The following is a 144,179-nucleotide window of genomic DNA, read 5'->3' on the forward strand; positions in this document are numbered from 1 at the left end:
GAAATATAATTAGCCACATGCTTTCCGGGTTTGGGAAATAATTTATTTAATACAAATTTGTCACGTGGGGGTTTTAAACGAGCCTCACACGCAGGAGAGAGAACACTTTGGTCAGTAACCGTAGTCTGCTTTGACTTCCAGCTACATTAAAACTACAGACACCTCTTCTCCCTTCTGCAGCTCTCAGATCCACAAAGCCGTTTTCTTTCTGCTTGTAAACTCTTGAGGTGATAAAGAGGTTATCAAACTGTGAGACGCGATCGGTGCAATTCCACAGCGAAGACGCCCGCCACTGTACCGGCCCTCTCGCAGCAGGGCCCGATAGCGCGATGATTGTCATTTAAGATGATTTCTGAGCTTCCCCAGTTTCGGCTCCAGACACACATGTGCCCCTCTGGCTTATGCAATGCTATTGATTCGTGCAATTTATTTCCTGTAAGTGATTTCCGTGTTGCCCTGTTCTGTAGGATTAAGGGATTTAGCTTGCTAAAATAGTACAAACCATAAATCCAAGGTATGGAGTAACTGATCCTGTTCCGACCACAGTTTATTCCATTGCCCCCTGATCTGATTAAATTAGGGTCACAATTCAAGAACATCATTATAATAAGTTCATCATTCAGAATACAGTTAAACAGTGAAAGGAAGTCACAGACAGATCTCCAATTCATTGCCACAGTGTGCCACAATCCGTAGACAAACACTTGGTGGTAGTGGTTTAAAGTAAAGCCTGTGCACACTGTTTGAACGCTATTGAAATGCCCGGCCTGCACTCCTGACCGCTTGTGTTTACCTCGGTGTGCTGATGCTTTCAGTTATTTGTGTGTGTGAATGTGACAATGGCGGTACTGAACACAGGTGTGTGTGACATCCCTTTCTTGCTTGTTACAAAAACAAACAGACCAATAAAAATTACTGATCATCATAATCTGGAGAAACAGAGGCTGTGAAACGCCACAGAGTTTAAGAAACAGAGCAAAAACGAAAGCAGTAGATGGAAAAGGAGACAGGCAGGGGAAACATAAATCCCAAAGGCAACCAGCTGCAGCCATCCTGATTCTGCAGGTCTCGAGACGCTGCGCATTATTGCTAATGCAGGCTGCTTAGGAAGGCTGATATGAGAAGGAGGGAGTTAGTGGAGGAAGGGAGTGTTACAACCTTTTGTTTTTCTATAACAATAGCAGGTGCAGAATTAAACATCCGGACAACTGGAGCTGTGGAATCCCAGGACACCCCTTTGTGTTCCAAGGAAGTTCAAGTGTGTGTGTGTGTGTGTGTGTGTGTGTGTGTGTGTGTGTGCGTGTGCATATACATAGGTTACAAAGTCCTCTACAAATTGTAGAGTTGTGCAGAGGGGAAATCTTCCCAGTTGTGGAACCATTATGGCCTGTGAGCTCCATACACATCTGACTTGTGTGTTGGCAGGATTGCCTGTCAATTCTGCTTTGAAAAGGCAAATTGTTAGAAGCAACAATAAAGAAAGAGGGCAGCGCAATGGAAACAAATAGCCCTTTGGGAACAATTTGTCTTGTTCAAGTCAATTCTGTACAGTCCAGACCAGGCTGCCTGTGACTGAGCATGTGCAGAATCAAAGATTGGATAAAGATTTCTTTATCCCGGCATTGTGCATTTGGAAGCACTTCTTCACAGCTGAAGCCATATATAAAATGAACAGCACAATTTTTGTCAACAAATAAGCCAGCACGGCCTTATATCATGAATCCTATATGATGATTATTAGTTGCAGTAGTTGTAATAATTGCTTGCTGTTAATGCCAAAAGAGATCAATCTTGCCTCCTTTAAGAATTCAATCAATCTAAATCTCCTCTCGCCTGTCTTGTGTCATCTCCCAGAGCACTCGTAGGGAAATCTATTCCCTGAAACAACCATCTTGGTTGAAACGGTCAGCTTCACAAACGGTGAAAGGAAGTCACTCTTAAAGATGTTAAGACGTTAAACGGTGAGTCTTGCAAGTGGCATTGCTTTTCTTTTACCTGCATAAACTTTAAGGAATATGCATCCCTTTAATTTAGTTCATGATACACGCTCAGACATGCCAGATGGAATCAAGAAGAGAAGCACTCTCGAATGATTTATAATAATGTGTCCTTTAATGGTGGACAGATCCTTTTTTTGGTGATGCTGGTTTCCTAACAAGTGACAATAGACACTGATTGGTTGGATTCATTAATTACTTGTGCTGCAGAAGGGATTTGGAGAGCCCACCTTCCTCCTCCTGTTTATTTCTGTAAATTATTCAGTCATGGTTATGGAGAAGTCATCGGAAAATAGCAAACCCACTGTCGGTTTCTATATTCCCAGGGCAAAACAAATGAGGGCCCCTCCACGCTGGTGAGAACAGTGCAAAGGCGGCTGTGACTCCACTGGCTGGACCGCAGACCTGCATTGCGGCCACGGTCCTCCGGGAACAAAGGAGCTTTTACCTCCGAGTGGCCTGACTGCACAGTGACACGGGATCAAGGTTTGATTCGATTACAGTACTTGTAGGAAATCCCTCCATCAATCATGTGGTACCAGCAGCCACCCTGCTGACCGGATTAAAGAAACAATCCCCCACTTGAGGAGGGAGCAAAGTTACTAATAATTTACAATCGCTGAAATCAGATAGGAACACAGGGCAACAACTACTGGAGCCAAATTTGGGAGTGTAGTACAGGGTGAAGTTCAGAAAAAATTAAATGGGGGGACATAAATAAATAGCAGTCCAGCTGCAAATGAAAGGTAATATAAATGAATGAAGGTAATATCAATATTTTTTTAAGAACAGGAGGGTGGTATAAATAAAGTAAACTAGAACTGTAATCGCCTTGTTTCACAGATTCAGCATCGACCCTCCTGATCAAATCATGATTACACTGGGTGAGCGCACCTGTAAGATCTATAAATAATAACACTATATAAACCTGGCCTTCTCAAAACATTTTGGAGCAAGTAAACTGGTATACACACAAATCTATTGGTAAATCCTTGTTACGGCCAACTTATTTATGGTTTTCAAGTGTGAAAACCTGGATTTGCACATCACAAATCATGAAAATAGAGAAGGGTGATACAGCATTTTCTTTCATATAACCATGTAGGCCACATTTCTCCCCCTGTAGTCCAGAAACCTCTCAGCTAACACCAAGAACTCTGCAAGCTTCAGAAAAACAACAAACCTAAAAGAAACTGTATATTATGATTATTATTATTTGCATTTCATGATTTTGTCTATTCATAAATATTAAACCCAACACAATCCCTTTCATGGATAGAACAGCAATAGAAACCCTGCAGTTATGGTTGTAGCCTTTATTGTTTAAAGCAGATCTTGCGTGTTTAAAGTAAACCCCAATCTGTAGCATCTGTTCTCTCTCTCTCTCTCATTGGGTTGCTGAACGTATGTTCAATTAATATCAGGAGCACTGTTAATTGGATTAATAACATGCATGCTATTTAAAAAAATGAGTGTGGATTTTGTGGGATTAATGCTCCGCGCACACAGATGACTCTTTACAAAACGCACGGGTTCGGCTCCAGCTTTCAAAGCAGACTAAAATAACTAAACCTGTTAAAAAGATTAAAAAGATTATCTGAAGCTAGACTCTTCAGGTTTCATCACTTATATGTGTGTAGGGGGTGGGGGGGGTGGAGGCTAACAACAAACATAAAACATAAACTACCAACCTTGTATCTGTGTGTGTGTGTGTGTGTGTGTGTGTGTGTGTGTGTGTGTGTGTATTTTCCTGTGGAAATCTTCGTTCTCTCGTGAGTAATTATCCCAGCTCAGGGTGGAGAATCCTGACCTGGTTACACATTACTTTGAACAAAATCCTGATTACTTCCTTTTCTTTACTCTGCTCTGTAGAGGTTTCTTAACCATCAGGATGCTTAGAAGTTTCCAGTGGTGAGTACATTAACTGATTTGACGTTCCCACGGTGCTTTCAGGTTCATCATATTTGTAATGGCACTGGCTAACCTTTGCCAGTGGTGCAGATTATTTCACGACTGTATTTATGCATTTTAATTGTCCTCATTATCATTGTTATTACACTGCATTGTTCTCGAGGTTGTGGAAAAGAGTTATAGTGCAGAATCGGTACACGACAGTGAAGCCATTGCCATTCTACGGAGCAATGAGATGACATTATCTTTCCTCACTTTCAGGAAAACAGGCACCACTGTGTTATTCATTCAGCCGTAGAGCTTAAGAAATTCATTCAGTCTATTTTCTGAGCAGAGTGACAGCGCTCTGCTTAGTGTTATTGACATACAAAAGACAGCCTATGTAAGGATCTAACTACAGTTCAAAAATAAGGTGGTGGACAAAGGCAGTCAGAGATATAAAAGAAGTGCCTCATATTAAATGGCCGAAACTGTTGCAAACCACTTCAATGCCAATATTCGCCAAATGGAGTCTTGTATTATGTGTTTAATTTATTTCTGAAATACTAACTTTGCTGTTCTTTGAGCTGTTCATAAAACAATTCATATGATGCTGCATTTGGGGTTATTAGTCTATTTTTCTAATAATTGAACCCACTATCTGAGCTAAAAGTCATGTTTAAGAGGAGCTACTGTTTCACCTACTGAACTAGATGTTTGTTTACCTGTATGGTAAAACTTATTTTCAGTATTTGAAGCTACCAACTGAAACAAATGTAACATTAAACATCCTGAGACCAATTTCAGTGGCCTAAATGAAATGTCTGGATGCTTAATTCGGTTCAAGACTTCATTGTGCTCATTTAATGAGAAAATCACAGCACAAAGTTGAAGTTCCCGGTACAAAGCAGACTGATGATTGCAAATTAATCGTTTCATTTTAGAGACCGCACACAACTGTCACCCAATATCTCCCCCTTAATCTCACAGCTACATTTTACATTTCATTCTTTAAATAAATGTTTTTATATATATATATATATATATATATATATATATATATATATATATATATATATATATAAGATAGATGGCGATGCCTATTTTGAATTGCTTTTATTTTAAATGACAGTGAAGCACGTTGAACGTGGAAGCCCAGCACAAGGTTAATAAATGTACACGGGCAATTATACAGATCCAAAGTGGGAGCAGTAAAGTGTCAGAGAAGTGATGGGGACTTTGCTGTGTCAAACTACGTGCTATTAGATGGCACACACAGCATACACTGGAGCAGTAATTAAATGTAGCCCCGCATTTATTCATGTTTGACACAGATGTCCCACTTTTATTCACTAACCTTCAAACGCCTGGCATAGAGAGATTATTATTGTTATTAGTAATACGAGTCGGTGATACTGCTGCTGAAGCTACTATATATATTAGGCATCTGGACACTTAATTTGGGCCACTATAATTTGTCTCAAGATGTTTAATGTTACATTTGTGCTGTTTGTTAGCTTTAAATACTGAAAATAAGTTGTACCATACAGGTAAACAAAAAGACTCAAAATCTAGTTCAGTAGGGTGAAACAGTAGCTCAGATAGTGGTTTATTAGAAAAACAGACTCATAACCCCAAACAAGTACTGCAGCATCATATGAATTATTTTATGAACAGCTCGTGACTCAAAGAACAGCAAAGTGACTAACTTTGTCACTAATTCTGGTGAAAAATATATAAATACAAGACTATATTTGCGTTGCAGTGGCTTACAGCAATAAAGTACATGGGTACTGGCATGTGGAAATATGATTAACAATAACACAGTGTCAATTATGCCATCTCTTCCATGAAAAGGAACTCTTCTTTTTTGAATACATTTCTCATTTTCCAGTTCTGCATTACAGATTATTACATCATTGTGTTCTTCTAAACGCAACCCCCCAGTGAGGACACAAACCAGAGCCTGTGACTGGTCTCAGATAAGAACAGGCCCCCCAAGGATTCCCGCTCAGAACAAGTGTCTACATTCAAATGGATCATACATCTTCATCATGTTTCTTTATCATACGTTTATTTCTGTCTCTTTTTTATGTCTGCTCTTTTACATTACTGGCACTTAATATTAATATTGATTAAAACCAACTTTATAATAAGCAGAGGTGCTGTCCTGGCGGTTGTAGTCATCAATCAATGTTGTCCTTCTGATGGATTAATTTGGTGTTTGTGGCAGGGATATGAGTATGAAAACTTTATGAAGGCAGCGAAACACATCTGGATGCAGAGGCTGTGCGTCGGAGGCACTGCTCGAAAAGATGCATCTTGAGTTCATTCATTTGTATTATTGTGATGTTAAAACACGCATAACTGTGCTGTGACCCCCACCATAGTATATTCAATTATAACAAGCAATCTTCCCGTTTAAAAGATCCCAATCCCAACTCAGCACTAGAGCTCAAAGAAACGTACAAGCATGCCGGGTCATAATACTTGGGATTTATTTATTGAACTTAATTGCATGACTTTTATTGTTCCCCCCCCCCACCGCCGTTTTATTCTGAAACCATGCTGGCCACAGTCAAATAAATGATGGCAACGTTTCCTAGTCCCTCTGCTATTGATGTGCGAACACGTGATTGAACTCGCCACATGTGCAGTCAACACGCTTTCCGTTACGACGCTTATTTTAAATACTACCCGCCTGCCGCCGAGGTCCCACTCGCACACAGACACAGCGCAAACCTCAAACCACACCATGTCCAGCCCATTGGCCACAGCTAACCCCCCGGCACTACCCGTCCGCGACCCCGTCTTCCTATGCCGCTTGAAGATAATCAATAACATCAATAACTCGCACCCTGAAAAAAGAAGAAACCCTTCCGATTGGGCGCGCCAATTGTCAATCATAAACGAAGTCCCTACCCACTACTGCTGGCTCCACCCCCACAAACCCTCACAGGGAGCTCTTATTGGCTGGCAGGAACTTTAGACCTACCCCCTGCTGCTGACTCCACCCCACTAGCCCGCCCCGTGAATGCTCATTGGCTACCGCCCGTGTCCGTTGCAACCCTTCTCATCCAATCCGCAGCGAGGGGGCCGAGCCCCGTGGTTAATACACTCTCGCACTGGCGCTGGAGGACCGTACCGACCCCGAGCGCACCGCAGAAGAGCGGCGAGACGAGAGCGACTAACCGGGAGAGATTTTGGGTTTTTCTTCCTTCCCTCCGCGCCGACGCTAACGAACAAATCACGATTTGTCGGGAGGGCCGGCTCAACACCAGCAATCGCATCGTGGGGGGGGGGAACCGAGGGATCTGATCTGCAAGTTTTTGTTTTTTGGGGGTTAAAAAGAGAGGCATCGCGTCTGGCGCTGCTCGTATAGTCCGGCGCAAAGATGATGGTGGGGGAGATCGAAGTGAAGGAGAGACCGAGGCCGAGTCCCGACTATCTGATGCAGCTGCTCAACGAGAAGAAGCTGATGGCGAGTTTGCCCAATCTCTGCGGCATCTTCACCCACCTCGAGAGACTCCTCGACGAAGGTAAAACTGCCCGGGGACCCGGGGAGGGGGGAGGCGGCGCTCACTCCGGCGGCGCTGCGGCAGTGCGGGCTGGCGGGCAGGGCTCACCCCGCTCCCAACTTCGCAAAGTCTCCGAGAGCCGGGCGTCCGCGCCGAGAGCCCCGGAGAGCCGCAGGCAGCACTCGCTCTCTCTCGCTCTCTCCTGCGCAAAGTTGTAGCCGTCTGTACTCCGTGTAGGGTAGTTTGTGGATCCCGAATACAGTCCCCCCGTCCCCCTCGGTTGTGTTCAGGCTGAGCGGGATCCAGGTGAAAAGTTTTCCGGGCTGCGTGTCCAGCCCCGGCCGTGACCCCCTCTCTCTCCCCCGTTACGGCGCCGCTCTCCGCCATGCTGCTGAGTTTGGGCTTACTTTGTTTTTCCGGGAGGGAAATGTCGCTGCTGTTGGTGGATACAGGACCGATTTGGGGAACATCTAGCCGTCAATAGCCGCCTCTCAAACGACGGGCCGAGCTTGTGTGGACGCGGTTGTGCCCGATGCGTCTGCGTCGTGGGCTGGCGAGGGCAGCGATGCAGGAATAAACACGGAAATGCCTCTCGGATGATTCCGCGGATGAATCCGTGCACTGGCCAGGGTTTTCCAGACAGGTTTGGGAAGCGGCGTGTGGGGGGGCTGGGCAGACCTTTAAATCAACTTTTCATTAGTTGTGTCGCGGTAGGGAGGCTCTGTGCAAAGTTTGCAGTGCCCCACCACAAGCCTGTTGCGCACCAGAAATTCATAACTTTCATGCAATGGCCGGGATGGCTGGTTTTGTTGGCAACGGATAGAAAGTAACGGGCTGGTGGAAAAGTGTGCGGAGGAAGCCTTGCGTTCACGCCGATCGCCGTATTTGTGTCTTTAATTCGAGGTAAAGTGGATGTTTTATGTAATCTTGATGACACGGCGACGCTAGAGAGCGCCACTTTCCCCACGTTTTCGGTGTGTTTTTGTTTTTTCACACGCACTGCAATTATGTGCGAAGTTTAGATACCCAAGGTGCTGTGTTGCTGGGGATTTGATGAAATGCCCACATTGTTTCAGTTAGAAACGCAACCCGCGCTCTCCTGCCAGCCGTGTATCAGTGGGGGGAGACATTGTATCCGCGTTGGACAGGCTTCGTGTGTCTTTGCAGACGTCGTGCACACTGAATGTAAAGTCCTGTCTTTGTTGTAATTGCACCGAGTAATGAAATGCGCGGTTGTTTACGCAGCGCGTCTGCGCATGCCATTCCTGCGCAGCCGGCGCTCCTCACCGTGTCAACGGGTTCGGCAACATTTCTGCCATATTTCTCCAAGTCAGCTGAAGCCGGTTTAAGTTGCACAAACTAATTCCCCTCTCAGATTATTTTATTCGTTGTATTGCGTTCATACTCTTACAAATAGTGTCCGGCCTAATTCGGATTGTTCCCGAGGGCTCTTTAAAACCCTTCCGTGCTTGTGTATTCTGTTTCATGCCCCCCCCACCTTTACTGTGAACACTGATTATATTCACGAGGTTTGCAAAGAGACAGACAGCCCCCCTGCCTGCATCAGAGTTGCCTCCTCTCTCTCTCTCTCTCCCTTTGTCCCTGGACTTAAGTGGCTGCTGGTTTGGGCCCCCACCCCTTTGCTCTTACTGGGACTCTGACAAGAATGGCTGAACCTGGCAATGCACTGAGCTTGTTTTTAAATAGTTTTTCGTGCAGTTTCTAGACACAAGTTTCACCATTCAATGAAAATAAGATAATTAGCTTTTTCTTCCAACTTTAGGAAAGTTTTCATGTTTCTAAACTTGGCTAAACCAGACAAACACTACGCCCTTTCAGCCTCCGCAGCCTTGTAAACAGAACCCCCTCTTCCTTTGAGAGAAGCGCAGGATGTGAGGTCATTGGGGAGGTAACCTCTATCACAAGCTGCGAGTGTTTTTAACCCCCCCCCCCACACACAAGTTTCAATTCCAAGAAGAAAAAAGGAAAAAGCAGGAAAGATTGCTTCTAAAAGTGCGTAGTGTGATCTTCCCAACTGACGTCTTCATTTATACGCCACGGTTCTGTGATGTGGCTGTTTAGAGGCTGGCAGTCGCATGTCGCCTGCGTTTCTGGGTGAGCTGTCGGCGTGTGAGAGCTCATAAGCAGTGTCTGGGTGCTTTCTTGACTGCCTGTATCATTTCACAAACTCATCTGTTCTAAAGCTGTGCAGGTCCACCGATTTGCATGGTTTATTGCAGCCGAAGCACAATCCCCCCCGCTGCTCTTTGCATTCTTGTGTAGCACAGCTCTCCTGGCAGTCCTGCACTGTTTTGCACACTCCTCAGACTGAGCTACAGGAATGCTAACTTCCTCCCCTAGTTTATTGGCATGCTAGGCTTCTTCCACTAAACAAGTTAGGGCTGTCCTGCCACTTCCCACTGTGGAGGAAATAAAATGCACTCCCTCCCAGTGGCCTGTGAAGGATTGAAGTTGTGTGTGTGTGTGTGTATATATATATTTAATATGTATGAGGTATTCTAGTGAAAGGAAAAAAAACACTGAATTGAGCAAATGACCACTGACTTATTTTACATTAACTTCTGCTTCGAATCCTTATCCGGAATGGTTTTGCCTGCTATTGTGTGGTGTGTAGTGCTAACGTGTCAGTATTTGTGATCTGCATCAGATCCTGTTGTGAAACCACACTCAACCCCCCCCACCCCCCCACACACACACACACACACACACACACAGCCACCCCTGCCCCCCCCTTCCTCTTTTCTCTTTTGCAGTGTCTCTTATCTAGCAAATCAAGAAATGGACTCAGGCCTGGTACAGTCAGTCGAGTGCTGCTGCTATTCTGGTCGCTGGGCAAAGTGTCATTGGGAACAACGGCATCTGTCCCCTGTTGATCAAGGTGACACCGAGAGGAATTGGTGAGAGCGGCATCGGCAGCTGAGTGGCATCCAGAACATACCGTCTGGAAAAAAACCCCGAAAAAAACAAAACAAAACAGCAGGCCTCTTTGGTAACCATTTCCCTTCGGCCACGCTTTCTAGTTGTCACCTGCCCAGAGCTGTCCTGGCAGGCATCTCCACATTCCTCCCCTGTTTAACTCCTTACGTGTCTGTTTGGTCACTTCCAAAGGGACGGATAACTGACACCGTCACCCGCCCTCGGCACTCTGAACTTCAACAACTGCTCCCGTCTCTTGAGTTCTCTTGGCAGGAAGCACGGGGGCATGCGGATTAAACACATCTATACACCGACGGGGAGAAGGGATTAGAGCTGCCCAAGGTCACTCTGTTGGTGTGACACGGCTTTTCAGAAAATTCCCTTGCGTTGCAGTTGTGCGCCTTTTAGAGGTGACGCCAACTGTTTTGTTTGTGCCTAGGGATCGTTTTTCCTTTTATAAAAGGGAAGACGGCAGCAACAGCAGAATGGTGTTTTTTGTCCCCCCCCCCCCCAGTTTGTTTGTGTTAACAGTGTGCTGTCTCCACATTGTCACACTAAACACTTGTCCCATTTATTAGCCTTTACCCAGATCCCAAAGCTCCTTTTCTGAGAACGAATTTCAGGCAAGTCAAATACCAGAACCGGCACTGCTTTACATTGCATTTAATGCACTCTTGTTCCGGGACTTAAGTTGGCTGTTGGAATTATTTGTGCTTTGCTATTTTGAGGTTTATTTTGAGAAACCTAAAACCGTTCTGTTCATGAGTGGTTATGACTAGGACTGGGGAACTGGACATATTTTTCTTATCGCCTAAAGTGTGTATAGTTCTCTTTAAATTCCCCCCCTTTTTTCTCTGTAGTAAACCTTTGCTTTTAACTCAGGTTAGCATCTACCTGTAATCTGCAAACATTTTCAATGCGCACAAAATGCCCCAGACTGGTTTACAGAAGTAGCTTGAACTCGGAGCGGACGTGGATTGGTATCGGACTACAGGAAAAGCAAACAAGTTGGTGGCTCTTTTTGTGACCCCAAAGCCCCGGGAATTGTGTGCAGTGGAACAGGATATAGTATTGTACCATCCCTTGTGGGCTGGGCCTTGAATGACAGTCATCCGTTTAGATCAGAAGAGAATTCCCCACCCAAGGCTCCTCCGTGTGGCCCCTGTGCTCTTTCACTGCAGCACGGTTGTTGAGTTGTTCAAACGGTGCTGTGGAATATCCCTACAATAGCCCTGTGACTTGCTCTTGGATTTCAGCACGGTCCTCGTGTGGGCGTGCGCTATAAATGGAATGATCATGTAGCACACGCACAGTCATGGTGAGCTTTTATACTGGCTATTGTTTATTTTTGACAAGTTTGTAAGGAGGATAAGTAATTTAATATGTGAATTGACCATCCCCGTTTGTCCTCTTTGGTTGTTTGTTGTTTAAACCCACTGTTAGGATTCTCTTACTGCTCTTCGTTGGCACTGCTGCCTCCTGCAGAGGTCACCCTTTTCGAGTGTCCCACCAGGCCAGACTTGCACAACCTTTGACACGCAATCAATTTGTTATCTACAGAGATAAGTAGAGTATCTTAAAAGGCATTCCTGTCTCTCTGAAATATTCAAGATGGTTAAAAACCTACCCCCACCTCCCTGCAACTTCTCAAATTTTAAACTACAACTTTTACGCTGGAAGGAGGAACGGGCCCACAGAGCAGTGTTTTGTTGTTGTTTTTGTCTGACTCACTGCGTGTTCTCTGCTGGGAGAGTCGGTGTCATGGATTTTAGTCGGGCCTTGCTGATTTACTTATTTTATTTATTTTTTGCCTTCAAAGGTTATATTGATTCATGTGTTCAAAATCCTGAAGGGAACAGACAAATATGACCCTAACATCGACAAACAACAAAGAGCTGGCATCGCAACTTGAAATTGCGATTAGGCTTTTGCAGGGGTCTGGTGAAATCTGAGTGGTGTAGCTGAAGCTTTGTCCCTTGGTTCCTTCAAGGCAGGAATGCATGAAATGTTTGGATTGATGAGCCACTCAGGAACCAGAATGTGCTACAAGGCTTTCCTTCATTTTGTTAACGCTCTCCTAAGAAGGGGCAGGTCTTGACAGAATTTCAGACGAGTTTCTCGGCCATGTGCACGATCGTTATCTGATTCCTGCATGCAGTGTGTTTCTGCACACGTTGGCATCTGGTCTCCCTCCTGTTTGGGCCTGAATGACTGATAAAGCCCTCAGCCACCGAGCCCCTTTTATCTCGGCCCCTTTCCAGTACAGACAGTGCTGGGGCTTTTATCTTAACCCTTCCTGGGGTCTTATTCCCTCTGCACCCGCTGCACTTTTTTCTACGTTGGTTTAAAGTAATGACAACAACACTGTTAATCAAGAGAGGCTCGTCTGTCACAATTGTTAATGTTCTGGAGGTTGATGGTGATGTTCATGCCAAGGAAGGCAGTAGAAATGCTCGGTAACGCACCTTAAGTGTCACATTGAAGTGCTACGTTAATGCGATTGTGAGAAGGTGCGTTGACTCGAGAGGGAAGTGAGGTGAGGGCTAATGTAACAGTTTCAGGGCATTTCACATTTAGGTGACTGTCACAGAGGTCTTGTAAATGAGGAGTTCATTTTTCATTAAGCAGCAGTGACATTGTAATTTTATAGAATGTATAGCTCTGTCATAAACTGATGGTTTCTAAAGTGACATACCCACACAGTGACACTTCTTACAGTAAGTTTAGGCAGTAAAAAGTGTTTGCTTGCATGTAAAGTAAAAGTAACGCTGTTTTATAAGAGGAAGTAACGCCCAGCAGCAGACGGGAAAGAATTGTTTAACATTTGCCTTTTTTTGGGGACTTGAGGAAATCTAACAATGTTTTAAATGTCTGCCTTTTAAGTTGTGGGATCAGAGAACAAACGCACACCCGGTCTTCTCATTCAACTCAGGGCTGTCTTTGTTTCCCGTGTCTTATTTTAATACATTTGTAACTTCCTTACTGAGAGCTTCTGGGATAGCATGTCTGTCTTTGTTTTTTTTTCTCTCTCTCTCTCCTCTGCTCCCCCTCCCAGCATCCCATTCTTCAGGAATGCGTGAGGCCTCTCCCTGCACATTCTTCGGCTGCCTGGAATAGCTCTCGGGCCTCTCAGACCCTGCAGTCCTACTTGTTTTTATGGATCTTGAAGTTGTGCTGCTGTTATGTCAATTACCAAACTAACGCAAGTCATTTTTCTTGTATCTTCACAATCCTTTTTTTTTTTAATATATTGTCTCGGCATGCAAACCCACAAGGGGACATGCTGTGCCGTGCCGTGCCGTGTCTAACTTGCTTTAACCACACTCGGCCTTATGGAGTACTTCAGGGTGATTTGCAGTCCTAATCTGAATGACCAGAGTTTCTTGACCGGTTCTTTACACCTCTTACACAACTGAGCAACTTTGAAGTGTCGCCTCTCCACTTTTAGCACCTAACTTGTGTTCTTAATAATATTAAAAACCTATAAAGATGAATTCAGTTCTATATTATATTTTAAAGTTATGAATAAGTTTGTGCTCCAGAGTGGACTGCTGTGTTGTGAAAAGTTCCTCAACTCCTGAGCCTTTAGACTACAGGTTTCAGATCCAGCACCGATGTTCCTCTCCTTTCAGCCCATAGATAATGAGAAGATGGGGATATGAAGCTATTTTATGGACATTTTAAGTGGTTCGTCGTCGTCTTGAGAACTGAGTGGCAGTGTTAGTATTGCAATGTAAACCCATCCCTTGCCAAAACACAGTTGGATGTTATGTTATGTGTTGGGCATATGGAAAAATTACGCCAGCTTGACCGCTTGGGATTGTCAAATGGTTTGAAGGTGTGGGGGTGGGGAGGTTCTATTTACAGAAGTTTAGGTATTGACATTCACTTCTGCAACATTAACAACTGACCGTTACCTCGCTAGACCTCCAGTGAAACCTCTTCTGGGGGGGGAATGTTTTGCTTACAGCATATTCTGATGCTAATTCGCTCGTGTCCTCTGGAGCGATTCCCCACTCGTAAAAGCTTCAATCGATCAATTTCCCTGCAGTTTGCAATCCCAGCCACTCCTGATGATATTCCGTGTTCTACATCAGCCATGAATAATTTACCTGACTGGAAACATCTTGCGTCGTTCCCGTGATGATACGGCGTGCTTCGGGAGGGACAGCTGTGCATTAACCTCCCCTTGGGGAAGAAATAAACCCCATCCGTCGCTTTTAACACTGTGTCATCAAACGGGAAGAAAATAAAATCCCCTCTCCCTGGAGATCCCAATGTTTTAACGTCTGTCTTCCCAGAGCGACCGTCAATTCTATTTGCTCTTTATTTTTAAGGTCTTGCAGTTTCTGTAGCCTCTTGGGAGCGTAGTAGGCTGACATAAATAAGTGACTGTAACTGACATGATGGACTGCGTATAAAGCGTGTTAAACACTGGCTGTGTGTGCAGGAGTAGTAATGCAAGTGTTTGACTTTGAGATTCTACATATCTTTTCTTTTGTGGTAACTTTTCTGATGCTGGCCTTAAAATCGCAGAGAAGGGGTCAAGTTAATTGCTGCAAACCCAAAGGGATGTCTAATGATCAGGGTACAGCTGCTGCCAGAGTGGCAGATTCAGAGCTGTGCGTCTCTGTTACGGAGGCGGCGAGCTCTCGATGAAAGCCCGGCCTGCTGAACCGCGAGTAAATTTTAACAAGCCACATTAGGCACGGGGCATTTACTGTAAGGGACCATTCATGCCCTATGGTGGGAATTAGGGAAAAAAACTAAACTAATCTGGAACAGTCACTATGTGTAACTTTATATTGTGTAATAATATTTTCGATGTACTTCTAATTTAGCGTGATCTCTGTGAAATATGCTTATGTTCTCTGAAGCGGTTTTCTTGTGGTCATACAATTTGCCCATTTATGCTTTAGCATTTTCAAAATTTGCTGAATGTAGTTTTGACCCTGTCGGCAGGAGAGGTTTGGGGTGTGTCGCAGAGAGAGAACTACTCTAGTTTTGCCGTCTAGACTCATTGATCTATTTTTTTATTTTTTCCCCTCCCTTGATTTCAGTGTGCCTGTGCTTCACTCCTGTAATTTGGGCCAGAAATCATGAGTTACTGTTAAACATGGCTGACGGAATCCAGGGGGGTTTTCATTAACCGGCTTTCTTGTTTTATTTTAATCTATTGAATGGGAGAATTGTTTTGATTGCGTTTGCCGTCTGTAGTGAGGGTAGGAGCAAATGCAGGCCGAGGCCCTTGGATTATCATGCTGGGTTTTAGATGAAGAATTAGAGGCCTCTCAGATAAGGAAACAATTAAGATAAATTAATCTGAAAACTGAGTGAATCATTGGAGATACCTTTGGGTTGACAATAAATGTTGTCGTCAGGAGAGAAGTCTGTGTGGCTGCTGTGTTGGAGTGAGGTCATCACTGACTGGCTGGGGTTGGGGGGCAGTGTCCAGTCAGGCCTTTGTGGGTTTTTGTTTTACCCGCTGATTAGAAACTGTATTGTGGTGCCCATACTTGGCGGCATCGCTATCCTTACTCTTGTAAATGGCACGTGCTTAAGTCATAAATGAAGATTAATACGCATTTAATTTCCATGATAAGATAAACAAACGCCTCCTATCTAACTTTTTTTTCTGTCAAAATTTGTTTGATTTCTGCAGGTATAAAATATTTGCACCTGTGAAGGTTTTTCTTTTGTTTCAGTTTTGTTAGCATTCTTTTATTTTTGCTTTGTGGTTTGGTGGACCATGATGTATTTTTAGTGTTCTCTTTCTGGCTGTGCTATTGGTTTCTATGGGCCTACGTGTTTATATTCTGGGACCACCAAAACAACAAATCTTCAGGTTGGGAATTTGGTAAATGGCTCAACCTTTCACATACTCAAACAAAGCTTTATCAGCTTTGTTTTTGATGGAGAGCACTTGTTTGAATTGGACCAACTTGTCTTTCAGTAACGGAATGTTCCAGTTGGGAAATGTTGCCTTGTTTTTCTGTCCCGCTGCTCTGTTTTGCTTACAAATTTAGTAACCACACCCATTTTATTTAATTTTATTTTGTCGGTCAGCTTTTCTGCAGATTTTGAATTCTGAAAAGCCAATTGTCAGTGCCTTTGAAACTGTGTACAATGTGTAAACCTACAGACCGATGCAGAAAAATCCTATTCATGAACAATGTACTCCATTTGCTACAGTTGCAGCTGTTTTCGTCTTAAGCAAAGAGGAGATTCTTTTCAACACCTTTTAGCTCCCAGAAGCTACTGGTTACATTTAATATCTTTCAGCACTTCCAATAAAAAAAAAAAAAGTGAAAAAAAGTATTTGAATTTGTTTTGATGAAGCTAACTGTCAATCTTGCACAAAGCTTTCAGATACTTTGCAGGTGGTCTTTGTGCCTTGTTCCTGACATCAGTTGCTCCTCTGCAAATCCATAGTCACTGGATCTAAGAGTCTGTGCTCACCTGCATGACAATGGGGGCTCTTTCTTATTTCCTATCTTTATAAAAACAAATAGGATAAAACCCAAAACAGGTTTGTGCGACTTGCTTGGGAGTTGGTTTGTTTTTTCCCCTCCACTGGGAACCATTGTATCCCACAGCCCCAGAGTGTCTGCGAGCTGCACTTTAAAACTGATGTGTATCTGAGTGTTCGTCTCGTTCGATGAAGCGCCTCTCTGATTGGCTGACACTCTCACGCCAGAGCAGGAACAGGCTGCCTGTGTATAGTCTCCCTCCAGTATCATTCGTTCCTTTGAACCCTTTGCTTTTGTTCATAGTCCAGGGCCTGAGAAGGGAGGCCTGACCCTCGTCTCGCAGTAATTCAGCCCAAGGGGGAGTAGGCCCTCGTTCTTGATCGCTTCTGCGAACCAGCGCTGTTAAAGGGTTTTAACCGGAGTTTGTCTCTTTGCATTAGACCTCCGTGACTGTAGCTCTGCCCAGCATGGCATCACCCTGACTTGGAGATTGCTTCTGGCAGGGACTACTGTGCTACAAGTGATTAATAATTTTCTATTTATCTTTTTTTTTTTTTTTTATGCAAGCTTTTCAGAAATTAAGCTTCAGCATTCATTTTTAAAGCTTAGCTGACTTTCAGCTTAAGTTGATTTGGGCCATTTCCAAGAAGTGCCACAGGAAAACGGGTCAGATTGCTCACTCTTCCAAGGCCTGATGGTCATGCTGTACCTCGAGCCTCACAGCAGTTGACCGAAGAGGAGCCCTGGGCCCATGTTCTTGGGCTTGAAGGATTAATATTGCATAGAAGCTTGTCAACAGTCTCTTTGCTTGGTGTTTATGATGACACCCTTTAAGTTTGTCCGAGACTGGGTATCGCCCACAAAATGGACAGCCATGCTGTTCTCCAGTGCAGTGCGATGCACTGACCTAACATGTTGGAAAGTAATGCATATGATTTGAACAGTCCGCAATGGCACCAAAACCTAGAATCCTCCAATTTGACAACCAGTTTCTTGTTTATATTACTGTGTATTTTTGTTTTAAATCTTCTATTCTTAAATGTCTTTTTGGCTTTTCCAATTCGGAAGCATTCATTATTAATCGGCTTGGTAAACCCAGCACCGCTCGGCAAATTGTGCACCGGCCTGTGGGGAATCCTGGTCACAGGCTTTGGCAAAGTCCCGCTTGGAACCGGCCCAGTCAGGACAGCAGGTGCTCCGAGCTCTGGCTTTTACCAGCTCGAGCCCCACCCTCACCTTGTGTTACCTGCTGAAAAATGAGTGAGTTTTAAGTGTGTGTGGGGGGGAAAAAAGTCCCCTTTTTCTTGTCAGACACTGCCTCTGTTTGGAGAGCAGTGTGAGTATGGCCATCTGGTTTCAGACCGCAGCAATGCAACATCATTGAACAGGCCTCGATAAGATCTTTCACTCTTGACTGTTACATTCAGGAGTATTTCCACACTGACATTGCTTAATTGGCTTTAGCAGCACTAAATTAATGTCTGCCCACAGGACACGTGGTTATTTAGGGCAAGTGATACTGTATTGGAATGCAATGGAATTAAATGAAACCCAATTCTTTTCAGTTTCAATTTGTCTCTAGCTTATTGCAGGGTAAGTTCAGGTTATTATTACATGTTGACTGTAGGAAACCAGGCCTACAAATCTGTGTGCAACACATTTGAGTGGCCAGTTCCTTCCTTCCTTCCTCTTATGACAACAGGGACCTTCCTGTCATTGTGCATTCTGAGTTCAAGAATAGTTATGTGTTTCCTGTATACGTTCTCAGGATTAGAAAAATAGATTAAAGTGATGAACACTGGAACTGTTTACTATAAGTATGAAGGATTGTGCACATTTTCCCTGTGCAGAAAACAGTTTGAGTTTTAAAACGCCGGTTTTGAATCCCTTGTGTAATGCTTTCTCTAAAGGGTTAAATGTTGGGTGATTTTGAAATTTTGGACTGAAGCAGCTCTGTCGTACTTGGGCATAGTTTTAACCGACATTTCGACATTCACTCAAACCCAAACCCACGCTTTGAGATTTTGGTGCTGTACAGGAATGTAGTGAAAATGACTTCACATGCACACATTACTGAAAGAAGCCCCAGTGTGTAGAAATGTACTTTTAAAGAGAAACTAATTAGTCATCCTCCTTTTAAAACACTGAGTAAAAGTCTCCAAGGCTCTTGATGGGTCTGAGCCTTCGCTCTAGAATTAGGGATGCATTGAGAAATGAAATGAATCCGTTTTCAATATGTCACAGATTAAAATCCATATTTCTGAATCACTCTAGGAACTTTATTTCCTCTCCTGCACACACATCCCCACTTCATTTTTGCCTCGCCAATTGCCTCTTGTGACCACATGATCGAAAAAGGAACTTACAAGTCTAGGCTAAGAAGGGGAGGGACATCTTTAAATATAGGCTTGTGTGGGACGAACAAATGGCAGATTTTTTTAGGTTTGCATGCTACGGTCACTGGCTGGTATTCAGTGCACACAAGAACCCCAATGAACAATTACTGGTCTCCCAGAGCCCCACAGTCTTTAAATGCCATTGTACCCCTTAACCTTTTCCCTTGAAGAAAGGAAAGCGAAAACCATTAAAGAACCCATAGTCCCTTTAGATGATGGAGGGTATTTGTTGGAAATGTTCCTTTTGATTCTGGGAAATTTGAGTCCACTTGAGGCTTGTTCATATAAAAAAATAAATGCATTACAGAAGACTTTTCTTCTCTCCTGGGGGCGGGGGGCTCACAGTGTCTGCTCTTTCCTGCTCAAAGAGTTTGTGAAGCATACGTGCAAGTGGAACAATATTTACTGGTCTCTTCAGGAGCCCACTTTATCTAATTAACCTGTAGTACTATTTAATGCTGTGAAACCAATGCTGGATTAAAAATGTATTTCTTCACTACATTGAGCATTGAATTGAGGTGCGGAGACACGCTGTGTTGAAATGAGTTGCTTTTACATAGTATGTGTATGTGACGCATGTCGAGCACAAAACGGAGCACGCTCAACCACTGCAGTGTCTGGAAACTGCATCATGCTGTGGCCTTGAGGAGACGCTAGTGAAAAGGTGGATTTTAACCACAGCAGGAAAAAGTTTCATACATTCCAAGTTTTGCTCATTATATAGAGCTCTTATTAAACCAACATGAACTGTGTGCCAGTAACTGTTATTGTGTCACTGCCGTTTGCCTTGGCATCTTCCCATTATGCATTTCTGGTTGTTCCATTAAAACAATAACAGAACTTTACTGTGATTTAAACTGCCATTCACATAGCCTGTAGTTCAGGTTCTGAAAGTTACAAAGGCCTGTGTTGCTGCAGGAGTTTAGCCACCCCTTCGAAAAACCTGCTGAGACTCAAGAAAGGCAATGCTTCAGTGCAACAGAAAATGTGCTAATCCCACCAAGTACAGCTCATAATGCAATCAGCAGTCCTGGGTCTGTTAAAGAATCCCCACATGGCAATTTAAAGAAAATCGGCAGCGGAACGCCTGTAAAAAGTCCCATTAAACCCTCGACTGAAGAATTCTTCACCACACGTTTCCTATTTATATACTCTTGCCACTTGAACTGAAATGTCTCTAAAGCACATTGTTTTGTCAATTCGGCAAACCCCCCCCCCTCCCTTGCCATACTACTTTTTTGGGGCTTTTTTTATTGTTTGTCTTCCTCAAATCTGACTCTTGGAATTAATTCGCTGAAGGAGTAATTCTGCTTTATTACTCAGTCACAATGAAAAGGTAGGAGCCCGAGGCACCATTCCTGAACTAATCTCACTTTTCTTCTAAATTGGCTCCTTTTCAAATGGCTTCTCTGACACCACCTCCACTCCCCCTCTTCCCCTCTCAACTTGCAGATTCACACCTCTCTGACTACCTTGGCTGGGGTATTTCACCCAGGGGTGGCACATTTTCTGAATCCGGAAGAGTGAGGGAAGAGAAAAGGACGGGGGATATATATTTTTTTAAATTTCAGTTGTGCAAGCTGATTGGGGTCAGGAGTTGAAGTTCTGCCAATGTGTGTATTCATAACACAAACACAACTGTGTCTGTGAAGAGACTGTGCAGTGAAGACCAGAAGTTATACAATTGAATAAATGGATAAGTCTGCCTTGAAATAAATATAAGCCTGTGGTTTTAGTTTCAGCTCCTACTCTATCAGGGATGGTAGCTTCCTTACTGTGGGGGGGAAAAGCAACTGCAGTACAAACTCGCCTACCTTCACTAACCCTGTGTTAATCAGCATGCCGTTGTAAAAGCCAACATGGTGTGAACTTGTCAGTACTTGAGGTGCTCTCCTTGTGACGAGGGTTCCCGGCAACCACATCACTGGGAGTGGGGGGTCAGAGTGGGAGCCTTTAGTTTATAATTAAGGATAAAAAAAAGTCCATAAAAGGAATCTGACTCTCCTCACACAGGTAGAGTTGAGGCACGGTCCCCACAGCCATCCACGGTAGCGTGGTTATCATGTTTTATAAACGAGCATTGATCTGGGTTAGAGACTGAAACGTACTGTTTTTTTCTCTCGCTTCAATGTGCATCCTCTTTGTTACAATCCCCTGCCTCCCCCTTCTATTTTTGCTGCTGTTAACAGGATGCTAAACAATAACGGGAACAACCTGCTCAATTTTTTTTTTTTTTTTCGGGACCACAGAAGACGTCCTCGGGGGGCTGTTTCCGAGATGCATGAAAGATCAGGGATAGGCTTTTATTTGCGCTCCCTTTTTTCCTGCTTTCTTTTAAATAGACAGAAGCTACTGACACCAGCTAAGTGGGTATGACAAACCTTAACAGAGCTGTCATGTTTGCAAGCCTGTACTGTTGCCAAAAGTCACATTAAGCCACATTGCAGTTGGCAGTTTACACCATAAACATCCGTAACTTCAAGAGCGCGTGGATATTAATAAGAAACCATTTGGCAGATGCTTTGGCTCCTATTGTCGCACCATGCTATTTAATGAAGAATGCAGTCAAAATGCTGTGTTACTGTATTCATTTCCCCTGGAAGTTTATTAAGCAACCATCAAGAACAATAATCTCATTGGTGTTCATGCCAGGCTGAGACTCATGGGAGCCAGTGTAGTCAGCGGAGTAAATCAAATTTTGCAGATGGAGGAAAAATAATTTATTTCGGGTCGTTTGTTGTAATTTTTGTTTTTACTTGCCACTCCGCTAACTCTTATTTCACAGTGGAAAGGCGCTTCGGCTCGGTGCTCTCGGAACACCTGCTCGATACTTCAGACAATCTCGTTCTGTACACACACTGCACTTAGGGTATCCTTAAAACCTTTCTGTGATCCCGACTCGGCTGGCCTTTTGATTGTCATGAATCCACAGAGGATTGCATGATGTGCTTTATAAAAAGACCGCGGGGGTGCACTCATGAAACCAAAGAGAACAATCCTTTCACAAAGAGCAACTGTCAGAAATGTGTAATTATATACATTACATCAAGACCTTAATTAAACCAAACGGACACAATGGAATTGTATCGGTGTTTAATTTAGTTTTAAATCTAATCCTACACAAATATTCCCCATTTATATTTTCTTGGGGTTAGAGACAAAAAATGAATTTAGTACTATTGTTCATAATCATAACAAAGGCCAAACTAATATAAATCAGTCTCTGTGAATCTAGCCATGGAAAAAGGATGAAAACCTTATGTAGCACATGGTGTTCTAGGAACAGTTGAAAGTTTAGTCCACAAGATGAGTGTTGCGATAAGAGTAAGACACTTCCTTCGGCCTGCTACACAAATGTGCTGGAGTGTGGCGTCAGTGTTGAGACTGGAGGTGATTAGGACTGTAGCTGAGTGCTGTCTGCACTGAGCTGTGTATGGGAACAGGAAGTGTGACACCCAGGCCATCCTGTAGGAAATCTCTGCAGGTGCTGCATATGAAGGAACAGAATAAAAGTATATTCGTTCTCCTTCAATATCTGCATCTGTCAGTCAAATACCCTGTAAAATAGTTCTCAATCGCGCTATGAATAAGGTTGTCTTTTGCGGCCGGTTTCTGTTATTGGTAGTTGTGTAAATGCCTGCGTGTCCTGCATTATCGCACAGAACATCATTATTTTGTCCGCAGTTTAGCTCCACTAATGCTAATCTCCTCTCTCCTGCCACCCTTCCCCTCCTCACCTTTCCACTGCATAAACTCTGGGTCAGTTCAGTCGCTGCTCTATTTATTTACATGTGCCTGTGATTTCCACCACTCCTCTCACTCCGCCAAGAGAGCGGTCTGCGCATCTTTGCGTCTGTGCTGAAGGAACAGGATGGGATAAGGGAAGATTTCCTCTCCCCATGAATCCCTGGCGCACAATCTTGCCACCTCGAGTGAATTGCATGCGTCGACAGCCGTGCGTGTGTCATGACTGTGCGTGTTCGTCCCGGGGGTAAAGGAAGGAAGGAAGGAAGGGGTGCCGGTAGAGGAGGGTGCTTGAGTGCATGTGGTGCACAGTTGGGAGAACTAAAATGCCAGATTGCACCCATGGATGTTCTGGCACTTAATACCACACGCACCTCCTGGCTGCAGTGTCCAACAAATTTTTTTTTTTTTTTCCCCGCACCATTTTTTTCATTGACATTTCCAGAGGTTTTTCTCTGATTTAGAATCTAAATGTGTCAAATAAAGGGCATCTGTAGTTTTGTAAGAGGTGTCCTCCTCTGTGGTTTGTGTGAGCTGCTCTGGCACAAAATGACAATTCTCAAGCGAGTAGATCTTTTGAGTTACGGGACTCACCCTTCCTCTGGCATTTCGGTTTTTGATTGACCATCATGGGGACACTAGTCTTCTCGGGCTCTCAATCAGACTGGTACCTTGTATTAAAGTATCCCAAAGCAACTAATGTTATTACCATAAAAAGTTAATGTTTTTTGAGGACAGATTTACTAGGTTGAAAAATGTGAGCTCAGTGTTTGAGCTTGCATTCATTAGCTGAATTTACTCAAATGTTGCTCTGTCATGCAGCTCGAGCTCTCATTTATAATTTATTAGGCTTTAAATAAATTGTCACTAGTTTGATCAATCCGAGCTTTGTGTAGTTGGAATCCTCTTTTCTTCATTTGTGTCGGGAAGAAGTTTGCTACTTCTGACACTATAACAAAATGGAATATACTGTGTGAAAATGATAATCGGTTCCCCCCTCTTTTTAATTGAAGGGAATTTTATCAAATTTAAAATGCATTTGAGACTTATGTCAGGGCTGGGAGTTTTTGATAAGCAAATAAGGAAAAAAGTTTGAAGTACGATTTGTTTTCAAAGGCTGATCACCTGAAATGTAATTTTTAAAACCGCTGTAAATGACGCTCTTGGCTCTGTATCCACTTGCACGTGTAACTACAGCGCCTGATCTCGCATCCCTTCAAAGGGGGGAGGGGGGGCCGGACTTGTACAGTTGCTAAATGATGTCCGGCCCACACTTTCACACTGATTGGCTCTAATCTTGTCTGCTTGCGTCAGTGTTTGCCAGAAAGATGAAATTGTGTACCAGATTAATCCAGCAGCAACTCTGGCTGGTGGAGGGGGCTGAGCTCTGAACTGATTCAAGTTGCTATTCCTGTTTGCTTTGGATCTCTTTAATCGCTTTAAAGTCTGCTGTCTCAGGTGAGGCGTATTAGTGCCTAATTCCTGTAATGAATCGGAGTTTAAAATGGCTTAAGCAGCAGTCTGATAGCACAGATTACTGCCAGTTTGTCACTGCACAGTAGTTCAGATGTCTGCCTAGGTGATTCTAGCAGACTTTGCCTGCTCTTGACAAGTGCATTGTATTGTTCTCCTCACTTTTGTTTGAAGCTCTGGTTTTCAGCTAACAAAAGGAAAGAACAGTTGAACAGACCATTGTGTGCAGTTTCTCTCGGAGGTTGGTCCCTTGTTGAATTTCAGGGTTTTCAGTTTTATTGTCCTTGCTGAAATGGTATGGTCATTTTAAAATGCACAGCCACTGTAGAAACCACATTTAAAGCGACTATCTAAATTGCTTTCTAATTTACAGGAAGTGTCGTAATTTAAGATGACTTGGGCTCTTGTTTTGTTTCCCCCCCGGTCTTGTGTGAGTGTGTGAGCCACGGGGCTTGTTCAGTCCTGTACTGTCTTGCCCATCTCTACATGACTGCACCCCTAGGTTTCGCAGGATCCTGCAATGCTTTCTCACTCGCTCGCTCCCCACTGTACCTCCCAAAGAGTACCACAGTGAGACATCTGTAGTAGTCAGCCAGCCTGAAGAACTGCAGTCTGCTCAGAAACAGAAGCATCATGCACTGCGCGCACACTGTAAGAAAGGGAAGAGCACGAGACCACCAATAGCAAGTGGACCTTTAGTGCAATTTGTACAGTAGCTGTGTAGGAGGTTATCTTTTTGATGTTGCTAAGAGGTTAAGGCTGCAGCTGTGAGGAAGCTGTGCAGCAGAGTGACCTATCTCGGTATCTTTGTCCTACCTTTCCAACCGCACATTAAACCTGGCAACCGCAGCGGAGAGGTTTTATTTTTCCCCTTATTTTTTAAAAAGCTGTATGTTATATTTTCCCCATTTTAAAATGTGAAAATGTACTTCTGACTTCTAATAGACTGGGAAATTACAGGGAAATTACGAAACGCATACATACACTGACAGTCTTGTTATTTATTTACATGGTGCAGGCCTTATGTTTTAATAAGTGTTTTACAACTAGATCCTTAATGAGCTATTTAATTACTGAACATAGTGCTTTCCTGTGTTTAGGAGGAGTTGGAAGGAATGTTTTTGTGCAGCCCAGAGCATTTTGTTCAAGAAAAGTGCGTTTCCACTGCAGGCTGGCTCCTTATTAATGCATGTACAGAAAATTTAGTTTGTTTTGTTGTTTCTTGGGTTACTAGTTTAAATTGTCCTGTAGCAACCATATTGTCTGAATTCTCTGGCTGTAAAACAAGTGGTATGGCACCAAAGAGTCTTCTGGACTTGGTTCCAACTGAGTTTTTAGTTTTTTTGTTAGTTTATACAGAAAACAAAGCTGCTGCGCAGGCCTGGTATGTAAGTGCACCTTGACTCGAAGCCACTTTGTGTTTTGAGCGCATCCCCAGATTAGTCCAGATGGAGGCAAGTTTGAATGACCCCTGATTTAAGACTGCACTTTGACCCTCCTACCCGAGAACCTGGTGTCAATCTCATTGCTAGGAAAAGCGAACTGTATGAATTACCGGGGTCCATTTTGATCATTTTGTTTGCTTGGATCCAAGAAGAAAAATGTTTTTGAAAAAAGATCACATGTTCACAAAAAACACAGACCTGAGCAGTATTAAAAAGTTCAGAGAAATCTGTAAAAAGCTGCCTTCTGAAGTCAAATTCAAAAGCCTTTCAGTGCTCAACCTTGTTTATTAGGACTGTGTTGACAATTTACTTTGAGTATTCTTCTAGATTTTATACTTGTTTAAATATGCTTCCACAGTTTTTATAGAAAAACTGACAGATAATTATGAAAACCATTTCCACTGTAGCCCAGAGTAAAGTCTTTTAAAGGTCCCTTCTTTTTGCATGGGGGGGGGTTTAAGTCGGGGCCCATGCCCAGGACATTAGAGGGGTGGGGTTGCCACTGGCGGAGGAGGGCACTTGTGGACAAGGTGCTGGCATACCCTGACCATTCTCCCCACAATACGGGCATCCAGTATTATACAAAGGGCAATGGAGGTCAGATGAGCTTTGGGAGTCTGTAAGAATAAATGGAAAGTGAGGCTGATGGGCAGTTTAGTTTCCTTGATTTGTTGTGTACAGTGAAGCTGCATACCAACTGAAAACCTTGCAGTGTTGCTAGACATACAGGGTAATTTTTGTTTTTAGATTTTTGCTGCAGGTTAAAAAATACATAAAACAATGACTGGTGATTTTAGCAGATATATAACCATAAACATTTGCTGGTGTAAATCGAGTGAGGCTGTAGGTTTGGGAAAGATTAAATATTATGTGAGAAAAAACAATTTGAAAGCTGCTCATTTACCCTTATTCGTTCAGGTCATAACTCCTGATGTGAACATTCAAGTGTCAGAATCGGAGAGGAAGGGTCTTCAGGGTCAAACCTAGAGCGCGTGCATGGCTGGGTGTCTGAAGGGTAGGCGTTCTCCTGCAACAGCAGCTTCAGCAAATTGCTGAGTATCTTTTGCCTCATCCTCTTGCTGTCATGATCCTTGTATAAATGGTAGCAGTCAGGTGAACATGGCCACTCCCACACCATTGCTATGACACCGGTCCTGTGCTGGCAGTGGGGGTTCAGGAGAAAGCTGCCCAGGAATGCAATTAAAATGAGCTGAATACACCAGTGAGGGCGAGACTGCGCAATTGAATCCGAGGCATTCTCAGGCAATTAAAGTACAGTAACTGCTATCCATAAAGTACTGTGTTCTCAGCCAGATATCCTGTGATCAGATTTTATACGACACTCTTTTGACATTGACCACCCTCCCTGCCTCTCCCCTCTCTTTGTTAATGTGTAGTTGTGTGGAGACGTACAAGTTATGGCCTGGTGTGTGACTGACATTTTCCTGGTTACGGTTTCCCGAACAACACTTTCCTGTGCCAGACAGAGGCACACACTTGCTTAACAGAGTGGCTGTGACAAGTTTTTCCTGTTTTTTAAATCTCTGCGTCCCACTGTTGTGCACAAATGTAGCAAAGGCACAGATGTGGCTAATTTATTTTCAGGAGCGTCCCTCCATTAGCAATTTTTGCTTCAGTTATAAAGCATTAAGGCATATTGCTGCAGTACAGTGAAGTGTCAAAGCAGTTCTGCATCGGTATCATTCAGTTCAACATGCACATTTTTAATTGTGCAGAAACTCATCACTGACAGGATCCAACTTTCTGAAATCCAAGTTGTTGGTGAGCCGGGTTTTAGAGAATCGGATTCTAGCCGAGATTCTTCCACCTCGTTGTTTCCCTTATGTATTATTTCTTGCCTTTTTAGCTTTGTTTTTTTATTTTTTGCTTGGCTGATCTTAACGCATTATAAGCAATTTTGTCCTTTTGAAGCTCCCATTTTGCTGAGGAGGACAAAGACAAATGATTTGAAAGCGAGGAAGGCAGGGGGTAATTTTTTGGGAAACCAAGCATTAACGAAAAAAAAAAAAAGATTCACTGTAAAAACTTGGAAGCTGAAATTAGAGGTTGTCATGTGTTCTGCATCTCGCTGGATTGTAGCCGAGTGGCCTTTTTATGCTAATGTGGCATTTTAGCAAGGGGAGAGAGAGGTGGGAGGGGACCTGAGACTTTTCATCAGGAAAGCTTTTAGAGGAATGACAATTATTAGTAAATGAAGACTGCAGCTCTGACTAGTCAGCTGTAGAAGGTGGTGTTCAGAATGCATTCAAGAGAGACAGGCTTTCAACCCAATGCAGAGTACACCCCCTCTTAAGGAAATGTGACTACCAGTAAAAAAAGATTGAAAGATTATAAAGAAACTATGTTCGACAAGGTTTTTTTGTTTTTGTGTCGGATTTCAGGCCTTTTTTGTCTGAGCAAATCTGGGGGATGGATACTTGTGACTTCTCGGGATCCTTGTGTGCAGCGAGTTAATTGTATACACCCAAAAGTATCCCCTCACTGTGAAAATGATAAAAGTCAGGATTTGTGGTAGAACCAGTATAATTACGACCACCATTGACCTCTTTCAAAGTGAATATGCTAATTTACGGTGAATCTTCTCCTGCTCCGTCCTGTGCTCAAGCACTGCAGTGTGAGAATCGTCGGTGTCGAGTGTTGAAGCGCTTGTCTGAACCACGCTCGGCTTAGACGCCACGGGTGAAGAGTTCACCCTCTTCCCCGTGATAAACTGCATCTGAGGCAGTCAGTCAGCAGCTCTTATTAAAGCAGGATGGAATAAAATCACAGAAAATGCATTCTCGCTTCCTGTGATAAACTGACCAAGTGCCTGCCCCCCCCCCCCCCCCGGTCGCAGCGCCACGAGGCTCGATTGGCAAACACACTGCAGAATACATCAGATTAAAATCAAAACCAGTCCGACCTGATGTGAAATGTAATATTCCTCCATCCCTTTGTGCCTCTCCTTGAAGAAATGTATGATTTACTGGATCTCACTGTCAAGGTTATCTAATGCGGCACAATAAATCTGATGGCCCTTTAGTTCAAGGCTTTGCTACAGTGCCTGTGCGAGTTCAGCGCCGGCGTCCTTGTCAAGTGGCCTGCTGGGCCTGTTGCGCTAGAAACGGCCGCTACCACCTCCTCCTCACGGTGGCTAAATGCTACCGTGCAGCATGACCTCCTTTTAACTGCTGCTTGCAACTTCCCATTAATTCCTGCCCATCACGAGCACACAGTCATTAGTTACTGTCCTGCTTTACCCTGCCCTTCTTCAGAAGCAGTGGGGTGTCATGGCCTCCCTCCCCGTGCTGCTCCCTGGGCGTTTGCACCAGTGCTTCTCTACAGCTGCTGTAAAGTGGAGCCTCCCTTCTGGAGTGGCATTAATCACCAGGGTACCTCAAACGGAGGGGCAGTCTCTGAATGGGGTGTGTGACACGTCGGCTTGGCATCGACACGCTTATGGTTCATCCAGATTCCAGACATTCTCCTGTACATTTTAATCTATTTAAACATTTTAATTTAGTGGACATGATTATACTATTGAAGGCGAATTATAAAAGTTTGCAGATCAGTCGTGCTGCGTAATTCTCGGCAAGGTAATAAGTTGCATGATAAAAAGTGTAGTTTATGAATTGTCCCACATCGTACATTTTAGGCCGAATTTGAATCCTAAAAGTGGGCCATGGACCCTGCTCTCTTGCTGAAGTTCATGTGTCTAAGTATTGATCTCACCTGCCCTTTACCCCCCTGCACTTGCGGTGTCGGTGATCTCTCGAACACCCGAATGATTTTTTTTTTTCTAGAGTCGTGAGGCTGCAGTGCTTTTTCGATCTGTACAGATGGATTAATAGAAATCTTAACTGTCTTTGTAGGTCTGTAGTTGTTACTGTTGTGATCACTGTTGCTTTTGGGTTTATTTTGTATTTCTTTTCTTGGTTTTCTTTGAACTGAATAAAATTCTACTGTGTGTAGCCAGTGGGAGTGTGGGTAGCTCCGACCGTGACCAATGTCTGTGCTTCCTGCTTTAATCGCTGCATCGCTACAGACCGGTCCACTCTCCTCTGCACACGACCCTGGCTGCTGGCGAATGAATGGGAGTCTTGTCCCGGCGCTGGGATGAGCTCATGCCTCAGATATTTGCAGAGACAGAGTGTCTGTGTAGCCTGTTTTGCTCGAAACGTCTCATTCTGTTCCCCACGCATGTCGGCAGCCTGTACAATTGCAGCCGTTTGTTTTATCTGACAGTGTGATCAGAGTCACAGGCATATTTCAGCGTGAATGATCTTTTTTCATTCTGAAACGTACGATTTAAGTAGACAAGTGTCTTGGGACTCGGAGTCCAGTTGATCTTAACACTTTACTTCCTGAACATACTCCTCTGTCCTGAATGCATTCTTCCTGCTGGGTGATTTAGTGATTTACATTTAGATGCCACATTAAAAAATGCAGTCTTACCACTATATTGGGCGATTTAGCCAGTTCTGTGGGTTAAATCACATCATAGTGACAGTTTTTTTTTTTTTTTGTCTGTTTAGCCTGGTTGTACTTTACAATGATAGTGTCTGTGTAGCTGCTGTGCACTGCCTGCAGGTGTCATGACCCATTTCAAGGTCATTTTTCAGCCCCATTTCAGAAGAGCATGTGGCAGTTTCTGTCTTGAAGCTCTTGGGCAACATGTTGGTCAGTGGCTTAAAGAATGCCTCTGTCTCTGGTTAAAAAACAATGAGCAATCAGGATAATGTGTAATGCTGGAAAGTCATCTCCACGTTTAGATTCCAGTCCCTGTAAAATTATTGCAAAACTTCATCTGTTAACTGTTTTTTTTGTTTTGGTTCTTTTGTTCTTTCCAGAAATCAACAGAGTACGGAAAGACATGTACAACGACACAGTCAACGGCCTTGTAGAAAAGCACCCTTTGGAATTACCAGAGCCAATGGGACCTATTGTACATCTACAAGAAAAACTCTTTGTGCCTGTAAAAGAATATCCAGATGTAAGTATTTGAATATACTTTCACCCCCCCCCATGCATTTGTTCCAGGTTAATTTGCATTTATTTGCTGTGTGAACACTCATTGCCTACAGTTATCAGGCTTAAGGAGGCGACTGCAGGCCAAGAATTCAGCACGTTAGCGTTTATATATAAACAAACCAAAAAAAAGAAACCAAAAACTGTACTAAGGAATGGTTAAGTCTTTCACTTTAATCCCACCACAAACGTCCTTGTTAGACTTCACCGGAGCATTGAACAGGATGACACAAGTACACAGTGTTCTGACTCTCTCATCACATGCAGATTTGACCTTTCGTCACCCGCACATGTTTGGGGAGTTTTCAGTGTACTTGTAGAGGCTGACCGGTTTTTACAGTTTTTTACAGATACCGATAATTGGGAAGCTAAATTTCCCGATTTACCGATTTTTATATCTGCCAATGTTTACTTTTTTCTTTGGTTAGTATGCAAAACGCATTGACAAAGATTTCAGGGATCAATGCTATGCAGAAAAATTGTCAAATATGCACTGAAGGCAGGCCTTTTGCATTTTACATAAAAAAACAAAAACAAACTCAACATTAATTTTCATCTTAAACAACTACAAATCAAATATTGTAAAAATAAATTAAGTCTGAATAAGGGAGAATAGAGGGAAAAATATATATACATGTTCTATACATTAGAAGAAATAAATGATAGTGTTAAGTGCTGGTTTGGGTTATATTTGCATTTTACACTTGTCGGGTTGTATCGGGTTCACAAGTCCTGCTCAGTGCTCAACACTGCCGCTCACACGGGGGCAGGTTATTATAGTGCAGCAGCACAGCACTGCTGCACTTGCTTTAAAGAAATGTATTTAAAAATGCCCTCGAAACTGTAACTTTTATTTAATTTAATTTTACTTTTTATTTATGTTAAACGTATTGCAATACGAATCACAGCCAAAACACGATGTAGGATTTGAAACAACAGTTTTATAAATATAATGTATAGTTTTGGTTTTATCCAACATTGTCTGTGATGTGTTTTTCACTGATTTTCTTTAGATTGTTCTCTGTGATCTGAGCTTGCTTGTCATTAGGAGACTGATGCTGATATCCAGTCAACATCTTCAGTGAACATTCTGTTTTTCTTAATTTACAATAGTAATTAAAATATTTAAAAGAGATTTAACGTTTCATAAAAAATGTGCGTCTCTGCCATAGTATACGGAAATCTTAATTTATGACAAAAAATCAAAACCATGAATACTCAAATGCAGTACATCTTACAAAAACACTTTAATCAGTTATGAGTGTTTTAGTAAAACACCTGTTTAATGGTTTATGAGCCCTGTGTTTCTCAGGGGAGGGGGGGTGTCACCGTGGTGTTGCTGCGCAGGAGAATCACTGTGGAGTTGGAAGCTTCCAGTGGGAACTAAAGCACCATAACTGTTAAAAAATTGTAAATTATAATAACGACTGTAAAACCAAATAAACTGGTATTTATTTAGTGTCTGAAGTCTGAGGAAGGTTTTTGTGGTAATTTGAAAATAAAAAATAGCCAATAGTTTGAGAGAATATCTGCATTATCGGTGGAATATTTGCCGATTTTATAGATATTTCTGTAAAAGGCCAATGTCGGCCGAATTAATATCAGTGCTCCGATTATTAAATCTGCCGGGCCCTACTTTGTGTTCTGCAAATCAGGGCGAAAGTGGATGGGACCCCAACTCCTATAGACAACCCTTCCACTGCTCACGGCCTGGCCTCGTACCGTTATCTGGATGATGGTTTGGCTTTGAGGAAACTTCGAAGATGTCCCTTTCGTAACTCGGGGGCGGGGTCCGGGGGTCTGCTGTGATATTTCCCTGGCACCAACTAATCCTGCGTGGTCACTGTGGACGGATATCCATGTTGCACTCCCAGCATAGACATTTCTCTTTCTAATCTGGCCATTGGAAGAAGGGCAGCTAGATATTGGACTAGCGACGCATGAAAATGCATTTTCCCCTTGACAGGCCCGATAAAGGACTTGATGCTGGCTTGCAATACCCTCCCCCCTGTTAAACCGCACGGGCCACTGGTACCATAAATAAGATTCTCAACTCTGGCAAATCGGCCTCACAAATACCACACTGCCGTTTTAGCCCCTGATCAAGATTAATACACGCACAGCCTGTCGCCTTCCTTTCCTCTACCCCCCCCCACCCCCTCCTGTTATTGTGGTTAATCCGGCATCTTTCATACTACCCTTGGGGGTGGGCGCTGTTTCTTTTGGACCCATATCTTAGCCCACAAATGTGCCACATCTGTTCTCATTATAGATGAGCCAGTGCTTTCAAACTTCACATCCTGCAGGAACTCTATCCCACGGTGCTTTCGGTCTGCAGTGTGGATCCTCAACGCACATGTGTGGAGCAGCAGATACTGTGGAGATGAGTCCTTGCGTGACCTCCGCAGCTACGGTTTAGGCCCTTTCAGCACAACCGTGGAATCTGTTTGTGAAGGTGTACGTTTGCATTTAAAAAAAACAAAAAAACAATTGGGATTGGTCCCAGGTGGATCTAGTGAGTCACAGTGATGCATATGTTTACGTTGCAGAGCCCTGAAGAAAAATCTGAAACAGTTGGGGGATGAAACGCATTTCACAAACTAAACGTTGATTTTAATTTTGAGGGAACCGTGTGTGAGACTGAAAACAAGGGAGCGATTTCAAATGCACGATCTTTCAAATGTGTAGTAGAATCCTTCCTGAATAGATCTGTACTCCTTTGGGATGGAAAAGAAAACAAATCGGTGAACTACATTCTGTGCTCCCTCAGTCGACCAAAACAAGTGCTTTGGCATCCGCAAAGACACGGGCAACTGTTCAACTTTAAGAAATCATCCATAATTTAGAGCTGACGATATAAGATGGGTGAATTGGTAAAACGGATGTTCCTTTGCTCTGCCGGATCACTGGGCATATTGCAGCAGTTTTAGAAGACTAGATTCAAGATGCCACATCAAGAAACATCCTTGTATGATTCCCTTTTCATCTCGAACCAGATCGCAAAGCTCATCTCTTAATTGCTGATAATTAAATTTGTATAAGGCCTCAGTACTTTAAAAACTGCCCTTATTAATTTCACAGCCCACTTAATGGCTTCTTCAAATGCCAGGGCATTTTGCGTTTGCAAAAAAATAAAATAAAAATGACATGCTACAGAGATACCGAAAAGCTCAATATCTGCAGTGTTTAGGTCTCTCCTCTCTGTTTTAACAAGCTCATTATAAGATACCCATCCTTAATTCATGCAACAGCAGCACACCCTTGCCTTTGTTAAGTAGCACATTTAAAATACAACCAGGAGACTTGTTTTCTGCCTTTAATAAATCTAATAATCAAATACCCACTTTGACACATGGCGTTAAATTGACTTCACTCAGCAAGGTATCTTTTGGGGCACTGGCTGCACCATGAATACACAGCGGTTGTATTTCCTCCCGAGCGCAGGCCTCCGCTCTTCTATTTATAAAGTGTGAGAAGCCGTCTGGTCGTTGACAAAGCAATCGGCTGATCTCTACATTTTTATTTTTATTTACCATCCCTGGTTGTGCATTCTTCATTCGAGGGGAGTATTCTTTATGGAAGTGCTTGGATTTATTTATTTTTCCATCGATCATGGCGCCTCTTGTTTCTTGTGTGTAACATTGGCAGAAACCTCTAGACGGTTGAGAAGTTTCTCTGGTTTCACTGGGAAAATGTGGTCGTGTGCTATTGGTAGTCTAACTTCTGCGGTTTAAGAGTGTCGTTTAGTTTCCTCTCTGTGATGCTTTTCTGGTATACGTGTTGCTACAGAGCTATAATCGCCAGTCTTTAGTTTGAATGCTATATAAAGGGAGCATTTTCAAATGAATTCCAAAGGGATCTATTCTATAGCTATGTATAGCTCCAACTGATGCTATCCAGTAATCCAGGAATCCATGCTGTCACCGTGTCAATACTGTTCACATTTCTACTGTTCATGATGTCTAAAATGTTTCTATTCGACTGGTTTATTTTCTCTTTCGGTATTCAGCTGCAGCATTATTTGGACATTGTCGAGCGTAAAACCCAAGTGAAGATGTGAAATTTTAAAAGCATCCAAAAGGAGCACTACTGTAGCTGTTACTGCTAGATTAGACCGAGTTTTTTTTTCCGAAGATGGAACAGATCAGCCGACGACATTGTTTTAAAAAAAAAAAAAAGAAAAAAAAAAAAAGGCGCCCTGTTCCTTTTTGTAAATTGGGAAGTCGCAGATGTTTCCTTATCGAACGGGGATTGTTGTACATGATGGGGTTATTTGTTTTGTGTTCCCTGCTGCTTCTCAGATTTATGAGACATCCTCCCAGGCCCCAGACATTCGACGCTGCCTCGCCGGGCGTTTGCCAGGGCCTGTGTTGAGAACGCACATATTGAGTGTTCAGCATCACTCCCCCTGCCAGGGATTGCTTCACTCCAGCAGCTCTATTGAAGCCTCTACCCCTATGAATGTTAGTTCTGAGACCAAGTAATTAGATCTTTGTCGTCATTGGATTAAAGATTGGCATGGCATGCAGCTTTGAGATGTAACTCATTTTCTGAGATGCTTGTTGGTTGGTTAAATTTCCCCTCCTGTGCTAGTGCCGTTCTACTTGTGGGAGACCCAGGAAGATGTTCAACATGCATGCATTTTAATATTGCCGTGACCGAGGGTGAATTATGGAATGGCTCCTCTGATACTTCAAACCTCCTGTCCAACTCTGCAGGAGTTGGAGTTTACAGCCATCTGTTTCATACTACTACATCGGTGTGGACTGATGCTCTGTTGTGGCTTCTGTCTTCTTGAGTAGTTTTACCCTTTGAGTGGGGGGGCTTTCTGAAAAGATGTCCAATGCTGAAGAATCCAAGGCTCGAGTCACTTCTCTACTGAGGCAATGAAATCGGACATGGTGTAGGAAACCGGTGGAAAGGCCCTGCGAAGGAACGAAAAGGAGGAAAATAAAACCTCCATGGAAGAGTGTTTTGAAGTGAAACCACAGCTTTCAAAAGCTGGATCTCATTATTTAAAGTTTCCAAAGCAAACTGGGGTGGGGGGGTATGAAACAAGCAGGAGAGCTGCACAATCTGATTAACGAATATTTGTAATCTCCAATGCCCTCGCTTCACTCGCTTGTTAGAGCCCTGTTCCCCTTCCCTCGATCAGATGGGCAAAACAAACAAGCCTGCGATTAAAGACAAACAGCTGCTCAAAGCACCAGAGCGCTGGTTAAACAAGGCCTTCAGCCCTAATCGAGCTCCTTCAGCGTAATCGGCGTGCCGAGTTCCTGCACAAAGGTCCTTAGTAGCGTTGTTGTATTAAGTCTTAAGGGAGATTAATGCAGATGTTTTGAGCAGCCTTCACATCTAACTGCTTACAGGGGAGGAACTTTATGGGCTTATTATACATGCTGATATACGGCTTCTCAATTATTCTCACTCACACGTCCGCTTGGGGTGGAATATTGTTTTTTTCCTTTTTACGTCTTGTGCCCTGCCTGGAACAATGCTGACCCGCAGAAGTCGCTTTATCCAGAAGGAAGCGGCCTGTAGTGAAAATGTATTTTGGTGGATTTGAGGAGGACCAGTGAAATCGGGGCAGGAGTTAACACGGATGTTAATGTTCCCCATTGTCCACTCTCCTCATATCTGACCTAGTCTTGTCATGCATCAGACGTCTACGAGAACAGGCACGTGTCCTGTCAGCCAGTGAGTGTATCGTACTCGATATCAAAACAGACATTGTGGTCCCCCAAAAAGCACCTTAAATTTACCTCCACTTGGTAGTGGAAGCCATTGACGGGACTGTTAATGCAGGGATCTCACACAGTGCTTTGGGAGTAGGTTTACTACAGTCATTAGACTTCTTTATTTTTAAAATCTTGTCATTAAGCTCACCCACCTTGTCAGCTGTTCTGAGCCTGTCAGGGTAGGTGCATCTGCCTGTTCCCTCTCTTCATTTGCAGGTTATTACAACAATTTCTGAAGCGTAAATGGCTTCAATTGAGCTTCGCAAATGAGTTCCAGGTTTTTAGAAAGCTACTCGATTTAATCAAAATTTAGTTGCCGCACATCAAAGATTTGGGCATGCATTCAGGGGGGTCGACGTACAGGAATGCAGATTTCCTCGCCCTGTGTTGGCATACCCTTTTTCATTCAAATCAATTAATTAATTTTCCCTTTTTTAGCATATTACAATAGGCATTCTGATTTCACCAGCCTTGCAAATGTACCCCACACTAACAGGGATTAATAGAATTATAAGTGACAGCTTGTTTTAAATAATTGATTTGTGCTTTCTTCTTAGCTTCCCACCAAAGAACGTTTACCGTTCATTTAAGGATTTAACAAAAGTCTTATTGAAGACATTAGAACCTATTTTTGTCAGTCGACGTACATTAAGACAAAAAGCCTGTCAGTTTTCATCTGTGCAAGAAGAGCTGAGCAAAAGGGACCTAATATGTATAGTAAAATTATTTGTGATCAGAGCAAATTGGAGATCTGGGAATCACAGCTTTCAGAGATTGTATTTTTTTTGTTTTTACCCACAGTAACTTAGTTTCTCTACTGACCTTGAAGAACCTTTAAACTGGTTGACAATGGATGAAAGGTTGGGGGGGTGGAAATCATACTTTTTGTACATGCTTGGTAGACTCATGTAATTCCAATTTTCTTTCTACAGGCACAGGAAATTGAAATTAAAAAAACGTGGAGTAACTTTTAATTGGGCTCTTTGGTGTAGGGAAATGCAGTCTGCCTGCCTGCCTCCCTCCCTACATTTCAACAAAGTAACACTCTCAGGAGCTTTTTGTAGATAATTGCTTGCCAGCAGTACTGCATTTTCCCCCCTTTATTTCTTGTTTGAATACCAATTCCAAGGAATATCTTTTATAAGTCTTGCGGTTTTATAAATGGTATCTATTAAAATATCAAAGTTTCCTTCTATATAGCACTCTTCATGCACGCATCTTAAAGCACTTTACCACAAAGTCTTAAATTACAATCCACCCTTCTCAAAAATAAGGACAATTTTTCTTTTTGACAAAAGAATTGTCAACCACCATTCCTAATTCAATCTTCTCATACAGAGAACTTGTGCTGATGGGTCAGCATTTAATAATCTAAAAGGTATCTTCTATACATTCTTAATGAACTGGGCAAGTTAAAGACTTTTCTCTTCAGTTGGCTTCTTTGAAATCCTCAGAAGCAGAATCTTTTCGGGGAGGATGTAACATAAACCGAGACGAAATCAAGAATCAAGTCAAGAGATGAGGAATTTCTCCTGTGCCACGATCCCCTCACCCCTGTCGTAATTAGACAAGATTGAAAAACACTGAGGGTGGGCTGGAGAGTTTCTCTGCAATTGATGGCTTTCTGGCCTGCTTTGGGCTTTGCTCATTAGGATCAACTCGGCCTGCACATCTGTTGCTGTATGTTATGGACGGCGGTGTGCTCACCACCGCGTTCCCATAACTCGGATAATGAATGTTCAAGGACACGATAACTTGCCTTCTTTTATTAGACGTGTTTTGGACTACTGTTTAATGGCGTGACGTACACACTGGCCTTCGCTGAGCCAACACACAGCCGCATGGATTTGAGTTGGAATTCTGCTGACAAGTGTCTATGTTTGGAGATTATAGCTCCCTTAAAAATAGCAACATCCTCTTTTCCACGTACGTTTCGCAGAACCAGAGACCTCATAACTTTTCCAGTTGCCATAGCAATTTCTAAGTAAGATAGATGCTTGTTTCTGTCTGTCTTTTGAAATAATGCAGTCACAGGATTTCGGTTCGCCAGAAGTTTATTATGCAGTGATCAAAGCGCCTGTGTGGAAGTTGGTGTAATCTGTCAGGACACTGAGGTTTACAGTGGCTGTAGGAAAATTATCTTCGACTGTGAAGCGGTAAAACTGAGATGCCCTCGGAGTTGTTAATTGGTAGTCTGATGCACTTCATTGTGTATCTTTTTTTGCTTTTAAATAAGTAAAGGAAACCAAACCATGCCTCCTTCACACTGTCAGTCAGTCATTGAAAGTGAATGACAAACTCTTAAGTCGTTAACGCTAGTTCTCGAATGTTTGTAGCTCTGTGGCAGAGATTTGTTTATTTATGAGGAGATTTATACATTCTGAAATTCAAGGGCCAGTCTCATTGCGTTTATTGTCAGGAAATCCCTTGCGGCAAAATCGCCACACGGCTCTCAGAATACCAATATTCAGAGTAAGTACTGAGGCCTATAGGGATAATAATGCACTTCTGCGAAACCTGGAGAATATTACCTTATCCATGCATACGATGGCCTTGCTGTGTGCTGAAGTTGTCGGGTGTTTTAAACCTTTATAATGTGACAACTTCCTTGAGCAGTGTTCTCAAAGAGCAAGCCAATGTGCTGGTTAAATATCAGTTTAATCCCCTTTCTCGGTCACCTTCAGATCTGAATATCTATACCTTACTTAGAATGTAATTGGACTACATTTCTGCTTGGATGCTTTGGTCTTACCCACTGGCCGGGTTAATAATCATGTTCATAATCGGGAGGAAAATAAAACCTTGATTCGAGCGTTATCAAACTCACTCATTTTCTCTCGGGGTTCCGGGTATTGAGGAGAATTTAAATAAGTCTGTGTTCTCCTTTTCAGTGGATCAAGCACAGTTCTGAGTCTTACAGGATTGGATACTGTGACAACTTCCTCCTGAAAATGGGGAAAACGTGGTCTGTCTCTACTTTGATGCTTTTGGTGTAGTTAAGGTTCGCAATTGTCTGGGATGCTTTTGCTGAATCCCTCATCCAACATTTTATAACCCTTTTGACAATTGCCAAGGCTTCCCACTCCCCGATTGGCTATTTGTAAGTGCCCCCTGATAATTGCCTTCATGCGTAAGATGTGTTAGCATCCCGTGTATAAACCGTTGCTTTGAAGCAGTCCTCTTTTGTTCCGGATGGCCTAGAAAAAAATCTGAATTCCAAAAGCCCCCAAAAAAACCTGATCTGTGCAGTGCAAAACACAAAACATAATTAAAATTACACAGGAGAAATGAGCTATGAAGGCACCGCATTAGAGGGGTCTGTTTACCATGTTTGTTTCATTAAGTGTGCTAGTGCTCAAATTCTCCAGTGCCCCAAACTGGCAGCAGCGATTAAGCTCGGTGGCTGAAGAGGAGCCGTTGGCCTCGCTGAGGCAGTTTCATTCCCAGGCTCTGAGCTGCAGCTCTGGGGGTGTGCAGGGGAACCAATTTTGGGACGACCAATTTATTTATCTCGCCTCCCCAACACTACAGTTCTTGAACTCTAGTATTCAGTAAGCTGTATGCATGTCAGGTGTTTTTTTTTTTTTTTTCACTTCCACAAATACAATCGATTTTCTTGGTTTTACCATCTGTACCAATTCAGCTTTAAATTCCCAGAAACTAGACATTTTCTGTTTTATACATCCAGGGGACTTTGTGATTTGTGAATGTCCAGTAATGGCCGAGTTTCCCCATTGTTATTTTACAGTCTTCTGTACTTGGGTATGGTATGCCTTTAATGTGAATGACATTGGGTGGGGAATAACAGGTGTAAGCTGCTCCAGTACTAAAACTGGAACTCCCATGTCGACCGACATTTAGCTTTTTTTTTTTTTTTTTTCTGGCAGGTGACAAGGACAAAGTATATTCTTCCCCTGTGCCAAAGGTGTGTGTGTGTAAAACCTGCTAATTTTGCTTGCACTGATATGTCATAACTAAAACTCCTTTCTCTCTCTTTCAATTGCGACATTTAGTGCCTCCCTCCCTCCCCTTTCTCTGAAAGACTTAATTTAATGTAATAGCCCTATGGCGTTCGCTACAAGATGTCGAGTGATATAACTAGCCTAGGAGATTGCTGTACAAACTGATGGGCTCAAGCAGTAGCAGAAAGGACTGGCCAATCTGCATGCACATGTACCTTTATTTGGGCACTGAGGAACAAAACATATAGATCTAAAAAAAGGGAGGTTGAGACATTAATTGAATGATATGGAGGGAGTTATTAAAACTTCTACGGAGATGAATTAATAATAAAATGTTAAGTCATTTGGGAGATGAGAGTGTGCCAGACCGAAAGAGGGGTGTGCTGATTTTATTTGGATTTCTGTAAAGGGCAAGGTGGGGGGAAGTGTACCTTGGCCGCCAGCTCAGTCAACTTTAGCGGAGACAGGCTTCTCTTTCCGTCAGGCTTGGGGGAGGAGTGTGCACTGGTCGAATGATCTTGTTCTCGTGGGCTGATGAAGGTCGGCCCTGGGACACCCTGGGTTTGTCTGTGCGTCCTTTCGTAACACGCAGGTGACGTGGTTGACTTTGAGAGAGACGCGGCCCTCATTGCACATTCGAATGCCCCTCCTCTTGGGCTGGGGATTCCAGTCTGTGTCTTTGAGGCCTACCTCTGAGGCTTTGAGGTTTAGAGTTTTTGTTTTTGTCTTTCGTGTGTGTGTGTGCATGCGCGTGTGTGTGTCTTGTACTTTTAGTTGTGGCTTTCGGCAGCACTTTTAAAAACTGAAGCGAGCATCAGATAGAACAGTGGAGCTGGGAGTTAAGATCTGCCAATGTTCCATACTCTGCCTTTTATTTTTCCTTCTATTCAGTTGTCTCCCCACTTTCCATGAAGCTGATATTTTTGGGATTGTAAGATGGGATCTTGTGAAATTTCTCAAAACATTTTTGTTAGGATGTTTTGTATGGTTTTGTTTTGTGTGAAATTATGCTTTCAACTGGAATGTGTTGCTCAATTCCTCATATGACTTCACTGCGGAAGAATTGTTAAGGAAGGAAGTGCCTGGTTTTAAAAATATTTGCCAGCCCTTATGACCAATAATATCTGGCTTTATCTGGAATCAACCGGAAAAACATATTTTGTAAGCGAAATGTGTAATATATTTTGTTTCTGACAATGTGATTCACGATTCTTGAATAACAAAGTCATTTTTCTTTCCATCAATTTCTTCCATTTGAAGTTATTAGTTTGTCTTCTTTCTAACCCATTGACCAACATACCAGGGAAGACTCCCAGCAGTTGCAAGCTAAAGAAGTGAAAATTAAACTTTCATTTCTTCATTTGACCTCTGACTGTGCAAAATTACTCCAATAAAGTACCCTGAAATATCCAGGAGTTTCTATTGGCACAAGACTGTTTAACCTCAAATGGTTGAATCTGGTTTGAATCCGTGGGAGACTTATTTCCATTATAGTTAGATTTGAGAGAGTCTTTAGTGTCCTGTCAGTCTCATGCTGACCCCCGCTTTGGCACCTACAGAAACAATATGCCTAATCCATTTGATAGTTTTATGTATGCATATATTTATATACATTTGAACTATATTAACACGTGCAGACTGGAGTTCTGACCGGCAGCTCTTTCAGTTTGCCTTGGGACCCAGAGACTTTGACTAAAACTTAATGCTCAACTTTTCAGCTGTGGCCTGCCTGCCTGTCTGCGTGCTCCCACTCTGCCTGTTTACAGCAGATAAGAGCGTAAACAAAGGCCCTTTTAATGTAAGTGTAATCCAGTCCTTTGAGGCCGTTCGGGGGGGAAAAATATATGCTGATTCGCTCAGTTTGAGGAAACGCGGATAAAAAATGGTCTGGAAAGGTCTCTCTAATCTCCTAATGCTTTAAATTAGAAATGGGAATAATGTTCTGGGAAGGGTCTCCGCTTGCAAAAATAAAATAGAATGCTTATTTTGAATCTTGCTTCTGAAGGTACATTTTATTTTTTGCACAGGATTATTAAATGTGTACAGGTTTATTTCAAATTAACTAAATAAATAACTTCAGGTTTTTTTTTGTTTTTTTTTTAACTAGCCTAAATTTTTATATATTTTAACACTTGTGTTGCTTTTATATTTTAATTCCACATTTCATTTGATGTATATACACAATGGAAATTAATCGCTACTGGTCAGTGAGATTTCTGTTAATGCCAAAATGCTTAATTCCAGCTGGGATTAGATTAGAATAACACAGATGAGTGTTTTATGTGTATTAAAAAAAATCTATTAAAAAGTAAAAATCTTGCTAGGTTAGGGTCACACAAGCACTTCTGTACACAATGTCCCCGGCTAAAACCTAACACGCACGTTATGCTTGAACATTAAGGGAAATCAAGTGTCATTTGATGGTTTGCTTGAATGCCTCCCTGACATTAATGATTAGACTGTAATTGCACTGGTTTGCCATCGGGCACCTTCTTTCTGGTTTCGACAGGCTGTTTACTGGTTGCTTCAAACAAATGTCAGGATAGGGTGAAGTGGAGGGGTGTGGATGTCATGGAGATTCGGCCGGGATGTGTTCTTGGTGTGGTGCTTTAAATACTGCGTGCTCTCATACATATCCTTTTGCACAAACATCATTTCATGCCACCTGTCGGGTTTCTGCGCTGACAGGCAGAGCTTCTGAGACCAGCAGCTCGGGATAGTGTTGTGACCAGTCAGTCAAGAGCCGGGGATCGTGGGATGGCTTTAGCGACTATACCCCCAAAAGGACGCACGCATTCACACAATTGTCATGTTTAGTCACCCCCACACCCCTCATTGTTAAACAGGATGAATTATTGGAAGTGTTCACAACATCGTGGGGTAAAGATTTGTTGAATATCCTGTCATACAGGGTAAAGCTTGTGAATGAAGAAGGAAGGAGAGGTCTTGGAAGAGTAATTTGTCAGTGTCAGTAATCCATCCATGGCAACAATCCCTTTACAATCTCCAGTGCATTTGGCCTGATATTGTTTTACATCCTTGGAGCTCAGCATTTGATGTTGCCATTGGAAAGAGCTTATCCGTTACCCTATCCTAATGATTAAAAACTAAACAACTGCTAAAGCAGCCGACTGAGAGGCTTGTTTGGGAGGCCTGGATCAATTCTAGTCTTGGACTTGCACTTTAATTTGGGTCAGCTTTAAATCTCAAGTCTCACGCTGAGCAAGGTTTGTGAAGTCGCAAACTGGGCAGGTCAGGTGTTGGTAGAGGGTGAATAAATAACATTCCGTACATTTTCAGGAGGAACTACATACAGTAACGTGCAGTATGAATGGTTATTACTGCCGTTTTACCTCATTTTTAGTTGTACTCTTTTGTTGTACACTGCTTCTTGGATAATTATAGTTTTGATGGAAGTTCTGCATGTCAGTCTACACGTGGTGGTTGAGTGGGGTACTTTGTGAAGCACCCTTGCACCGTATGTAACTAAATGGAGTTAATTTGTGTACAGGTATAATATTACCTAAAGTAATGGGACTTGCATGGAGACTGACCATGCTGGGCAGCCCAGGTGTTGGGAGTGTTGACCTGGTGGAGCTCTGATCCGTCCCTCAGTCCTGTCATCATCCTCAAATGGCCTGTTCGGACAAACTCCCCTCCAGCGAGGTGCATTTCAAAGCTTGGCTCTGAGCAGGTATCAACTGTGCTCTCTGTCAGCCCCGATATATGCAAGCCTCCTTGTCACTTCACATTCCATCATCTGTCCTTTGAATGTGATTGGGGGGGAAAATAAATTGCTATATAATAAATATAAAGCTTCATGGCTGCCTTTCTCCCCCTTAGGAGCTTGCACTAATTTCACTCTCGCTACAGTATATAAAGTGAGCAATTTACACATTTTCCTGAAAGCCCCTTTGCTGTGTCATGTACAATCAGACTCAACATATTTATTGCTGTGGAGAATTATCTCGTCTTATCAGGTGTGAGATGAAGGGGGCAAGGAGGTTAGGGCCACTACAATATACTAGAGTGCAAATGCAATTTTGATTGAATGCATTAATTTTTAAAGACCTCGCACTCTATTATGAATTCCTGGCTAGATGTCCTCTCAGGCTGAGGTTAAGCAAAGGAATGAATAGAATTACCGGCTCGAGGACTATATTATGATTACAAATTCTCTCGCATTCGTCAGTTCAAAGTATCATGGGCCAGTGTCTTCTGTGCAGGAAACCACTTTTTTTTTTTCCCCACAACTTGGACAGGAAGTGGACAGGAACACAACAGCACACAACCATGGCTCATGGCATTATAACCTTTGATTAATTTCCATCAATTTAGTAGCAATGTTTTTTTTTTTTCTTCAGCGTTAGGATTAATTGCTATTTTACTATTCAGTCAAGTTGAATCATTTTCATAAGCAATGTGTTCTATATTTTGGATCTGACCACTCCTGCTGCCGTTCTGTTGATCGGTCCAAGTATCATTTCGGTACAACAACCAATGTGTAGGTATTTTGAGCTTGGGTTTTCCACAAAGGATGAAGTTGTGGTGTTACTATTGCCCTGATGATAGATTGCTATTATTTCTATCCATGAGATCAGTGTACCTTAACATTTAAGTGACTATGTTGTAACACGAGTGTTCTTCTATTGGGATGCTAAGCGCTGTATTGAGTAGAATGGCCTGAGGGCATCCCAGGGCCCGATTCAATCTAGAAATGGCTGTACTTCCTTTTATGTCTGCACTGTGAGTGTCTCCATCAAGAAGCGGTTCTGAAAAGGTTACACTTAGCTGCTGGTTCCTGCTCGGTTTCTACAGACTCCATGAGATGCAAAAAGACAGCTTAGTGCATCCTGGCGTTATAAGGGATAAGTTCCTTGACGGATGTCTGGCTCCGAGGCGGCTGCCGCTACAGCAGGTATCCCTCTGGCTCCTTCACTTCTCATTGCCATCTCCGCGCTGCAGGTTAACCGTACACTGACCTTTCATCACCAGGCTGACCCTTCCCAGATGCACTCCAGCAACCTCAGAGTTGAGACTGCATTTCTGTATTCGTAATAAAATCGAAACTAAATTAACAGGACCGTGACCCCAAGTATAGAGCCAAGCCACACTAGAGTGGCTTAAAAACAAGAACGTCAATGTCCTCGCGTGGCCCAGTCAAAGCCCGAACTTGAATCTGATTTGAGAACCTGTGGTGAGACTTGCTCTCCACCAGGGATCCCCATCCAACTTGGCAGAGCTTTTTGGCCAAGAAGAATGGGTAAATACTGCACAATCCAGATGTGCAAACCTGGTAGAGACTTACCCCAAAAGACTCACTGCTGTAATTACTGCCAAAGGTGGTTTTTCAAAGCATTCACTGTTCAATGTAAACCGACCACACTCCCTTTTCTACCTTCCACCACATTGTTGACTAGCAGCTTTTACTACATCCTGTAGTTTGTAACTTTTTTTTACAGACTAAAATAAATTACACTGGCACTCTTTAATAATCCACTGAAGAGTTAATGTCCTCCTGTAGTGACTCCTGCTGGATGCCCCAGGGTAAAGTTCATGGACCTATACAATTAGTCTCATAGTCGAAGCCTGGATTTGATCTTTGGATCATAAACCCCCCCCACTCTTTGGGATTTGTTCTCTGTATTCATATCACAGCTCTGCTTATTTTACACTTTTTTGTTTTTTTCACTTGCAAAATGTGATGGATTATTTAAACACATTCCTTGATCCCTTAGCAGTAGCCAGTGTCGAGAGGACTGGATTCCAGCATACTGGTACAAATCTGAAAACTCAAAGGCCTTGATAGGGAAATAAGTCAAAGTCCTCACCTAAACCTCCTTTCAATTCTCCGTTTCTTCACCCCTCCAACTAGAATGTGATTATTTTGCAGCACGCACCATCACCTTAAAAAGCATTAAATATGATCAGGCTTTGGTATTCACAAGTTCTGTCATCTGTGCACAATAATGACCTCATGCTCTTTTCAAAAGCTAAATATTTCCCCCCTCTAAACTCCTTTTATGAATATGAACTTTTTTTTCCATAAATCTTGGAGAAATGAATCAAATCCTCTGTTGTACTGCTTTTCACCACCACGATGTAAGCTCCTCAACCTATGAAAATCTGTATGAGAGAGGCTTTCTGGTACAAAACCCTGAAGAGCACTCAAAAGCTCAAGATGCCACAACAAGCAAAAAACAGCCAAATCAGCATTTTGTTTGGGTGACTTTCAGAAAAAAAACTGCTCCAAGCTAATAAAAACCATACACACTTAAAGAGTTAAATATATTCTTGTCACTTAAGGTAACAGGTGTCACTGTGTGGCTTTCTCTGTTGCTAAAAAAAAAAAAAAAAATATGATGATGAAGGAGCTTCTTAAGGGCCTGGATTTCGTGGTAATAAATGTGTCCCATCTGATCGCTGACGCACTGGAGTCGCAGACCGGCACAGTGCCATGCTCTAGGGCCTTTTATTGTTTTGTAAACGAGGCCTCCTGTGCTCAGGAGACTGTCAGGCCCGCTAATAAACGAACCCTTTCCCCTCTACTCCTTTCATTGCAGTATAACTTTGTTGGGAGGATTCTGGGCCCACGAGGACTGACTGCCAAACAGCTGGAAGCAGAAACTGGATGCAAAATCATGGTCCGGGGAAAGAGCTCAATGAGGGACAGGAAGAAGGTAAGCCCACTTCTTGACGGAGGCCATCTTTGTCACTCTCCTACACCACCCACAGTCCTAGTTGTCCCAAGCCTGCTACAATACTTACCAAACCTTCAGAGAAGTGACTGTTTTTAATATTTCACTCGCCAGCCTGCCCGCCCCAACATCATTAAGACTAGAACATGAATATTAATTATTTAGGGACCATATTCAGAAAGCATTTTCCATCTGGCTGAGTTCACTGCAAAAGTTTATAGTGCAAGCGTGCAATGAAGCTCCAAACATGATTGAAAACCATTCTATAAAATGTAACTGGTGTGGTAATCTGTGAGGTACACTGGGACTTCCTACATCCTCAGTCTTCACACCTGTCGTATAGGTACTTACAGGAACCACAATGATGAAAATCTGCTTGTTGCGATAGTTTCAGAAAAAAAAATAAACCACTACTTCTGAATTTATGAGGCCTAGAACACTCGTGAATAATGCTCACTGGTTATTAGTTGTCTGTGTGTGACTTGAGCTGCATGGGTAACTGTCGTGCAGGAGCAGACAGACACAGATGCACACACGGCCCAGTGAAGCGCCTGGCTCCCTTTCCGAGCGTTTGAGTGCAAGCTGAGAGGAAAGTGACCTCTAAAGTGATGACAACACAGCTGCCAAGTTGGAGAGCTATTTTGAGCAAGGGATGCAGTGTTGGGCAGAGGTGGGCAGATTTCTCAAAGGGCACAGCCGTAACGATGAAGCTCAGAGTACATTGAGCACTGTCAACAGGGGCTGTCACTGCTATGCTGTTGGTTCTTCCCAGTAATATGAATATCTTTTATAGGTTTGGCTGATGCCGCTATCCAAGATTTCTCACAAGGTTTCAAATTCCAGGACTTCTGCTCCTAGCTTACACTCTACTTGTTTACCACCCGATCGATTTGTGCTTTGTCCCAGTCCTGATAAAAGCTGGTAGGTCTTGTATCGGCTGTTATCATCCCGAGTTAAATTGCCCACTGCGCAGTGGCTGGGGATCCACTCGAAGCAGGCACTCGTGTGGATGCATTCGTTTCTTAGAAGAAAGGGCCAGAGGCGAGTTTGTTCCCAAGTGTTCATGTTGTGGTTTGAGGTAAAATAAATGCAGGAGCTAGAAAGCAAATAGTTATTTAAACATAACGTGTGGGGAAAACTCGCTGGTTTGTGTTTATTGATGGCCTCGGATTAAATGCAGCTCTTCTGTCGGGACAGTGGTGTGTAGTTTTCACTTCTGTGTAGTCCCTATAGGTTGAAATATATTTTTAAGACATTTTTAAAACCATTTGATGTCAAAATGAAAGTACTGTTTGGTATTAAAACATTCACTTCTGTAGTTTTCAGAGACGTTTTAATTTGTTTCCCCCCCCGGTGTAGTTAATTTATCAGGATGCAGTGCTGCATTAGGCTATATAGCATTTGCATAAGTAACACAGGAGAGTGTACTTTATCTTATCCATTGGGGAGCTCCTGCCTGGAGGGCAAACATTTTACAAGAGGCAGGGATGGCGAGTGAATGCAGAGGGATTCCCATTAGAGCTCTGATAGCTGGAGCTGCAACACTACAGCTGCTGTTTTTTTTCCTGCTTTTGTTCGGTATTGCATGAGTTGTCCAGGAAACCACTGGATCTGTAATCTTGCATCGGGCTTTCGATTTAAACTTGGGCTGCTGCTTTTTCTTTTGACGACTGTGGGATTTCTGCCTGGCTTCACGGTGACTATATGTAGGGAGTGTAGCATATTGTAAGTGGGGTCTGTCCGACAGCATCCCACATTTAAGAACCTTGCAGGTGGCCGGCAGTTTCAGTGCTTTTAATGCATACGTGGTAATGGTACATTGTGGCCTTGCTGGGTCTTTAATTTCCTTTATTTGAACTTTCTCAGACCTGGACACCTCCTTACTGCTCTCACCCAACTGCAGCTTGTCTAGTTGTAAGTGCTTGTGGAGGTGGGGTGTGGACCAAAGACCTCCCAAAAATACACCTTGTTTTGTAATGCTCTAAAGCCTTTTCTCATAAACTACAATAGAATTAAATAAATTGGAGATGTGCCTTTTTTCCTCCTCTAGACTTCCTACCTCTATTCTGCTCTCGCCAGATTTGGAGGAGGAGACGCAGTGAGTTTGTGGGTACAGGCCGAATTAGTCCTTTCTTCCCGCTTTGATTTGTGCTCTGTGTGCTTCAGAGATTTCATTGCCCTCCAGAGAGTCCCTTTTTGTTGGTTGCTTTTCTTCCTCCTTTTCTTTTTGTCAAACTCCTCCATTGCAAGGCAAGCCAAGCATAATTCAGTGTGTTTTATTCAGCATCCATTAACTCGGCCGTTTTTCTACTCTCAATAATTTAGTCCTCCCCCCCCCCCCCCCCCATTTTCCCCAGGGTCTGTCTGTTGGTGGCTAACAGTCAGAGAGAGATGGGGAGGGATTGGCTCTGGATCAGGTTTGATCTGTATTCCAGCTGTGAGGGAGAGAGCTGGGGTGGGTACGGAGGGGGAAATGGAGAAGGAGGAGGGAGGGGCTTCTTAAAGCTTCACAGGAAGCAGCAGGCAGAGCAAGCAGCTCTTAAAGTAGCATTTCCCCTTTGATTTTTCAAATACATTTTCTATATTTTTCTTATTTATTCTTTGCACTTGATCCATTTTATAAAGCTCATTAATATCAGAAGCAGCAAATCTTTTACCAACACACACAGCATTTAAAAAGAGATGACGCCCTAAACTGGACTGTGTTAAAGGCAGGGCTCTGATCTGCAAAGAGGGACACTGGTGCCCTGGAAAGGCTTCAGAGAAGAGCAACTGGAGTAATTTTAGATCTCGGAAGAATATTGTGCACAAGCTGGCTTTAAAGGGACTTTTTTTTTTTTTTTTTTCTTGAACAGAGGAATTACCAGGGGATTGTACTCTGAGTGCTTGGGATGCTGAATGGGTATGATCAGAGTCAATTAAACAATACCCACACACTTTTTTTTTATTGTTAGCTCCACACATTTAGATCAACGATAAGACAGTCCTTCATCCCAAAGTACCACTTTCTACCCCAACAGTTAAGCAAGGACCAGTGGTCAACTCTAGAACTAAGGATATAACCTCTACCCATCCATGTTCCCAGTTTTGTAGGTACTTATTCCCAGAATGTCTTCCAGAAATCGCAGAAAGGCACCATTAAAACAAAATGGCTTGCCAGTCTTTTGTTATGTTTATTCTATAGCTACTATACTTCTAGCTATACTTGGTGTCTCAAGCTTATTACTTTAAGTCTGATTGTACCAGCACAAAGTATTCCACAGATCTCCTAGTCACCATTGTGATGGGTGCAGGTTGTAAAACTAAATGGGCCAACATGCCTGTCCCAGTCTCCTTAGTCCACTGACCTAAATAAAGGACCCAAACAAGACCTGCTGGCCCACCCAGTCTCCGATCTTTGCTTCTTTGCTCTACAAAAAGTCTTGAACACTGCAGCATGCTTGATCTAGGCTATCCTAACTGCCCCGAACACTAGCTATTCTGGCCTTCCTAAAATAATCCAAAAGAGCGGCAATATCATGTGTATCTATTTCAAGACTGGTTGTACAGATTTAAGCTTGTGCGTTACCCATCACAGTGTTTAATTATAATGTACTGAAAAACAAAACGCAAAAAAAGTCTAGGAGGATTGATTTATCATAGTTGTATGAAACATATATACATGTATACATTTTTATCTGCGGCTGTTCAAACGGCTGTTTACAGCCGATTGGGTCCCTCTAGGATCTGAAATTGATGTTGGGTTCAGCTGGTAGACCCAGCAGGGTTTCAGCCCCCCTGCCCTGAGGTTCCATCACATGGAAGCAAAAACTGAGCGAGTCTGTCTGAGCACTGGGTGAATTCCTGGAAGCAGTATACAGAAATAAACTAACCCCCCACGTTTACACTGTAGAAATCCCAGCCTTCATTTACAAAAAAAAGAAATCAAGCTGGGGGAGGTGGAAACTGAGTTTCTTACCAGCTGACCCTAGATACCTTCCCTCTTCCTAACCTAGTATGCATTTTAAGCAGCACACTCCACGTCTGCTCTAATTTCTCACGTTTGACAGATTCATTTGCTCATGAATGTGGATTCGGTTTGAAATTTAAACTCTGATGGGAAAGTATCAAGGTGATCTCGTACACAACCAGAATTTCAACATGCACCTGTAACTTTTAGGTATTAAACCAAAGATTAAGTAATAATAGTAATATTATTGTCCCCCATCCCCATTGACTGATCTATTTAGTGCTGGTGTGCGGACCTATGCATTATGGGGGATCGAAAGTGAGAGTGGCATTGGAGCCTCAGGCCTGTACACACAACAAGCACTAACTGCTGGAGAGATTGTGATTCAGGAAGAAAAGGAAAAAAAACATGCTCCTGCTCAGGGTTGGGAGGAGGGCAGAGAGAGATGTTAATCGGTGTGGACAGGAATACAAACGTGGAAATAAGCGCCCAAAAGCAGAGCTCCATTTCTCGATCAAACATGCATGAGTTGTGCCCAAAATAAAAAGGCGCCTTCCAGTGTGTGCACATCTGAAAGAACAGTCACCGGGCTGGCCAGGAGAAATTAATGTCTCCTCCCGGTGCTTACAGGACCCGGCGGTTTTGAGATCACACCCGGCCTCCTTCTCACATGCTCTCTCTCCAGCTACACTGCCTCTCCCCCTGTCGGGTTCTCATACGCGCTCCCCGAGGAGCTGGAGACACTGCTTGACTTGTGGGTTTGCACTTGATCCTAGTTAGCACTTACAACTAAGAGTGAGATTGTCATTCACACCAATTAGTGTTTTTTTCAATTACTTATTTGAAAACCTAACAGTGTAACACTTGAGACCATTGTGAGTCACCTAAATTGTATTTAATTAGGCTGTAACTGGTGTCTAAAGATGTTCGGAGAGAAAATTGTCTCCATACAGAAAATGCGTAACAGCGCATTAAAATTGTCACTGATGCTCTGCAGAGTCCATATCAAACAGTAGAGTTGGTATCAAATGTCTTGTATTTATTTTCCTCCTACTCCACAGTGTAGTTTAAAACTTTGTAGTTTTAGAATGGAGATATTGGAGATTACATTAAGGTTTTTTAACTTTAATGGATGCATGTCTGTCTATGCACATTTACTGTCTAGAAGTGTCATGTTTAGCACCCAGCTTTTGCTTACATACCAGGGCCTGAAATGGGTAAAAAATCATATTGCCAACCTTGAAACTGGATCAGGGCTTTCCTGTCTGTTATTTAGCAACCTAGCAAGGTTTAGCAAGGTCAGCACAGTACAGTCTTACCATACCAGAGTCCTTTGGAGCCGTAACGACAACATTGCGTTTATTTCCTTGATTCCGTGTATGGTTGCCAGGAGATAGTTGTCCCCATTCAATTCCTTTGGCCTGGTGGCATTTAAAGTGCTAATGATGGGGAATACATCTCTCCACTGGAACAGGTGCTGCGTTCAGGGCGAAGATATCGGGGTCATGCGCAGCTGGTGCGCTCCGTGCGTACTCCAAATGTCCCCTCATAGATGGTATTGATATAAACTGTATTTTTAGCCAGAGGAGATTTGGAAAGGGGATCAGCTAGCTCCTTGGGCCCTCATCTGTGCAAAGCTGTTCAAGGGAAACCTTCAGGGTAGAAAGCATATGCTTACAAGTACAGGACACCCTCGAGCTGCAAAGTGCTTTGCTGTTGCACTGATTGTCGCTATTGTAGTGTTTTTAAGAAGATGGGCAAAATGTGGACAGGTTTGCATGGTATGAATATCTTCTGAATACATGTTTGTTTAGCAGAATATGAAGGATCCAATAAAAGGGAGCAATTTGCGGGTTGAAGAACATAACAGTCTCTTGGCTACTGTGCCGTAGCAACTCGTTGAACCTCTGACTCCTTGAGTTAGCAAACACAGCAGGAGGCTAATCATGTAATTTACAGCAAATTGGTACACTAAATAATGTCTAGCCTCAATAGCTGTCAGTAAAATATCCAGCAGGTTGCATTTCCAAGAAGTGGAAGCATCTGCTGCTGATGTTTCCTCCACACCACCATGTTTTATGACTACTTATCAAATATAGTATATATAGATTTTTTTTTTATAAATGTGTAGATGGGCAATTCTGTTGTGTCTGACATCACAAACTAACTCCTAAATCTGTGACATGCTTGTATAACACTTCCGCTTTTGCGTGAAGATGAAATGTTAGGAGTATGGCATGTCAGCTGCTTTACGCATCATGTTGGGGTATCGGCCTTGTTGCATTCTTCAGGGAATTGCCTTCAGATTGACATAATTTGCTTGTAGTTGCCTGTGAACCGACACTTATGGGGAATACAATACAATATCCTTTTGAGAGTTGGCCCTACTAATAGTGTTGCTGTCCTATAACTCAACACAAAATGCCATGTAGACCTGAGGCCATTGTGCACTTGTGTTGTAATGAGAAATGCAAATGAATTTAACTCACCTGGGTGATTTTTCTGACCTGTTTTACTTAAGGTGTTTAGTGTGGTATAGAGCCATGAACTTCTCTCAAACTCTGAGTTTCAAATCTCCAAGATATCAGGTGACAGACCCATGAAGCTAAAGAACAAAATCAGGAAATTCTCATTTCAAAGTGAAAGTACTCTAATATTGGGGGCCCCTGTGCCTTTAAGTCCATGGTTGTTTTTTTTCTGCTTTTTTCTCTCCTTCAATCAAGTGCACACATGAAGCGTGGGTTTGGGCTGATTTGTGGCTACAGAAAGGAGCAGTTACATATGGCTGGGTTAACCTGTGTCTGGTTCCGTCTGATTTATCGCACAGCTAAACCTCGGGGGAATCTGAGGAGTGCATTATAGGGGGGTAGGTTAAATCCTGCCCTCGCTCTGTAGTGTTCCTCTTTGGATTAGCAGAGAATGAATTCGGCTCCTTCCGCTGTCTCCTGAGACTGGAGATGAAGTCGTAGAAAAGGCAAACAATCTAGTTGAGGAAAGGGGGAGTGTCTTGCACTGACGAGTGCGTTGAGGAGCACACTGACGGATCCTGAAACTGCTCTTGTGTAACGCCATCTGTAACCTTTACAACAGAACTGACATGAACCGTATAGTGTTGTTGTTAATATGAAACCATCTCCTGCCGACTGAATGTATTGTTAAATGGACCCTTTTGCTTTGAAAAGCCACAATTAAAGAACAATGCACTTGGGTACATGGTTGACAGCATGGGGGTGGTGGGAATAGTTCTCCCATGGCCAGTTTTCACACTTCAGTTTGACGCACAGGCTTTCATTTGAACGTTAACGTTGTTTTTCTTTGTTTTGCTACAGGAAGAACAGAACCGGGGCAAGCCCAACTGGGAGCATTTAAATGAGGATTTGCACGTTCTGATCACGGTGGAAGACACACAGACCAGAGCAGAGATCAAGATGAGAAGAGCAGTGGAAGAGGTCAAGAAGCTTCTAGTGCCCGCGGTGAGTACACTGACCCCTACATGTTTACAGCTGGGCCAATGCTGTGGACCACGAGGGCCTACTGACAGACCTGCATAGCATGGGTGCCCAATGCTTAGGTTCTGGTAGGAGGCCATACTTGTGTATTCTGCTCCCACCCTGAGATCTTAACTACTGAATTTACTCAGTTATGCTATTAATTGGTCCTAGTCTTCATCCTTCCTAGGTCTTTAACAGGTGATTAGAGATCTCCTCCACAGTTTGCACAATTTGTAACCGGTTACATAAGACACATTTTAGGATTTGAATAATTTTAAATATTAAATGGAGCAGTTTTCCCCCTGTCTAGCATATTGACTTAATGTGTTAAGGTACATCCACATTCGACATAAGCAATTTTGTTTTAGGAGTTATTGGATTCCAAGGGGAACCTCCATATCAGGTGAGAACGATGTCTCTGAGAAGGGTGTTATTTTGTAGGATGGGTTGAGATGCCTGGAACTGTCATTTTAGGATGTTGTGCATGTCCTTAATGCAATATTGTGCATTTGGTTTACCCATTGAGATGAAGCTTCCCTTTCCAGCAGACGATTATCTGGAAATTTATTTTTATAGCTTTGTAAAGTCACCTAGACTGGGATCTTTCATTCACTACAGTGGAGTACATTATGTATCCTACTCAAGTATGTTACTTTCGTTGACCAGTTCTGGATACCAGCCCACAGAAATTCAGAAATGGATTTTCCTTCTGTGTTTATTTTGTGGGTTTGCTGGCTCTGTGGTCTGCACTTCGTGTCAAGGCACTATGAAGATTTTTCAATTTACTTTCTGATTTTGAAGTGAACCAATGCTATGGGTGCAACTAGAGAGTTTGTACTCGGGGCGGGGGAGAAAACTGTACCTCACCACAGATTTTCTAAATTAGCCCTGAAAGCATTTTCGGTTCTCCTTTCTTAAAATACAAATTGTTTTTTTTTGCTTTTCAGCAGATAGGCTCTGAGAGATAATAGAGAATGGCTTTGTATAATCTTCTTGCAGGTGGTTGCAGAATGTTATTCAAATCTGTATGGCTTTGTGGGGATGGCCCTGACACCAATTATCTTCACTCAAAGCAGGCACAGCACAGGCACCTATACAGTGTGTGTCACAAGGAATTAAAATACCTATGACTTGGAAGTCCTGTTCCAAAGGCACTGCCAAACTTTTCATTCTCTAAAAAAAAAAATCATCACAATCTCTGAGTAATGTCTAAGAAGCATGGAGGGCAGTGTATCTCTATCTACAGTTCTTAAATGTACTGCTTCTTGACCATTTTCATTTAATTATTTAGAAAAAACAAACTTGCTGTGTTCATGAAGAGGTTAGATGTTTTGGATGACTCCCAGGCAGATGTTCTTCTCTTCTGATTTTTTTTTTTTTTTTTTTTTTTTAAATGTGTATTACTGCACTCCTTTGGGTAAAGACGTAAAAAAGTTATCCAACTTTGAAGCGTTTAGGATCGTATCTGCGACATATTTATTTCCTGTGCATCAGCCTGTTCTTAATTGAGGATTGTACTTTTCCTACTGGAGGATTCCCCTTCTCCTTTGTTAGTGCAGAGATCGAGTCCAGGAATTGTCCTCATCATAAAGGAGTTTGTTTTGGATTAATGGGAAGAGGAGCCCATACCAATTAAGACACCCTCCCCTCCAGGAATGTTGTATTTTGTGCCCAATGTTTCCTATCAACTTTGAGGATTTACAACTTTACTCCCCCTTCATGAGGATTTGAGACTCGCATGAAGGCACGGCCATGGGCGGCAAATGCTCTACAGCACAGTGTCAAGCTATTCAGAGGGAGAGGAAATCAGCTGTTGTGTAATGTAGGCTCGGGCCAAGCTTTCCCAACCCAGTGCAGCTGTAAAAACGGAGGGAGGAAGGGTTTGGGTATGGGTCACTTAAGCAGCCTGTCATTTGGCAACGTTACAGTCGGTGAGCTCAATGGATGCATCTGCTTAACGAAGGGCATCTATTCTGCATTAGGCAGCGTGAAATTGTCTGTTAAACCTTTCAGGAAACAAATGGGGTCTTGTTAATTTCCTAAGCAAGATTAAGTGTAGTTGGTTTGAAACCATTTTGATCGGACTGTCTGTTTTTCTCCCCCTCCCCTGCCTCCTCTAAAGCGTTCGCTACAACAATTTCACTGATTTGGATTTGTAATAAACTGTTTAATACTGATTTCACCCCTCCCGCACCTCTGGAGCTTCATACAGCCACACACATAAACTTAACTTAACCTCTCGCATTAACGTGCTTGCACTGCTGCATGTATGAGCAACAATCTGCTACTCTATTCACAAGTTGTGACTCATTACATCCGTTCTCTGCATTTCGAGGCAGTCTGCATTATAAGACTGTGCAGTTCAGGGCGCCTTGTTCGGGCAGTGATGAGATCTTGGTCGAAGGGAAACAATAGTTTTGATATGTGATCTGTAACAAGGACTCCTAACCGTTTTGTACGAAAGGAAGATTACTACAGCATTCAGACTTTATCAAGAGGGACACTGTCCACTTATCTTAGTAGAACACTTCCACACCGTTAATGGGTTGCAGGCTGATTTTCTGTCCGTCTGCCCAATTTCTGGTCTGTGGCTGATCTTTCGGGACCTGAATAGGAGTTAACCTTAGAGTTCCTTGTAAGTTCCCACAGCGTTGGCACAGTCGCACATAAAGGATGTGAGCAAACTGCACTTCAGTGTCAAAAGGAATTTGATGCGGAAGAATCTGCAGTGTAGGTAATGACCATAGAAGAATATGTGTCAGGTTTTTGCATTTTGAAAAAAATATTAAAAAAAAAAAAAAATGTAATGAATGTAACTTGAAAGCATCCATGCGCTACAGCATCTTCACTCCCATGAGGTGCTGGCAAAAATATATAAAGACTATTTACGTTTTTTAGCATCGCAATGCGTTTCGACACTAATATGTCTTCTTCAGGTAGCCTTTACAATTACCTTACAGGAGTCTTAAATAACTTGTCAATTAAGAAATCAACCACACCCTCTCCCAATAATTACTTGTGAATTATGATGCATACCATTCTTATACAGGCACTCTTACCCAATCATGTCCAAAAATTAGGTCAAATACTAATATCCATTGTAATAAAGGCACAAACTGCATACTTCTAATATATTGATCCTAATATTGGAAGGATGATGAAAAAACATCAATTACATCCCAACAATAATGACAATTTATTTTAATATAAACTTGATCACTCACCACATTCCACATGAAACAATCAAATCTGAACAATTAATTTCCCCCAAATAAAAACCTTTATCACATTTCAAAGCCCATTAATACATGGTTCACAAAAAAGACCTAAGATCCAGAGTTTCATTTATGATTCCATTTATTTTTAAAGTGAAAATCCAAAATGCTTCTCTGTTTAGCAAATGTTTAATGATACACCCTCCCCTTAATGGAACTGCTATTTGTGTGTGTGTGTGTGTGTGTGTGTGTGTGTGTGTGTGTGTGTGTGTGTGTGTGTATTATAGCTGAATAGCACAGAGTGTGGAAACCAAAATAAGGAACAGAGAAACTGTACGGTCTTGTTACATGTATGATTCAAATGGCTCGGGTGCACTGGGAGGTTGGATGGTTCCTTCGTTGTTTTCCCTTCGAGTCTAGGTGGCACAGTAGTGGAACTGGTAATTATGACGAGACAGAGCTGCAGATCTGCGTGAGGCCATTCTAAGAAAAAGCCTGCCTGGGATCGTTGATGTGTTATGAAGGGAAAAAAAAGCAGCCCAGGGACGCAGACAGTGGCAGGAATGATGGAGGGTGATGTCACCCTGAATCAATGCGCTGGAGAAGGGGGGACGGAACCTGTTGGAAATTGTAAAGCAGTATTCTTCGGGAACTAAATTGCCGGCAGATGTTAGGTTTCTTTGCCTGGTAAAATGAAAATCTCTTAACTTGTCCTTTTAAAAGTGGAAGCACTTAATATGTGTGCGCGCTATAAGGATTGACAATGATCTGTTACCAACCTTAAAATAAAATCTCTTCTCTCGGAAACATTATTATTACCATCCTTTTAAAGCTCCATTCCCTGTGAATTATCTCTCGCCAACTACTATTTGGCCAGCAAAATGTCAGGTTTTATTAAAGGATTAACAAAATTGAAATTCATCCGTTATTTTGAACATACTGCAGCGGGGTAGAAGAGCTGTGCTCGGGCTATTATGCTTTTTTAACCTGTTTAGACCAGGCATCCATTACTGTACAGTACACATCACAAGTTTCATTATTCTCTGAGCTCTCTGATGCATTTTCCGGCAGCAAGAAAATTGAATGCAGTGGATTAAAAGGTTGTATATTTTGCTAACATGAAGCAAACCGTGGTTTTCACCCCCTCCCATCCCAACAAGCAAATTGTCAGCTCCAATAGCGTCATTTGAGAGCATTAGGGGTAGAGGGGGGGTTATTGTGAAGGATTGACTTGTCTCGTGGACACGTAGTGCAGCTTTTGCATTTAACTTACTGTCGCTCTCTTCAATTAGCGAGATGTATGAAGCAATGTGGCTTGTAAATGGCAGGGATTAATGCGGCGAGGACGGGTTTTGGAAAGCCGTACATAGATTGTCATCAGAAGCAGAGTGTGTTCTCTCTACCCCCCCCCCCCCCCCCCTTCACTCTGATGTGGGATAACAGATGCATCCTAGCAATGTTTGCTACAGCTATTTCTTTACCAACCCAAGCGTTTCTCCGGAGAAGCGCGGAGGACTGCACAATTGCACTGCGGTTTCTTGTCTCGGGCAATTTCCTCCATGTTAAAGCTACCCGTGGCCCCTGCAGAGTTGAGTAATTAGTTTCAGCAAGCTATGCAGAGCCCTGCTGGAGAGGAGCCCCACTCTGTCGGATCTCTGTGTTGTGCGAGGGCCGCACCTACACAAACGAGCATGACCTGGTTCACGGCTGCTCTGGGGCTGTCCAAGTTATCGCATCGGCTTCACCAAACCACCTGACCAGATCTCACACTTCAGTTAGGCTTTCCTTGGTTCACAGGGCTTCTGACACCAAGTCGGTGAGAAGTTTGTGGTGTTTTCCAGGGTCCTGTGGTTCTCGAGATTGAGGGATCTGAGCATTGACGTGTTATAACTGCATCAAAGTAGTAAGCATCAGAAGCAGCAGACAAAAGCCACCCTTATCTGGTAGCTTGGCTTTGCACATCCTGCCGGGAGTCATAGAGACGGTCAGCAGGAATAATTATATTTTTCCTTGGCACTATTCAGTGTTTGTTTTTCAAAATGGCACATACCTTTCATATGCCTACACTTAAAATGCATAGATCTGATGTTATAGACCTGACCCAATTAATGAGATTTCTTCTCTTTCCTTCAGCCTCCCTTTCAGTTTTTCAAATTGCTAATTAATCACTCTAACAGGTGCACTGGCTTGCGTCACCTGATTTACAGTAAAAAAAAAAGTGTCCTTTTATAGGAATTGGATTCATAAGTGCTTGATTTGGCAGGTCTCTGCAGTTTTAAGAGGGGAACGAACATGGGTTAATTATGCTAATGCAAGTTCTGATGGTAAGTAGTGACCACAGAAATAATAGTCAAAAAGTAGCCAAGCATAATTGTCGAATGATATCGCGGGTCTGTATGGCATTGTTTGAGGAGCTGTTTCAGTGTAGCACTTTATACACCTGTAAATGCTGGGCTGCTTTTTCAGTCCTGTTCAAACTGAAATGTTTGCCGAAGCTGGCAACTATAAATCCTACTTTAAACTGAACAGTGTAGATATCGTGGAGGCAAAATATTCAGATCTATACAAAATATCAATGCATTGTAAAACGAGCAGATTTTTTGTTTTGTTTTGATTCCTCCATTTTTGCATCACCTACAAAATTCTACTTGGCTACTGTATTGTGTACCATGTAACACTCTGTTGCATAACATTTACTATGCTGACATGGAAAAAAGGCATTTAAGGCAGATTTTTCTGATGAAGAAACTGGAGGGATATGAAAGCTCCTCTCATGCAAAATACCTGCACTGTAAGCTCCATTAAACATGGATTTGCCAGCTGGGGAGAGGGTGAAATCTGTACACCACTTATTTTAATGTTGTTTTTCCCCCACTAGTTAGAAGGAAACACTGGAATCTTAGAGGCGATTCCTGACTAAGCCAAGCCTCTTGAGACTCAAAAGGCTAGACTCATTGATTTAAGGGTAATAACTTCACCAGGTCTATTGTGGGTCTGTAGGCTTGCAGTGGAGTGGGTTTTTGAACCCTTTTTGGTTAAAAAAAAAAAAAAAAAAAAAAAAAAAAAGTCTCACCGTTTTCCTAAATAGTCCAGGGCACCTCCTGACTGACTGTTGCATATATCATTGATCCACACGCATTATGCGCTAATCCAAATCTTTCTTTCTGATTGAGTTCAAAGATCAGATCATATTAAATACTGTGGCTAATCCACGGAGATGCTTAATTTTCCGAGGTATTTCATAACCGGAGGATCTAGCGCGATGCCCGCTGACAGCTGGATTAGTATTTGGACGTGCGCCATGTGTTGTGGTATTGACACAGTTGCATTCTGATCACACTAGCATCAGTACGGACTCGACACAAGCCTCTGCAATTAGCGTTTTGAATGTCGATGTGTGTTCGAAGCTGTCTTGCCAATGCTCAGAGTGATTTGAAAGACCAAGCCTCCTTCAACACAAACCATGATTATTTGTATCCATTCCCTAACAGATGTATTTAATTACATTTTATTTGAACAGGGTCTGGTCAATACAGTGGACTGGCTCATTTGAAGAAAAGCAGCAATGATTCTAACTGGACATCGCTTTCAGATCTGAAGCCCACAGTTGAATCGGATGTAGCTTTTGAAACCTTTTTTCTTTTACAGATCATTTCTATGAAAAGAATCGCTTCCAGTCCGAATAAGACAACACATTTAAACATAAATCATCAATCAAGCTTTGTTTCTTTATTAAAAGGAGAAATAAAAGGCTTTAGGTTCAGCAGTGGCTGAATGCATTGTCAAAGCGCCCAGAACTGTAGGAAGGAATGAAGGTTAATGTCTTGGCGCTGCTGGCATTTTCCAGATAATGCATATAGATCTGACATTATCATTTTTGAAGTGTTTACTAAACCCAGCCAGCCGGCGATGTTACAAATCAGACATGGGGGCCTACCATTTCTAATCCCCTTCCTTCTTGTGCCTGTGACATTTTCTCATGGTTACTAGGGGGGGGGGGCATGAGAATCAATACCAGGGTGAAACACAAAAACCTCTCAAAGTGAAATGGGGGGGGGGGATGTCTTGAGTATCAGCAGTTGCTTAACTGTCTGTGAACCCTTTTTTTATTATTACAATTTACCTGTATTTGAATCAATCTTAATGCATCTCAATGGCCATTCTTAGATCAAAGCTGTTTTTTTGTTTTTGTTTTTTTAAAGTGCTTTTTAAAACCATTAAAAAAAACGTTAATAATAAAACTTCCTTTGCCTTCCCTTCGCTAAAGAAGGGAATTTGTTTTATGTATGTGTTATACAAACTTCCCCTCAATCCCACCGATGACACCGCTGCTGACGTGCCTGTCATTGTGATAACAGAACAAACTCATTTAGATCTGTTGCTAATAGGTGTTGCTCTCTAATTGGGACCCGAACAAACAAGACGGGGGAAGACTGATCAGATGGAAAGTGACACTGTGATATGCATGCCTGGAGGGGCAGAGGAGTGAACGCTGCATTCCAGTCAAGGTTTTGTCAGTAGTGAATCCAATTGTAAAGTAGTGCTGTGCGGTTATGTAGACCCTAATGGGTGCAAAAACATTGACCACTGTGGGATCTCCAGCACTGGTCAGTGGGGCAGGACTGTGGGCTTCACACAGGCTGCGTTTCAGCTGTGTCATCCACAGTGACTGGCCGTACGTCATTTGTCCACTCCACTCCAGCATATATTGACAGGGTGAAGAAAGCTCATTTTAAGTAGACAAGTCCTTTCTAGGAAGAAAAGATGTGTGTAATTGCATTGGCAGAGAGAGAGAGAGAAGGTTGACTGGTGTGCATATTGTTTTAGTATTTACAGTGTGATGTCTTTTCATGAAAGTTTAGACTTTCAAGGGTGACTGTCTATCTGGCACTATGGCTGCTTTTGTTTCACTCCGTGCCCTCACAAGTTTCTTACCCAGCTTTGTAGAATAGGCTTGGTGAATTTTTATCATTTTATTGAAACAATAGTCAGTTTGTCTGAACCTGACGCATTTAAATCAGTGTGAAGCAGTGGTGTTTTTTTTTTTTTTTTTACACAATGCCTCAAACCATCAAAGTGGGTAAGACACGGCAACGACGACCACATACGTGCTCCTTAATGACCATTTTGTTTAGTTTCTCATTTACTCTGGAGTGGGCCAAACTCGAACTGTTTTTTTTTTTTTTTCCTGCTGTTTGTGTTCTGCTGTGATGTCAAAAGTTTTGTTTTATTTCCTCCAAATATCCTAATGCTTGAAGGCAGACAATGAAGAGAAGACACTGTTGACAAAGAGCCCTGGCTGTGCGCTTGCCCTCGTCAGTCAGTGATAACCACGGAGAGAGCCCTAGAGGAGACGGCCTCGTATTTCACAGTGAATGGAATGTCCTTGCCAGGAACAAAGTAACTCTCTCAGCAGCTTGAGAGTCGGAGCCCACGGCTTGATTTTCTATTTGTCGCTCGGTGGGGTCTCGGTGGCTGCGGGCAAAGCCATCCGCGGCTGTCGCTGGCATTCAAGGCGTTTGATTTCTCAACTAGATGCTTTTCGAAGGCATTGTTACACACTGTGCAAATCCCTTTTTAGGACTGTATCTAGGAAAGGAAAGCAACCATCCTAGTTAGTCCTAAATTCTCTCTTCCTGTAAGTCTGACTTGTTTAAGGGTTAACATAGCTACGCAAGAGTTTGTGAAGTATTTGCTAACTAATCTAAAATCTGCTGAACAGAGCTAGTCTCCGTGTGTATCTTTAACTGTAAGTTAAAATTGGTACGTGCTCTGAAAAGAAAAAAAAAAATTCTTCCTAGTACGTGCAAGTTAAATCTTCATTAGGAGTGTTTATTAATTGTATTCTGATTTCTTGATCTTGTGCTCCATACAATTAAAACTTGCTGCGACCTTTTCGAATATTTTGCCTCTGTGGCCACATTTTCTTGCCTACATTATTTTGTGAAAAGTTCGGCATCCAAATGTCGATGTTGATGGAAACAGATGGCCTGCAAATTAAGATGCACGCTGAACGTGTCCTTTTACAGCGTGTAGTTATGCCAGATGAACTGGGCCCCTTGTCCTGCTAATAATACATTGTAGAAAATGTAACGACAGATCAAGAGCGAATAACCCTCCCCTTTCCTTCACGTAGTAAAATCTGTGCAACGATTCGCAGGCCACTTCCCCAGTAGCGCTGTATAAAACATTAAAATGGCATGCCATCTGGCATTTTCCAACAATGTGTGTTTTTAAATTAATGCTCTTTTCTTACTCTCCACACAAATCTTCATTTTTATTTATTCGTTTGTTTAAGTATTGCAGAGCTCCACACAATGCAGCCGTTTTGCTCTTTGTACTGGGCAGCAGTGTCCGTGTCTGCAGAGAAATAATCGAAAACCAAACAAAGTTCAGTCACTCCAGATCAATCGTTCTTTTCATCTCCACGGACAAGCCCTATTGTTGTAGATCACATATCTTGATGGAAAACAAGCCGATTTTTAACAGCCTCCGCATAGCGTGAGCACAAGCTGGACAAAAGCACAGTCACAAAATGGAGTGGACACAAACACTGTAGTATCTAGTAGCTTTGCCTTGCAACATTTAGGTATTAATGCAGACACTCCCACAGAAGGCATGTGTATACTACAGGGGCAGGAGTGCTGATGTGTGGGTGGTTTCCACTATCCTTCAAAATGGCAGTGTATGTAAATGTGTGATCTGATTTTAAGGATTTGATTTTACTCTGAAACCCATACTCGGAGCACAGTGTGCTTGGCGTCACTACCCTGGCATACTCTTCTGCATTGCCTACTGCCTGTGTCAGTGGGCATGCTAGGGCCCTTATGTTTGAGGGAATGGGTGGGTGGGGCAACATCTTCTAATTCAACAACTCTGCATCCCAGCAAATGCAAACCCCCTATCACGGCAAGAGTACCATCATATTGTGGTACTGTGTTTAGTTCTAAAAGTTTGTCCTGTAATCGTACAGCCTTATTCTGGTAACATAACATGAACAGTCTTTGGCCAGATCTTGCTAATTTGTTTGGTAGGAGGAGTGTATTGATCCAAGAATTGCATTTCTTCAAGGATTCCTGAGTCAGCTTTTACCACATGGCTGGGTAGCTTGTTCTATACAACCCTTTGTGTGAGGAAGTGCCTGTTTTCTGTCCTGTATGCACCTGCTCTTGCTTTCCACCTCAACCTTCTCGTCTTTAATTTTTTATTTTGAGGAGTCCATGTTTTTGTTATTCCACTGCGATCTGCAATTCTCAAGATGAGCGAGGTTTGCGTCCTTTTATCCAGCCGTGTGTCTTACGTATACTGGGCAAAATTCCCCACTATAGCTCTCTGGACTACAGTTCTTTAGCTCAGAGAAGTAGAATGGCACCTGTAGGTGTCTCGTTCAAAAAAAGGTTTTACTTACAAACTAAAAGCATGTTCTTTGCAAAACATTAAGCCAACCCATTTTGGCAGATCCTTCAACCCTTTACTTGATGTCAATTAATGAACTCTGCTTTTTGTCAACTTTTTACGGATGTTGATCTGTTAAGTAACTTGACTGGAAGAATCGCAATCAATGAAAGTTGTTAAAAAGGAGGAGCATCTATCTGCCAGTTGTGAGGTGATTATTTTTAATGCTGTTGAAACGCACTTATTGCAAACAGCGTGTTGTGTACAGACGCAGCCTCTATCTCGCGCCATACCAGGCAGGGTGCATTTTGTGCCTGCACAAGATTTTTTTCTTCCCTTTCATCAAAAAGATGTCCCTGTTAATTAGTATTACCTACCCTCAAGCTCCGATCATAAAGGAGGAAGGTGGGGGCGGTGGGGTGGGGGATCTCTTTTGCAGAACCAGTTTATCATGTAGAAGGCGAGGATAACATTTTTACAACTCTAATGTATTATTTATATCGTAGCCTCTGTTCATGTGTTGTCTCGTTTTGTTTTATAGTCTTTATCTGTTCAGGGGATACATGCGTGGGACCCTCCTTGGGTTTAGAGGAGCTTAATGCGTGCTCCTAAATACATTCTTCTAAGTCGACTGTAGGCCAATCAATATCATAAGAGCATTGTATTTTATTAATGTTTCACTTTAAATGTTCCTTGTTGCAGGTTTTATAATCTCGAGTGATCTTTTTCCTCTTGTTGCTGTTGGCATTGATGTTGTTTACGTTTCCTTCTAACATTGTTCTATGAGTTTTTACCGTGTTTCCAAAGCGAGGATGTCTTTGGACAAGGAAATTGCACACAGATGCTGTAACTTTAAATCAACAGAGCTTATCTTGCATGTCAGCTGAACCCCACCGCCCCTTGTTTAAAAAAAAAAAAAAAAAAAAAAGCAGGATCTGAGGGAGTAGGAGTCGGGTTCTGCCAAGCGAGGCAGACGAATCCTGCGTTTGTTCGTGCAGTGATTTAGTGTTGGTGGTGCTGGGCTGTGCGCAGTGTCTGCAAAGCCAAACAGGCAGAGCTGTGATCATGACGCTTTACCTGTCATCTGTGTTTTTTAATCATGACATGTGATGGTCAGTCATCCAGCGCTTCTCCAGGTAAACCTTTTGATTATGCCTGCAAGGAGAAGGCTGCCCTGACTGAGGAGGTGGGTGCTTAGAGCTGGTGGACATGATTTGTCTTCACAAGACTGGTATTACACTTAGTTTGTTATAGTTTGTAATCTGCAGGCAGACATTAATTGTCCAATAGGGCACCATCTGTTAGAAGCATCATTCTAGAACAGCTCTAGAAAATCAAGTTTTCAGTCTGGGATTCTACATTCTAGAGCATTTTAGTTAAAATAAGATTCAGGGAGTGTACAGTAGGAGAGCGTTTAAATTTCACAAGACGCAAGTCACGTTCTCTCCCATTTCACCTCTTTCCCATCTTTGCTGTGAAGTTTTCTCCAACGTTACAAGGCATCTGGGTTTGAAACAGTCAAGTGATCCATCAATACAAGGCTGACTGTTTGGGACCGAAGTTAATGATGGGGTCAAAACATTTTATAAAAAAATAAAACTTATCCCCAGGATGTGGATAGGTGGTTGTTTGAAACCATGGTTACAAAATTTGGCCAGCTGACTGAGTTAGTGTACAGACCTCAGAGGAGAGATCCCTTCCCTGAACCGTGCTAAAAAACACTCGTAGCTCTTTAAATTCTGGGCCTTTTTCCCTACACTTTGAAGCTCTCTAATCCAATTAGTTGGAGGCAAATGGAGATGGAGAGAGTGGAGTTTGTGCTTTCCCCAAATTGGTGTGAGGTTTTGAGCTGGAGGTGTGCTGGGCTGAGCATTTGGCTGCACTGGGGCTTAGTAGACTGGGGATGCCCTTTAGTCCATACAGTTGTGGGGGAATATTCATTTCATCTTTATCATGATTATTTAGGTTGTTTTTTTTTTTTTCTCTATATTTAAGATGAAAAATGCAATTGTGAAAATGTGATTGCTCAGCTCAGGGAGGCCCAAAGCTGCACTACTGCTAGAAAGCCCGGCTTACTGTTCGTCTGTGTGTGATGTTTGGTTTTCGCAGCTAGAGGCTGAGGTTCCTGCTTTTGTAGGTCTTTTAATCTCTTAATGCGGAGCTGCCCTGCAGGGGGTAGATTGCACATTTGTAATTGTTTTTCACTTCAGCTATTCAGTCAGCAAGGGGCAGCTGAGCAGGTAAAGGAAGCAGATGCCCATGTTCGCTTTGCTGCAAGAACAATGATCTGATTCTGAACACGTGAGCGATCCATCCCACTAAAATACCTGCATATCCAGACTGTATATACAATTAGTTGGGTTCCAGTCATCACGTGCACCAATAGAATTTGCAACACGTAGACATGGGACCGTAGGGGACACATGCAAAAGGGCAACAGTAGTGTGTGGCACTGCATGGATCCGTGCGAGGAGTGGTCGTTTTTTATGGCTTGCTTGCATACATGGAATTACATGGTACACCATTGCATGAAGCTGTTCAATATTTAAGAGGCATGTTCCCTGTGGTCCCTTTTGTTTGTGTAACCAATTAAAATTTTCGAACGATGCACGGTTCTCGTTGAATAGCCTATCGTGTTTATCAGATGAGCAGCACCATCAGAACAGAATTGTACAGGATCATGTCGAAAATAGTAGGATTACTTTTTTCCTCTCTTCACATGGTGTAAAAGCCCTATTACAGCTAATCTTGCCACCTGACCGTGATATTTGTTTTCATAAAAGTCTCCATTGATTCTCTTCTTGTTAGTTTCCTCTTTATCAGCACAAACTGCAGCCCCCTTTTCCCCTCCCGTGTCCTTGACTGGAGTCTTGCTGCAGTGCTACACTGCCCAGCCAACATTTGTTTGCTGTTGATTGCATGGCAACTGTTGCATTGCTCTGGTGCGGCGTCCAAATTCTCCTGCTGCTTTCAATCCCCAGGTTTTTCAGGAGGGACTTTCTCATTTCCTTGGCCTTCATTGTGCTCTCTGCAAACAGGCAGGATGTGACCTAATCATCACCCTGCTGCTGAGCCCTGGCCTAACCTGGGTCTCGGGCAAAGCTAAGTCAGGGGCATGGAGGGGGGGTGTGCCGGCTTTACATGAAAATGTGGATCCGATGTAAATCCAGCAGTATTTAAAACCCAGAATCAGCCTCCGAAATCCCTTAAAGATATTCTCAGCTAGATTTCGAGGCATTAAGGGATCAAAGTAACAGAACAATGTATTATCTGGCAACGAGGGGGGATGTGGAGAGAATCTTTCCAGACAACTGTCTCAGAGGGATTTACAGCATGTTCGCTGGTGGAGACACACAGATTGTTTTAATGTTTTTTTTTTTTTGTTTTTTTCCTCTCTCTCCCCACCCCCCTCCCCTAGCAGTATCCCTGTAATGCTTTGTGTTCGTCAAGCTGACACGGGCTAATATGAGCAGAGCTTTTATGAAGGCCTCTACCTCCCTGCCTTCCCTTTTACAAGCCACTGACCACATCTGCCCAGCCCTGAGAGCTTAGGTGTTATTAATGCGGGGTACTGCCAATGTCAAGGCTGCGTGACTTCCGATTAAAGCCTTTTAATAACTGGAATAGATTTAGCTCTCACCGTAGCAAGAGGCAGAAGCGATTTTCTGTCCTCCCATAGGCCACGGGACCAGCAGTGTTCAGCTGCTTGGATGGTTTGATTTTGTGAGTGACTGTCTTTATACATGTGACCTGTTCATATTAGCAACTTCAGATAAGCCATCTGAGGAGGCTTTGATGTATTCTTCCCAAAATTCAAGTTTTCGAATAATAACAGACTGGGGAAGCAGCAAAGATGCTTAGGTGTAGTCTAATTTGTGGCAGGCATTGTGGATGAGCATTCAGTTGAGTTTATTGGGGTGTTTTTGACAACCTTGGCAGAACCTAACTGACCACAAATATAATCTTAGATTTGAAGCTGCGACCTCTCCTGAGGATATCTTGAAGAGAGTTGTTGTAGGTGTGGGTGGCGTTTTGAAGATGTGAGTCTTGTTCGTATCTGGTAAAATGATAGAACTTTGTGCTTTGAGAGAACCAAAAGAAAAATGTTTCCTTAGGTTACAAACGGAAAGAAATGACACATCCCTCACTTTGGTATTTTACAGATCTAGTTTGCTTTGTAAATACTTTATTTTTCTCTTCCCCTCATGAACGGGTTTGGTGGTTGCCTTTTTATAGGTCTAACTGGCTCCCTGCTATGTGTGGCTCCCCTCAGCTCTAAAACACTAACACAGCTGCTCCCTTTCTCCCTCCCTCTCTTCTCCCAGTGACGTCTCGCAGCGTAGCTCTCCTCCTTTGTCTCCCCTCTCTCTGTGTCTTGGAGTCTTGCTAATGTTAGATAAGAACCCGAGACGCCTTGGCTCTCTCTTTAAAATAATCACTTTTCTCCAGATGTCACCAGCAGAAAAACAGCTGCCTAGTAGTTTCCGCCCTTCTGCTCCAGTGAAGTGAAGTCACTGAGGTTATTCGTGCACTCGGTGAGACAGCAGTCCACCCAGAGAAGGAATCCTTCGTCTTTTTTTCTGCTTTAATACTCCCCCAAGGCTAAGTTGAGGAGGTTTCGGTTTATTTTGGTTGTAACTGTACTCTTGCAGCAACATGATTCCTCCCAACTCCCCAACCCCCCTTCTGTGGCGGCCCAGCTAGAGAAGAAAAACATATCTTGGAGCCAGTGTGAGATCGTTGGGGTAGGAAGGAGTGTGAGTGTGTGTGTGTGTGTGTGTGTGTGTGTGTGTGTGTGTGTGTGTGAGTGAGTGTGTTTTTGTAATCTAAAGAACCCAACCCTGGTTTGATTGAAAGCTGCCAGCTGAGTTACAGAAACAGAGAAGCGAACACCATCTCGGTCATTTCAAACACTTTGAAGAAAGAAGCCACTGGTTTTGTAATCAAAGATCGCATCTTACCACATTTCCTTGTTGGGTGTGGGTTTGATCATCTGTTGCACAACCAATAATACAAACTCAGGCTTTTTGGTCTCGTACAACTGTGAAATTTTCTTAAAAAAAGAAATGTCTGTGAAGTGAAACCTGAGGATTCTAGAAAAAGAGGGTGGCGTATTAAATCCTTTAAAGTTAATCTGTCGTATGTATTTATGTATACTGCATGTTGTATATACTGTGTTCTGTATTGCATTAAGATGTATCCTATATTGATAAACATTTATTTAAGGTAGTGGAACATGTACAAACTTGGTGGGATCACTTAATTTTCACAAGTCTTTTACAACTTTTCTCCCATAGAGTTTTTAAAAGGTTACAGAAGGCATTGAACTGGATTCAACTCCTTATCAAACAAATATGGGTGAAAAGCTGTTCTAAATATCAGCCATTTTCAGTGCGTGGGAAGGTAACCCATTATTGGGGTGTTCGGAGGACTGTCTCAGACCTCCACCAAATATGGGGTTTCAACTCTGAGAGCTGCTATTACCCCTGTTTTATAGGCTGCACAGTCTCTAAGGCAACTGGGAGCGTGATTGCTGTTAACAGCTCATGAGATTGTGAGGGGAGGGGGGGGGGCAACGGACTCATAAATATTCTTCTCCTGATGGAGTTTACCGCCTGACTGATTTTGCAAATAGGCTTTATTGATTAAACCTGATTCCAGTGGATACCGCTGCTTTATTGAGTGCTTTGCGGAAAAGGAAACTTTCACTTCTTCGATCTCTGCGAGTTGCACAAGAGTCAGTCAAGTTGTGCAGATCAGTTACAACACTTTGGGGAATTGCTGCTGTTTCAACACAGAAAATGTGTGTATGTAGATATGCATGTGTGATATATGCTTATGTGTGTTTGTTTTTCTTGTCAAGGAAGAGACTGGCCAAGTTTAATTTTCATAATTTTGTTTTTATTTTTTCAACAATGGTAACATCCACTAGGGTAAGGTTTGTGTTTAACTTAATTCTATATTATATTTTTAATTCTGTAGCAAAAGTGGGGATTAAGTGCAAAATCCGCACTATAAAATAAATCTGACTCAAATTCCAAATGCATTCAATCAGTATATTTGTATACTCTAAAAACATGGGAATAATGGCACACCCAAATCAGACGTTCTTCCTAGCTACGAAACAGGCTTTCTGCCTTCCCAGCTCACGCACATCACAGCATGCAAGCTTGTTAAACTGAGTAAAGGCCCCATCATCTCTGTGAAATAGGTGTTAAATGAGCAACTTGCCTATGGAAGTTGCATCCTCTTAAATCAAAAGCATTCACGTCCTCCTGCAACTTGCAATTGAAATGATTTAAAGGATTTTTTTTTTTTTTTTTTCCATTCTGAAACCTGCAATATACTACACATGATGTGCGTGGCTGCAGCTACGGCAGCCTATCGACCGGCACCATGTTGTACAGTACGTGCAACGTGCTTATTGTAAGCCATGGGTATCTCTTCTGTGCAATGACATTATCTGTAAGCCTGGAGAATGTACCGCAGCAGCCGAGAGGCCAGCTTTGAACAAGCATGTTTGTTCCCCACCACCTCCCCCTCAAGTTTGACTTCCATACAAGTTTCAAAAGGCTTGGTCAGCAGCACGGTGGTTATTGAATGGTCATATCTGGGAGAGTTCCAGTGCTGCTTGTTTTTCTATTTACTCTGTCAGTGGCTATGAGAGATGCTGCCCCTTCAGTTGTGCCTTGTTATTCTCTGGAGCTGGTCCCAGAACTGGGGCACTTTTACCCTGGTTTGCTAGTCTGTCGTATCTTCCACTCTCCAATCTGATTTGTTGACTCAATCCTCTCTCTCCCACCCCCCCTTTCCCCTTCTACTCGAGTGGCATCGCCTTCCCAGGAGCCTCTTTTACTTGGTGACCTGCAAATGTATCAATCATTGTTCAGCCCTGCCTTCACTAAAGCACTGTGGTGACAGTCTCTCTGTCCCTCGCTGTAGATGGCACCCATAAGTCTGCACTGTCTGCCTGCCTCTGCACCATGGGACTGCCCAATGCATAGCCAGTGAAGGCCGCTTCATCAAGATTGTATTAAAACCACAACTTACTTATTGTTTGCTCTTCAGTTAATGTTCCCAGGCAGGCAAACAGTAGTTTTCTCTTTCGATGCTGTATCTGTTAGTGTGCTTATCATTCCCCAGCTGACCTGTGAATCGGAATTGATAAGACACTGGAGAATGAAGAGCTTAACTCCTTTCCAAATGTTTACAATTCCATACCAGTGAGATTTTGCAGTGATCGCATGTCATAGTTCTCTGGGCACAACTAAAAAGTGGAGATTTTAATTGGTTTGCTTTCCAAACTTTCACAATGATTTCTGGAATATTCTGTGATGGCACAAACAGGTGGTGCGATGTAGTCATTAACTGGAAAAGTGCAAGTGGTTCTAGAAGGGGGGGGTCCAGTTAACCTTCTCCTGATGTCTGGAGTGCCATGATCGGTTTGAGCCATCTTGTGTGAGCTATAGCCAAGCAAACTTATGAAAAATCTAATTAAAGAAGCCTTCTAGAATGGATGGTGAATCGCTTCAACACTCTCTCTCTCTCTCTCTCTCTCTCTCTCTCTCTCTCTCTCTCTCTCCCTCTCCCTCGTAAGTCTGACATCAGCTAGGCGGTGTTCCAGCACACAGGCACAAAAACAAGGGAGGGAGGGGAAAAAAAACAGCTGTCTCGTTCCAGCTAAATATTTCAATAATCTAACTCAACTGAGGAGCAGGCAGTTTGAGGGAGAGGTCGAGGTTAATTTAATTTGCAATGCTAAAGAGAAATGTAACATGGATGGGGGAGGGGGACAAATCCTGATTACAGGTTTTGTTGCTGGCAATGTGTGTACAGTTTGTTGCAAATTGCAGGCTTCCCTGCTGCACAGGCCCTGGGTGATGTAGGAGACAAAAAGAAAGCGAGATGGTATTGAAGTGCAAAGATGACGGACTTATTTTGAGACTGGGCCTGTGACTCTTGCATTCACTGTGAAATTTTTAAACATGCTTCCCAAGAGAGCTAAGAAGGACGAGGAAAGATTTCCCCTCCTCACTACAATCTCGAAGGTTTCTTCTCGGACTTGTGTAGGTTTCTTAATGCTGTGGTGCCGTAATCAGGCTTGAGTTTTAGGAATTTGATACAGATCTCTTTCCAAAAATGCAACAGTCTAGACACAGACCGAGGGTGAGGAGGCAGCTTTTATTGTAATTTTCCTTTTGGTTTTGTGGTAGTTTTAATGAAATCGCCTGTGCTATTTGAGTGCCAGTGGTACAGTTACAGCAGCTGCTATCCTATCACCTGGTGTGCCATAGCATACCGATGTGATTTCATATTAAATAACACTCAAGCCACATCTTTAGTGCACCTGGAAGTTTCGCTGCAGGATTTCCTGAGGCATGTTCCCAGATTTTAAAGTTTAAGATCTAACAGTGCAGGAATTGTCAAGTTGTATCATTGTATGTGTGGATGATGAACCTAAAGCTGATCTTGGATACTATATTTTCAACAGATGTGCTCAGTCTGCAGGGAAGTGGAGTCTAATTTGCTCTGCATTTGCTTGGTAAAAACTGAAACTAATTCAACTGTTGTGCTGTAGGAGCCTTTTTCCCATCACTACGTTTGCAGCTTGAAAATCTCAAGTCCAAAACGGTCTTACCTGCAGGTAAAAGTTCAGATCGTACCCAAGTATGATGAGCCTGATCTTTCTCGCCTTCAGTACAGCAGCCTGATGGCACGGTGTTTATTCGGGATTGTTCCCATGAAGCAATTGCAGTCCGTATCACTTGAGAGACTTTTCGAAGCACTGGGCATCCTCCCACCTGTGCAGAGAGGAAGGAGGTGTGTGTGTGTGTGTGTGGGGGGTCATCATCACCGCGTGTCTCACCGCTGAGTCATGCCGAGTGTCCAGTCATGTAAAGAGCATGTTATCTTTTTAATTGGTACATCTCTTTGTCTACCGGAGCGCTAATCAGCCTCCCAGGTCCGCAGGTAGAGTCTTGCCAGGCAGCTCACTGAGAAGGTTAAGGTGTTTGCTGATTCCTCCTCCCTCGGGGACTGTCGTGGGATTCTTCCTAAAGATATGATGCCAGGTTTCAGCCAGTTCAGATGCCACGGGCCTATCGGCAGGTCAGAAGCAAGGGGCAGGTCAGACGAGGCTAGCAGTGGTAGTGTTAGGATTGTAGGATTTTCCTGCAGAGGAACAGAATACAGGTTACCGGTGAGAGCTACCATCCCTCAGTGCTGCTGAAACACATCTGTTAAATTGTATAAAACAAATCAGTCAGGCCTGGGGGCTTTATCCCCCGTCACATCTCTAGTCTGGACATTTCGTTGTCATGGTTATGTTTTGTCAACTCGTTAAGGGAGGGAGAGCTAATTGCCTTCTATGAATAATTTGAAGTCCTAATTGAGCCGTAATGAATCTGAACGTGAATGTATTTGTTTATCCAGAGAGGACTGAACATGATTTGACAATGGCGACATGAGCAAAGTTATTGTATGCATTGTAAGATTATCTTGCACAAGGGACCCCTAAAAAATTAAGCGAAGTAAGTACATGGAAAAGGCACACAATTATTTTGTCAGTCGTGACGTAAGTGCAGTGCAATGCTAAAGCCAAACTGCTGTCTTTGTGATGCACTTAATTTCACCTGCATTTTATTTGTTTTCAAAGGGAATATCAATCCTAAACTTCTCTGCAGATTTTTATACATCTGTTACTTATGGATCTTCTATTTCTTCTGTTTCAGGCTGAGGGAGAAGACAACCTGAAGAAGATGCAGCTGATGGAGCTGGCAATTCTCAATGGTACATACAGAGACACCAACATCAAGACACGTAAGCTGCCCCCCATGTCCTCTCCTTTTGTATTTGAGACCCAGACAAGCTGTTAGTCAGGCATGGAGCCCTGTGTGAGAAAACAAACTACACAGGCCTTGTAACATGCATGGTGTTGACATGAGTATATTTTTTTGGAAGCTTTAATGTGTTTAAAAAACTGAAACCAACACTCTTCTGTTTGTGCACCAGTTCACTGTGTGGATTCATCTTCGTCTGGCAAACGCAGAAATGGTGTACTTATTTCCATGCATTCTATGTATTTATATATTTCTAAATCAACTTGACCAAGCAAAATATTTTTTCAGTCCCCCACCCCAACAGCAACACGCACGCTTCGGAAAAAGACTCCCCTGGGCTAGGCACACACAGGCAGTAGTAGGCTGAGTAGAAATCAAGTACAGTGTGAAGTTTTTGGAAGAGTTAATGTAGTTGGTTTTCCAAATATCATTATCAATTGGGATTTTTCCCAATGGTCATGTAAGCACACGGCTAGTCAACACTTAACCCTAATCTGTCAAACCTCAGCATTCCCCAGCATCCTCAGAAGTGGTCTTTCTCTCAGAAGCATCCAAGCCCATCTCTAGAAGCATTTTTTTTTCTCTCCCCAAAAAGCCCAGCCATAATTCAGACAAGCTGCCTTGACATGAGATACCATTGTGAAACTCCACAAAGCACTTAATGCTATTTAAACCACAGCCAGGCAAAACTGGGTATTCCGCCATTGTTTTTGGAAGTGCTTTTTTAAACATGGCAAGGCTGTTTGGTTGTGTTGAAATGTATAAATATGTACACTGAAGATTGCTGATGGCTTCCAGCATGATCTTATTTAGCGTGAAGACAAACACTGGTTTTAATGCTTAACATACATTTTGACACTGGATCAAAAGCTCAGCATTGAGCTATTGTGTTTATATTAATTACACAGACTTCAAATAAGAAGGAGTCTGTAAAAATTACTACCATTTCATGTTTAAAACAAAATGTATGCAAGTGTTTTTCAACACTGATACATTTGCCTTTTGTGAAAAATTAACAGGTCTTGTAAGATTATATATATATATATATATATATATATATATATATATATATATATATATATATATAATTAGTGCCCCAGTACCTTACAATCACATTTTTGGTGTGGATTCTAGCGAGAACCCGAAAGGGATGAAAGTACAGCTTTGATTTATTAGCTGCATTTCATCTTGATGGGGGATGCATTGTCTTCAACTATGTGTGACAAGACCTTAAGGAATTTATAATTGCCTAAAAACTTTAATGTATATTTCCATGTCAATCTACAGTACATCTCTAGTTGAGTACATTTCCTACACCCTCCCCTCCCCTCCCCCTCCTCTGCCGACACAACCCTTTCATGTGTGGAAATGCTTCACTCTTGGGGTACTTTTGTGGCTTTTGCTGATTTGAGAACTCACTGGCATGCTTGTGCATGGTTTATCCCACGTGTCTTTTACATCCCATACTTCTTCGACAGGAATGTCCTTATTCTTAATTCAGGGTTTATATTAGCGTTGGAATAAGTCCCATTTGTTTAGGCCTTTTTTTTTTTTTTTTCCTTAAGTCAACAGAACCTTGGTATTTAAAGCCTCTGTTCTTTTTGACTCGCCCACAGCTGTATGAAATATTTAATCATTTCATTTAGCCGTGTAAAGCACACAGACCCGACGGCTTGTTATCAATGCCTGTCGTGTTCAGTGAAAATAGCTGATCAGCACATAAGTGTAATATTAAGCTAACCATTTCAATTGAGCGGCTGATCCCACACAAAAGTCCCGTGACCCTGAGAAGCAGAGCCCTTTTCTTTACACTTTTCTTAGGTCTGATAGTCCTAATGTAAGGTGTAATAATAACCTCCACTTTGCAGCATCATAACATGAGAGAGCAGATTGTTGCTGTGTGATGTTAATTCTGACCAGCATTAACATCAAGCTGTTAAAGACTGTAATTCTTGCCATTGCTGTAGAATGATCACAAATGCAAACCAAACTGCATTTTAAGCCAAAATGATCCTAATGTCCTGTAGAGGAGAACAGATTCTCAAGTAATTTAAGAAAAAAAGTTTTTATCAATGTGATACCGACGTTCTTCAGTAAGACCTTTTCTTTCGGCTCCTAGACTATTTAGGAATAGTCTTGCATCCCAAATACCAGTGATTTGCCTAGATTCTGACCACTCGGCTTTTCGCTCTCACCTGGGGCCAACGGCCCCCGTCTCTCTGGCATTAGGGTCTATTTTGGCAAGTGCTTCTTTATTTTCCTTCTTGATGCTGTCTGCCGATTAACTCTTATAATCACTGTGGTGATCAATTTTGATTTAATGAACTGTGCATTTGGTGATTGCAACATTTACCCCCTTTTTGTTTTTTGTTTTGATGTGGTCTGGGTTATTTTTTTTTTCCTCGTTTGTTTTGCGCTGTGAAGTGTTGCTTGTGTGGTTCACCGTGATCATTGCATGGACTAATTTTCCTTTTTTCCCCATCCCCTCCCTTTCCCTCATTTTCTGCTCTTTCGTTTTTTCCATTCTGCTTTTTTCTGCTTGTGATTTAATTTTTTTTTTTTCTCCTCCTTTCGCCCATCCTCCCCTCTCTCTCCTGGCACCCCTCCTCCCTTCCAACCTTCTTCCTCCTTTCTCTCCTTCATCCCTTTTGCTTACTGCAGCCACCCTTGCTTTTTCTCTTGCAGCGGCTGCTGCGGCAGCGCAGGGCCCCAGGCTCATAGCTGCACCCAATGGTCAAGTTTTGCCCCCCCAAGCCATGAGACCCCCCACACCAGGGACCCCCATCATGAACATCATCCGGCCCATCCAAACGGCCACGATGATGCCAAATGGAACGCCAACCTTAGTGCCCCCCTCGCCCGATGGTGGCATTATCTACACAACACCCTACGATTACCCGTATGCCCTGGCCCCCACCTCTCTGCTGGAGTACCCTATCGACCACAGTGGCGTTCTAGGTAAGCGTCCGTGGGGCTTTGGGACGGTCATTAACCCTGGACAGGATGGCAGCTTGTTGTACAGTGGCGTTTTGGACACCTCCTCGAGCCATGGGCAGGATTTGCTAAAAGGTAAATACATCGTTTCGAGCTGAGGGTTGTTGTGCGGGGAACCCCTCCCCCGTCTGACCTCCTTGCGTGGGTCAGACGTGTGTCTCTAAATTCTGTATGCAATGTTTTTGTTTTTGTTTCGTTCCATTGTTCTTTGGCCATTTTCTCCCACATTCCAGCAGCCGTTCATTGCCCTGTGGGAAACGACAGACCTTCACCTATGAAAGCCTGTGTTTAAAGACTGCCTCCTGCTTCTGCCTCCTCCTTCCCCAAGTGCGCGCACAGCTTTAATTTAATTGCCACACTCGGTCTCGTAACAGATCTCCACAGACTTTGTGCCTCTAACTTGATCTCTTCCCTCACCTCCTTAGCCAGTTCTGATTCCAGTAAAGGCCTTGTGGTTGAAGCTCCGTTACTCATTTAAGTTTAGTTTCTTATTTTGGCTTTCGCCTGTTTGAACAGAAGCTACTTGAAAGAGAACTGCAGTGAGTTTATTTTTTATTTATTATTTTATGTATTCTGTTTAAGGATGTGGTGAGACAGCCCCTGGTCAGACCCGATTCTCACACTCCTCATTAGCGGTGCTTGGGCTGTGCTGTCAATGTGTTGTGCACTGTGGTAACTGTGTGGTAACTGTAGCTCATTACCAGCCAATGAAACAACACAAAGCCTCAGTCATTAATTCAGTCACATCTACAGAACTCTATTAAAAAAAGAAAAGAAAAGAAAAACCGACATTGCCCCCCCACCCCACACTCGATACACAGTTATAGAACTCTTCATATTGCGTTAAATGCAACTTAGATCAAATAAAAAGGTGTACCCTTTGAAAACAACTTATTTTTTTCTGTATTTCACTTTCTGGATGCTGTTAATCAGCACCTTCCGGTTTTGTCACTGGAGCCCTGTTAGTGTTTTGGGCAACATTTGAACAGTTGAACTTAAAGTACTCTCTGCAGGTTCAGTTCCACTGTTAGAGCAGAGAATAAACATTCCTTATACATACGTTCATTTTTCAACTCGAAGAGTCTTGTGGAGTTTTGTTTTTTTACTTTTTATAAACACTTTTCCAAGGCTGCCCTGATGGCACCATGTTGGCTGGAGACGTGAGCAGCCACAGTCAGCTTATCACTTATTCACTAGTTTACAAATTTTAATGCACCCTTTTGCAAAACCAACAGGGTGGACTAATTGGAGACCGTTTGCAAACCAAAATAAAAAAATCACCGTCACTTAAGTAAAAGCTCAGCATGGGCCACTTAATGGGACGCATTTGAATAATATACATTTCAGACTTGCAGCTTTTAAATGTCTGTCAGCCTCGTCCCCTTTTTGGCTCCCTGTTTTCTGTTCAGTCACTGAGGAGAGGGGAGGCGGTGTGGAAGGCAGTCTGGGTGACCGTGGGTTATAGTGGGGTTTGAAGCAGCACAGACTCGGATCCTCATAATGTAGCAGGCAGTTCCAGAGATTAGATTTACAGACGCACTACCGCCACCTGACCATTGGGTACCCTAGGGTTGATACCTTCACACATTCCCTTTGACTGCTTTCCAGTCTCCTGGCACTGTGGTGAAAATGCTGCTGCTGAAAAATATAGAGGACAAAAAAGAAGTAGCCGTAGTGACAATATAACAGGTCCCTTTACAACTTGACACAGCTGGGACCTGGTTTAGATTAGCGATGACGGAGTGGAAAAAGTGCATCTCTAGGACACTAGCCAGTGACGGCGATGTCCAAAAGAAGCCGTGTCTGCTCGCTTTTAGCATCGAAAAAGATGCAAAAAATGTAGTTGGCAAGGCATGGATGTTGGAGAGTATGGCTTGGAACCTGATAAGGCCCCGTAAAAAGTTCAGACGCTGTGAGCGATTTGAGAAATGAGGAGACTGACAGGAGTTCTGCCAAACTGAGTACAGCTGAGCCCGAGACGCTGACTTTTTGAAGTCTTTGGGGTTTCTAAACCCTTTTCACCAGAATCGCTGCGGGCTCCTTTGTGCCCTCTGTTAGGGTGGGCCTCGCTCACTGCAGGACAGCTGCCGGTACATGAGCATGTCTGGCCTGTTCATGCCAACAAGTAAACATGTAATTTCCTGCTCACCCTGGAGATAGTTTTCCTTTACACCAACATTAAGTCATTGTTTTGAATATTCTTCTATGGCATTTTCCACAAAGACACTCCCACATATTTTGCTAAGAAAAAACTAAAGTTTTTGCTCTTAACAGGCAGCTGAACTGGGAGTTGAACCAGTTTTTGACTTCTGATTTTGTTCTCAAAATCAATGCTTGGCAGAACTCGCTTTGTCTAAAAGTGTTAACCAGCTGCATAGAAATCCCAGAGAGGATCGGAAACGAGTGTCCGATTTATTTTTGTTTTTCCCACATGAAATGCAGAGAATGTTTAAAGAAGTTTTATAAAAGAGAGATCTCAAAGGATTAAATATATCTAAAGTCAAAACCTTTTACTATCACTTTACTGGGACTTATAGAACACTAACAATAAGCAGAGTAAATCAGAAGTAAATTATAACGATGTAAAAAATAAAAAGGTAGGCCAAATGGGCTGAAGTATTCACAGATAAGAGAATTCCACTTGGGATCACTTGAAACAAATTTTATATTAACCACATTATGGCAAGTCATATAGGGAGTTTTCCCATTGCCTTGCATGATATTTGGACCAGCACAATCCCGCTTGATGGAAATAAGCAGATTGTGACTTTGACAGGAGTGATATCAACTGGTTTTGACTATATATTCCACCATTATCACCAGCAGAGGAACTGAATCAAAAGCCTTTTTTTGTAGCAACCTCCAGTGTTTGAGGATGGGAAATGCTGGCTGAACTCTCTCACAAAGCCACTGAGGTCTAAATCCTGTGGTGCTGTGGAGTGGATTTGTTTTGGGCGATTTTGTGTTTCTGTTCCTTCGTGTGAAAAGCGCCCGTCTCCCTGCAGTGACCGGTGTTCGATTTCTTTTTAATTTATTTTTGAAAGTTGATTAAAAACATGCCTCATCCCACCTCCAGTAAGTCCTGCTTGGGAAACTGAGAAATAGACGAGCTGCTTTCCTCTCGAAATCACCAAAACGGATCAACTCTGAACACAGCTGTGACACGTTTTGTTTTGTGTTTTATATGTGAAACGTCTGTAATATAAGAAATATATAAGTTATTTTGTATATGCCAATGTATGTGTAAATATTATAATGTTTTTTGTTTTTTTTTCCAAATTACTTTCTAATACTGTGGACCTATTACAATCTAGGAGCAATGGCAACTAAAGTCCGGAGACATGACAGTCGCGTACATCCTTACCAAAGGATTGTGACTGCTGAAAGAGGTCAGTTTAGTCGTTAAGATGTTTTTATTTTATTCCCCTTTTATTCTTTCAGGTTTAGGTTTTCCCCACCTCAATGTCTTAATCTGTGGTATGCAATTTTGTTTACAAGAAACTGGAATATATCTATATATATCTAGCTAGAAATGCTCAGGTTTGTCTAAAATAAAACATGATTTCAGAGTTTACATTAGTTTTTTTTTCTTTGTAACAAGGTTTTGATGGTGATTTTCCATTGTTTCTGCTAAGCATATTTTTGGGGTGTGGGGTTCACATTATGCCTGAATAGGTCACACCTCCCGAGGAAGAGAATAACCTTCGGGAGGAAAACAGTCACCTAATAGGTCTGCAGAAATCCCATTAAATCAGAAACACTACCAGCCTTTTTCCTTTGCAATACAAGAATGAACTAAGTCAGAAGTAGTTTTACACTTTGTGAAATTCTCAAGCATCATTCAGCTAGTACAAATGTTTTTTTGCTTTAGTTTTTAGTATTTACAATTCCTTCCAAAACTTATTTTTTCCACTCGAAGACTGTAAAAACTGTGAACTTCTCAATAGAAGAATCTTTTTTTTTTTTTTTTAGTGGAGGTTTTGTTTTTCATTTTTTCTTCCTCTCTCATGAAGTTGGAATTGGGCGGAGGGGTTATTAAATGACTGTAGCACTGTCCTGTTCAAAGTTAGAAAAAATAAGGCCTTGAAAGATAATGGGAGGAGCTGGATTGAGAATTCCTTGCTTTTGATAGTGAACTGTAATTTCAATTTGCAAAGAACTTTACTTGGTATTAGACCACCATGCATGTACTCTATCCAAGTGTCCTAGTCTTTGGTTTGTTTTGTTTACTGAATTGCATCAGGTAGTTTACAGTTTATCATTCCTTTAGTTTATTGTAAACGAGGAACAAAATTTAGAGATGCATAAATATATAGATCAACTATCACATTTTTTTTATATCGTGTTTCAATTGTAATGAGAGGTACTGTAATTTTATACATGAACATTTTATGCAAAACGATCCTGTATTTATAGCACCTGTATATACTGGTAAATAAAGAGGAGCGCAAATCTGAAACGAGATTCAGCCTTTCCTTGCCTAATTGACACTATTGGGCATCTCTTAACACTAATCCTACTGTACGTAACTGCATTTCCACTCGATGTGAAGAACTAAAACATTAATTTGTGGACTCTTTGCTTCTGTTGTGGTATTGGGGTACCTCCTAAGCTCTCTGCTCTAATGACAATAATTTGATTGCTCAGGTGGGGGGTGGTTGTTCACAATCATGATGTAATTGTCATGATTAACCTAACTAAGTTAATTTGTTTTTTTAATTTTATTTTGGTTGGTCTTTTCCTTCTGGGGAAGGGGCGGGGGGAGGGGAGTGATTTTCATTCATTTTACTGTTAAAATGATGTCATTCCAGTCTCTTCTTGCTGACACTAATATCCTTTCTATCTTTTTTCTTTTTTTTGTTTTGTTTTTGTTTCTAACCACCTAGCCGCCACCGGCAACTAACACATGACCTTCTGACCTCTGAACTCTTCACCCAATGACGAGCTGACCAAGCCTGCCTGCTGATCACTTAACTGGTAATCGCCTTTGCTAGCCTGTCTTGGACGCAGTGAGCTCAGGCACCTGTTCGTACCGTAACCTAACAACATGTTTTGTTTTGTTTTTTATCAACAAAAAAAAACAAACAAACTCGACTACAGCAACTCAACTTCAACCCAACAAAACTGTTTTCTTTTGTTTGTATTTTCCCCTTCCACCCTGTTTTTCTTTTTTGATTGAGTCTCAGCTTGTAGTCTTGGGTTGGGTGGATGTGTTATCCAAGAATCTGCACTGAATAACTAAAGCAATAAGGTGACCCACCTCCCCTCCCCTCCCCCCCCTCAGCTCCTGGGCACTATATACGTATTAATGAAATGAGGAGGGGAACTGGCAAATTTGATTTCTTGTTTCCTGTGCCGACTGGAGGCTTTGTTAAACATCTCCTTTTAAACCCCCCACCTATCCCTGCAGTCCCCACCCACCCCTCGCTCGCACCCCTTTTTGGCATATGGCAGTGTGAGGGTGGAGGAGGGGACGACAAAATGGAAAAAGAGAACAAAATCACTCGCTCAAACTGCAGAGTTCTGTCATGTCACTCTTTAGTCCCTGTCTGTACAACCTCTGATGCTTTTTATCCCTGTCCCCCCCTTTTGTTTTCTGTTTTTGTTGTTGTGCTGACACATTATGGGTGTGCCCAAATGGCTGATTTTTTAAGCATGGCTAAACTGATTGCAAAGGAGCTTTTATATATATTTGTGTTTTGTTCAGTTTTTCTCTGACAATAACCTTTCGGAAAGACGAAATTATGCATTTCCTCTGACAAGAACGATCAAAAGTTTAGTTTTGTTCTCAGTTATTAACTTTTTATTTGGGGGGGGGGGGGGGAGGTTGAAGTGGGTGCTTTGTGTTTGGGGGGGGGGGGTTCAGAAGTGGGGAAGTTTGTACAACTCTTGTGTTGGATATCCATAAGATCAATAACGATGCCAGGTTTATTCACCCCTTGGAAAGGATCCAGCTTGTAGCTTAAGGAGGTGTTTAAGATGATATAATTGCGTATTTTGCCAAAAGCTGAGTTTATTATTTCTTTCAGAATGAGAGGGGGGTCATTGCACACTGTCAAGGGGGAAGGGGGGGCAGGCGGCAGGTATCAACGAATTTTACAGGAAGTTGAATCCCAGCTCCTAGAGGCATACTGTGCCATGCAGACAGCTACATGCTATAAACACTAATGGGCTTTTGGGCTGAGAAAGGGATACTCTCTGCAATGAGTTCTCCCAGACAATATATGTAGTCACCTTTTTTTTTTTATTTTTTATTATTGCATTTGATATTTTTAAGGTTGAAAAAATGTTTCAGCCCCTCCGCTCCCTTATGACATCTCTAGCACATCCACAATGTGTCGTGCACAGCATATGCCAATGTAGACAAACTCCTGTGTTTGTATGATCTTTCTTTTACTTTCTCAAGAAAAACAAGAGGATGTGAAAGCCATGCTTGCCTGTTCTAATTGCTCTATACGTACCTGTTCTATAAAGAAGAAAATGTAGATACCTGTCACTGCATATAAAGTACAGAGGAAAAAACACGAACAAACAAAAAAAAAAAAAAAAAAAAAAAAAAACTTAGATACTTTTACAGGGTGCTGGTGAAGAAAATATATTTTTGGCAATTTTAGCTTTTTATACTTAACTTGCGGTTACAAAATACTAAAAAAACAAAAAAATTAAAAAGGAGAAATGTTATATATATATATATATATATATACATATATAACATGTATATAATAGAGGGGAAAAAAAAAACACAAAAAATAAAATAACAAAAAAAGGTTGGATAGTAAGTGGCTGGGAAAATAAAGACCAAAATAGTATACCTAGGAATGTTGCAAGAAATTTTAGACGGGAGGATTTAAACTTCAAAAAAAAAAAAAAAAAAAAAAAAGAGGAATAAAAGTGCCTTATTGGTGGTCGTTTCTTTTTCCAAGTGTTAACATTTGTTAGATAGTGTCCACACACACCAACCAAGAACAGCGCCGAGTGTTTGAGAGACAGCGGTCCGCAGTACAGCTGTAGCGCAGTTTCCCTGTGGCTGCAGCTACTGGAATTATTCTATGCAAAAGAATAGCAGTGATTTGACCAGCTAAATATCTGTGCCATGGTTTGTCTTCCTGAGTTTGTTAGATTTTCGTTTTAAAACCCTATCTGCCATTTGAACAAAATTCTAACTTTATTTGTATTATTACTGGTGAGCTCGATCAAACTGCCACTTACAATGCAATCATCTGCCAGGCTATCATTGAATAGGAGCTCAAATCTAAAACGAACAACACCAAAATCTGCATTTTAAATGTAAACCACTCGTTTCAATAACTGCAAACCTGAACTTTTCATCATAACCCAGCCCCCCCACCCTTTTCCTCAATTCAGCACTTGGACTAACCAAAGCATTGCCCACCACGAACAAAATGATCTCTAACAGCGTGATGTTGGCCAGCAAGCGGTCAGCACTGTTATGTTATTGAGAAAAAAGGGCCCACACATTTTACAGGCTTTATAGTGTGCCATCCATTAATCGCGGACCACTTGGCTACACACTAACAGACATCGCGCTCAAGGTAGCCAAAAGTGAAAGATCTCTCGTATAACAGGAACTACAGTGTTTGAGATCTATTCCATGTTCAGAGCTTTAGAATCCTGGCCCATTTGTAAAACAGTCACCAGGTGATTTTTCCAAAGCCTTTTGCTCCAGAATTAGATCTGCTTCCCATGCTGACAATTTTGCCACTTCCAATTTACAAATTTATGTAGTTATGAGAGAAGCTGCACACTTTGACCTGGAGCGAGTATTGAATGTCTGAGTGTTAGTGTGCAGGCGATGCAGAACACAGTATTAAGGGTGGGGGACATGTTTCAGACACTAAAACTGCAAATATAAAATCCAAAAGGGGGCTGAAATGTTGAATTGAATTGTGCCAAAGCCAGACCTTTATGCTGCTAAAGATGAGCTTGTGATTTGAAGGACAAAAAATGAGACGAGAACAAAAAACTGAAAAGGAAAGGCTTGATAAATGTGGTCGTGGGGAGAAGTAAATTTTCATCCTCCACTTCGTGAATGGTATAGAGCAGTTCCACTCTGCATTTCCTACCTTCACACCAATGGGTTTCAGTTATTTAGACGACTGGGGTTAAAGCAACATGAAAAAACGAAAACGCAAATTACAGCATTGTTGTGAATGGGTTTTTTTTTTTTTTCTCTCCATGGCAGTCATCAGTTTATATATATATATATATATATATATATATATATATATATATATATATATATATATATATATATATATAACACTTTCATGCTGTTACAAAGGTCATTGTTTTGTTTTTCAGTGTTATAATTTTTTTTTATGCAATATTAATGGAAGAGAGCAAGCGAGAACACTTCAGTATTTGACAGTATTACAAATTTCCCTCAGCAATGTTACAAAGTTTTTTTTGTATGTGATGGTTGGTTCTATCAGGAGTACAGATTATTGTACCATATTCAGTCTATGGCCTGCCAATATGTATGATAATGTAATTACAGCCATTGTTACAGGTTTATAATGTATTTTTCTAACTTCATTTTATATGTATATTATAAAAACATTTTCTGACTTTTTGTTCTGATAAAAGCCCACTGCATTTTGTTTTCTTCAAATCTCTATATATAGCCTCCCTCCTCTTCCCCACATTTATTTCAACTTTTATTCTCCTGGTCCATCATTGGGCGTGTTGCCTTTCCTAGTTTTTTTTTTTCCAGTTCCTAGCTTAACTCATTAGCCACTTTATTAGTTCTCTTGTTATTAAGTATTTTTACATGCTTGCATTTAGTTTTCATGGTGTTTGCTGTTATTTTCTTATTAACCCCCCTGGCATTTATTTTAATAAAACATTCTAGTACGAATTTTACTAACTTGCTGATATATTTTATTTTTGTCTTGTGTTTTTAACCTATTTAATGAATGTACGGTCTGGTTCACTGGACTAACACAATTAAAAACTTGGTGTATGGCCACAGATATATACACACACACACACACACACACACACACGTACCTAAGAGACCTCCTTACACCTCATCTCAATCAAAACGCTACTTGTCTTGTCAGCCTGTTTTGCACTCTGTAGGAGAACGGAGAGCTGCTTTGTCACTGGTGTGAAAGTGGAACGTAGTGAGGTTGAACTACACCAATCGGCAGTGGTGGCACAAGAGACAGGATTGTGTGTACAAGAAAAAAGGCATGTCAGATACTGTCTTCTATGCATGTTAGGTTGGTGGATTTTAAAATTCAATGTGCACATTTTCGGTAGTTCAGTCTATAACCTCCATTCAAATGATTCCATAGGGACAATATAGGGACACTGGAAATTAATAGCCCAATCAAATGATATCAGTTATGTTGGAAGGTGGAAGGGAATTGCACTGATCTAGTCTTATGTAACTAGATACATTATGCAGTCAGATTTGTGTGTGTGTGTATGTAGTGTATATATATATATATATATATATATACACTCACCTAAAGGATTATTAGGAACACCATACTAATACTGTGTTTGACCCCCTTTCGCCTTCAGAACTGCCTTAATTCTACGTGGCATTGATTCAACAAGGTGCTGAAAGCATTCTTTAGAAATGTTGGCCCATATTGATAGGATAGCATCTTGCATTTGATGGAGATTTGTGGGATGCACATCCAGGGCACGAAGCTCCCGTTCCACCACATCCCAAAGATGCTCTATTGGGTTGAGATCTGGTGACTGTGGGGGCCAGATTAGTACAGTGAACTCATTGTCATGTTCAAGAAACCAATTTGAAATGATTCGACCTTTGTGACATGGTGCATTATCCTGCTGGAAGTAGCCATCAGAGGATGGGTACATGGTGGTCATAAAGGGATGGACATGGTCAGAAACAATGCTCAGGTAGGCCGTGGCATTTAAACGATGCCCAATTGGCACTAAGGGGCCTAAAGTGTGCCAAGAAAACATCCCCCACACCATTACACCACCACCACCAGCCTGCACAGTGGTAACAAGGCATGATGGATCCATGTTCTCATTCTGTTTACGCCAAATTCTGACTCTACCATCTGAATGTCTCAACAGAAATCGAGACTCATCAGACCAGGCAACATTTTTCCAGTCTTCAACTGTCCAATTTTGGTGAGCTGGTGCAAATTGTAGCCTCTTTTTCCTATTTGTAGTGGAGATGAGTGGTACCCGGTGGGGTCTTCTGCTGTTGTAGCCCATCCGCCTCAAGGTTGTACGTGTTGTGGCTTCACAAATGCTTTGCTGCATACCTCGGCTGTAACGAGTGGTTATTTCAGTCAAAGTTGCTCTTCTATCAGCTTGAATCAGTCGGCCCATTCTCCTCTGACCTCTAGCATCAACAAGGCATTTTCGCTCACAGGACTGCCGCATACTGGATGTTTATCCCTTTTCACACCATTCTTTGTAAACCCTAGAAATGTTTGTGCGTGAAAATCCCAGTAACTGAGCAGGTTGTGAAATACTCAGACCGGCCCGTCTGGCACCAACAACCATGCCACGCTCAAAATTGCTTAAATCACCTTTCTTTCCCATTCAGACATTCAGTTTGGAGTTCAGGAGATTGTCTTGACCAGGACCACACCCCTAAATGCATTGAAGCAACTGCCATGTGATTGGTTGGTTAGATAATTGCATTAATGAGAAATTGAACAGGTGTTCCTAATAATCCTTTAGGTGAGTGTATATCACATACACACACACTGTTACCATGTACTGTCTGTGATATGTGCAGCCCTCCTTTTGTAGCAGTTATTTATGATTCCCTAGTTTAGCTCTCGAAGTTCACTGGAGGCTATTTCGTCCTTTGACAGAAGCTCCAAGAGTCCTCTTCGGATGAGTCGGAGAGAGTAGCTGGCTGAAAGTAAACCACCATGTGTTAAATTAGCTCTGTGACTTACAGATGTCTAGGAAAAAGCTTGTCACTTGGGTTGGGCCCCTCTTTGAAGGCCTGCAGCAAATGCTTAGAGCCCTCGGTAGATGTTTTAGGCAGCAGAACAGTCATTTGGGAGTTGAATGAAAAGACAAAGTTCTTCCCATTGACATCATACACATCAAACTTTATTAATTAGCGTTTGTGAATCCACTGCCGTTCTTAGAAGCTAAAGTCAAGAGAACACTAGCTCCATTGCACTCCTCAAACCCACATTCTAGTGCCGCCACTGTGAACAAGAGCATTTGGGATCAAATGTTTGTTTTTGTTTTTTTTTTGTTTTTTTTCCTTCCAATTAAAACATTTCTTTTTAGCTTTTCTCTGTTGCCTAAAAGCTGAAGCACATCTTTGTGTACTAATTTTCAGTTAAATTTTTAGAGCTTCTTTTCTTTCACTAATGTAAAGGGTAATGAAAACCAAGGCGCACAAGCAATGATTAACTCATTAATCTCTTACTCTTTAACCCACTGAGTGCTGGACACACAAAACCCAATCTCTTTGCACTATACTGTCTTCAGAATGCTGAAATGAGTGCGTGCTAAGGCCTCCAATCCAGTTAACATTTGTTTGAATGGAGACCGCTGCCTTCAACTTGTCAGTAAGAGAATGGTTTATTCATAAAGCATTTATAACCTTGCAGAGGCTTCATTTGCAAAGTTAATTTCTGCATTTTAATACTGCACTTGGATGCTAACTTTTAGGACAAAATGTTTCAACTTAAGCATCATGTAAAATGCTACATGGATAGAACTTCTGTTACTGTTAAAACATTTGCCAGGTTGAATTATATTTTTTAATTTAAGATCAAGTCCCTAATTTTGTTGACGGTGCTATTCGGATATGGTTTTCTATTGTATTGTTCCCACAAGGCCTCAAACTTGACTGCAATCGGATAAAACCAGCAGGCACCACACATTGTGCTTTATGATTTCAGGGAATTTCTCTGTGATTTTCATGATTTTATATAATGTATAATCCATTTGGGGGTAAATTGCAGTTACAATTAGTTCCCTCGATTTTAGAAGAAATAAACCTATCAGTGCCTTCCTATTTTTATACTTTTGGATTGAAATGTGTTCTTTGCCAAATGTCACGTCTTCCTGTCTTGGGCAAGATATATTTTATTCCCAAAGCAATTTTATAATCACATTTTAATAAAGATATGGGACGTAACATTTTTGTAAAACTGGAATTTCTTGACCTAAATTTTATTTTATACTCAACGTTGCTTCCGTATTATAGGTAGCATTTCAAAGTGCCTTTACACCATATTCAAAATAACCTGCAGCTTCTAGATCGATTTTCAACAGCGAGGTACCTTGATGGATTTTGGTAAACTGTGAACAATCTATTCTAAAAAAAAATTACCAATTTTGCTCTCTCCCCTAAGACCATTACATTTAGAGGTCTCCTGATTCCTAATATGTACACAGTGTGTATTTTTTTCTTTCTATATGCATATCCTGTCTAGGCTGCAAATATCTGATTTACCAATGACGTGTCAGTATATTAAAGTGCCTTAAAGTGCGTCTATAGGGTTGTATTGATGTAGTGTTCCAAGGAAAAACGTTTGAAAACATTCCTGATTCCATTTGTTAAAAAAAGAAAATAAAAAATGGACATAAATGGTGTACATACAAAGCACTCAGAGGGTTAAAGATAATGCTACACACACCGAGACGCAGAAGAGGGAAAAAAAAAAAAAAAGATTCCAACTGGAGATTTTTATTTTATTTTGTTTTTATTTACCAGTGCCAATGTGCTTTAAATAAAAATTGCTTTAAGTTTTTAAAGTAAAATAATACATTAAAATGAGTGTTTTTAATGTTTTTTTTTTTCTGTACTGTAGGAGTTGTTCTGAGATTTAGGGATACACACTAAACGTGAAATTCAATCCTTTTTTTTTTTTTGGAGCAATATAAATTCTATTTATGTACAGTAGGTTTTTTTTTTTTTTTTTTTTATGTTGTTCCAAGTTGTTTTTATAGTAGAAAGAAAAAAGAAACACAAAATTGTAATGCCAGAGATGTTGATCACACCAAAAACGGCGATTATGTTGTGTGCAATAAAGTACAATATTACAAAGTGGAATATAACTGTCTGCGTGTCCCACTGGCCCCGTTATCTTGTCACTAGTCTTCAGTGCTTCTACGTGGCGCAGGACGCCCATCGGCACAGATTTTCAAAGGCACGTCTTCAGCAGGGCTGGCGAGATGGACTGAGACTGAAGGTGAGTTTTTGCTTAATTAAAACCAGCAGTGATCATTTTGTTTTTTAAGACTCTTCCTAAAAAACAATTTTGTGAAATTGCCACTGGTTTTGAGTGTCCTGGTGGGTTTTAATACCAGTTTGAGTTATGACCATTAGGTGTATACCATTTCAGAGGTCCACACACCTTTATTCACGTTTGGGAGTTGCTTTGAACCTCCAATGATGCTGTTCTTTCCTGCCACATTTCCCAGTGTGTTGAGTTTCTTCTTTTCTGTAGATTGCTGGGTAAGATTGTTCAATCTTACTTTTGATTACTGTTTTTCAATTTGGTTCTCGTTGGCACACAACCAGCTTGTAGATTATGCCTTGGTCTCCATGCGTAAGTTGGTATTTTATTTTTTAGGTCATTTGACAGGCTGTTTTGGTGAAGATTAGTTTAAAACGTGAGATGCTGGGAGTTCAGAGTAAGTGCGGGAGTGACTGAACTATATGAAAGGGAGTAGTAGAGAGAGTTTGTCCCGCCTCATAAGGGAACACGCATTCAGGTTCTCAAACTCTACTGTATTGCACATTCACTCAAAAGCCACACAAAATAGAGCAAATGGGTGGGGAGGGGGAGGACATGTATATTTAGGGCATTCTTTTGGATGCCATGCATGTTGAAACGTGAACAACTTGCTGAATACAAAGTATGTGAGTTGCCTAATAAAATAACTAACCTTTTAACAGGCTAACCTGCTGGCAGACCAGCACTAGAAGAGAGGGGTGGTGTGCTGTTCTTTCCACAGGCGGAGAGTATGCTCCTGAGGGGGGTGGGATGGCCTGCAAGCACAGCATGCCCCATCTTAAAGGAGTGTGTGTGTGCGCACGCTGGACTGAAACCAAAATCAATAACGACCCTGTTGGAAAAGGCTCCTGACAACTGACAAGTATCACGGTGCCTTCTGCAAATGTCACCCCACTAACTGCTACGGGCACTGCACCAGGAAGACAGGCGGCCAGCGGGTTGTTTGGTCACTTGTTTTCTGCTCGTGCTGACCAGCCTCAAGAGGACTCTGGACATCCTTCTCTTACACTGTATTTTGTAAATGGTTTTCAAGGGCAAGAGCACTTAACCAGACTTGCCTCCTGAAAACAGCTATTGATCTGCTTAAGAAGGTTAATCATAATCACAGTTGTAGTAGCAGTGATAGTAATTTATAGCAAAGTTGTAACTTACTTCCCAGCGATGGGGAAAACGAGCACTTTAATCATTAGTGTTCTGCTTAAGGAGATATACCTTATGTAGAGGAATTGCAGCTGAGGTGATTCACTGTTCGCTGCTTAATAGCACTTGAAAGAAATTGAATATTTCACTGCTTTTACACCTCTGAGAACACTTAACGGGGGGGGAAGTGGGCATTTATTCCACTGCAGTGAGATGGAGGAGCAGTCGCATGAGAATTAGTGCAGGTAAGCAGGGGCTGAGGAGGCTGCTAATGACTCTGTGATCTGAGGCTCGGGTTAAAGGGTTTATGCAACCTGTCATGTCAGCGTGTTGTGCTGTAAACATTGGAGACGGCAGGCCCTGGTCTGAGCTGTGCAGGTAACTAACTATCTTTCACTTGGATTGAATCTTAAGCAAGAAGTAGCCGGCCGGGCAAAGGATGCGGCTCAATTCTTCGTCGCAGGGCTGTGTTCTTTGCGCAGCAAGGTTTAATTTGATCTTCAATCGCGGGTTCAAGAATGAAATATGATCCGTTGCAATAAATATGTAATAGCCACTCTTGTAAACCACTTTCATCTTCTGAACACATTTCTGCATCTGACAATCAATGTATGGAAGGGATTTGCATTTCTACATTTAATACCCATGAGTCACAGCTGTTTATAACACGTGTGTCCCTCCCACTAATAAAATAAGAGAAATGGAATATCCGTAATTTCACTGTCGTCTTCAGTTTCCTATAAGCATCGTGCTGAAGCTTAAACGTGTCATATTTCACGAATGTTAGCTGTTGTACAGACCCTCATTGAGCTGAACTCAATGAGAAGTCCACTGAAGAACTTCCTGCTTCTCCCAGAAGACAAAGTCATGCTTATGCATCCCAATGGACGCGCCAAAGCCTCAAACCAAATGCTGAATTGCAATTGCCCATAAGGCGTCCCACTGTTGAAATTGTTGAAAATTATTTAAAAAAAAATATATGTATATATTGAGCAAATGGCTAGCAGAGTGTAGATGACTGTGCAGTTGTCTAATGTGAAATAATAGGGTGGTTTTGTCTATTAAGACTCCAGGCATCCTTCCATAAATAGGACTGTTAAGCTGAAGTATGAAAGAAAAATAAAGAAATAAATAACAAGCTCTTTTCATTCTGAGAACAGCTTGGGGCCTTTCCACTGATTTCCAATGTTCAATCTTTTTAAATAGGCTCTGGGGTAGAAGAGGGTGTTCTATATGCCATACTCTGCACATACTGTATGTATTCATCATGTCAACCGCTCACGTCAACACGCACCAACATTCAACCTGTTCTCAAGATGGCCTTCAGGGATGAAAGCAAACGGCTCTCCAACTGTAGTTTGAGCTTCGTGTGACGCACTGGAAGATTCAGAGGGCCTACACAGGGTCCAGTGCCAAGGCTAAGGTATACCTGATGTAAAAACCGTAAACCCTACTTTGCCCTGGGCTGCAGCTGAATATGTTGAGGTGCTGAAACCTGAAACAGGACCATATGAGATACATAAATATAATTATGCTCTTTGGTTGTTTTCTCTGGATTGAGCTCTGCTTAAAGCATTCACCAGATGACATACAACTTCAGTGAAGGTGTGTGATGCTGTGGTGGTGAAGTTAGCAGAGACTTGTTTGAGCACTAACAGTTTCCTCTCTTGAAGCCCTTGCCCACCCTGCTGGTGTGGACCTGGATTTGTAGTTCACTGCCCCCTGACATTGTTTGCAAAGCTGGTGTCTTGTTCCATCTAGATTTAATCGGACCGCTCAAAACCAGAGCAGGCTGTTAAAGATTGAGCCATTCGATCTGACACACGTTTCTCACGCAGGATTGGCAGCAGTTTCTGCAAAAGCTGAAGCCGTTCTTAACATGATATCAATGGGGGGATTGTGCAGGTGGCAGTCCAGGCCTGACTGAGAGGCTGTTGGGAGGGTGCTGGATACCTGTGGGTAACGTAGGGTACTGGGTGGTATAGGTTTCAGCTTGAAACATCACTCCACACTGGAGGGCCCTGTCAACTCTGAGCTCCCCTGTGTTGGGAATTGGGGGGAGGGGTGTCATAATGTGACAAATGACAGCAGTTCTACAGATAAATCAGGAGCATTCATCAGAGGCCGGCAGAGTGTTTACACAGTTGTTTGGGTTCAGACTCGCAGAATTGGCATTCACCGGCTGGCGGTGATGAATGGCAGCCTGCAGTTTTTACGGCACCTGGGATGTACGGCTCTTCACAACAGAAGACACATACCAAAGAGAAAAAAAGAAAAAAACACCCCCACGCCGATATTTCATTTTCCCGCAATCAATCTACGTATCTGTTTCCAGTGAGAGAACCGTTCTTTTTTTTATTTGTTTTTCTTCTCCCCCCTCTATTTGCCAGTCTGGTGTTTGATAAAGCACTGGAAACATGAAGGTTCTCGGTGCAATCAAGCAATAGTGTGAGTGTGGTTTCTCATGCTGGATAGATGGCCAGTTGGTATTATTTGGAAGTCTTGTTTTATGGGCTTACAATGTGCTGTGATAGGAGAAGAGATTACTTTTTTTTTCTTCTGAATGTAATTGTATCTCCTTTAACTTCTGTAGACTTTATATTTGTTTCCAAAAGCTAAATAATTTTCTTCTATATTCTTAGCAAATACTTTTAACCCTAATACCTAAGGGACCCATTTGGGTAAAGTACTAGGTATGTTGGTATACTAAGGACAATAGTGACTGTGTATATATGGTTATGTGTATACAGAGTTGGCACATAAGTTCTGAAACTTCTTTTTAATTTTTACATTTTGAGGTTTCATTTTCAGTATAAGCTACTTATTATATTTCCACCAAAGGTAGATAATACTTGAAGTAAATCATAATACATCACCATAATAATACACACAATAATACACCACTGTGCTTCCATGAAGATGATGCATAATGTATTTATTTAAACTGGTTAGCAGTATTCCATCTATACATCATTCCCTTTTAGAACTTTTTAATATTAAATGAATATTCATTATGATGACACAATCAGACGTTTTCACAAATGACAGGAAAAATTATTTATAACCTATCTGTAATCGCATTCACTTTACATTTCAATGAATGAATTAAAATACATTTGCATACAGCACTGGTTTTTCAAACATCACTATGTGACCGCTGTAATAATGCATCACCTCTCTTCTATTATTTCTTTGTTGGTTTGTTTGCTTGCTTGTTTGTGTGCTTATTTTCTTTATTTGTAGTTACAGAAATGCTTATATGAACCAGATTTATGAGACGAGATGGTGATCTATTGTATGTGAAATATTGAAATGGGAAAATTTAAATACGTCCGCCCAATAGCTGGGGGCAGGTTGAAACCGGAAGTGGGACAACGTGGTTCTGAATTAAGAATGAATTGCGGTGTTCACTCACAAAATGAGTAATTGTATTGACAAAAGGTTTTCTCTATATATTTTTTTTCTTGAATGCACCATGCAATTGTATTACGTTTTTATATACTGAAATTAAAAGTAGGCGTACATACACTCACTTAAAGGATTATTAGGAACACCTGTTCAATTTCTCATTAATGCAATTATCTAACCAACCAATCACATGGCAGTTGCTTCAATGCATTTAGGGGTGTGGTCCTGGTCAAGACAATCTCCTGAACTCCAAACTGAATGTCTGAATGGGAAAGAAAGGTGATTTAAGCAATTTTGAGCGTGGCATGGTTGTTGGTGCCAGACGGGCCGGTCTGAGTATTTCACAATCTGCTCAGTTACTGGGATTTTCACGCACAACCATTTCTAGGGTTTACAAAGAATGGTGTGAAAAGGGAAAAACATCCAGTATGCGGCAGTTCTGTGGGCGAAAATGCCTTGTTGATGCTAGAGGTCAGAGGAGAATGGGCCGACTGATTCAAGCTGATAGAAGAGCAACTTTGACTGAAATAACCACTCGTTACAACCGAGGTATGCAGCAAAGCATTTGTGAAGCCACAACACGTACAACCTTGAGGCGGATGGGCTACAACAGCAGAAGACCCCACCGGGTACCACTCATCTCCACTACATATAGGAAAAAGAGGCTACAATTTGCACAAGCTCACCAATATTGGACAGTTGAAGACTGGAAAAATGTTGCCTGGTCTGATGAGTCTCGATTTCTGTTGAGACATTCAGATGGTAGAGTCAGAATTTGGCGTAAACAGAATGAGAACATGGATCCATCATGCCTTGTTACCACTGTGCAGGCTGGTGGTGGTGGTGTAATGGTGTGGGGGATGTTTTCTTGGCACACTTTAGGCCCCTTAGTGCCAATTGGGCATCGTTTAAATGCCACGGCCTACCTGAGCATTGTTTCTGACCATGTCCATCCCTTTATGACCACCATGTACCCATCCTCTGATGGCTACTTCCAGCAGGATAATGCACCATGTCACAAAGGTCCAATCATTTCAAATTGGTTTCTTGAACATGACAATGAGTTCACTGTACTAAACTGGCCCCCACAGTCACCAGATCTCAACCCCATAGAGCATCTTTGGGATGTGGTGGAACGGGAGCTTCGTGCCCTGGATGTGCATCCCACAAATCTCCATCAACTGCAAGATGCTATCCTATCAATATGGGCCAACATTTCTAAAGAATGCTTTCAGCACCTTGTTGAATCAATGCCACGTAGAATTAAGGCAGTTCTGAAGGCGAAAGGGGGTCAAACACAGTATTAGTATGGTGTTCCTAATAATCCTTTAGGTGAGTGTATATGACATAATTTTGCATTCAGCCAGTTACACTGATGAAAGTGTGGTGTACATTAGTTGCACTTCACTGAACGGGATGTTTAAGTCTAAACATTTAACTGCTTGATTTCAGAGACGGAACCTGGAGAAACATGAAGCCAATGCATTTTTAAATAACAGTAAATCATTGTTTTTTTTTTTATCTGTATGTTTAAGTGGTTTGTGAAGGCCCTGCAATGTAATATTGTCTTCCAAGCAAAATCAATATTAATTGATGTACTGACATCTATATATAGCTTGGTTTTCCATAAGAGTTGTGTGACGTAACACAGTAATATACATATTGTCCTCTGTGACTATAACAATGTTTTTATTGGTTTACATTTTTTAAACCGTCTGCTTCAGTTGACACATTTGAAGCACTCGAGTGAGATGCTATTTATACATTAACAGTGCAGAGAAGCTGGCTGCTCTCAGGTGAGGTCATGTTCAACTACTAGGACATGTTTGTGTCCTTGTATCCCAGAGTTCACTGCACAGCCAGGCGTCAGTGGCTTTAATGGCATGACGTCACCCTGCTGTCTGTTGTAGGGCCTGGCCTGATTCAAAACTGATTTATTCACTTCTTGTACAAATAAATAGTTAGTACTTATGTCATGCATCTTAATTGAATCGTTTAGATCAATCACTGTGTATATCACACATAAGGATTATAGTCCCTGACATTTGAGATCTATTATGATCTGTCTATTAAGTTCTGATTTGAAGGCTCTGCCAGTAGGCTGTATTGCCATATACTTTATTTGATCTGTAATTGCCTTTGAAGCACAATCACATTTATTTCATTTAAGGTAGCCTACTAAACACACACAATTATATAGTGACATTTGTGTTTTACATCTCATTCAATTATGTGTGAGTGTATGTCTGTTTCTCCTCAAAATAAATATTCAGTAAATTGTAATAAAGAAAATGACATTTGTTATTTTTAATAATGCAGGGTAGTATTTTTTTTTTTTTTTAGCCATATATTTGCATTGATCTACACTACCTACATGTAACCCCCTAGTCAAGCCAGGCACAGGGGTTTATATAATTCTTTAATAAAGGGAAACAATGGGGTTTTTGTTAATTCTTTGTTTTCTACTGGCCAGGGAAATGTAGGGGTTAATAGCACCAGTATATTCACTATCAATACCCATGTAAATAGTTTAAATACTAATGTATTTATGTTACAAATCCAGAACCTCTCAGTTTTGGGGTTTTGTTGTTGGAGGGGACACAACTAAAGGGCGCACAACAACAGTGAGAGAGAGGAGACGAGACTGGTGGCAGGAGTTGCAGACTAGGACAAGAGGGAGAAACATTTAAAAAAGTGTTATCTGAGAGGTTTCCCCGTCTGGGAACCAAGGTTTTCTTATTTCAACCTGAATAAGAGAGGAGGGGAAGGACACAGAAAAGGGGCATCACAATTTTTAAGGAAGGAATATGAACTTCCTGAATAGGAGATGGAAAGGAAAAAAAGTGTTGGTGTTTCGTGAGTAACGCGTTTATTTGGCTGAACAATCTAGGGAACTTTTTTTTTACAACCATAAGATTCATTTGCAATTTGAACTATGAATTAAGATCGCGACTGTGTAAATATACATTTCACTGAAGCAAAGAAAAATGCCAAACTGATGGACTGTTTTTTTTAAAGATGTTTGATTTTTTTACCAGTCGATTCTGGCATGCACTCGCTTGGGCAGCTCAGTGCCACAAGAGCGCAGCAGTGATTGAGCAGCAGGAAGTGCACGAGGTATTTCAGCAGGCGGATTGAAGGCTTGAAGTTATGGCCTTTTCTTCCTGTCTTAGAAATACTAAAACTGAGAAAAGCCGGATCAGCTGAGCAGAACAGACCTACACAAAAATAGCCAGGTAATCCAGAGCAGGCATTTGGGTGGCCAAGTGAAACACAGTGGCCCCATAGGGGAACAAGCTCACAAAATAAAAGAAAGCCCAATTTCCTCCATTAGAAGCGTCTCAACACAGATTTACACTTGGAGACGTAACTTCCATCTTCATCATATTAGCAAATGTTCATGATGACTAAAACCTCGAGGAACTGGATGTCCTTAATGACACACCGGCAAACGGATAGCGATTCACATCGGCGTAGTAAAGAGCCAGCATATATGTGACACACCAGAAATGCACAACTGTCACCACAGGAGAGAAATATTGATACCAGCGCAGGACGTTTTTTTTTGGCTCAATGGTCTTGCTGTGGATGATCTGTATGAAGCGTCACATGTTTCTACAGCATGTTAGGAGTCGACTGCCCAGATGATGGCCCAGGCAGACCCAGAGTGGCAGGCTGGACTCCAGTGCCTCAGCCCTGGCCCTCGTACATTTAAGAAGGCCCGGTCTCTGGCGGCATGATGAGGTTTGGTCTTGGTCGCTGAAGGGCAGCCGGGACCTGGTGGCAATTTCCTCCAATTTAGTCTTTTGGATTTCCTTTACTATATCCTCTACAACCTGCTTGATCTCCTGGTAGATCTCTGGGTAATACTGAAGAGTTTCCTCAAAACTCTTCTTCGTCAACACATACCGATCACAGTTTGAAGCAGCTCTGATCGTTGCTGCCCGTGGCTCTGAGTGAAGGAAGCTGTCCTCTCCAAAGTACTGTCCCTCCTTCAGTGTGAACAAAACAGTCCCTTCATTACAAGGCAAAACTTCCGCCACTCCTTTCTGAATGAAAAACATCTCTGATTCACAGTCACTGCTCTTATATACGGTGTTGCCCGTTCTGAAGAAGCAGTGCCGGACCTGTCTGGAAAGCATGCGGGTGATGCCGCCACCATACTCGAGCTTCTCCAGGTTCTCTGCTCAGAGCATTCTGTGGAAAATTGGCCCATTAAGTTTCCCTGACAGACGGAGCATTTGATCAGACAACTCGATGGCCACACGTCTCACACTCCCCCGGAATCTGAAATGGATTCCTACAGCCTTGGCAATCAGGTCTGCATACATGATGGTGGAAATATCCCCATGCAGCGAAGATGGCAGGTACCAGAACAGTGTTAATCAGTTCCATGCATGCGCCTCACGAAGTCCATCAGGAAGGCGGTCTTCAGGTATTGCTTGGCTGTTTCCATGGTATCCACTACCACCCTGGAGCCCCGAGAAAACGTCACATGCAGCCGAATGTATGTGTCAATCCAGCAGACGATCAGCAGGAAGACTAAGGCTTTCCAAAGGTCTTGTTGAAAGTGCAGGAATGACCACAGGAGGGAAGACACCATGCAGATCATTAACTCCAGGAGGAGACAGAAACACACCCACCAGAAAAGACGTGAGCCATTGGGTATTATAGCACACCGCATGAGGAAAGCTCGTGGCAGGGTATGAGAGAAGAACAGCTCTGGTTGAGTCTGACTGGCCTACCTGAGAGCCTCTACATGCTCCTCTTCATTGCCCACATACATTTCGAAGATTCGGAAGTCCTCAACGTAGCATTTGTACTTTTCTTGGAATTGGCGGCCAACACAAAACAGGTTTACAGTTTTAATTATCTGCGGTTCCTTTCTCCTCCATACACATTCAGAGGACTGAAGACACTCTGCCTGCAGTCTTTTGAATTGGCTTTTAGTGACTGGATGTTTGTCAAGAATTGGTTTCAGTCTGTCAAAGTCAATAACCTGGCACATTGATTGGGCATGCACAATCCTTTGTGCCGGTTTCCTGTATAAGAACCCACCCTCTCCAAAATATGTTCCTGCGCGTAGAAATCCCATAATGTCAGATCTTAAATGACAATTTATCTGACAAGTTCTCTCCTTGATGAAGAAGATTTTACAAGTGCAGTCTTTGTATATATGATCTCTCCTCTGTGATAGAAGTACATTGTGGATACTGTGGCAATATCCCAAATTAATCCATCCCCGGCTCCCTTAAAATAATCATACTTGGACAGAAGCTTGCCTAGCTCCTACATGAGGATGACTTCCTGCAGCTTACTAGGCAGGTTGTGCATCAGGAAAGGGCCGCCTGGGAATGCCTGCCCCTGGTATTTCTCCCAAAGAAGGCTCATGTAATCTATCACCCTGTCCTGCAGAGACTGACTGAGCTTGTGGCTTTTCATTAATTGGGTCACGGCTCTGAGATTGTTCTGAAAGGTAAATCAGGCCGTATTTGTACTTGCTAACATGGCAGAAATTAGTCTATTGATGTAGCTAAAAACAAAGAGACCGATGATGCATACAAAGATGGTCACTAACTGCTCTGAAGGAGTGCTGGCCGTAATATCACCAAACCCTGTGGTCGTCATCGTAGTTATGGCCCAGTAGAATGTGACAATGTAGTGGTAGAAGTGGGACTGGGATGCTCCAAGTCCATTATCCCACGCCCAGATATCTTCATCGCACCTTGTATAATAGCAGCCTTGCAGGTAGAAAAGCCCGGCGCAGAAGTGCACAGCAAGTAACAGAAGGATCAATGTTTAAGAAAGATCTTGCAGGATTGCACCAACAGATGTGGAAAATGTGAGAAGCCACCTCAAAGAACTACTGGCGGCTGGAATTATATCAGAATCCCGGAGCCCCTATGCTTCTCCCATTGTTGTAGTGCGAAAGAAGAATGGTCAGGACAGACTGTGTAGATTACCGCACCCTAAACAAGAGGACTGTTCCTGACCAATACGCTGTGCCGCTCTGGTAGCAAGCGGTTCCTGGAACTAGACCTCAGAAGTGGCTACTACCAGATCCCCATCAGTCAAGCAGACAAGGAGAAGACAGCTTTCATATGCTCTCTTGGGTTTTACCAGTTTGAAAGGATGCCATGGGAGGTTTGTGAAGTGGTATTCTTCCGTAACACGCCCTTTGCATGAACTGACTCAGGGTTATGCTCCAAAGAGAAAAGGAGGAGAGCCATCTCACCCACCACCAGAAGTGACCTACTTCAAGGACAATGAGCCATTTGGAGACCTTTGGACGTCAGAGTGTGAGAAGGCTTTTCACACAATAATTGAGTGTCTTACAAATTCTCCAGTGCTTGCCTTTGCTGATCCTAACAAGCCCTACATACTCCATGTTGATGCCAGTCTAGTTGGCCTCGGGGGAGTGTTGTATCAAGAACACCCAGAGAGATGGAGACCAGTTGCTTTTGCTAGGCGAAGTCTGTCATGCACAGAGAAAAACTATCCTGCGCACAAGCTGGAGTTTTTGGCGCTGAAGTGGTCTGTGGTGGACAAGTTTCATGATTACTTGTATGGAGCTCAGTTTCTTGTCCGCACAGACAAGAACCCACTGACGTATATCCAGACCCCTGCAAAGTTGGGCGACACTGGGCAGCAGTGAATGGCTGCTTTGATCAATTATGACTTCAACATTGACGCAGATGCATTGTCAAGATGACCACACCCTTGTGACAAGGAGTATGGTGACTGGATTGAAATACCAGCCCCTGGTGTCAAAGCCACTTGCCAGACCATCATAACTGACATGAAAGAATGTGCTGCTGTCAATGTAGGGGTTCCTCCTGGAGCTTTGCCTACTGCTTTTGTGAATTTTATTGAAATGGACCTGTCTGGATTGCCCCAAGCATAGCGGACATAAAGAGAGCCCAGCAGACAGACCCAGTAATATCCAGCATTGTCACAGCTAAGACGGTTGTCAGAAAGCCTTCTACAGGAACAAACCTCAATCCGGATATAGCCCTTTTGCTGAGATCATGGGATGTACTCTCTTTGGAAAATGGAGTATTGTACAGGACTCCAAAGACCTATACCTTCTTTAACAGGAAGCAGCTAGTCCTTCCAATAGAGTATTACAAGGTTGTCATTAGATCTCTTCACAATGAGATGGGACATCTAGGAGTAGAAAGGACACAAGACCTTGCCCGTGCACGTTTCTATTGCCGAAAAGGCTCCATTCTGCCCAGGGAAGAGACTTTGAAAGGTGACTGATTAGGGAACTACTACACCTTGTTGGCATCAAGAAGTATCGAACCTCCCCGTACCTTCCTCAAGGGAATCCTCAGCCAGAGAGGTTCAATCACACCTTGTTGAACATGCTTGGGACCCTTGGACCTAACCAGAAGACTTCCTGGAGTCAGCATTTGGGATACCTCATCCATGCATACAACTGCACTAAAAATGAGTTGGGTTTTCTCCATACTACCTCATGTTCGGGAGGGAGGCAAGATTACCTATCGACTTGTGTTTTGGAGTGTCTTCTGATGGAAGTTCTTCTGGAGTCTACTTGCAGTACACAACCAGACTGAAAGAACAACCTAGAGAGGTCTATCTAGCTTCTGATTCTGCAGGATGAAATAATGCTTCCAAAAAAACTGGTTACGATGAGAGTAAGAGCTGCAGCCTGGGGACCGGGTTCTCCTGTGAAACCTTGGAATCCCTGGAAAGCATAAAATCACTGACCGATGGAAGCCTGATCCTTACATCATTGAGAGGCAGCTGCCAGGATTGCCTACATACCAGGTAAGACCTGAGAATGGCAGAGGACCTGGAAAGACCCTCCACCGGAACCATCTTTTATCCATTGGCCAGTTGGAGGAACCAGCCTGCGAGAATCAGGATGCTGCTTAACGAGTAAAGACACGAAGTCAGGCTCAGAGAAAGACCAGAATTTCCCAGTCCTCTGCCTGTGCCCTAGACAGAGCTCTTGATCATGTTCCTCAAATCCCTGATGAAAAAGAGGGGAGTAGCTCTGAAGATGACCTGGGTTATCCTCAGCTACCAGCTTTCAACCTCAGGAGCATGGACTTACCAACTCTATACACAGAGGCTGTACCATTCATGCCACTTGAACCTGCAACAGCCACATCTGAACTGGGATCTATTGCCTAACAAATGATTACGACTCTGAGCCTGAAGTGCAGCCTGGAGCTTGGAGTTTCGCAAAATACTCCATTGAATGTAGTACACAGAGGACTTTCCGCTTTTTGTAGCACATTCCAACGGTTCAAAAAAGCTTCTGCCAAACCCCAGCACCCTAAGAGTTTCACTGTGTGAAAATGTATGTTGTTTAAAGATATTTCATGTTACATGTTCATTGACGCTAATGTTGATAGCATCAGTGTTATCATAGAGAGTTAAAACAATACTCGTGTTTTATTAGCTAGAGATGTTGTAGACTGTTTTACAAAATTAATATGCATTGAACTGTCTGCATATGTTTGGGTCAGGGTGTAAGCATCCAGAACCTCTAAGTTTTGGGGCTTTGTTGTTGGAGTGGACAAAAATAAACAACAACAGTGAGAGAGGAGACGAGACCGGAGGCAGGAGTTGCAGAGTAGGACAAGAGGGAGAAACATTTAAAGAAGTGTTATCGGAGAGGTTTCCCTGTCCGGGAGCCAAGGTTTTCTTATTTCAACCTGAATAAGAGAGGAGGGGAAGGATGCAGAAAAGGGGAATCAAAGTTTAGAGGAAGGGAATACAAACTTCCTGAAGAGGAGATGGAAAGGAGAAAAAGTGTTGGAGTTTCGTGAGGAAAGTGTTTATTTGGCTGAAAAAACTAGGGACCTTTTTTTTAAATAACCATAAGATTAATCTGCAATTTGAACTATGAAATAAAATCGGGACTGTAAATTTCACTAAAGCAAAGAAAAATGCCAAACTGATGGACTTTTTTTTTTAAAGATGTTTGATTTTTTTACCAGTTGATTCCCTTGACATTCTGGAAATTGATGTTCTTTTTGTGGATTGTAAATAGTTGTGTTTGGACAGTTATTTTTTCAAAGGACATTCTTTCTTTTTGAAACGGCAATTGAGACTTTATTATTATTATTATTATTATTATTATTATTATTATTATTATTATTGTTATTACTATTGTTTTTTTGTGGTATTGGGATCCCTAGTTAATAGAGCTCTTAGAAGGTGGTACCACAGTTAGTTGACAGGGGGAAACGGAAGGAAAAGGGTTTGTGTTTGTATTATTTCCCATATTGTGTGTATGTGAAAATGAATAAAGGGGGGTAAAGTGAAATGAGGTTGTTTGTGATTTGCTATAAATGACCTAATTCTAGCCAGTTCATTTTCAATTCCAGTTTCAGTAAATAAATGTAATGATTGTTTTGCCATGATTATGGTTGTTGTTTTTAATGAAAGTTAAAGGTTTTTGATAATAATAATTTACACTGCTTACTATGGGATTTACATTTTTCTAGAAGGGTAATTGACTCTTTTCAGTAATATAGTTAACCCTGCTAGTGGAGGCACCGCACTATGTTACTTTTTTCCCCCACACCCCAATAATCCCTTTTTTTTTCTATACATTTGTGTTTAGTATTCTCTAATGTCACTAACTCAACGTTTTTTCACAAGCCAAAAAATCGAAAAAAAGACCCAGGTCCCATATCCCTGCTGTGAGGCGCCAATTAAAAGTACAGTGTGGAGAAGTGGGGTCATATACAGTTTGGGGCAATAACATTAACTATTCTAACACTATAAGCACAAACGAAAGTATTCACACCTTTCAATCTTGTTGTTCATTTAATGTAATACATATTGATCAAATTTTGATTAAATTATACTTATTTAATGATAACTTTTCAGAGTTTGTTGCACTCAACAAACTGTCACATTTCTGGATGATTTACCCTCTTAAGACAGAGGGTTGTGCAGACTCCTGGCTGCCAGTCTTTAGAAATCACATCTGTAAAATACCAGTGAGCCCGCCATGCTCTGTCTGTGGAAACTCTTGTATACTGTGGTTAACCTCATGCAGCTTTTAGCCGAGTAGCCTTTAATTTCCAATTATGTTCCTGACACCCTGCTGACGGTAGCCAAGACCACGCTCACCGCTCTGAACAGCGCCGGTCCACACGCTGCCCCCTGCCTCCCTGCCTCCGGTCCTGGGCTCTTGTCTCGAGGCAGCGAGGCTGTTAGGAGGCTTGCTGTGTAATTCTCTTTCGGGTAGCCTGACTGCCCACGCCCTTTTGAAGTATACCGTTTTGACCAGCATTGTTTTCGGGTCATTCCCCGAAGAAAGGCCACCATTTTTACTGCTTGTTACAAGATGACTTGCCACAAATCAGCTTATTATTAGGAGAGGGAAGGGATTAGCTGAAATGCAAGTGTGCTGATGACAGCAGGGGGCCGACATGTCCCTTACTGTACGTATGTATGTATGTATGTATTTGTTGAAACAAGCACATTTCTTTTTAATTGATCCAGCATCATGCAAAACAACCACAGAATCATTTTTTTTAAACTAGCCTTATCCTAATCCGATCTCAGTTATAACATCAAAAATCTTTTTATTTGGCTCAATATCTATGTATTTTAAGCCACTCAGTGCTTGCCTACTTCAACTCGCAAAATATAAGCAGTGTAAGCTTCGTGGAAGGCCGTGAACTAAACTACTGAATGCATCCATGACTGATCTTTCCTAAAATGAATGTAGAGAGGGACACGTTTACCAAAGGTGCCACATTAGTCTTTCTGCAATAGACATTGACACCACAAAAACAAAAGAAGACCTTGCTGTTCACCAGCTACTGTCACTCTTTATGGCCAATAGCAGGATTCCTGTTGAGATCCCTTTGAAGGAGGTGGTCAGAGACCTGCACACAGTCTGTATGTCTTCAGGAGGGTTAATGCCAATACCCTCGAGTGGTACGCTGTCAGGTTGTGCCCTCGAAGCAGAGCGAGAGTGCACACCACTGTGAAACTTTCCAAGACAAACGACCGCGTTGTCTCTCAATGTGTTTCTTTCCTTTTCATATCTAATTAATCCTGCTCTCCCCGGGTGCAGACATTAAGAGAGATGCGCTTTGTCTCCGATTAATCTTTCCTGTCAAATTTACAGTCATGCTGAATTCACAGGCACTGCAGGAATTAGTGAGTCATGTTATCTTGAGTTGGGAGTGGAGAGAGAGAGAATATAGGAAAACAATCAAGTCTGTAGCGATAACAAAATAGGACTGCAGTGTCTTAAGTGAAAAAGGAAAATGAAATATTTCTAATGACAAGATTGTAAGCTGTGGGCAGTGGTCAGGCTTATGTTGGAGAGTAAACATATTAAACCATGAAACGCATCCAAAATTGCAAACCTTTATTAAAAGCAGAGTTGCAGTTGTGACTGACACTGTGTTAATGCTGTTTGTATGCATGTGCTTTAGTCGTTGAGTTCTTTTGAAGTGTGCATAAAACGGGACATTTTAATGACATAAGCCTACCAGAAGGTTAATTTCATGTTGCCAAAATAGAAATAAACTGCTTTGTAGCTCTTTGAGAAAATAAGAGTGTACATTTGTGAGTTTCAGCTTTTAAATGCGCTTGAGCTGAGGCTTGCTGTGCTTCATTAATATGACTGCACGTCCGTAGTAATAATGTGCAGAGCACTGCGTGCCGACGTTGTTTTGTAAACTTCTGTCTCTAATCTACTCGGGAAATGAATTTACAACCCAAACAGCTGTTAGAAATAAATGCTCGGCGCTTTCTGTGTACGTCTGTCTGAACACACTTGTCAGTGAAGCCACAGGAAGATTAAATAAACAAGATCATGCTTTCCGAGATGTAAACCCAGTGCATTGGGCTCAGCACACTGGTGTTTGGGCTCTAGCGGTGAACACTGAGTGATGGGACAGAGACGGGCACAGTAACCCGAGGTGCGCTGCTGCTGTCTCTGATGCACCTTGATACCACTGGAGAACCCCCAGATGAGATTGATTCGACTAATGGAGAAAGAAGCAGAGGAATACCCCTCCCACACACACACATTTCAGGTGAATGGTTTTTAAATGACCCTCCAGGCACGATAGAGCATTTGAGGCCGCAGGCCTCGACAATGTCCTGAAGTGGAGTTCACACCGGAGAGCTTTACCATTCATCCATTAGCCTATAAGACACACGTGGACGTTCAACATGTGTCAATGGGGCAGTCCTGAAATGTCACGTTTCCCCCCCATCCTTCCCTCACCACCCTTCTGAACCTCCTGATAAATCGGAAAACGTGGAGCTGTCCTGTCCCCCCTATTCTGTTCCCCTTCTTTGTATTCGTCTTGTTGTTTCGGTGCCCTCCAGCTCAGACACTGACTGGCAGTTTCTGAGGCGAGACTGTCGGTGATTCTAAGTCCGTGGAAAGCCTGCCCGGTTCTCTTATGAAAACACTTCAGACTCCTATCCTGTTTTGGTCATTCTGACACCACGTCGACAGCTTTGACATTCAAGCCGGTTAACGGAAGAGCAAAAAAACAAAAACAGGAGCTCTGATACCTGTGTTCTTTGAATCCCTTGCCGGTGCCCAACTTTTATAGTTCTGCGTTCTGACAGCACACCGCCTCAGAGATGGAGTGTTGAAGAACCTGGTATCGTTCCTCACGCAAGCCCGGCTTATTGTCGTTGAGGTCTGAAGACACCGAGGGGCTTTTCTCTGTCGCTTCTTAACTGTCGGCCTCTGTCTCTGGCCGTCACTGCGCTGTCTCTCTCGTACCGCACAGAACTGCAGGTGAAACAGACCAGGATAAAACAAAACCACTGTGTTATGCTTCTGAGCTTTTAAAATGCAGAATTAAACTCATGAATATCACAAGAAAAACTGGAGGCCGTGTCAATAAAATCAAATGGAGACAAAGGGATGTAAATTCATATATTTCAACGACAAAGAAAACTTGGGACTTGTTCTGGAAAGGGGTCTTCCGGGTGGAGGACTCTTACACCGGACCCATGCTCTTCTGTGTGATGTGCTCTTTCAGACCACTAAACTCTGATATTGCAGGTCCTTTCTACGCTGGAATGAGGTAGATCTCACCCTGGGCCTCCAGGAGTGTGACGCTTATTCATAACAACCCATTTTAAGAGCCATATCCCCAGTACAGTTGTAAACCAGAAAACATTTTTATACCGCAAAGAGCCTAGGAGACAAAGAAGTTTATAACCACTCCAGCACTTAACTGTGGAGGTCGATGGGTTTTTCTTCCCGCTATCACAAATTCCCCCAGAAGCAGAAAAACAGTAAAATTGTAAAGCGTGAAACATGAAACCATATTGACAGCTTATAATTTATTAAGTTAATAACCCCTGACCCCTTGGCTTTGTGTTGCACTGGGCCGTTGAGCCAGTTCCGCCATGGGGCATCTTCATTTCGCAGAGAAAGAGAGAGGTATGGAGAGAAAGAGAGAACGAGAATGAACTGTACATCTCTCATCCAGCTGGGTTTCAGCTTTTGTTGTTCTCTGGAATTAACAGCGTTGCATCACGGTGTGGGCCCTTTAGTGTATCCACATAGATCAGACACAAACACCATTTTTTAAGTTTGATTTTATCTTCCAGGCAAATCTGCTTTTCAACTTAGATTCCCAAACAGAGCTGTATCAGATTACAAACCTTGAGTCCGGTTTCAAAGGCTCGCTATTCCGCTTATTCCCTGAAAAATATTCGGCATTACTAGCAGTAATGGGATAAGCCTCCCTTCACTAGTGATTAATCATGTGCTTTTGTTGTTTTTATGTATTATGATGTTGTTGTTTAATATGAAGGAGCTAGGACCCCCTAGTGTATATTTTCATGTATAGAGTGGCCCCGATACACTCACCAACACTGTAACACACCCTCTCACAAAGCTGGGAGACTAACACAGTGTGTTTCAAGGAGAAGAGCTTTGAACTGCTTCCATTGGCAGCTCAGGAGTCCCGTAAAACCCCTCTGGGTCCACCGTCACAAAGCAACTACAGCGTGACTGCACAGGGTGGGCCGCACTCTGAGCTCAATTGTGTGCAGCTGTCTCTCGGTACTGGCTGCCCTTCCAATACTTTAATTGATGTAGTGTGTGTAAAACTAGTTCTGTTCATATGTCCCGTATCTCCGACACCGAAATAACCAACATCTATGATTCGGACCACCGCCAGCCCATCAAGGCCTCTGCATTTTTCTAATCAGACCCCCCAAAATGAGGAGCATTCAGATCCACTGACAGTGCAGTTCCTGCGTGCCTTTGAATGAATGCCCCTTCATGCTCCCATGATTTCAGTGAATGCTATTCAAATGGATGGGATGTGTATCGAAGGTGCGGGCTGGCAGGCACACACGGGCGCAGACAGGGCACACAGATCTGATTGCGCCGTACCGCAGTGTTTGCTTTTGTCCCCCCAGTAGACCACGGCAGACTCAAATTTAATGCTCGGTATTTTTTAAAACCTATTAAAAATATTCCGCCTAATCTAAATCCAATAATTTGCAGCACAGCTCCCCCATAATCACCTCCCTGTTTTCAATCTAAACCGCCACCAAAAAAGAAGATTCATTATCTGTTGTTTGGACAAGGATTATGTAGATCAAGCCGGCTTAAGACGCAGATATAAAGACTAGTAATAAATTTCTAGAGCTGCGACAATGTAACGTCTAATTTTATGCTGCCTCCCCCTCCCCCAATTCGTGTCTTTTTCTCATCTCCTTTAGATTTTTATTCAGACTGTATTAATCAAGAAAGACAGCGATTTCCTTCCTAATCTGAATCTGTCACTTTTGTCAAGCCCTGAGGCCCCCTGATACTGCTGGCCATCAGAGCTACAGGACCTCTGGGTGGGAAGAACAGCTCGTTAGCAGATATTTGCATCGGCAGGATAATTAAGGAGCAGTTGAAGTAATTGATTAATTCAATGTACAGCACGCATTGTCACAGAAAGGGGAGGCTTCCTTATGGTAAAAGTTGTTTTATCTTTAGTGCTGATGTGCTTACAGAAGGAGCTGGTATGAAGACTCCTTCTACTTCCCCTTTTTTTGAGCGAAGGGCTTCCATCACAGATCCTGCAGTGGTTGTTTGAATTAATAATCCTAGCCCTTGATAAACTGGTCTCAGGGAGTGATCTAGTGCTGTCTCCCAACGTACTCCATCCTTTCTTCATGTTAATGGACTGAAAAGAGCATGCAGAAATTTCATGGCATCCCTAGAGTGAGATGATTCTGAAGAAATACATTAATCCCCCCCCAATTCCTAATGGCTTTTACTCACTAAACATGCAAAGCACAGACCTGAAATGTGATCGTAAAAAAAATAAAAATAAAACCAGTCTGCGGCTCTTTATGGAGACCCCTAGTGCAGCATGTTTGAGCTTTGAAAAAATGCATTGAAAAGATGGCAACACCAATTACATTAAGAGCACACAGTGGGGCTCAATACAATCAAGTGAGTATGCTGAAAGTGGAAGCTTTGGACTAATAACCTAAAATATGGCAGCACTTAGACAATTGAGCGCTGCCTTCTGGGGAACTCCTATAGCACAGCCGGGATCAGAGGGCAGTTTGAACCAGGATATAAGACGCATCAAGCTCTCCTTGTGAATGCTTTTGGCTGGGCCACTCAGCAGTCCCTATATTCACGGACTTGGACGTTATTTCAGCTGATCTCCCAGCACTGTGTGCAGCTCTGTTTAGTCCTGTCTAAACACTTGGAGATGGGAGGCCTGACAGCTTCCTCCGTCTGAAATAGCCCTTCTTGACTCTGGCGTACGCATTCCTGTCACCAAAGGCAGTGGGAGGCTTTTAGGCAACACTACAACGACACAACAGACAGTATGTGCGGATATAGAGTTGATATGAGGGGACAGAGTACATTCAAAACACAGATTGTGCCAGAGAGTGGAGTGTGCGCACAAACACACATACACGATTAACCATCAGGCCTGCCTCAGCAATGCTGCAGCACTCCAGCAAGGAACTCGAAACTGTCCAAGAAATCTGGAGTCCATTATCTGTGTAAATTTCAGCTCGCAACACTGACTGAAGGGATTTTATGATTATTTCATCATATTCAAAAGTCATTTTGTCTTTTATTTAACTTAAAATAATAAAAAAGATGGAAAAAGAAAAGCACATGGACTAAAAGCTAACAGCCCAGTTTCCAAAATGTATGTGTTTGTGGTTTGCTGTGTGCGTTTATGTAATCTGGTGAGCAGTTCTAGTGATGAGTGACAGAATTAATTTGTACTTTTTTGTATTTGTAAAAAAGGACTTATCACAGCCATGCAGATTCTGTTTCCCCAGATTCAGGTTCATTTTTTCTTATGCTGGTTTTGTTAAATTTGGACATATACCTAGATCATTTAAACCCATTACTCTTTAAAAAGTAATGAAATGCAGTTAAGGTTTCAACATCAATTATTGGTTGCTGTTAGGAGTATTAATGAGAACCCAGGACTGGAACTGGGAGAATGATGCTAATAATAGAATACTAGATTCTCAGAAGTATTTGGACAAAAGACAGCATTTTATTTGTCTATGTATTAGAGTATTTTAGCATACAGCCTTAATATAACCTCCTGATTTCCAACTCCAGAGGTTATTTCTCCCAGAGGTGTTCTGTGCCATGGAGGTCAGGGTAAGTGAGCAGGCCACGGCATGTTTTCAGTGCTTTTCTCCTCGAACCACTGTTGCACACTCCCAGCTTTGTATTGTGTTATTATTGCTAGACTATGTACTAGTCATGACGGTGCTTTTCACACAAAAACAGCCTGTAAATTGGCTGGTAGAAACCAATACAGCCAGAGGGAGGCATCTCCCAATGATGATAAAGTATACCATAGCATTGTTGTAAGTCATTGGAATGAACACACTCCTGAACTCTTTATTTTTTTAAATCCAACCGTAAAAGGTGAGATACAGTCTATAAAGAACACCATATGAAACCCAGCTGCAATTTTAAGACTTCACAGGAACTCATTCAGTCACACAAACACACACACACACACGTTTCTTCAAGCAAAATTAAAAATAAAATCTAAAATCCAAACAGTTTCATTCAGTTGTGATACGTACTCTAGTGTCTGAGTGGCGATGCTGTGGGAAATGTGTACGCCTGAACTGGTAGCTTGTTCTTTTCAAGCAAAGCGAAGTCGACTAGGACAATAACCACAGGCAATTATGCTGAAATGCTTGGGAGAAGTTGACATGCCTGAACCAGCCGAAAAAACACCTTCAGAAGTGAAGGCAGGTGGAGGGGGACCACAAGCATCTAACAGCTGAACCACTGGGAATTTCTAGGACCCTAGGGGGCGTGTGCGTGTTTTCTGTGTGCGTGCATGTTGCACCTAGGAAAATCTGTTACCCAAACAACAGCCTCTACAAAAACACTATAGTAGGTATTTTGATCTAAAATAACTTTAAATATAGACACTTTCATGCTTTTGTCTACAAATTGATGGAATATACTTATAATGAACCCGAAATAAGCTAAGGCATTCTCTTTAGATGTTTGGAAATTTCCTTACATAAAAAATGATTAATAGTTTAGAACCCTAGCCATGTATTGCTCAGCTCCAGTCCTCTCGATATGGGTTCAGTGGGACTGTATGCATTGTTATATGTAATGTTTGCACACAGATGTTGTGATATCACAGGGATGCTGTGAAATAAGATCTTGCAACAAACCAAATTAATCTGTTCTCAATCAGTGTTTCCATAAATTAATTAATTAATCTTTCCAGGCCATGGTACTTGTTTGGTAATATAGGGCAAAAAAATAAATAATTCAGAAACTTAAATAACCAGCTTTAAAAGTTTACATTAAATGCAGATGTGCAAGGTACTGAATTGGATTCTTGTTCTTCTTAGGAATGCGATGGCGCTATTTGTTTTGTACTTTCATCTGTAATTCAGAGATGAGTAATGTCATTTAAAATGCTTGTCTATGGCTATGTCTGTCTTTTTTTCAGTCTGAAATAGCTCTCAGGATAGCTTTTGTCTTCCACCATTTACTGTTATTTCCATTAAGAGAATAATGTGGAGCTGCCGGCACCTGGGGCTGTTTGAGTATCAGATGAAAATCTCGGTTTCTCTTTGATCAAAAATGAATAAAATATTGAAATGAACAGAAATAGTTATTTAATCAATGTAAGAGCAAATGCAGGCTTCAGTATCGGAGCGGGTGTACATATATATATTCGTCCAGACTTTATAATCAACTCTACTCTCTTGTCATTTTACGCAGTTAAAATTCATTTTAATATTTAATCGGCAATGATGAGGCCTATGAACTAGCAAAGGGACCACTAAGATATGCTTAATGAAATATTGATACCTATAAATAAACATTTTCTAATTTAGTCTGTCTGTGAGCTTGTTTTCAACTTTTTAGAGTTTAACTTGGATGTTGAAGAGCTCCAATAGGTGGTCTGACTTGTCAACATGGGCTACGATTTACACCGACTAACAACATCCATCGCCCTCCAAATAACCCTCCAATTGTGCAACCAATTGTCTGCTTTTGGAAGCCACTGGACTGTAGCTTGAGGGAAAATTGTGGCCTACTGGAGTTGGCAGAGAATTAAATAGCTGCAGCTCGAGATGGGTGACATTCGTTTGTTCTAATTGTGACCTCCTGCTCATCTGTCAGACCTAGAAAGATGTCTTTAAATAAATAATATACATGCATATATACATATTAATCGGACACTGAAAACAATGAATGCTGATTGCAGTGTTAATTTTAGCGAGGGGTTGTGTTCCAGCAGAGTGCAAGGATTTCAATGGGGCTCTTCTACCGGCAGCTCAGGGAAGTGATAACAGGGTAGCCAACCCTGGCGCGGGCCTGAACCGCACACTGAACCGTTGTTTGTGTTCATGTATTTGTCTCATTAAAACGACTGTGGAAGATTGATGGAGTGTGCCAGCTCTGTTTGCTCTCCTCCATGCTGTGTACCAGGGTATCTCCAGAGGACTGTGCCGAGTGACTTTGTGTGGGTTTACACTTCACACAGAACCCTGACCTTCGTGTGTGTGTGCGTGTGCGTGTGTGTGTGCGTGTGTGTGAGTGTGTGTGCGTGTTAACTCCTAGGGAGTTTTCTTCTTTTTCACTGATCCCTTAAACCTCAAATAAACTAGAAAGAATCAACATCAAAACCCATGCATTCAGTACAATACTAAACACTGTACTATTTGTGTGCCATTTGAGAGGCAGTATGTTTGTTGAATTATGCAAAATTAAGATGAATTGGGGATAGCAGAGGGGAGAGAGACCCAACCCTGATCCATGCCCCCTTTTCCTTTCATTTTGTGACCACAGGCTTTCTTTGTTTACTAAGCAGGGCACATTTCCACACAATTTCTGTCAGCAAGCAAGCAGAGCTCAGGAGGAACGGTTTTGACAGGTATATTCTTTTTTTCATATTAGAAAAGTTTAAAAACACAAATAAATAAATAAACACACCAGCAGAGTACACCTATGGCTTTCACACTTTTTTAAATCAAAGTGTGTCTCACCCTCTGTTACACGCTTTGACAGGGGAGTAACAGGGAAGGCTGTACTGTCAGCTCTGCGGCCCGTCTCATGTGACGTCTGTGTACAGGAGCTAAACGGCGAGGCGCCGGGGAGGGCAGAGGCATCGCAACACAACAGCAGCCCGCCCGCTCTCAGACTTCACACTGCCGCACACAATCTCCTCTTCTGCTGTGCTGCTTCGGCAGGGCAGGCTCTCAACGGCCACAATCCAGGTGGCTTTCGGCTTTCATCTTCGCCGTGTGAAGACATGTAAAGAGGTTTTTTTTCTTTGTTGGTTTAGTTTTTGTGTTTCTTCCTGATGTTGAAAATGTGACCAAAAGCCAGAGGTCTTAAATATTTGTGTGGCTTTGTGATCCAAAGACAGTCTGATAATGCCTTCACTCCAGTACCTTGTGGAAGATATGAAAAGCTCTCTGCATTTTTGAAATGTTCACAACGCAAGGGGACATGATACCGGCAGCATTCTTTATACATCCCCACTGAAACAGAATGAGTCTTTTTTTTTTCCTTTTAAGTATTGGGCTATACATTTGACTTTCACAGGTTTACTGGCAACCCGATTGTATGGCCTCAGCTACAATACGATGGTATAAACCGGATTCCTGTCCCTCATTGAGATCTTTCTAGCTGAGATCCAGCAGTTCAGCATAATCTTACTAAATCAACAGTTGCACTAAATCTGCAAGATTACCTACACACGTTTATGCTGTGTGGAAAAGAAAACACTATTTTTTCTTCTCCAGTGCAAGCCTTTAGGGCTTGTGCCTCGGGTCCTCGTATCATTATTGATGTTGAAGAGGTCTTCTGGCTTGCTGTGCTCTGTTTGGCGTGTGTCGGGAGGAATTGCAGAATGGTAGCAGGCTGTACTTTGCTCTGTCTCAGTCTATGTTTATTTCCATAAAGCCACATTGACCATGTGTTGTGGAAAATCTGAACATGACCTCATACTATCTGAATTCGTATCCATTCTGAAGATTACTTCAGCACGATTAACTTATTACACTCGTTATATTAACTACTTGGGTACAGTTCAGTCACTCTGCAATCAACAGTTTCTTGACAGATATGATATTCTACAGTTTTTCTGTGACTGAACAGATTGCTTTAATTGTGTATTTGTAAAATAAACATTTCTACAGCAATGCTCTTATTATGAAAAATTCTTTAAAAGCCTATTTGTATGACCTTGTCGTCAAACCTGCAACAATATGTAAACATATGGCATAAATGTAGCTGATGGGTAGATAAACCTAAACTATTAAAGTTCAGGGTACAGAACATGAGAGGACCTGATCTTGATTTAGAAAATCTGACATCGGAATATTTCTAAGGCACTTTTCAAGTCAGATTTGTCCTCTATTGTTTGCAAAACCTTGTTAAACAACAAATAAGAGAATGCTGTTTGGAAATGACATCCTTGAAGTTCCTTTAAGGTGAATACAAACTTAGAGCAATTACTGGCAGATTGGCACAGACTGCAGATTTTAATACATTAAAAAAAAGAAAACATTTCCAAAGAGGCTTGTAATCGGTTAAGGATAAAAATACCTGCCATACGCTAAAGTGATCAAGGCAGAACACTAAATAACTAGCAATCACAGTGTATTCATCAGAAACCCTTTCTTGCCTGTGTACTGTAATTACTAACACGTCAAGCCTGACGACAGGAACCTATGCTATAATTTTGCCCAATTTAGGCAGAAGGCTACAGGCCTATAATTTGAATCCTCCAGTATTATGTTAATGCATTAAAGTCAGTGTTATACTCACACCATAGACCTCATATAATGCTTTGTGTGACTGTCACCTTTTCGCTTTCCAGGACAAAGCCAATATCGTAACTGCCTCTCCCTTACCTAAAAGCTCACCGTCTGCCATTTGGAGATGAATACAGCCTAATAAAGTGGGAGAGACTTGTTTCTAAGGACTGGGGTGTGAGTGAGAACCACAATCAAACGACAACACTTTAGTCAATAGATTGTGGAGTGTTTGCTACATACACTTGCAATGGATTGAGTTACTGTGGTATTCAGCCATGAAATTGCAAACTGTTATGGACACACAAGCACATTAGGTAATGAGGATTAAATTAAATTTGGTCCTTAGGGAAAGATGTTTCCTGTCTCCACCCCACCAGTCCTCACTGTCCTGGCCAGGCCTCTCAATTCGGGCTAGGCCTCATTCCAGCGAGGGAGCTATGACTAGTGGACTCCACTTGGCAAGACCAAACACAAACAAAATACCCCGAATACTTTCCTGTTTGGGAATGTTTCTTAAAGGCCTGTTTGCTTTTGGGTCTGCGGTTGCTTGCGTTTGTTCAAATAAATGGATTTTAGGACTGAAGTGCTTTGTGCAACGAGACCAAAAAACTAAAGGGAACACAGAGGGTTGTATGTTTCCTTGCACTATAGACTGTAATACTCAGCAGAGAAACAACAACAACAACAACAACAACAACAACAACAACAAAATATATATAAGGACATCCATCTTCAGTTTAGACAGTTCATAGAGTTAACTGCAATGTCATTTACGTTTTCATTGAAGATAAATGTGATTAATGGAGGGATTTAGTTTTATGGAAACACATACGTACATACTTCTATTTCTATTACGTACACTATTTGTTATTGTTGTAGTTCTTGTTTGTACCTTTTTTAAAGAATGTGTAACTGTTGGGCAGTTTGTAGGAACCTGATTTTCTTTTTTTGTATTGGTAGATTTAAAAATTGAAAAATGGTCGTCCATAACTCTCTGGTCAGAACTGACACATTAAATAACCAAGGCACGTACAGGAAAGCAACAGCCGAGACAGACCATCAGAGTGGTAGGCAAATATGTAGGACAGACGGAAAATAGATCAAAATCGATAACAACAGACTCGCAGAAAGACAGACAGATAGGCCAACAGAAACAGATGGATGATAGATCAGTATAGTAAATGAAAAAATGTCCAGTTGAGTCAATTTTACAAAGGACATTCTTCCACACAATAAACAAGGGCTGCAGGTTGGGGTTGAATGGCAGTTGAGTTATGGCATTTCACACCAACCCCCTGCCTGTCCCAGACAAGGCCGGGATTGTCCACTGTAGGAGGTGTGTGCGTGTGTGTGTGTGTGTGTGTGGTGGTGGTGGGGGTTAGTGAAGGCCTTGGAATACTAATGGAGGGTTCAGATAGCCTGTCTCCAATAAAAACAACTTGCCTTTGAGATTTTGGCACGGACCGATTGATGGGGGTTGGGGGGTGTTGTTGTGCTCCCTCAAAGAAAAAGAAAAACGTATCTGGATCTGCATCCCACTCGGGGCAGGCTGTGAATGAGACCTTTGTGCAAGTCGTACGGGGGGAGGATGACTGAAAGAGCACATTTCTTCAAAAAGCGACATTCTTATTCCTTTCTCTTAGAAAGCGTGGACGAGACAGTGGGGATATGGAAGGGGGGGTGTTGATTCTGAAGAGGAGGTGATACGCCACCGTAAAATAGTCAAAGGATCTTCCTGCAGGGTCAATGAGGTTAAAGGACAAAGGTCATTGGGTTACTGACCCATAAGGAAGCCCATAAGAGGAATACTTCACGGGAAAAAACACTTAGACAAAATTCATAGACAGATTTACTTTTTGCTTTCTTCTGCCAACAGGAAATAATTGTATTACTGTGATCTTCCAGTTTAGTAATAACAGCCCCGACCTTTCTTTCTTCCGTTAATGTTCTCTTCATCTGGTATAACATTTACAATGAATTCCTTCTGAAGTTCGCTCACTGGTTCCAAGTTTACACCACATTAATTTACAAGCAGATCACATGCAGCACACATGAGTGCCTGCCAGCTGAAAGATGTCCCACACCAATAAATTTAGTGAAATTCGAAAGATGCTCGATGTATTCCTTTTTTTTCTCCTTCCCAGGCTATAATTAATCCCCAGATGCATTTAGTTAATTGAATAACATGAACGCATTGATTCTGACTGCAGCCGCCACCTGTCCGCGAGAGATTTAAGACCCGGCTCTGGTTTATTATGCAGCAACTTCAAATCCGTTGGAGGAAATAAAAGCGCAGCGAGGATGAGGGAGGACAGAATGGAAAGTGCAAACGTGTGCATATTTAACTTTCGCAAACACCAGCGTAGTCTGTGGGCCTGTTTAGTGTATTTATAGCACAAAATATAGAATGCTCTTCAACAGAGAGAATCTTATTGAAGGCCGGCAGAGATTAGTGGGTTTTAAAGACCTCATCCTATCAGTGCTGATTGTTACTGTGTAGGCTAAGCCAAGCGAGGCCCAGCCTCCTTATGTTTTAAGAGCAGGTAGGGTTGATTTGAGCGGCACTGTGACATTTTACAGAAGGCTTTGTGGAGGAAGTTGTTTCTCAGAAGGTTAAGTTTGCCACAAAATACTGGGGGAGAACATTATGCAGTGCACAGCAGCAGCAGTACGTTTGAGACCGGCCAGAGTCCCGGTAATGTAAAGGCCACCCGGCAGTAGTATTTGCCATTTATCTAAGAATGAGAGAGAAGGTTTCTGTTGCTGGCTCTTAGGATGGGCTGTGAGCTTTCTCTCCTGACTGATGTGCCTGTGAGGGTAAAGGTCACACAAAGCACTGGGAGGGTTGTATATTGTTGATTTTATTTTTTTCAATACAGTCTTTTGTATCTCTGTCGGTTCTGGCTTAATCGCTCAGCACTGCACAGCATCCCTTTAATTTGCACCTGCACACCTCTCATCTTCTCTGACATGTTGATGCCGTTCCCTGTCTCTGTGGTGTTATTATCCTTGTAATGTTGTGTAGGGTGTAGTATCTTAGTGTTTGAAATAGCACCTTTGTCACCTTGATTAAAGGCACCATTTAAGCGATTTAATAATATCCATAAGTTATGTGTTGCCCATCTTTAGAAACTGGTGATTTCAGGGGCCCTGTAGAACTAACTGAGTTGGGGTATTAATTAGAGGTATTTTCCCCCAGTTGTTACATGAAGACAAGTTTAATTTTCCATGTAACAGACCTATCTATTGCTCTCCGTCTGTAGTACTGGCTAAGTTTATTGTCTTTCCAGGGATGCGCATCCACAAACTTTTGAATTCTCACTTTCCGTCTCTAAAAGCCCACAGACACTGGCAAGACATTTTAATAAACACTGACTAAGCAGCTAATGAAGCAACAGGCAAGACGTGCGTTAGACTGCACACCAACCGGAGGGAAGCGGGAGCTCGACAGCAGGTGAAGGCCTGTTTATAATAAAGTCATCAGTGATGCTCATTTTCTAGCGTTCCCCGGCATTAAAGCAGACATCTTTCTGCACTCATGCAATATTAACGCATGAGAGGGGAAAGTTAAGGTGGTTTTCAAGGGAGGTCTGGTGTTTTTTTCTTTCATCACGCCTTTCAAAGGTTTTCGGAGGATATGCCCTTTCGGTTTTCCCGATGCCTGGAGAGTGCCCTCCGCTATGATGTGGACCCCCTATGGCTGGCATTGCCTGATTCTAACTGCTGAAAACCCCCGGCTGCAGTGTACCGATCACTCCTCAGCATCTTCCAGGATGTAGGTTACAGGAAGAGTCTGATCTTAATCAATCTGTCTGAGGCTGGAGGAAAGTAGTTGTAACATCCTGGTTATAGATTCCTTTTGAAACCTGCACACCAACAAGGTTTACCTACGCTTGGGGACCAGAATACACACTCCAGCCCCAGGGCAAAACTCACATGGAAATTAGCATAACTTCTCATGGGAGCAATAGGAAAATCAATCAACATTAAAATAAAATAAAAATAAAAAAATCCATAGTTTGGATCAGCCTGTATAATTCTTTGGCAAACACTCAAACTTTCTTTTTATTTTTACAATTTACAAATGTAAAGCTGAACATGGTAAGCTAATTATCCTGATGGTTTACATTTGTGGGGGAAAAAGAGCAACCTTAAAAAATAACAATAATCACTTATGTTGCATGCCTTGTGTAAGTAAGTATTGTCCCTCCTTCTACTGAAGCTGCCCAGCCGTAATCACAGATAAATAGTAATTTGTGGATCCTCCTATCAAAAGCCCCATGACACTAACAACCCTGGATTTATAATTGTTTCTGCCATCCACAATCCCCCTACAGTCCGGGCTATAGGGCGGAGATTTATGCGCTCTCATCCAATTACCTGCCTCTTGTCCGTGGGTGGAAGAGCCTGCTCTCATTGGTCACTCTTTGACTGAGTCAAGGCAATTTCCCAAATTAAATTAAACCAAGATCTCAGAGTCAATGGAAAGCCATTAGACAATTAGCTTAAGCCTCATCTTGTTAAACGACTTCTGCAATGAATAGTGTATTTAAAAGGCTGTACGAGGAACATACCCGAGACCATCCCGGAAAGCAGTCCACAATATGGCCCGTGAGACTTGACTACTGCAGTTTCTGTGGATGTGTATTATCAGACCAGCCTTTCCCCTTAAAATGATTCCTCCTGACTTCTCCCCACCTTCCCACCCACCCCCGCTCCGTCCGTGGCCAGGGTCGAGGAACTGCTGGACGGCTTCTGCAGGGCGACGGGGGCCGCTGTGAACAAGGCCAAGAGCGAGGTCTACCTCTCCAGGGCATGGCCTGTCGGCCGGGGCCCGCCGACCGTGTTCCCTGTGAAGCCGTTTATCAAGGTTCTGGGGATCACGATCGACGGGACCAACACGGGCACCCGGAGCTGGGAGGAGGCCATAGCAAAGGTCCAAAGGAAGATCCACGGCTGGAGCACAAGGACCTTGACGATGGCTGGTAAGGTGCTGGTCGTAAAGGCCATCCTCTTCCCGATACTCCTCTACGTAGGAATGATCTTCCCCCCAGACAAGGTTATCGCAAAACTAGTGACCCGAATTATATTTCGGTTTGTCTGGGGGAGCAAAATGGAGAGGCTGAAAAGAGTGCAGATGGTGAAGGGTACCCTGGATGGAGGCAGGGGGGTCCCGGACGTTGTGCGGCTGATAAAGGCGCAGGGGCTGGCCTATGTGGTCAAGAACATCCAGGCTGCTGGCAAGAAAGTGAGTTTCATGAACCGCTTTTATTTTGCCAGCAGCCTGAGACCATTCGGCCTCTGCGCCATGGATAACACCAGGCCGCACTCGTGGGATCCCCCGCCGTTCTACAGGGCGCTCCGAGCCTTTGCGCTCGAAGTAGGCCTCCATAAAGTCGTGCTGGCCTCCTGGGATTATAAGACCATCTGTAGTCAGATGAGATCTACCCAGGAGACCAGCCGGATAGAAGATTTCCCTCCCGAAACCTGCCGGTTTATCTGGGCTAACGCTACGCACGTTTGCCTCACGAACACGCAGAAAGATGTCTCCTGGATGGCTGTGAGTCGGTGTCTCCCCACCCGAGTGTTCATGCACAGAAGGGGCATAGCTCCTTATGACACCTGCCCCTATAAGGGTTGCCTGGGGAAGGAGACGGAGGCTCACATCTTTAGTGAGTGCCCCTCCGCCCACAGGGTCTGGCTCCTGTTTTCTCCGTTCCTCCACAGGTTCGCCGTTCCTGCGCGGGCGACCGCCCAGCAGATCCTATACGGTCCGGCCAGGGGAATTTCAACATCTACCCTGAGGTGCTGGTGGCGTGTCGTCTGCGCAGTGAAGCAGGCCCTGTGGGAGGGACGGAACATCTGTTTGTTCAATAAGCAGGAGCTGGACCCGATCGTCATCGCGCGGAGGGGCATGGTGTTTGTAAAAGACTACGTCAATCTGGAGGTCCATCAGAGGGGCAAGGAGGAAGCCTATAAGAACTGGCGCATACAAGATCTGGGGGAGCTCAGGATCCCATGATGGGACCCACCTCCGGGGACGGTTAGTTCCCCCTGCTGGAGCCCGAGTCCAAGATCTTTTAAAGATTTTACGGATGACTGTTTTAAAAAGATTTAAAAAAAACGAATCTTAATTGTTTTTAAAGATTTAGTTGTTTTTAAATCACATTGTTTAGGGCTTTTTTGGTATAGTTTTGTTATATTTTGTTGTCAAATACATTGACCGTTTTGGGTTTAATTTAAAATGCATTAGACTTTTTTTTGTTTGTTTTTTATTTTTCCCTTTTTAATTGTTTCTTTATTTTGTTTAATGCATTTTCAGTTATTTTCAATGTATTTGACTCTTTTGTTGGTGTGCAGTTTTTGCTTTTATCACGTTTTGTTTATTTGATTTGAGCACGTTTATTTTAAAGTTAATTGTTTTAGTTTTGTTAAAAATCACAAAGATTTTAAAAAATTTTAAGTGATTTTAGGATTGATATTTTAAATGATTTTAATCATAAGTATTAAATATTGAATTGTTTTTATTTACGAAATGTAAAATACTTCAACCAAATAAACAGTACTTCCCACCCACCCCACCTGTCCCCTGAACCCTCCAGTATCGAAATTACATTGTCCTTGTTTTACTAATCCTCCTACCGGTGTACATGCAGGAATGCAATAGATTGTACCGAGGTAGAGTCTTTGTCTTTCTCTCTCTCTCCCTCGCTCTCTCCCTCTGACTCCCAGTTGTTCAGTGCAGGCTGCCAGTAATTTATTCGGCAGGATTAAACCCTGTGACCGGCGTGCGCAGGATGTGCTTGCATGGTTGGCTGTATTAAAGATAAGCAGCTTTACTTGATAGGGTTCTATCCAGCTTTAATTACCACAACTCTGAGTCTCTGGACAGCGTCCCCGCCGCGCGCCGAACAAACATCACCGCCATTCTGCTGTAATCCCAAACAGGGGAAACACGCGGTTTACTCCTTCATAAAGTAAGCCGTTGTGTGGAATAATCTGCCTTCCAAGTGACATCCCTCACAGCTATTTCACCTGTGGGACACAACTCTGCCTCTCTCTCACTTTCTTTGTGTATCTCTCTGCCAGGCAAAACCATTTTTTCTTCCTTTGTTTTTGTTCTCTAACCAGGCAAAATGTGGATTACGGGCAGGAAATTATGGTTTGCTTTATGCCGTCACGATGGCGCATGGCCACGTTTTGAGAAACTAAAGTGACGAGCCATGACATCTTCGTTGTGATGATCTTTAACAATATATATGAGAGTACCGGGCTGAGGGGTTTGCTTCACTGATGTATCGATTGATTGAAGCAGTGTCACCAATAGTCCTCAGAGCACTGTGTGACTTCTAACCCCCATTTTTATCTGCAGTCTCCAGAACAGGTATTTATTTTGTATTTATATTTTTTATTTCACTTGAACACATCAGCTAGCAGTTCAAGAAAGCAGGAAAGATCACACCCGCCCATCAAAAAACCCCACAACAACAACAACAACAACAAAAATAACAGGGTAGGTAACCAGTCAGAAATTAAATAACAAGAAATAGCTTTTTAGTAAGAGCTGTAAGAAAGCTTTGAAGGAATCTTTCTGAGAGAGTTCAAGATATCACTGTTAAGAAGCGTTACATTGTTAAAGATTAAATTGCATTTCACATTTCTCCAAACAAAAAACAGGCAATCTCACTTTCTACCCACTGCTACAACCGAAGGCAGAGAGAGGGGAAAAGTAGGTTAAAGCCAGTGATTTTTTTTTCCTTTTAAAAGCGATAGCAACAACAAATAATCATTATAAGAAATAACAAAATATCCTGGTGATTTCAGAGCCCCTGGGGGAAGCGGTAAACCTTTTCAGATGCCCGCATTAGCTTTGCATTCTAACTGATATCTGATTAATGGGCGCTGTAGTGCTTTTAGAGGATCACATTTTTTTCCTTTCCTTTTCATAACCGCGGAGATGGCAGCATAATCTAGTCCATTTAAGTGAATTAGGCCCTCCGTGTTTTACTTCTGTGAGCAGCATCGCATTATGCTTGGCATCACGGTTCATATGCTGGAGCAGCAGTGATGAATGGCTGGTACAGTGCTGGAGCCCTACAGCAACCTGACTGTCACTTTAATTGTGCCTCTCTCGCGGTGCTTTTCGCATTGACTCAGGCTCCTGGCTTGAGCCTTGTACCCGCTTGGGCGCACCCATACAACTGCAATTGCAATTCAGATGAGATGTGCACTTTCGCTAAATGGCCGTTTTCGGTTTCAGCTATTTTTGGCTATCGTCGCTATTCGGGCTCCTAACGACGTCTTCATGGCAGAGGGCAGTGAAGAACAGCACTTTTCCCCATCCCGATGTTGTCATTATCGTATATCTTTTTCTTTTTTTCCTCTCTCCAAAGTGCAGTGTCTGTAAAGCACACGCAGAGTGGAGTGGAGGAGTTCGTGTGGCGATGTGCCGTTCTCTGGACTGGCATTTATCCCTGCACCGCTGGGCTCCATCCTTTCTCCATCCCTCCTCTCTGATTGGGGCACAGCAAGGCCTTCTCCTGCCCAGATTGAAAGCTATTACTGTCGCCTGTGGGTGCTGAGACAATGCTTGGATACTAGAAAAGTATTTGAATGTTATGGTATTATATCTGTGGTATCTATTTATCCAAGCCATACTTGACCTTCCGATACAGCTTGCCATTGTTATGAGAGAAAAAAATACACATTTTCTCCTCTCCGACATCTTCCAGATAATTGCAGGGTATTGTCTGTAAAAGCAATCCGAAGAAGGGAAATGGCTAAAAATCCTTAGAGTTGTTGTTTTGGGTTTTTTCCAGCTTTTTGAAGTGATAATGTCAATCATTTTGCGAGTGGGCTGGAGCCCTGGCAGGAATTTGTGTTTGTTTTGTTTGGTGGTGGTTTTTTTTTTGTTTTTTTCGGATCAGTCCCTGATTCTTCAGGTCCATGTTCTTTCCTTTGTACCTTAGAATAACACAGCCTTATGTTGCTTGATTTTCCACTAGGCCAGAGGCATATCCTTCTCAGCAAATGTGTGTGCATCTCCTGAGTAGGTAAACTGAGAGAAGCTGGCGGGACGCCCATGCAGGCCTGTAGTTCAAGATGTCCCATTTGTGGTGTTTCTCCATGACTTAAGAAGTGTGAATGTGGCTTTTACACCTGAGATTGAGGTTCCTGTCAAGATGGGGAGATTTCTGACCTTTTAATCCACAGATCAGCTTCACCTGTCCCTTGGGATCTCAGAGCCCAAACTGTGCCTCTTAATGTTTTAGTTTTTTCTTCCCTTCATGGCCTCAACCGCAGGAATCTGCTCCGGTCACCTGACGGGCTCCAGGGATCTCGCATGCTTTCCTGAGGACCCGCACAGTGGCTCAGTTCTCTGCTTTTTCCCAAGTTTTGGATAACAGGAGAGAAAAACAGAGCCCGATGTTTAATTGCCACAGTTGCTTTAGTTCTCCGAATGTGGGAGTGTTTTTAAACACAATGTGTAGAGACATGTTTAAAGTTAAGGTGGTGGTTGTGTCAGAGGATCTGGCAGAAATGCACAATGGACTCAGACAGTGATTTTGATGGGGCAGTCCCAGTCTGTCCTGTTTTGGCAACTGTAAACAAAAAGGCTGGACAGGAAAAGGAAAAAAATTGGGAGAAGAAAAAGAGTTTGGGCGGACTGTGAGACTGGCAGATCGTCAAAAACAACGGCACCTCCTCTGCTAGCATGTGTGACTAGCTGTTTTCATTCTCTGGTGCCATCTCATATTCATGAACACCGTTAAAGATTCTTGTGCGTGTGTATGTATATATGTGCTTATGTGTGTGTGTGTATGTGTCTGTGTGTTCAGCATCAACTGAGCCAGTAACGCTGCATGGCCGATACCCATTGGTACAGTAGAGAAGTACCTTTCATATGTTTTATACCTTGAAATTGGGAATTGATACAATTGATAAATGTGACACTTTTCTCCTGTCTTTATCACAAATTATTTGAAATGGTTTCCCTGTCAAGATGGGGGTGGGGGGGAAAGTAGACTTGGAGTGTTTTCAGTGTCTGGGAATTTACTGTGCCGCCCACCATCCCCACAGTAGAGCTGTTGCTTTAAAAACACCTGGGAGCCCAGGATATGCGATACGAGGCCATAATCAAGAGTGGCCACTGTGTTCATTCGCATGGTGAGCAATGTACTGCCACTGATGAGGGATTTAAAAGGGGTAAAACCTTCTGTCACCATTACTCGGAGATCTCCGCAGCGCTGTAAAGGCCAGAGCCTCTCGTATCCCCTGGCTCACAGCCGCATCTCGTCTCTGTTTGAAATGTCAACTTGAAGGACGTGCTGCTTCGCTCGCCTCAGCGCTTCAGCCCCCACCGCATGGCTGGCAGCGCAGACCAACTCGTGTCACTTCAGACAAGCTGAGCCACCAGCTGCCTTTGCCAACAGGAAAGAGAGGAGGAGAAAGGGGGTCGGGGGCAGGGATGCAGGCCAGTTTTAAAGTCACAGCATCCTGTCTCTCTTGGGTTTGTAGTGGAGGAACTGCAAACTGTTGATTTCTGTTGATGGATAGCAGCATGCCCCCTTGTCAAACAAGTCACAAAGGAGTGGGGCTCCTAAAAGCGGAGGAGGGAGGGATCATGGTGAGATGCCTTCCACAAGGGAGAGATGCTTTTCAGGTACAGGATACTTCCCCCGGGGGGTGCTGGTCTTCAAATCAATAATTCATTTCTTGGGTTGTGTTTGGGTTCTGTGTTTCCTTTGTGTTAAAGTTGGAACAGTTTGTTATTTTAATATATATATGTTCACTATTTTTTAATTGAATGGTGTATTGCATTTTATATATTATGTTTTCCAACTCATGCGTTGCACTAGTCAGATTGAACTAAGGAATCAGACAAATAATATTAATGTATTATTTGTATTATTCCAAGGATTGTTATGAATATACCTATAAAATGCTCCAATGAAAATTACATCCAAGATATCATGAAATAAAAAATAGTATGACTTCAAACAGAAAACCAAATCATTTCTTAAATTAGAAATGCAGTGATTCATGCTGTATGAAGTTGAATGTAGAGATCTGAACTGGATCTGAACCAGAACACCATGAGGTAAAGCCACACGCTTCTGTTCCTTCCTCTACAAATCCTCCATTCCAGCGTTCAAAGGGAGAGAACATACCTCTCGATCTGGCTACAGTACGGAGGCCCGGACACACTTTCTCTTCCCCAGGTGGAATAAATCATTAATCTGTGCCATTCTGACTGTTGTCAAACTGGGAGAAAAGGCATGACTGCAGAAGCCTTTCCAATTTGCTCAATTGATTTCTAGAAAACTCATACCCCATTTCAGCCATAGTGGAGAGAATAGACTACAATCTGTCCTCTCTCTCTCTCTCTCTCTCTCTCTCTCTCTCTCTCTCTGAGAAGTGTTACTTATTTCTTACCTGTACAGAGAGATCGTCTAGACATTTTAATCCACCACCCAGACCTGCAATTGAAGCTGAGTTTAAGGTTAGTTATTAAAGGGAGGGATGAACAGTTTGCAGGTTCAAAGGATGCTGCATCTCTTTATTTCCATCTTTCTAGTGCACGCTCTTTATTTTAACAGCAGGAAAGTGTGAGATTAGATAAGATGTTAATTTATCGGCTGTTAGTATTCCCCTTATTTCGGGTTATTAGTGCCAGATTGTTCCCCTTGCAGATAAGACATTTGCATACCTTCAAAAATATGAAATGTGTGTTGTCTGCACAGGCTTGTTCCTTTTTAATTTTTATTTTGTTAAAAACAGCCCTGACATATGCAAAGGTCCCAGATTGTGTTCTACAGGAAAGTGTTCTTGTATTACTGTAGGATGAAGAGAAGCATGACATGGAAAGGTCTAAGGGAGGTACATGCCCCCATCTCTGTATCAATATGCATTAAAATTCAGCCCTGTAGAGGCAATAAACCAATAAACCTTATTTTCCATTTTTATTTTATTTTCTTAAAGGTCAAAGAATGAGAAGAACAGCACTTTCAGTAAACATAGATCACATTATTGCGAGATATTTATTTTTCTTCCACCTCTCTCTCTCTCTGTCTCTCTCTATATATATTGCAATACACTCCTGAAACTGTACTCATAATTATTTCTAGACATGGTATTGTGGGGGAAATGTGTTTCTATGGAGAGGAGACAGGCAGAGGTGGAAGTCTCAGAGCAATAAAACCTCTTCAACAACACTTCAAATCAGCAACTTCAGCAATTCCTGAAACGATCCCTTCTGAAACACTCTGACCCAGTCACTGCGCTCAAGTTACCATCCCTTTCGTCCTTTTGGAAAACTTGACCTTTGACATTGTAATTTTTTCTGAATTTCACTGCAGATGTATAAGCATGTTGGCTGCCTGAGAGTTGGGTTGCAGTGTCCCAATGCGATGATGCCAGATTCTGACCATCCACCGTGAGCCAAAATGTTTTTTTTTTTCGGTTGTTTGTTTCTTTGAAAACAGGAAGACAGCTGCACATTCTAATGAGGGATCCAAAAGGGCTCTCCGCCACAAGGGTGGATCAACAGATGACAGAGAGACAGTCATTTATCAACCTGTTTGAGAGACCAGTAACTTCTCCTGGTGCTATAGCTCCAACCTCACCCCATCACCACTGTCATGAAAGACATAAAGATAAACAGATGGTGTGAAATACATCCTGACCTGCTGAAGAAAGGGGGAAAAAAACAGAATCGCAACAATCAGCCCAGTTGGAAAGATACATGGTGATCAAGGAAAATACAAATATTCTAATGAATTCAACTCACACTGGATCACAGTGGAGTAACAACCTGTGCAGCAGTGTGCCGATTTACCTCTCGAAGGACGATGAAGGAGTCCTCTCCCTGCCGTGCTTTTACTGAAAGCTCTTTGTTCCAGAAGCATTTTTGCGCTCTTCCGTAAATAAGCAGCTGTTCCTGCGAGTTGGCGGCAGGGCTGCTTCCCATCTCCGCAGAGCCCAGCTGTCACGTTGCTCTCCAGGTGCTGGATGTGAGAGGGGGCAGTGTCTGGACTGGGAGTACTGCACCAATGCAGGGCCCGAGCCAGGACACTCGACCAAGGAGTGGAACAGGAGGTCAGCTACCCCTCTGACAGGACTCCATAAGATTGAGATCAGTAGTTAGTTAGTTAGTTATGAATGTGAGGCAAAGTCATTTTGAACTGAAAAGGAACTGGGCAGTTTAATAGTCACCGTTTCCTCCGGCTTTCATACCATTCAGAATCTTTACTAATTTCTTAATCTTATTGTTCAATGTAATAACATTTCACAGTTATTATGGGGCTGGTGATGCAGGGAGACCTTTGAACCTTCCTGGATGAGAGTTATAGACCCTTGGTGTAGAATCAAGAAACAACAAAAACACTATACACTATGCAATAACTTATACACTAACTTATACACCTTATACAGGTACTACAGCAAATGAGGTGTGGAGTTACAATACAATACACTGCACAGATAGAAAAACTAAAAAGTAAACTGAACTTTAAGACACAACATGGTACAGAGGTGTTCAGTGTGTGAAGGCTACAGGCAGCCTGTCTTAGGAACACTGTGGTCAGGTATGTCGTTCGGTGTCATTGGCTCAGCTCGGAGGTTCTGCTGGAGAGGGGTTAAACTGTTTTGATTGGGATATTTCTGTTTGAATTCGTACTGATTGCTCCCATGTAGAAAATCTCAGTGTGACATGCAAATGCTCTAAATATTTCAATTAAAATGTAGCAATTTTAATCAGAAACAGTGCTGCAAAGGGTAATGCAAATCATTTGATCAGCTCCACATTTGCATTATTTGGAAGGCAGTGCTTTTAGCGTTGAGAGGAGAGAGGATCCCCGCCATGCCAGAGAGTGTTCCAGCTCAGATCAGACATAATGCAAACAGAAGGTGCGACAGCAAAGGAAACGCTGCAACTCCCAGTGTATTAGCTCAAGTGGTGTTTAAACACAGTTTACAGATATGTTCTTCTCTTAGTCTCCTTTCACTTCTTTGAAGGAGATCCAGCTCTAAGTTTAGCAACTGTTTCATCAGCTTACAATGTAATTTCCATAATACAACCCCCAACGCATTCCTTTCACAACACGATGGGAATGAGCCCAGTCTGCGGGCTGCCTCATCCCCCATTTCAACATCAGTATATCAGTATTAACTATTACAGTTGATGCCGTTGATCCTAAAATGGCGTCCCCAGCCTGGAGTCACCATGTCTTTGGGGCACTTTAGATCCATGTCGCAGTAGTAGCAATTGTAATAGTTACTAATTGAAAAATATCTAAAGGCTTGAAAGGAGAGAGAGAGCCATGGAGGCAGCTGTACCCCGACACATTCAAAACTGTCAATCTTTTAAGTACTAAATATTTGTATTCTGACATTGTTTATATTACAGTATATTATATTACAGCATCTGGCCTAAGATAGTAGAAGTGGTGGTAATAACTGGTGGCTTAGTTACTGTAAAACATTATCACGTACTGGGGGTTTGGGCCACAGCGGGATTCAAGCCCTTGTCTCCCATGCTATACTGCAGCAACCATACCTCATCACTAAAAGTCCCAGGCCTCTTAGCGAGGCTTCAGGATCGCTACAATATCAAATATCTAAAGTTATGGGATATGCCATTTTAAGGCACAGTGAGGCCCTTAGGTGACCTTACCTGTTGTGCCCCCGTCATCTCTTCTCACACCTTGAGAAGCCCCCTAGCTCTCGTCAAGTGTGCAATTTCTCCACATTTATCAAGGTCACTGGCTTCCCCTTGGCTCATGGCACCTCTCTCTTTCCCCCTCCCTAATCCTTCATGGTGGTGCGCTGCCTGGTACGAGGCTAGCGAGAGTGGTGCTCCTATCGCGTCGTACCAGATGGGCAGAGGAGGGGCCTGGGCAGCTGTTAGCCCCGGTACCCACAGACCTCAGCGATGTTCCTTCAGCACGTCCATCCATCATGCCTCACTGTCGCTTCAGAGCGAACCCCCGCCCCCAAGACAGCCGCTCATGGACCCGCGCCTGAATCCTAGGCCAGCCAAGAGCCTGTCTCACACCATCTGCTTTCCAAGCCCTGCAGACTGCAGGTAATAAGTCAAAACAGAACCAGAGTTAATCAGTTTATTAGCATCTTCTCAGGAAGAACTGCAACAGTCTTATCTGTCAGCAGAACAGCACCGAACAACCACTTTGGCAGTTGGGTCAAATCCTCCTCCCCCACCAAACAGGTCCTGACCCATTCTTGCGTTTCATGCGAGTTTCACACAATAAAATGATCACAGGACAGTAAAGAACAGTGTAAACTTGGTACAGTTTTTTCAGTTGTACTCTAAATAATGGATCCAAAAGAAAAATGTGAAACTGAGCCAAATGTAAAATAGTTAATTTGAATAATGGTGTAAACTTTGTTTTAATACCCAACTGTCAGTGTTTGAAGGGCTCTGAAGCGGCGAGACACACCCTGTGCTTCGGCCGAGTCCTTTAGCCAGGTGTGCCATTCAACTTAATGAGTCTGCAGGGGTCTTGCAGGTTCCCCTCAGCTTTTAATCATGTAACACAATCAGCTCCCCAAGATTATGCTTCTCATGGTTTTTCTTGATATTAAGTTGCTAGTCTTACTGACAACCTCAAAATAATAGATTTAAAGGAACTGTAGCCATATTTATTTTTTTATCTTGTATCAATTTTGGAGCAGGTGATAGATACTGACTGCACTGGTAAGAGTGACCAGATTCCAAGTCTACAGCCCTGTAGACATTCAGGAAGTTTTCCCATTTTTAAAGTGAACAGACAATCCTACACTTCCCATTGGGAGGCATAGGGAATAACATACCTTAAAGATACTGCAATCATGAGCAGTTCAGCCGAAGCTAAAGAATTTAAAGACTTCCCAAAACAACAGCAATATGTCAGAGGCTTTGGTAACCAAATCATATCAGTATGTTACACAGCAATAAAAAGAAGAACAGCATCTTTTTGATCTGTAAATCATACAGTGTCATACAAGCCAGAAAAGTCTAGTAAAATCAAATCTGAAATCTCAGTTTTTATATAAATATACTGCCACGCCTATGACAAAAACAATATGACTGGATAACTAGCAGCTGTTTTCAACTGGAATCTGAAGGTAAACCCATTAAAGTCAACACAGGCTTTTCAAAGTCCCACCACTTTGTCCCAGATGGAAGCGAAAGAAACAAAGTTGCTTAATTATAAACTAAATAATGAAAAGACACAAAAAGGGGGGAAATCAAGCTGATTGCTACAGAAAATAAGGCAGAGGAAGAAAAATGTTTTTAATAATGGTTTTGTGCCTCGCAGCATTGTTCATTTTAATGAATGATAGAAACTCAATTAACGACAGCTGGATATTAATACCAGTGCGTGCAGACTGACCTTTTACCAGAGAGTATGAAGAATGGCCGTCCAGTGAAACGTTGATGCGTCTCACTCCCATTGTGGTGTAAACCTTTGATTATTAGATTGTTCTGTTCAATTAAACTGAACACAGGCGCTGCTCTAGAAGGTTATAAAATGAGGAGATCGTTGCAGTTTAAATTCAAGTGTTTTAAAAACATTTAAAAGCTCCAAGCCGCAGACTAAAAAGATAACTGTAGGAGATATTTCAGTAACACTTTATTTGAACAACCCTCTATGTAGCCTACATAAAGGCTGCATAACACAGCCATAATACACTCATAACCAGCCAAAACTGTTTTCCAACTGACATAAAAGTATTCATAACACTGATTATAGCTACCACTATGAAATGTGTGAAATAACCATACATGCCACATGTCATAGAATGAGTCCTCCAGATTTTGTGGGTAAAGAGTCATAATACAGAAATAAATACATATAAGACATAATGTTATAACACTCTGCTGTGAAACATGGGACATAACATCTTGTCATAGGACACCAAGAAACGTGTGGATCTCAATTGAAGAAAATGTCTGCACAGCTTGGTACATATTGTTCGCATCATTATTAATATTGTGTTCTGTTCATTTTGGATCTAAATGGATTATTGATGTACATCTGTATCTTATTGTTTGAGAATGTCACTCTTTTCTTATTGTATAATAAATATATACTTCTGTAGCTCAAATGAAGGACCATGTCAATCTTTTACTTGCTGCTCCTTTCTTGTCCTGCTCAAATGGAAGTAAGCTACCCATTTCAATATGTAGATTATGTATGTTCAATAAACCAGGATAAGCATGATCTTTAGACCCCAGTTGAAGATCCATCTAAAAGCTGAAGGCTCTGTAGGACCATAGATCACTGTACAACCACAAGGGTCTTCATAGTTTCAGACCTTCATGCCCCTTAAGACGACGGGACTCCTCTTGTCTCCGGTCACACCCTAAGACAAGAATGCAGAGGTTTTAGTTTTAGTTCAAATAAATAATTTAAAATCCAGCTGTGGGAAGGGGATTTTATTTGTTATGCCCCCTCGTCTGTGGAAATATATTGCAAAATTATACACTGTCTGCTGACACCGTCAAATTTTGTCAAAGTTGATCACATATTGGAGCTTGCCAACTCTGAGCTGCACTGACTGACCATAGCTTTCATTTCTTTAAAACACAATGTGGGGAGAGTGCTACAGACAGAGAGTGGTTTGTCCCATTACTTTTGGTAATATACTATACTTCCACTGGAATAATAATCACCATGAACATCAGTGCACTGAAAGAAAAAAGTGCACAAACACAATGTACAATACTGATGTAAGGTAAAAGCATACAACATCTACTCCAGGAAGTCCTTGATGAGGGGAAAAGTACACTTCATGGGTTTTAACTGGGGACCAATTCAGTCAGCAGGTTTTCTGTGGTTTGTTTGTGTTTTCTGCCTAAATACTTCCATTAAGGCCATTAAGTGTGCAATATAATATTACTTTGTGTGGGTCTGTTTGTTTTCCGAGCAATTTTGTAAGTGACTATAATCTGCATTCATTTTTCTTGCGGTACATTTTATTTGTTTTGTTTTGTTTGGTTTTGGTTTTATTCTAATACCATTAAAGTCATTGCCATTCCAGCCCCTAACGTTTAGCTAGGTCTGTGGCTGCATTTTGTTGTGACTGTTTTTGTTTTTTAAGTTCACCTAATGAACTGCTGAGAGAAAGAGTTGCAAAAGCATAAAAATGCCATCTTTCATCCTATATGCTTGGTTATTGTTTAGATTGTTACACAACAGCATGCAGTGCAGAGATAAATGGAAATACTTGAGGTTATTTGCTGCAGGAGGAGGGAAGGTGGGGAAGAACTTAGTGAGAATAAATATTGAAACACAAAACATACTCATCAGCCTCAAGATATAAGAGAAGAATTAGAGTTTTGTGATGTGTGTTATTCAGAAACTATACACTGCATTACCAAATGTAACAGGGTGTGATTTTCATGGCTGGTCAAAGAGTGTACTAGAGGTCAATGCGCTTCATTGTGAAGGTCACCATAATGACCAGTAGGCACAGTGATATTTTATTCAACAGGGAGCTGCTAGCACTGATGAGGGCCTGTACCTCTACGAACATGATAAAGCCTCACCACAAAGCCGAGTAGCAGTGGAAGCATCTCATAGTCTGCTGGGTCTCAGGTCTGACTAATCTGACTCAACTGAAAGGCTTTCTGAGAGCTCTTAAATCATTCCCGTACGTGTTTTACGAGAGGCAGGCTGCAGACAGTAGTGGACTGAACATGTGGCGCTGCAGCGCTGGGTAGTGTGTCACTACTGAGTCAACCGCAGACTGTCATGTACAGATGGCGGTTTGTGCAGTGATGCTAACTCCAGTCACAGGGCTCAGCGGTCTTGTGTTATAACAGATCGGGAGAGATCATTCACCGAGCGGGGCTGAGAGGGGTGTGGGTTACAAGCCGCTGTAAGAGCACCTTATCTCATTACTCTGTGCCCCACGGGTTAGCAAAGACACGGGCACAAGGGCTGGACCGGCCTCGTCTTAGCAGGATTAAAGCCAGTCCTCTGTGACTGTACAAGACAAGCCTGCCAAAGCAACAGGAAGCCATCTGTCAGTCCGTCATAATACATATAAGAAGTTCGGGCTGTTTTTAATTCAAATACTTTGAGTCAGTTAGTTGTTGATCTGCCTCCTCTTCCTCCCGCCTCGCCCCCGGCACCGCTGGTCGGCCGAGCTGTGATGGCCTCTTTGATTATTATTGTGCAGTGCTCTCAAATCACGTTTCATTGTCCCGAATGGGAGGAATTTCTTTTCTTTTTTTTATATCCAATTCAGACTCCCTGAGTTGTCAACTCCATTCACCTCCACATCCCCTCGCTTCTATCAGACGGACAAGACTAAGCACACCTCCAAAATGCTCATTTTCAAAGACACTCGCTCATTTTGCAAACCCAGAATACCCACATCGGTCAGGACCCGGGCCTAGCATCGGTCCTCACCGTCGACCCATCTGGATCTGCTACCAGGGAGTCACCAGTGTATGATACCCCAACGGTCACCCAGCAGGCCTCTCCACGCCCCCCGTCGATGTTCATCCAATGGTGTGCCACCTGCTGGGAACTCACGGATAAGGCAGCTGTACAGACCAGCTCTCTCCAGGCGGCCTTCACTGGGGTTTCCACTAGGGAAGGGGTATGATTTTTAGTTTGTTTTTTAAATCTCTCCCGTTTTTGAGATTTAGAAAACTTATTTGGTGCGGTATTTTATGGAAAGATGCATTCACTTCCCCAAATTCAAATGAAAACGCATCGAACTCCGGGAACTGAAGGGAGGATTGTTTGGAAATCAACAGGAGTGTCTTGAGCGACGAGGAAGCTGTGCCGAACTCGTGAATGTCAATCAGGGCCCTCTCGCACGCACTCAGCGCCACAATGAGGCTCTGATTGTAAATGCTCTGGTGAAATGTCTCGCTTAATTGACAGTAAGCAGCAGGGAAAAGCAAAGAACCTGCAACCTGTCTCCACAATGCTTAATTAGCCGGCATTGTGATGAAGCTGAATTTTAATTTGAATCTCATGCAAATGCTTTTGTTTAGAGAGACGCAACACAAAGAGGCAATCATGTCAATACCGTCGCCGAGTAAAGTTCACGGTAGATGGGAAAGCTTCATATCAAAGGGAATAACAGAGCTCAAAAACATTTCATTACACAGTACTATTTAAGTCACTTCCTAAACTCAAACAGAAGAGTGATTGTCCAACCATTTTAGATGTTGTAGTCATGTCTTTTTTCCTTGTTATTTTCTTCATTTTGTATTTATACGTATTTCTTATCCTCATAAAGCCAATGCCAACTGATTTGCATATGCACTTTATATCAGAGAAGAAAGTCATTTTCCAACAACACGGGTAAATGATGCATCCAGACAACAGCTTCGAAATGTTTCACCCCTTAACCTATGAAAACAGCTCGCTATTAGCCCTTCTGTAACTACACTGTTAACAGATGTTAATTCAGGTGTAGGAACCAATTTACACTGTGTTGCATTTGTCAGAGCTCATTCTGCTATCTACCTGATCATTACTTTCATACAGTCATATTAGGTTATGCTAATGTAGGTTTATTTGCATTTGTTTCCTGTACAGGCATCTTTGCGCTGCTCATGTCTGCCTGAAAATGGTTGGGAAAAAAATGTAAGCTGAATATTTACTTTAAAACACAAACAAACAGAGACTGCCTTCACCCCGGCCCTGAAGTTGTTTCAACATGTTTGCCTGTTTGCAGTTCTCTACAGTGAATCTGTTCAACACCGTTCTTTACAATACACAAAAGATTGAACTACCTGATCCCTTTTTTTTGGTTGATGACAGTTTCAGAAGCAGCTGAAAAATAAATGGGAAGAATGGATAGTTTAGGGGCACCAGCTTTTATTTTCAGAGTCTCAGCCCATCTTGAGCTGATTGGGGAAAGACGTTGATTGTAGAAGGACAATTGGTAGCCCTTGCTGTAATGATTACAATTCACATTCAAGATACAAGACGGTACCGAATAGTCATCACAGGCACAATATCAAAGTGACCTCCAGGCTGGGCCCTATTTTACCCCAGTCTGTGAGCCTGGGGAGGTTCTGCTCACGTTATAAAGCTTGTTTTACTGGCACAAGGGTACTAGACCTAGTGGTACCAGTGGCTGTGGCTGCAGCAGCAGAAGCAGAAGTACGGATTTCACAGTACAGTTCAGTGTGGTTCTGCCTGCTTCCATACTCCATACTCCCGCAGGCCAATTAAGAGCGATTAAGTGTGTCTTTAACATTCAAAGCAATTACGAGCAAGTCTGGGGTTTTCACAGCCACGAGGTTTATCAAAATTGATCTGAGCTTCCCTGCTTTCAATTCCAGATCTTCCTCGAGTGTGATCTGGCCACCCATGGCGTCTGTGGCTCAGGGCTCCCCAGGTGTCCACCCCTCAGATATCACTGCAGCCCAAACAAGACAGCCCAACCCTATGCCAGGGTCACAACAGCGGTGACAGATAAAACTAATATTAAAAAGTGCTGTTGATTCAATACACGTCATTTCAGAATAAAGGCTGTTCATTTCAGTACTGTAGGTCTTTGTGTTTTTAAGTTTTTAATTTCTGTTTTAAAGCTGGAAAAGTGTGTTTTATCTGTTTTTTAAAAATACATTTGCGAGCACTATTATGTGTTTTAATCAAGTCTATACAATTTCTATATTTGTATGGTTCACAAGGCGAAGCTACTTGTGCCTGCTCTGTTTTGTGCCGCATGAACATTATCTCTGCTTTTAAATATGTGAGAAAATGAAAATGTATGAAAAAAAAATGTAGCTGAAATGTAAATGAATAGGTACAATTAAATACATGCTTAATTATAATTTAATGATAAGGATGATTGAAAACGAGTCTAAAAAATTCATAAAAAATAAAGTCAGAATTCCCCCACGAAAGTTTTGATGAAGAGTTGGAGACAAACTAAAAGTAATTGTCCAGTTTCCAAATTGTCCAAATTTTCCTGCAACGAACGTCTTGCCAAAGTCCGGTACATCATAGTTACTCAAACACTTAGTATGTGACGGTGAGAACATGAAGAACTTAAGTCTTTGAAAAGCAATTTTGTGTCTTCCTGCAGCTCGCCAGTTCAATGCTATAGTATGTAACCTCTGGGTCATCCCTGCTTTGAAACCGCTATGCAGCGCCGGGGACATTTCAAGCTGTAGAAGGCGGAGTGTCAGGCTGTTATGATTGTGTGTCACTTTATTTCCTCCATTGCCTTGTCTTATCTGTTGCCAAAAATATTGAGGTGTTACAGCTCTCATTACAAGTATTATGTGCCAACACAGTTTACACGTCAAGAGGAAATGAAACCGCTGGATTCTCACAGATCATACCCTGCTTCTCTCTCTTTCCCAACATCACCCTTTCTCTGTCTCCCCTCATTTCTTCTCTCTCTGCCTCCCTCCCTCCCTCTCTCTTTCTGCCTAACCCAATAAGCATCTACGCAGGGATCGTACATCGCCCGTGTAATTAGGTAATGAAAGTGTAATGCAGTACTTAGGGATACTCTAACCTGCGTGTTATGTTTGCATCTGTCAGCGCCAGAGAAGAAGAAAGTGAGGTTTCCCCATAGTTGCTAATAAAATGTTCCACCCCGTGATCGATTACTCTATGGTTCAGGTTGACTCCTTGGGTTCTGAAGATAAATGAGGCTGTTCTAAAACACAAAATATATTTTAATTCAGAAAGTGTTTGCACTTTAGTCAGCTACATTTATTTATTCACTTGGACACATTTTATGTTTTCCAGTAAGGAGCTTTTGTTTGTGTTTGGATACAGGCCTGTTTGAAGTCTAAAGGAAAGCTATATTTATATAGCTAGATAGATAATAAAAATTAGCTCAAAAGAAGCAGAGTAATTTTGCCATTTCTTTATTAAAATAAGTTGGTGAAACTGAAAAAAAGCATAATTTGGAGGAGATGTCCATCTGAGTGCAAGTTTACCTAAAATTCAGACCCCCTTGCTCTTCCAGTTGTTATTATGTTACCTTAACACCTTCAAGACCATTACTGAATATCCCCCAATCACTCCCAGCATCACACGTCACAACATCACTTGCCAGATTGTTGCGTACGCCTATGCCAAGAGACACAGCACATCCACTTTATCCCAAAACGTCTGAATCTGTGGAGACTTCTTCAAGGAAAGATTTCCTCTGACGTATTCACTTTCTTCTTTAGTATTCCTCCTGTGTGCATTCTCTGTGTTGCTTCAGCTTAGGCTGCTATAACGTGCCATTCTAATTAACAACTTCCAGACAACAAATGAAGCAGGCAAAAAGATTCCCTTCAGATTGAATGTTATCACGTCGAGGTGACAGTCAATCAAGCTTTCACTTTGCCACTGATTAGACTAGGTATGTTACAACGGGATATTACATTTGCTGCTGGTATTTGCATGGATGTAACAACGTGGTTCCTGTGAGGCAATGATATTGGCCTGTGTTTTGCCGTTATCGCCCCACCCACCCTCTGTTAAAGGATACAGTCCTTTAAAAAATAACTGCCCCGTTATGAAATGGGATTAGTCAGGGTTAGTACATTTCAAGCACTTTCCCCTCTGCTTTATCTATAGGCTCCATAACACATTGTGACTTTAATTTGCTTCCCTACTGCAATTTCTCACAACGTTAAGGGGCCTTGGTAAATAATAGCAGGGGCAGAGAAGTGTGAGGAACACACACCACAGAATAAACAAGGATTTAAACCATTAGAAAATCCATGCCTCTGAGCATAGTCCTTAACGTATTAAGTAATCATTTCTTAGTCTCTGAGGTTGTATTGCTTTAGTTTTTATTAGGAAAGATTTTGCTTAGTGCTACAAAGTGCAGGTAAAAGGCTCGTTTAATTCTAAGTTGCAGGTGGTTTCTGTAGTACATCCTGTCTTATCAGGGTCCCTTCACAATCTCTTGGCTCTGCACGTCTCTCCCCGCTTCTGGTCTTGCTTCGTATGCAGATCAGCCTTCCCCTCTTCCCACAGCCTTCAGTGGCTCGCAGACGCAGCCACACAAAGGCAGATGAAAAGGCGGGAAAGCGGGGTGCCACACAGCGACGGGCCCTGCCGGCACACAAAAACAATGGGGCTCAGCGGGGACAGGGACAGAGCCATGGAAACCAAACACAATTATAGCACAATTGGCCTTTTTAAATTTGTTTTATTAAAGACTAGATTTGCGAACTGGTCCTGCTAAAGAGTGATACGGTTCTGTGTTGTTCCGGAAACGCAATGGGGAAACAAAAAATATAGTAATGAGATTTATCTGCTTGCCTGTATGGATTCATTTCCTACTTATTCTCTATTGCAGCCCTGGGACCACATTCAAGTTTGTTGCCTTAGCTTAGTCCATCAAGCTCCTGATTTTTCTTAAATATCCTGAAAAAGCCACTGCACAATTCCTCACAATTTGGTACGGCTCACCAGGCATATGTGTTACATATGCATTTTGTGTTACATACCTTTAATTTGAAGCCAGCTGTAGTAAAAGACCTGGCATAAATTATTTTCAGTACATAAGAACATAAGAAAGTTTGCAAAACAAGAGGAGGCCATTCGTATGGGCTCAAATTAGCGCCATACGTATATCATTAAAAAAATATATCGCATTAAAATAAAAAATATTGTAAACAAAAAAAACGAGAAAAAATTGTTTGCAAAAATTAAAAATCGAATGCAAAATTTATACAATTGTAAACAAAAAAAAAATGTATCGAAAGCAAAAAAAAAAAAAACGATAGCAAAACTCGCCTGCAGTTCCTGTCTTTGCTTGCGATGCTGCAATTTTTGCTTTCGCCGCCAGTTTCTTTGCTTTCGATTTTTTTTTTTCGTTACGAGGTTTGGCGCGGTTTTGTCGTGAGGGCGGGATTACAGGGAGGCGTGGATCAAGGGCCTCCATTGGTCCAGCAGGTTTGAGTGACGGCTCTTCCTGACCCAATCAGTGAGCAGGTGGGCTGGTCTGGATGGTATCGACTGTCTCGATTTCAACAGCAGCGCCGGTTCAGCGACTCATTAAACCCCTGTGTGCGCAGACCTGCAGCCAAGAGCTGCGCAATCACTGGATCCCACCGCCATTTGAGCCCAAACATACAGCACTGACACAACACAGGACTCAGCTGCTCCGTGCACAGTAACATGTTTAATATCATGTTCATATTAACGTATATATATATATATATGCACAGTCACCTACAAAATTACTGGCGCCATTGATAAAGATGCGAATAAAGGCTGTATGAAATAAACACATGTAATATGTAGAAAGCGACTGTCCACAACTTGTATTAAAAGCATGCTTTGTTTATAATTAAATTCCGAGGCCATGTAGCTGCACCTCTCAGTCTATGGGTCAGTCAGCGGTGACGTCAGCCCACCCTGATCACTGATTGGGTCAGGAAGAACCGTCACTCAAACCTGCTGGACCAATGGAGGCCCTTGATCCACGCCTCCCTGTAAATCCCGCCCTCACGGCAAAACCGCGCCAAACCTCGTAACGAAAAAAAATAAAAGCAAAGAAACTGGCGGCGAAAGCAAAAATTGCAGCATCGCAAGCAAAGACAGCGACGTTTTTTTTTTTTTTTCGATACATTTTTTTTGTTTACAATTGTATAAATTTTGCATTCGATTTTTTTATTTTTGATCTCAACATCGTTTTTTTTGGTTTGTTTACAATATATATTTTTTGAATGCAATAAAAAAAATGGAATGCGATACTTATGGCGCTAATTTGAGCCCATACATTCGACCCATCGTGCTCGTTTGGTGTCCATTAATAACTGAGTGATCCAAGGATCCTATCCAGCCTATGTTTAAATGTTCCCAAACTTTCAGCTTCTACGTCGCTGGGGAGTTTGTTCAGATTGTGACGCCTCTCTGTGTGAAGAAGTGTCTCCTGTTTTCTGTCTTGAATGCCTTGAAGCCCAATTTCCATTTGTGTCCCCGGGTGCGTGTGTCCCTGCTGATCTGGAAAAGCTCCTCTGGTTTGATGTGGTCGATGCCTTTCATGATTTTGAAGACTTGAATCAAGTCCCCACGTAGTCTCCTCTGTTCCAGGGTGAAAAGGTTCAGGTCCTCAGTCTCTCAGTAGGACTTTCCCTTCAGACCTGGAATAAGTCTGGTTGCTCTCCTCTGAACTGCCTCTAGAGCAGCGATATCTTTCTTGAAGTGTGGAGCCCAGAACTGTCCACAGTATCCAGATGAGCTCTAACTAGTGCATTGTACAGTCTGAACATCACTGCCCTTGTTCTCAATTCTACACTTTTGACAATATACCCTAAAATACTGTTTGCCTTTTTTATTGCCTCCCCACATTGCTTGGATGGAGAAAGTGAGGAGTCCACATAGACTCCTAGGTCTTTCTCATGTGTTACGTAATCTAGTTCTATCCCTCCAATAGTGTAATTATAGTGGACACTTTTGTTACCTGCATGTAATACCTTGCACTTGTCCACATTGAATTTCATCTGCCAGGTGTCGGCCCACAACTGAATATTATCCAAGTCCCTGTGCTGCCGAGATTGTATCTGCTGAGCCACCTATTTTAGTATCATCTGCAAATGTGACAAGTTTGCTAACTATCCCAGAGTCCAGATCATTAATATAGATTAGAAAAAGCACAGGCCCTAGTACTGATCCCTGTGGAACTCCACTAACAACCTCACTCCAGTTAGAAGCGACTCCTCTAATCGACACCCTCTGTTTCCTAGACATCAACCAGTTCATAATCCATCTACTTACATTACCCTGAATGCCTACAGCTTCCAATTTGAGGATCAGTCTTTGTTGTGGAACCTAATCAAAAGCTTTCTGAAAATCTAGTATATCATATCATATGTTTTCACATGATCTACAGCTCCAGTTGCATGTTCAAAAAATTCCAATAAATTAGTAAGACATGATCTGCCTCATCTAAACCCATGTTGACTGTCTCCAAGAAT

General features: G+C 42.3%; 1 protein-coding gene across 7 annotated transcripts; it reads left to right on the top strand.

Moving 5' to 3' along the window:
• Positions 1 to 7,014: 7,014 nt before the first annotated feature.
• qkia (QKI, KH domain containing, RNA binding a) lies at positions 7,015 to 87,062 on the top strand. 7 transcript variants are annotated; one of them, XM_066717480.1, is made up of 8 exons: positions 7,015 to 7,426; positions 30,721 to 30,863; positions 47,162 to 47,278; positions 54,575 to 54,718; positions 75,078 to 75,165; positions 77,871 to 78,254; positions 81,494 to 81,568; positions 83,066 to 87,062. In XM_066717480.1, the coding sequence occupies exons 1-8, from the start codon at positions 7,282 to 7,284 to the stop codon at positions 83,080 to 83,082; spliced, it is 1,113 nt and encodes a 370-aa protein (XP_066573577.1). In that variant the 5' UTR covers positions 7,015 to 7,281; the 3' UTR covers positions 83,083 to 87,062. The 7 variants fall into 7 exon arrangements, with proteins under 7 accessions (XP_066573577.1, XP_066573575.1, XP_066573576.1 ...); XM_066717478.1 differs by having other exon boundaries at positions 7,016 to 7,426; positions 77,847 to 78,254; XM_066717479.1 differs by having other exon boundaries at positions 7,016 to 7,426; positions 77,847 to 78,254; positions 81,497 to 81,568.
• Positions 87,063 to 144,179: the final 57,117 nt, after the last annotated feature.

Source organism: Amia ocellicauda, chromosome 11 (genome assembly GCF_036373705.1).
Source record: "Amia ocellicauda isolate fAmiCal2 chromosome 11, fAmiCal2.hap1, whole genome shotgun sequence".
Taxonomy (NCBI): domain Eukaryota; kingdom Metazoa; phylum Chordata; class Actinopteri; order Amiiformes; family Amiidae; genus Amia; species Amia ocellicauda.

What these genes read in the sequence shown, in the direction of transcription:
- qkia (XM_066717478.1), top strand. Translation starts at nt 7,282, where the DNA reads ATGATGGTGGGGGAGATCGAAGTGAAGGAGAGACCGAGGCCGAGTCCC. An exon ending in CGAGAGACTCCTCGACGAAG is followed by an intron (nt 7,427 to 30,720) that starts GTAAAACTGCCC and finishes TGTTCTTTCCAG; the next exon opens with AAATCAACAGAGTACGGAAA. An exon ending in AGACACCAACATCAAGACAC is followed by an intron (nt 75,166 to 77,846) that starts GTAAGCTGCCCC and finishes TGCTTACTGCAG; the next exon opens with CCACCCTTGCTTTTTCTCTT.